The sequence below is a fragment of the Bubalus kerabau genome, chromosome 4 (genome assembly GCF_029407905.1).
Source record: "Bubalus kerabau isolate K-KA32 ecotype Philippines breed swamp buffalo chromosome 4, PCC_UOA_SB_1v2, whole genome shotgun sequence".
NCBI lineage: Eukaryota > Metazoa > Chordata > Mammalia > Artiodactyla > Bovidae > Bubalus > Bubalus kerabau.
Genome location: NC_073627.1, coordinates 137,277,470 through 137,409,394, shown reverse-complemented (window position 1 = coordinate 137,409,394; position 131,925 = coordinate 137,277,470). Strand labels below are relative to the sequence as shown.

The following is a 131,925-nucleotide window of genomic DNA, read 5'->3' as shown; positions in this document are numbered from 1 at the left end:
CTTTCATCTGTTATGCCTTATTGTCATTTATTTCTAAGGACTCTTGGACTTTTGACATTTTGCCTTTGACTGTAATTTTTGACTGAGATAAAATCTTAAATTTAGATACTAAGAATGTCAAGAAGCAGTCTTGTAAGTGTGAATCACTCAGTCATGTCCAGTTATTTGTGACCCATGGACTGTAGCCCACCAGGTCCTCTGTCCAGAGAATTTTCCAGGCAAGAATATTGGAGTGGGTAGCCATTCCTTTCTTGAGGGGATCTTCCTGGCCTAGGGGTCAAACCCAGGTCTCCTGGATTGCAGGCAGATTCTTTACTATATGAACCACCAGAGAACCCTGACCCTGGTGGACATGGATGTAAAAATCCTCACTAGAATATTAGCAAATCAAATTGATGAATACATTAAAAGAATCATACACTATGATCAAATGTAAGTCATTCCGTGCCTTCAAGCATGATTTATTATCTGTACATCAATCACTGTGATACACAATATGAGCAAAATTAAGAATAAAATCACATGATCTTCGCAATAATTGCAGAAAAAGCTTTCAACAAAGGGTAACATCAATTTTGATACAATCTCTCAATACAGTGGTTATACATGGAACATAGCATATTGAAAAGCAGAGACATTACTTAGCCAACAAAGTCCATCTAGTCAAGGCTATGGTTTTTCCAGTGGTCATGTATGGATGTGAGAGTTGGACTGTAAAGAAAGTTGAGTGCCGAAGAATTGATGCCCTTGAACTGTGGTGTTGGAGAAGACTCTTGAGAGTCCCTTGGACTGCAAGGAGATCCAACCAGTCCATTCTAAAGGAGATCAGCCCTGGGTGTTCTTTGGAAGGAATGATGCTAAAGCTGAAACTCCAGTACTTTGGCCACCTCATGCGAAGAGTTGACTCATTAGAAAAGACCCTGATGCTGGGAGGGATTGGGGGCAGGAGGAGAAGGGGACGACAGAGGATGAGATGGCTCGATGGCATCACGGACTCGATGGATGTGAGCTTGAGTGAACTCCAGGAGTTGGTGATGGACAGGGAGGCCTGGTGTGCTGTGTTTCATGGGGTCGCAAAGAGTCGGGCACGACTGGGTGACTGAACTGAACTGAAGAACCAACAATTTAAAGGAAAACTTTACAAGATTTCGAACAATTTTGATGAAGGAATATCTTTTAAGTTGAGGTATTGTTGATTTACAATAATTTGTTGTTTAACGTGTACAGCAAAGTGATTCACTGATTTAGCCTCTCAGGTGCTTCCTTGGACAAAATTCATTCCCTTTGGGAGGCCCGTGGGCCATGCCCTCGACTCAGAACAGCTAAGAATCCTGAATACGCAAAGCAGCATGTGGTGGTGCTTGTGGGGGTTTTTACACTGAATAAATTATTCTACCATGACAGAAGAAACAAGGCCAGAGGTTAAGAGAGGATCTCCAAACCTATCCTCCAACAGGAGGACCTGCTCCCTTGAATGTGGGTGCGTGAAACAGCACTTGGGAAGGGAAGAGGTGTGTCATGAGTATTGTGCCTGCAGAGGACAAAGTGGTGTGTAGAGAGGATGAGCAGGCACGTCCCAGGACACTGAGCACATGGACACAGTGACTGGACTCTCAGCTCTGCTCTGGGGGTATCACACTGTCTCCACCGCGGCCACAGGGGGAGCAGCTCACACGTGTCCTGGAGAGTATGGGCACATGACCTGGCCCTGGCCAATCGGTGTGTTCTCTCCCCCCTGGCAACCGTGATTGGCTCAGGACTGGTGCGATGACCAATCGGGGCCCAGAGCCTGGCCTCACGCTGGAATTAAGGGAAGAGGAGCTGGCCTTCTGCCAGAAGGGGTGGGGCTGGGTGAGGTCAGGCTACAGCAGTGAGAGGGGCGTGAGGTCAGCCTGGGGCGGTTGGTGGCCTGCCTGGGGCGGTTGGTGGCCTTCCTGAGCCCATCAGGGCAGAGCTGCTGGCCTGAGAATGAGGCTGCTGCCGAGCCCAGGAGTTGAGAGCGCCGGTTCCTGCTGTGGTCCCGGAGCTCCACCTGAAACCGGAGGGAAGCCGTCTGCCTGTGAGTCCTCTCCTGCTTGTCTGTCAGCTTGTTTGAACCACGCTGGGTTTTCTGTCCAGCTGGCTAAGTGGAGACCCTGGAAATGCAACTGTGTGGGTTTTGGCTGGCTTCAGGGAAGAAATGCCAGATGACACTTGGAGACTCCAGTTTAATCCGGATTCAGGTCCTATCTCTTGCAAGTGAAGTGAAAGTCCCTCATTCGGGTAAGAGTCTTGTGACCCCATAGGCTCTACAGTTCATGGAATTCTCCAGGCCAGAATACTGGCGTGGGTAGCCTTTCCCTTCTCCAGGGGATCTTCCCAGTCCAGGGATTGAACCCAGGTCTCCCACATTGCAGGCAGATTCTACCAGCTGAGCCACAAGAAAAGCCAGAATACGGGAGTGGGTAGCCTGTCCCTTCTGCAGTGGATCAGGATTCCCAACCCAGGAATCAGACCGGGGACTCCTGCATGGCAGGAGGAGTCTTTACCCGCTGAGCTATCAGGGAAGCCCAGTATCTCTTAAGGCCAGCTATTCACTGATATCTCTTAAGGCGAGCTATTAATTGTAGGATTACCCTAATTAGTCTTCACAGGATTAAGGTAGCAACCTGCTAAGGTAGCAATCGATGTCTTTTTTCTAGAGGACAAAACTGGGGCTCCAAGAAGGGGGTAACAGGTAACACAGCTACAGCAAGGAAGTGTGTACCTAGACAAAATCCCCAGATCCTGCTGCTAGAACTCAGGGAAGCCATATGGTGTGGCTTGACAGGGGCTAAGGCACCCAGCCCACACTGGATACTGTGGGGACCTGATTTGCTGACTGCCTTCTGGCAGCTCTGAGACTCACAAAAGCAATTTGCACTGAAGAGAGGAAGGACACCTCCCTTCATCCACCCCACCACACCCTCCAGGTACTCCCACACCCTGCCCCCTTTCTCTTGCTTTGTGAGGGAATAAGAGTCACACCCATGTGACCACATTGGCTGTCCACTGTGCACGAGCTACCAACTGGAGCTGCTACAGGAGAGGCCACGAGCCTTTGCCCCTGAGTACCTCTCTTTCCTTTGCAGTGTGGGGGCCCTCCTCCACACCTGCACACCAGAGGCCTCTTCTGAGACATGTAGGGACCCTCCCTCAGTTTGTAACAGGTTCCATCCATCGCTGTCCTTTCAATGCCTCCCTTGAAACTCAGCTCATGAGCTCCTTTGTTTATATCACGGCCCACCTGGCTGCCACGGGAGGGACAGAGCTGACAATGAATCCAAAGCTCAGATCTCACAGCCGGGAATCTGTGCATAAAGGACCTGATTATTCACACTGTAGAGGCTGTAGTAGGTTCCAGGGATCCGTAACCAGGGCTTGGGCCAAAGTGACTCCACAGCCGTTTTAATGCCTGGGGAGGGTTCTGGCTATACTTGGGGTGTGGTGAATCTCCTGAGGTTCTGAAGGCCCCCTGTGTGCAGGTTCATGGTGCAGAGAGAAGAGAAGGCAGAGTCCTTCCCTGGAGGTGGTCACAGCTCATGGACGAGCCAGACAGGCAGGCAGGGCACGATAGCGCCTGAGCTGCCTTCATGAGTGAGTGGTGTGGGAGCAGAGGAAGAGCATCAGGTCTGCTGTCTTATGTGGTGCCCAGGGCAGGTTGTCACCAGAGTAAACACTATGGTGATGACCATCACTCCTGTCTGCAAAGGGTTTACATTGGTGTGTGTCTACATCTGAGCAGTCAGGCCATCTCTAAAGTACACTGGCCATGGGCATTGCCTCTCCTTAGAACTTGATATGTTTCATCTCTTCCTTACTGAACATTCATTGCCAAGAGGGTTTTTGGGCCACAAGGATGTTGGGTTTTTCTCTAGCTTTGTCTCATGAGGAATGCTTTTCCAGTTGTTGGTGTGGTTTGTTTCTCCAGCTGTCTTTCCTGGCTTATTTTGTGAATTTGTTTCTGCCAGAGGAAGAGCTTAGGATCTGCCTTCTGGCTGAGATGTGACACAACAGCAACACGTACCTGGATATCATGAGCATATTTGCCAAAAGGGCTTTGTTTTGCAGAAGACATCTTGAAAGTACCTACACTGTCCTTTCAGATATCCAAAGGCTGTTTGAAATGAAATAAAAAACAAGAATTCTCAAGTTTAGTCTTACAATATGTGGTGAGTCGGAAAAATCCCCTGGAGAAGGGAAACACTACCCACTCCAGTATTCTGGCCTAGAGAATTCCCTGGAGTGTATAGTCCATGGGGTGGCAAAGAATCAGACAAAATCGGATGACTGAACACCAACAGCCATGAAGTTTCACCATTTGTGCAACAGAGATACCAACAGTATTTGCTCGACAGTGTGCATGTTCAGTTGCTCATTCGTGTCCAACTCTTTGCAGCCCTGTGGACTGTAGCACCAAGGTCCTCTATCCTCTATGGAATTTTTCAGGCAAGAATACTGAAATGGGTTGCCATTTCCTCCTCCAGGGGATCTTGCCCACCCAGGGATTGAACCCAGGTCTGCTGCACTTCCTACCTTGGCTAGTGGGTTCTTTTCTGCTGAACCACCTGGGAAACAAGTCAGTACATCACGGGGTATCCTAAAGGACTTAACTTAGAGTCTGGCACTCGGGAAATTCTCACTGGTGATGTGAGTATTCAGTCATATGTCATTATTGCTCATATGATAATGGAATGGCCATGCTCACAAAGGAGAAAGAATAGCCTTTCCAAGTCCAATTAAATCCTTCACCACACATATCTTCTTTAAAACTTCTGACTTTGAAATAAACATCAAGCTTAAAGACATTGGTTATGGCCACCAGGAAAGATCAAGTTGTACTAATCAGTGACGAGGCTTCTTCCAGTTCCAACATGCATGCGTTGTTTCCCCAGCACCACCCAGCACTTCTGTGACAGCAGCTGGGGGTCCTGCAACTTAACTCAGTGTGGACACGGCCTATCTGGGGGTAGTTCCAGACCCCACAGGTTAAAGGCCCAGCCCTACAAGACCCTCCCCCGACTCCAGCCATCATTTGCAAGCCCAGATTGTCACCTGCGCTCTGACCCAGTGGCTACCTGTTCAGAGATTCTAATGACTTTGGGTTCTATTAATTTGTCGAATGGTCATGGAACTCAGAGAAACATGTTGCCTGGAAGATCACAGCCTTATTGTAAAACGTAATAAACTCAGGAACAGCAGATGGAGGGGGATACACAGGACAAGGTGTGTGTGGGGGAGGCACGGAACTTCACGCTCTCTGAGCCTCACTTTCCCCAAATTTGCATGTGTTCATCAACCCAGAAGCTATCCAGACTCTGGGGGTTTTTATGGAGGAGTCATCACACAAGCACAATTGATTAAATCACTGGCTTTTGGTGATTGCTTCAAGCAGAAGCCCTTCTGGCTTTCCCAGACATAGTGGGCAGGGGCAGGGGAGGGACCGAAAGTTTCAGTCGTCTAACCATGTGCTTAGTTACCCTGGCAAGCAGCGCCCCTCTTTGGAAAGGAGGCACTCTTCGAAAAGTCACCTCATTCACCTAACAAGAGACACCTTGACTGTTCTCCCCACTTAGATAATTCCCAGAGTTTTAGGAGCCCCGTGCCAGGACCGGGGCACAAAGGCCAAAAATGGATTTCTTATTATTAATACAAATCACAAGCTCCCAGTGACCCCAAATTTCAGTGATGATTTGGTTCTGTAGCCTTAAAAGTTTTTCAGCGGTTGATTGGACCTTTTTTAAAAAAAAACTTTGGGGCCACATCTCAAGGCATGCGGTGATCTTAGTTCCCCAACCAGGGATTGTACCCACACTCCCTGCATTGGAAGGCAGAGTGTTAACCGCTGGACCACCAGGGAAGTCCCTGATTGGGCCCTTTTTAGGTGAAACTGTGATCGTGGCATAAACTAAATTGTTCAAGATTTTGAAAAGCTGGAGCTGAGCATGAGCCATCTTCTTGTGGTGTCTTCAGATCATTACCGATTTTTCCATGGCCCCTGCAACCCCGAGCTTTCCCCTGAGATGAGTCAGGCCCCAGGAAGCCTGTTGCCTGCCCCTGCTCGAGACCAGGGTCTATTCAGGGGCCGCTGGGCACAGGCAGCGTGCGGGGTGTGTGCGGGTCCACACCAGCCCGATTAGCGGAGAGATGTCCGGGATGACTCGTTCCCAGGTGTGCTCTGATTCCAAGAAGTGAGAGGGTTTGGGGAACAAGATAGCCTCGGAGAGAGCCCAGCCACACGACCTTGCCCACTGTGAAACAAACTTGGGGCTTATGCATGCTTCCCCAGGGAGAAAGAAATCCATGGGCTCCATTGGATCCTCAAACAATGACCCCCAAAAGATGAAGAGTCTTAAAGTGGGATTTCTCAGCCTTGGCGTTGTTGGCATTTAATATCTTACAGCATTCATAAATGCAACTGAAAATGTTCCCAGAGGTCACCAGTGTCCCCCGGACCCAAACATGAGGGCCAGCTCGACAGGCTGGACCAGGAGCAGGGATGAATGAAACAAAAGTTGCTCAGTCGTGTCTAACTCTTGGCGACCCAAAGGGCTACACAGTCAATGAAATTCTCCAGGCCAGAATACTGGAGTAGGTAGCCTTTCCCTTCACCAGGGGATCTTCGCAACGCAGGGATCGAACCCAGGTCTCCTGCATTGCAGGCAGATTCTTTACCCGCTGAGCCCCAAGGGAGGCCCAAGGGAAGCCCAGGAGCAGGGGTAGAGGGATGCAAAAGGACAGTGAAGCAAGAGGAATGGGGGCAGATAAGCAAGTCTGCCCTCCTGAAATGTCTGCTGGCCCGGTCGTCTGCAGTTATGACTGGGCAGGGTGTGGAGGTCACAGGGGCTCAGAGGTGTGTGACCCCCTTTGCTCCCCCTGGGCCAGCAGGTGTGTGAGGCTGAGCCGCTCCGAGGCAACATGGGCTTCGAGCCCCACACAGATGGGGCCCCTGTGTGCAGCGTGAGCCTTTCTCCCGAGTCAGGAGATTTATTGTTGAGAAGACACCCCACGATGACCGGGGGAAGACTGGCCTGGATGAGGTAGCGATCGATTGGTGGATCTTAGGGACACAGAACATTGAGTGTCCCAGGTGGGGCTTCTGATACCGACGACCACAAACTGGGGTGGCGGGAAGGCTTAAAACAATACTAATTGATTCTCTCCCAGTTCTGGGGGCCAGAAGTCTAAAGTCAAGGGTCAGCAGGACCGGGCCCCCCGACCTGGGCTCTGGAGGAGCATCACTCCCACCTCTTCCAGTTTCTGGGGCTCCAGGTGTTCCTGGGTTTGTGGCCACATCCCCCAACCTCTGCTTCCTCCTCACACGGCCTCCTTGTCTCTGTGTGCCTCTCCTCTTCTTATAAAGACACCCATCATCCTGCATAAGGCCCACCTAATCCACTGTAACCTTATCTAACTTGATTTCATCTGCAAAGACCCCATTTCCGAAAAAAGGCCCCCTGGCAAATATGGGGAGTTGGGATGTGGGTGTCTCTTTTGGAGGGCACCATTCACCCTGCCACAAAGCTGAGCCCTTACACACGAGCGGTTATCCCAGGAGTAGGAGGAGCTCACACGGGACCCCTCGAGTACAGCCATGGGTGGGGGAGACATGGTGCGTGGTTGGAGGGCTGAGCAGGGTAGGTGGTCTGTCGGGGACCAAGCCTTGGCCTGGCTGCCTCAGTGCAGGGTCCCCGGCTGTCCCAGGAGTAGGGGGAGCTCACACGGGACCCCTCAAGTACAGCCATGGGTGGGGGAGACATGGTGCGTGGTTGGAGGGCTGAGCAGGGTAGGTGGTCTGTCGGGGACCAAGCCTTGGCCTGGCTGCCTCAGTGCAGGGTCCCCGGCTATGCATGGAAGCCCCTGAGGTCATCAAGATGCAGGTTCTGACTTTTAGCAGGTCTAGGAGTGCCCCACAGTGCGCTTCTCTCCTGCTCCCAGGGTGTATAAACTGATGACCCTGGTCCATGCTTAGAGGTGCAAGGAGCATGCAGGCCTGTTTCCCAGGAGCTGTCAGAAACTTCCCCAAGGAAGCCCCCCCCCCCACTGTCCACGCAAGTCCCCAATCCCCTGTCCAGTGCCCCAGAGGTACCCCAGACAGAGACCTGTACACAACACTGGGTGCCCGGGCCAGGAACCCAGTGGAGGGGGAAGTGGTGGGTCTGGAAGAAATGTCCTCATAACTTTGCGTATAGGACAGATGGAGGCTGAGCCTGGCTGACTGGCTGTGACCACAGGTGATCCACTTGCCCCCCACCCTCTGCCAGGCACTGTGGGCCCAGAGGAACTCAGCTTAAAAATTGCTTCCCCACCCACCCACAAGGGGGGCCCTCATTGTCAAATTAGGATCTGACACCTTGATCCAGAAGATGGCCCCGAAGTCAGTTTCATGCATGAAGGTCCAGGAGGGGTGTCATGTCAGAGACCCCTGGGGGGCAGACAGGATGGAAATGGTGGGGAAAGGTCCTGGAGGCAGGCGGCCCAGGCCTGCCTTCTGCAGAAGCGCCTCTTCCGCCCATCCCCCACTGCTCTGTCCCTCCGATGGCAGTGGGGTTAGTGGCCAGGGTTCCCAGGAAACGGACAAGAGCAGCTTGTGGGGAATTCCTCTGGAGCCAGCGCCATTTCCTATGGATGAAGGGTAAAGTGCCACGGGGGTAGGAGGAGCATCCTGAAACGATCTGACCTTGACTCAGGGCCTGGGGTCTGGAGTCAGATTGAAGTCCAGGCACTCGCTGCAGCGGAGGGTTCGGCTTCAGGAGAAGGGGCACGCTGACTTGGGGGTGTAGTCGTGGGGTGGTCTCACCACTAGGACGAAGATTCGGGTCCTTGATATCAAAGAGAGGCGGGGCTTCCCGCCGACCCATTGAGAAGCAGGTGTCAGCTCATGGAGACCACGGCAGCTGCCGCCCCAACTTGGGGCTGCTTCTCCTCTTTCCTGCTCCTGGCCTTCGGGACGCTAGTGGCCGCCTTGCTGGGCGTCGCTCACCGCCTGGGGCTCTTCTATCAGTTGATGCACAAGGTGGACACGGCAAGCATCTGGCATGGTGGGGAGAATGTGGCAGCCGTGCTGAAGGCCCACGGTGTGTGCTTCCTTTTCACGCTGGTCGGCGGGCACATTTCGCCACTGCTGGTGGCCTGTGAGAAGTTGGGCATCCGCGTGGCGGACACCCGCCACGAAGTCACAGCTGTCTTTGCCGCTGATGCTGTAGCCCACCTGACCGGGACGGTGGGCGTGGCAGCAGTGACGGCCGGCCCCGGCCTCACCAACGCAGCGACTGCGGTGAAGAATGCTCAGGTAGCCCAGTCCCCAGTCCTGCTCCTGGGTGGTGGGGCCAGCACCCTGCTGCCGAATCAGGGTGCACTCCAGGCAGTTGATCAGATAGCCCTGTTCAGGCCGCTCTGCAAGTTTTGTGCTTCTGTGTGGAGAGTGCGGGATATCATCCCCACCCTGAGCACCGCGATGGCCGCTGCACAGTCGGGCACCGCCGACCCGGTGTTTGTGGAACTGTCTCTGGACGTGCTGTACCCCTACTTCCTCGTTCAGAAGGAGATGGTGCCAGGTAAGCCGCCCAAGGGCCTCATGAGTCGAGCGGTCCACTGGTACTTAGCGAATTCCCTGGCCAACCTCTTTGCAGGAGCTTGGGAGCCTCAGCCTGAGGGGCCTCTGCCCCTGGACATTCCCCAGGCCTCCCCCCAGCAGGTTCAGCAATATGTGGAGATCTTGAGTCGGGCCAAAAGGCCCTTCATGCTAATTGGAAGCCAGGCCCTGCTGCCTTCGACATCCTCAGACAAACTTCGGGTTGCCGTGGAGACCCTGGGCATCCCTTGCTTCCTGGCGGGGATGGCACAGGGACTGCTTGGCCGCAGCCACCCCCTCCACTTCCGGCAGAACCACAGGGCCGCCCTGAAGGCAGACGTGGTTGTCCTGGCAGGAGCAGTGTGTGACTTCCGCCTGTTGTGGGCGTGTCCTCAGCTGCAGCAGCAAACTCATTGTTGTCAACCGTGACCGGAAGGAGATGCTGATCAACTCAGACATTTTCTGGAAGCCCCAAGAGGCTGTGCAGGGAGATGTGGGCTCCTCGTGGTGAAGCTGGTGGAGGGCCTCCAGGGTCGGATGTGGGCCTCAGACTGGGCAGAGGAGCTTCGGCAAACTGACCAACAGAAGGAGCAGAACTTTCGGGAGAAGGCAGTGATGCCCGTAGCCCAGCATCTTAACCCGGTGCGGGTCCTGCAGCTGGTGGAGGACACTCTGCCTGACAACTCCATCCTGGTGGTCGATGGCGGGGACTTTGTGGGCACAGCTGCCTACCTGGTGCAGCCCCGTGGGCCCTTGTGTTGGCTTGATCCTGGGGCCTTCGGGACTCTGGGGGTTGGTGCCGGATTTGCGCTTGGGGCCAAACTGTGTCGGCCGGATGCTGAGGTCTGGTGCCTGTTTGGGGATGGAGCGTTTGGCTATAGCCTAATCGAATTTGACACCTTCGTTGGACACAAGATCCCAGTGATGGCCTTGATAGGAAATGATGCTGGCTGGACCCAGATTTCCAGGGAGCAGGTGCCCTCTCTGGGCAGCAATGTGGCCTGTAGCCTGGCTTACACTGATTATCACAAGGCAGCCCAGGGACTGGGGGCCCAGGGCTTGCTGCTCTCACGCAAGAGTGAGGATCAGGTGGTCAGGGTGCGTGACGCCCAGCAGCGGTGCCAAGAGAGCCCCCCGGCTGTGGTCAGCATCCTCGTCGGGAGCACGGACTCCAGGATGGCTCCATTGCCATGTAGGGCCTCGTGGGTCAGTGCTCTTGGCTCTCTTCCCACCCCTGGACTGTGCCTAGCTGGCTTGGAGTTTCATCCTTGCCTGCCCTGGGCCTAAGCCATGAGGCCCAGTGACCCTGCAGTCTTCCCTGAGGACAGGGAGGGGCTGGAAGGAGTCAGAGCTAAGAGAGGCTCTGACAGCCCTGGGGAGTCCTTGGGCCTATTTGTGAGCTCACCTGTGTCCTTTCTCCCCTCCTCACTTGTTCAGTCGCTACATCGTGTCCATCTCTTTGTGACTTCATGGACTGCAGCACGCCAGGCTCCTCCATCCCTCCACTAACTCCCATAGTTTGCTCAAATTCATGTCCATTAAGTCGGTGATGCTATCTAACCACCTCATCCTCTGCTGCCTTCTTCTCCTTTTGCCTTCCGTCTTTCCCAGCAACAGGGTCTTTTCCAATGAATTGGCTTTTTTGCATCAGGTGGCCAAAGTATTGCAGCTTCCTTTCTCACACACTGAATCAACCACGTCTGGTCCATGGGGGCCCAAGTACTCAAAAAAAAAAAAAAAAAAAAAGGAGCAGCTTGTGGGCCAACATGTTTCCTTGTAACTGAAACCCATCAGCATTTTTCAAGTGCAAACTCAAAGCCAGGGCATTTTTATGTCCACTGGTAATTGCCGAAAAGGCCACACAGGAAACTCCCAGCTGTGTACTGGGGCTGTGTACTGGGGGTGACCGAGGTCCACACCTCCCTGATGTTGAACTTGACTCCAGATTTGGCAGAATTGTTAAGGCCGCAGACACGTGAACCCTACACGGTCAGTTTACTTTCAAGCTGCAGTTCAGGGCTCGCCACGGCACCCCAGGGCTGGCACGCTGTAGTTTCTCCTCATTCCTCCCCGGAGCTGGTGTGGGCCATGGCGGTATCTGTTTCCCGTCTTCGTGGATATTGTTTTTTGAAAAGCAAGCGAGCAACTACCTGCTGGAGGATGGGAGCCGCCTCCACACCAGACTCCAGGATGGCTGGTCAGGCGGTGAGGGTACCTGAGCTCCCAGGGAGGCTCAGACCCCGCACAGCCCCTCTGAGGCCACGTGTGTGGGTCCAGACCCAGCCTGGCCACTTCCTGGGGGCTGAGCAGCCTCAGGCAAGTGGCTTCCCCACTTGGGACCTTGGTTTTTCCATCTTAGAATGGAGGGGCTTTCATCTGCTGGGGGTGGGAAGGGTTGCCATGGACATGGAACAGGGTAGAGGGGGATGTTTCTTGCAGTTTCCAGCTGAGGCCTAGTGGGCATGAGCTGGTGTCCGAGACAGTTCCCAGACTTGGCTAAGTGTGGTGATAAGCATGGAGTTGGGGGGCAGGGGTCCCTCCTCATAGCCTGGACATTGGGGTGGGGGTTCTCGACTTGGAGGCACCTCAAGTCTAATTTCAACAACTCCGTATGTAAGGATAATGCAGCAACAGATGTTCTCAGGGACTTGTCAGCCTGGATGCAAAGCCGCATCCCCACCCCACCTTCTGTGGGCATCCTGACCTGGCCTGTGGTACAGGGGTCAGATCCCTTTACCGAGGGAAGGCACTGAGGCTCTGAGAGGTGGGGCAAGGAGATCAAGGCCACTGGGCCCGACAGGGGCAGAGCCAGCACTTGAACCTGGGTGCTGGGTCCTCGTGTCAAGACTCTTTTCCCTGAACTGTGAGAACTGGACTACAGAGAGAGCTGAGCACCAAATAATTGATGCTTTTGAGCTCTGTTGTTGGAGAAGACTCTTGAGAGTCCCTTGGACTGCAAGGACATCAAACCAGTAAATCCTAAAGGAAATCAACCCTGAATATTCATTGGAAGGACTGATGCTGAACCTGAAGCTCCAATACTTTGGCCAACTGGTGTGAAGAGCTGACTCATTGGAAGACCCTGATGCTGGGAAAGATCGAGGGCAGGAGGAAAAGGGGGTGTCAGAGGATGAGGTGGTTGGATGGCATCACTGAGTCCATGGACATGAGTTTGAGTGAGCTCTGGGAGGTGGTGAAGGACAGGGAAGCCTGGTGTGTTGCAGTCCAGGGGGTCTCAAAAGTTGGATGTGACTTAGTGACTGAAAAACAACAAAATGTGGTCTTCAGCCCCCATCTCACTCCTACCCCCAGGCTTAGTGCCTATGCCATGAGCCTCTCCTACAGTGAGGTTTCAGGGGCCATTGTCTAGTCCCGAAGCTATTCATATCTGTATTCATAATTCCACCATTACACATTCATTTCTTTGGCCATAACGTTTTTATGTCTCTTGAGTCTTAAGTGCTGAGGCTTTTATACACCCCACCTGGCTTCCTTTGGGCCTCTCTTGGTTTTGTGGAAGCGTACTTGTTATAAACTGGAGAAGGAAATGGCAAAGTTATAAAGTGAATTCTGGACATGTTTTAAGAGTCTTGTCTTTAGAGTTCCTAAGGACGGCTCTTCCCAGTCCCAGGTAGTCGGGCTGAAATCTGTGCCCCTCTGGTTGCGGTTCTGACGTCCTCCCATGTCTCTAGGTCATTGTGTGCCAGAGTCAGCTCTTTCTGGCTCATGGGGAATTCTGCCAGCTGGGTGTTAACCCTTTGGTACATGAAACAGGCCACGGCAGGAGTATTTACACCATGGAAATTGGCAAATGATGTAGCTACAGATCAGAGTTGGTTTTCCTTCCTGGAGGGCAAGGGGTTGGGCAGGGGGCTGCATACGTTATCAGCATGCCCCTGCTGTGTGGCCACGTGTCTCCTTTTCCTGAAGAGGTCAAGTGTCTTCAAAGGTGTCTGTTGTATTTTCGCTTCTCGTTGTGACGCTTCTTTATTTCTGCGCGTTCTGTTTGGTTCTCTTCCAAGTTGGCTGTGTGATTTTCTTTAATGGTTTCCTGTCCTGTACAGGACCTTTCTATCTTGAGGTTTATTTCTCTAAATGAGGTGAGCTTAGCTGATTGATTAGATTTATTATCCATCAAATCCTCTCAGAATCCCGAAGCTGAGGGGTCACTTCTGCTGGTTCTCCTCCAGCTGTCTTTCATCCTGGTGTGCCTGATGCTCTTCCACAATGGCCACCACCCTTCCATAACCCGTGGGGCAGTTCCCAAGCCTGGGAAGAAGGTGTCTTTATCCAGAAAGACTTGGCACTTGCATTCTCCACTCATCTGAGGGTGTTATGGATAGGATCACCTTGAACCAAGGTGACATGCCTGGACCCCCTGGGGTCCTCACCCGCTCCTTCTCCTGCTCAGCACCAGAACCACCTTCCTTGTAATTCCCGCAGCTGGAGGAGGGAGGTGGTTTCTGGGTCACCTGAAAGTGTCGTCTCCTGGGAGTCCAGCTCCATGGGGAGGGAGGGGTCTTCTGTTAGACTCTTCCTCTTGGCAGTTGCCCCTCTGGGTCTTCTCAGGTCTTCAGCAACTTAAAGGCGTGACACTTTTTGTTGTTGTTGTTTTCCATGAGAGGGTGGATCTGAGTAACCTACCCACCAATCATCAAAGCAGAAGTGTGAATGAATACATGTCTTTTATTCCTTCAACAAGCCAGGCCTTGAGAGCCAGACCCTATGCCGAAGCTGAGGGGCAAGTCCGCCCTAGCCAGTCCTGCAGCCCCAGCTCCCCCAGAGACCGCGTTCTGGGTCCTGGTTTACTGGAGACAGTCGAGGGTACCATGTCCAGGATGTGTAGAAGGCATGCTTATGCCAGCACCCCATGTGACCGCTCCTCCCGGGGGGTGCAGACGTGGTCAGCAGGAACCACGGTGCAGAAATGCCTCCCTGCAGACCCTTGCCCAGGGACTGAGCACTTTGCTGTCGCCTTCGGGAGCTGTCAAGGTGGAGGGCAGGCGTGAGCAAGTCAGGGTCAGCCGCCAGTGGCAGTCCCAGCCTGCCCCCTCGTCCATGAGTATTAAAATGAACTCGAGGATGCTGCCAGAGGTTGGGGAAGGACCGCAGGAACATCCTTGGCCAGCACACAGTAGGAGCTCAGCAGGACTGTCCCCCCGGCCCCCTGGATCACTCAGCAAATATCAATCAAGGCTCCCGTGAGATGACACGTTCAGGTGACCCAGAAAGGGCCCCTGTCTTCCAACTCCAGGAACTGGAATGAGGGTGGTCCTGGCGCCGATCAGGAGAAGGAGGGGGTGAGGCCCACCCCGTGCCAGACACTCCCTCTTGGGGGGCCCGTCAGTCACCTAAGCAGACAGACCCAGCCTGGAACCAGCATTCCAGCTCACACCCATGTGGGACCCCAGTGCCAACAGGAAGAGCAGACAGGAACCCAGGGCTGCCAAGAATGCACCTGGTCATTAGGGACTGACCAGGCATCACGTGCCTTGAACACGTCTGGGGAGAACAGAGGAACCCTGGCATCAGAGGCCCTCCGAGTGGTGGTATTATCGTTGGAGCTGAGGAAGCCGAGGGCACAGGGGGGAAGTTGACCAGGCCCCTGTGGTGGTCAGAAGTCCGGCCCAGGCCTCCCACTGGGGCTCCGTGGCTTCCTGGCCCGGCGGTGCTCGGGAGCCGTCCTGTGTGTACCTGCTGTGCACACACGCTCCCCGCAGCTCCTGCTGGACCATGAGCCGGGGACGGGTGTACACACAGGATGCCATGGAGGCTCCCACACCACCCTCGGGCCTGAGACTTGGCACCCATAGTTCCCTGATGGCAGTGACAGGGCCCTCTGTGGTGGGCGGCAGCTGTGGGGTCAGGGTGGGCTGGAGAGGTGTGCTGCCCAGGAGCCCTCTGGGGGCAGCTAGGGACCCCAGGCTCGGCCTCACTGAGGCCAACCTTCCAACAACCTAGGTGGCTGCCCTTCAGCAGAGACGGGTGACCGTGACACACAACACGCCGGCTCAGGCAGCCGTGGGGACGAAGAGGGAGCCTTGGCATCCTCGACCACCAGGAATCCCCCTCGGGCAAGTTTTTGCTTGTCCTGTGATTCCCTTCTTCCTTCTAAAAGGAAAGTGCTGGGAATGACTGTGGTGAGGTCGCTGTTCCGGTGAGTTGAGCTGGGAGCAGAGGTTGAACCCCATCCAGTCTGCCATGGGCAAGCCTTCCCCCTCCCCTCCCCCACCTCGGACGGCACAGTCCTGGTCACTCTTCTGGGCCTTCTTGGCTCTTTAGGAACTTTAAGGTGTGGGGTTTGTTATTTCTTGTCTTTGTCCAGCATTTGGTGGCGGTCCATTGCAAGGGCCCTGACCCTGTCCCCTCCCCGAGCCTCTTGGCCCTCCCCATGCCCACGCCAAGGCTCAAGGCCCCTGCGGTTCTGTGGCCTCCAGACTCCCCACCCAGACTCCCCACCAGGAGTGTGCATCTCAGTAGGGGCGAGGCTGGCACTGAGTGAATCTTCAGTGAGGTTTTTTCCTTAAAAACCATCCTAAGTGACTGGCTCCATTGCTTTTTGCCAGAAACCTACAATGATCCCAAGAACTTTATACACTCCAAGGGTGGTGGTGACTGGATGTGGAGCCCAGCACAGACCCAAGTCAGTCCTGCCCTGAGTGCCACGGCCCGGCCACACCATCCCCCTTCCATGGCCTGGCTTTCTTCTGCCAGGACCTTCAGAATGGTGGAAAGGCAAGTGTGGCCTCAAGCTGGGGGGCCCAGCGTGGTCTCCTAGCCCCTGGGGGTCCCCTTGGGACATCTGGTGGACCATAGTCCCCACTGCCGTTGGGCAGCTCTGTTTCAGGGAATGTTCTGTTTCTTTGCTTTTTTGTGTGTGATGCAGCACCCCAGTTACTCTCGGGGTGATTGGGAAGTCTGCTGGTGTTACAGGCTCCTGCCTTAGATGGGGAACATTATTGCTGCATTGACGCTGCTCACTCCATACTGGAATCTGTTAAACACAAATGGCAAGGGGAACAAAGAAAAACAGAAAAAGAAAAATGGAGAGTGGCTTGGTTGCTTCAGGTCTCACCTGTGATTAAGAGTGTGTACAGCCTGCACATGAACCCGAGTTCCCACACCTGCCAGCTATAAGGTGCCAGGCCCTGATTTTAGAACCCTAGCTTCACTAAGGAGTCACTGACAGATACAGTTTTTGTGTATTTCAGGTCTACATTGTGATGACTTGATGCCCATAGACATCATGGAATGATTGCCCAACATATGCATCGCCTCACACAGTTAACTCTGTGTGTTTGTGTATGTTTAAAGTTCTTATAATCCATGGAGAAGGCAATGGCACCCCACTCCAGTACTCTTGCCTGGAAAATCTCATGGACGGAGGAGCCTGGTAGGCTGCAGTCCATGGGATCGCTAAGAGTCCGACAGGACTGATCGACTTCACTTTCACTTTTCACTTTCCTGCATTGGAGATGGAAATGGCAACCCACTCCAGTGTTCTTGCCTGGAGAATCCCAGGGACGGGGGAGCCTGGTGGGCTGCCGTCTATGTGGTCACACAGAGTCGGACACGACTGAAGTGACTTAGCAGCAGTAGCAGTATGCTAGTCTTATAAGACAAGGTGGAGAGTGTTCCTTGTTTACCCTGAGAGTTCCTGTGAGCTTGCTGTTTTTGTGCCTAGATTTTTGGAAGAATTGATTGGCAAAACCAGTTGGTTTCATTGTGGGGAGGCTTTTAATTTCAGATTTATTTTTTTTCATGCAAATAAAATGTTCTGATTTTGTATGTCTTCTTGGGTATATTTAGGTAAAGCATTTCCCCTTTGCTAGGCAGCAGACTCTCCTATTAGTAAGTGAACTGTGGTTCATGATATCTTTCTTATCTGCAAGATGTGTTGTCTCCCCTTTTAAAAATCCTTGGTACTGGTGATTTGTGCTTTGTCGCTTTTTCTTAATCAGTCTGTCTAGGGGTTTATCAGTTTTATCAGTCCTTTCAAAGAGCCAACTTTTGGCTTTGTTTTAAAAAAATTTCATATTTGCTTTATGTTTCCTTATTTTCTACTCCTTTTTCTTCCATCTGCCTTGTGTTTCGTTGGCTATGCTTTTTTTTCTGGTTTCTTGAGGGAGAGGCTCAATTGATTTTAGCCTTCCTTCTTTTCCAGTATATGTGTTTAAGGCTTTAAGTTACCATCTAAACACAGTTCACTGGGTCCCACAAGCTTGAATAAGCCAAATTTTCATTACCTTTTATGTAAAAGTATTTTCTAATTTACATTGTGTTTTTAAAGATTATTCATGAAATTCTACAAGAAGTATGTCATTTATGTTCCCGATGTTTGGGGAGGTTTTTCTAGTGACCCTTTTTTGATCTCTATGAATTCCATGAAGAGCCCCATCTTAGTCTTTTGGGGCTATGGTTATAAATACCATAGACTAGCTGATAAACAGAAAGTTGTTTCTTATAGTCCTGGAGGCTGCAGAGTCCCAAGATCACCAGCAGGTGCCACGTCTGGTGAGGCCTGTTTCCTGGTTCCTAGACTGCCTGCTGCTTCTCCCTGTCCTCGCAGCACGGGAGCCCATTCCCTCCTGACCTGACCCCTCCCAGAGTCCCTGCCTCCTAGGATCATCACCACGTGCAGGGTGAAATTTGAGGGCACATAAACCATCAGCCCATTGCAATCCGTAAGTATACCCTGCATTAGTTCAGTGCTTTGAAATAATTCGAGCTTTCCTAAGGACCCAATACATATTCATTTTGTTATATGTCCTTGGGCTCTTGAAAATAATATGTATCAGTAGGAATGCAGTGTTACGTGCCTATCAGTTAGATCAGGTTTCTCAATCGTAATTCAGATTTCAGTAGCCATGTTGAATAAAGCAGAAGTAGGCGAAATTACCTGTAATATATTTTATTTTTACACTCTCAACATATGATTATTTCACTGTGTAATCAACATAATGAAACCTAATGAAATATTTTACATTCATTTTTTCATGCTAAGCCTTTCAAATCCAGTGTGTGTTTCATGCTTGCAGCACATCTCACTGTCGAGCCAGTCGCATTTCAGGTACTTCGTGGCTGCAGGTGACTACGTACCGGGGAGCCCAGCTGCATGGGATATGTGCCTTTAATGTCTCCCACTGCAATTATGAACTTGGCTGTCACTCCTTTTCTATTTCTGTCAGTTTTTATGTATTGATATTTTGAGGTTATGTTATTAGGTACATTCAAATTTAGAATCCTCATCTTCTTGGTAGACTGAACTTGTATTAGTATGAGATGCTCCTCTCTATCACTAGTAATGCCTCTTACTTTAGACACTACTTGACGGTGATATTGCCACGTCAGTTTTCTGTCCTTGTTGGCCTGGGTATCTTTTACTTTCACCTGTCTGTGGTCTTCCATCTTAACATGTACCTCTGTGAATAGTGTATAGTTTTCATTTTACTCAGTTTGACACTTTTTATCCTTTAATGAGAATATTTGCTCTATTTATAGTGTTGATATTTCAGTCTGTAGATGCCATGTGACTGTGTGTCTTCTGTTCGCCCCACCTAGTCTGTGCTCCTTTCTCTTGCCGTCCTTTAGAAGTGTGAGGTGTGTCTCTGGTTCTGTGCTCCTCTGTCAGGTTGTTGGGGGCACATTCGCACACACAGCGCGTGTTTTACATTTAAGTCTAACTTAGCACTTTTACTGCCTCCCTGACACGACTGTTTCCTCCTTGTCACTGTTATCCTTTAAAATTTTAGATATATTTTTGGCGTTATCATCATTGTAGAGTTAATATTTACCCTCACAGTTACCTCATTGTTGGTCTTTCCTTGTTTTTTATATTTCAGTCAGAGACTACTTTTCTTTCTCCCAAAGCACTGCCTTGATATTTTTTTAGTTCATGCCTGTGGGTGATGAGTTGTCTCATTTCCATTTGCCCTAAAAGTCTTCATTTTGCTTTCACTTTCGAAGAGTGTTTTTGTTGAGTATAGAATTCCAGGTTGGTGGTTATTTCTTATTCAGCATTTTACAGATGCCAGTCCATTATCTTCTGACTTCCTTTGACTTGAAAAGTCAGCTTTCAGTGTTGCTGTGCCATTAAAAGCCACTCCTTTTTTCCTCTGAGCGCTTGAACATTTTCTTCTTCCCTTAGACACCCACAGAGCTGCTGAAACCAATGTGTAGTTTTCATTTTTGAGTCAATGCTCTGATTCTTGAACCAACTCTTGCCACTGTCCCTGTCAGTCAGTTCAGTCGCTCGGTGTCTGACCCACTGCAACCCCCCAGACTGCAGCACACCAGGCTTCTCTGTCCATCACCAATACCTGGAGCTTGCTCAAACTCATATCCATCGAGTTGGTGATGCCATCCAACCATCTCATCCTCTGTCGTCCCCTTCTCCTCCTGCCTTCAGTCTTCCCCAACATCAGGATCTTTTCCAATGAGTCGGTTCTTCGCGTCAGGTGGCCAAAGTATTGGAGCTTCATCATCAGTCTTTCCAATGAATATTCAGGACTGATTTGTTTTAGAATTGGCTGGTTGGATCTCCCTGCAGTCCACGGGGCTCTCAAGAGTTTTCTCCAGCACCACAGTTCAGAAGCATCGATTCTTTGGCCTTCAGCCTTCTTCATGGGCCAACTCTCACATCCATACATGACTACTGGAAAAACCATAGGTTTGACTAAATGAACCTTTGTCAGCAAAGTAATGTCTCTGCTTTCTAATATGCTGTCTAGGTTTGTGATAGCTTTCCTTCCAAGGAGCGAGTGTCTTTTAATTTCACCATCTGCAGTAATTTTGGAGCCCAAGAAAATAAAGACTGTCACTGTTTCCATTGTTTCCCCATTTATTTGCCATGAAGTGATGGATCTAGGAGAAAACAATGGCACCCCACTCCAGTACTCTTGCCTGGAAAATCCCATGGATGGAGGAGCCTGGTGGGCTACAGTCCATGGGGTCGCTAAGAGTCGGACACGACTGAACGACTTCACTTTCACTTTTCACTTTCATGCACTGGAGAAGTAAATGGCAACCCACTCCAGTGTTCTTGCCTGGAGAATCCCAGAGATGGGGGAGCCTGGTGGACTGCCATCTATGGGTCGCACAGAGTAGGACACGACTGAAGCGACTTGCAGCAGCAGCAGCAGATGGGGCTGGATGCCTGATCTTCATTTTTTGAGTGTTGAGTTTTATGCCAGCCTTTTCACTCTCCTCTTTCACTTTCATTAAGAGGCTCTTTAGTTTCAGCCCCTGGAGGCATTTCTTATTCCCCTTTCTGTCTTTTCTCTACCATGAGGGGCCACATTTTAACAATGTGGTTTAACAACAGGCTCCTTCGCTATATTCTATACCTTTTTCCCTCTTATATATATATATATATTTTTAACCTATCTGTTCTTCAGTTCACTGATCCTCTCTTCAGCTATGTCCAATTTGATGTTAAGCCCAGAGACTGGGTTCTTAAATTCAGTCACTGTTATTTGAAAGTTCTAGAATCGGGTTTGATTCTCAGAAATTTTTCCTTTTGTCAAGTATATTTTTGAACTGGTGAAGTTTGCATCTGATACCTCTAGCATACCTCTGATATGCTGATACACATCTGATACCTCTGGATCGGTTTCAGTTCTTTTTCTCTTGGTCCTGTTTGTTGTTACACCCTTTTTGCTTGTTTTGGTTGCATGTTGGACATTATCTATGGAAAACCCTAGAGTTTCTGGTGATGCTGTCTTCTCCAGAGGTTCCTCTGAGGCAGACCTCTAGTGGGGACAGAGATGTCTGTTCACTCAGGGCCTGAGTGACTTGAGGCTGGGGTGTCCTTGTAAGCTGAGTCTCAGCAGCCTTCACCCACCTTCCCCCCGACCGCAGGGAGGAGCCCTCCAGCGTGTCCATCTGGAAGCCTGGGGTGCCTCCCATGGCCTCCCCCCCACCTTCTCGGCCAGTCCTGAAGCCCACCATCTGTCTCCCGAGCACCACGAGGTGATTGATACTCAGCGCTCAGCCGGTTTGGGCAGAGTGTTGGGTACGTTTTCTGTGCCTCCCTTTTCTTGGGGAGCTTAGCCTCTAACATCCGGACTGACTTGTCAGGCCTGAGCTCGAATTTTTGTCTTCCCAGCCCAAGGAACCATCCAGAGCTGTGTTAGCCAGTACCCTCTGCTTGACTTTTCCCCTGCCTTTTCTTCCAAGAGTCAGCTTTGTTCAGATGCCGCGAGGGAAGGAGTGGCCCTCTCAGTGTCCAGCTCCCTCACTGGGCTTTTGTTTGAAATCTTGGATTGTGGCTGCCTAAGGACCTCTTTTTAAAGTGTATTTAGCTTCTCTAGCTCTTGGTAGGCTGACCCACAAGCTGCCTGTGTCTGTAACTGGAAGTGGGGAAGCCCTGGGTGTCTTCTCTCATCTGAAGCCACATGTAGAATTCACAGTAATTATATTGATCATCTTTGATACCGGGGAAAACAAGAACCAGAGGTCCATGCTTAGTACCCACGGTTGTGTTTTTGATCAGAATCCCCAGCTTCCCTGGGCTGTGTCAGTGCCACTTCAACTTGGGAAGAAGGTGGAGCAAGCGGCCCATGCGGCCTGGGGACAGAGGAGCCGGTCTGCCCTCTTCCCCTGCCCCTGACGGCCCAGGGCAGGCCTTGTGATGACGGGCTGCTGGTGGTCCAGGAGAAGGCTGAGGAGGCAGGGGTTGCGTGAACTGTATTCTGTGACGTGGTCACATGCGTGTTTTCTTTTTCAGTTTGAAAAAATGACTGCTTTTAGTCTTCCCTCCAGTTTGACTTTAAGGTTGAAAATGAAGATTTTATTCTTAAAGTTGAGCACAGTGATTTTACAGTCTTTTTGAAAGCAACAGTTGAGGTTTTAAAAAGACATCTCCGAGAACTCCAGCAGATAAAGCGAAAAAAAAGAGAATGTGTTCAGGGTGAACTGCGGGTGGGACCCCAAACTGTACTCTGTCCCTCCCAGAGTCTGTAATTGCTGAGATGGGTGGATAGAGGGTCCCAAGCACCCTGGGGACCGAGGTCCTCAACTGAGAGCTGAGGTCCCGGCTGAGCCAGGAGCAGTGTGGCCTGTGCCCTGGTGAGTGGAGAGCCGCGAGGCTGGGAGTGGGGCCAGGAGAGGGGGTGGGAGACTCGGGCGCGGAGGTAGGGGCAGCACCTGGTGGGGTCTGGGAGGCGCTGGCAGTCACGGCTAGAGGCAGGGACACCCCTGAACCTCCACCGTGCAGCCGCCACGGGGCAGAGTTGTCTGGCATCCCAGGGTCGAAGTTAAGAGGGCGAGTTCACAGCAGATTGACGGAACTCCTGTATCCACTGTGGGTTCATTTTAAGTGCCTGGAGCGAGGTTGGTCAAGCCCTTGCTGAGCTCGAGTGAGGGAGTCAGTCAGGGAGGACCGAGCTCAGGGTGAGAGTGAGGGGCAGCTAGCACGGTGAGTCCTCCTCACCTGAGTGGGTTCTGGGGGCACCCTTGAGTTCAGGGGTGCCCTTTCAGTAGCCTCACTGGAGACTTGTTTGGGGGGTGAAGGAGGCAGAAGCCCACTTAGAAGACATGCTCATTCCTAGTGCTGGTGGTTTCTGAAGCAGTTTATACTATTTGGTTCGACTGTGAACCAGTATCCTTGCAGGGTTATGTTTGGCGGTGGGCCTGAGCTGTGGGCATGGCTTTCCTTCTCCCACACACCACACTGCCCTGACGTCTTTTTGGCAGCCCCTCCCCCCTCTGTGCACCCCTGATGATGGGCCTGAGCCCAGCCCCCCTGTTACCATGGAGCCCCTTGTGACTGAGTGGGTTTCAGGCTCTGGCCCCTGGCAGACATGCTGGAGGCAGAGCCTTTGTGCCATTTCTTCTAGAGACAGCAGTGCTGATGGTCATAGTGTGAGAGCGGTGTGTGTGAGAGTGGTGTGTGAGAGCGGTGTGTGAGAGTGGTGTGTGAGAGCGGTGTGTGAGAGTGGTGTGTGAGAGTGGTGTGTGAGAGCGGTGTGTGAGAGTGGTGAGTGTGAGAGCAGTGGTTGTAGTGTGAATAGCGGTGGCCGTAGTGTGAGATCGGTGGTGATAGCTCCGGTGCTGAGCTATCTAACCGTGAAACAGCAGTTGCCCCCGAGTGGGGGACTGCCCCCATCTGCGAGGATGGGTCGCAGAAGGGCCCGCCTATGGGCACTTTTCCAGCGCTGCAACCCCAAGGCAAAAGCCAAGACAAGGAAGACCTCGGCCTCGGCCCAAGTTCTGGAAGCGGAGTGGACTGACGTGAGAACAGCTGGGGGCTGGGCCCGTGGGATTGTCCCTTACCCAGTGAAGCACTGGGGCTGTGTTTCATTTTGTTAGCATGGTTGTGGGCCCTGCCGGGGGTCCCTGCCAGCCAGGGCGTTTTGGTCTTCTGGGCAAGATCGACCCCAGCAGGTTGACCTTGTAAGTGGTTGTGCAGGGGCTGCGTGGAGGATGGCCGGGGGCCCCACCAGAAGGGAAACGCTGGCTGGAGAAGTCACTGGGGCACGTGGATTGAGCTATAGAGTCAGTCCTTGAAGCAGAAATGCTAAGCCCCTTATCGTCTCCCATCTTACAAAGCACAGAACAGTGTGTCCAGTATTTTAATGATGGCTACCTACTGCTTACATGTATAACATACACCCTCACAGTTCACATGTCTACTACATGCCTCTTACAAGTGTTGGGCAGTGTTCTAGGTGCTGAATGCTCAGTGTGTAGTAGGGGATATGCAGCCCAGGATTTTTTTATGTGTGTGAAGAAAAATAGAAGAATGAAAGATGCCGTGTGGTTCAGTTTGAGCAAGTTCACCACGTAGATGGCACCGTGTGCACGAAAATTGTGATAAAATACATAAAACATGAATTTAACCCTTTAACCAGTTTATTGAATGACTGTGTGACTTCAGTGGGATCAGGCTAACAGATGGCTGTGGGGTGCCATCAGCCTTTTTCCCAGAGGAACACTCCAAAGCCTGGTGGCCTTGTAGATCTTCCCTTTCTTCTGCCCTGTCCCCAGTGGTTCTAGGTCACTGGTCTGTGTGTCGCTTAAGAACCTCTTTGCCCAGTTTGTTGTTAGGTTTATGTTTAGGAAAGTTTCTCAGGCTTCCCTGGGTCTTGAGAAGGCAGGCTTGGATTCCGGGTTCTCCCCTGCCGCGTGCCTGCCAGGTCGAGGTGGAGGCTAAAGGCTGGTCTGAGTTGTGGTGGTCTGTGTGGTCTTGGGGTCAGCGGACCCCTCTTCTCTGGAGGGGCAGGGAGACCCTCTGTGTGGAGGCTGGAGAGACTTGACAGGGTCAGTCCTCAGTCTCGCTCTCTTTTTAATTTGTGTTTGCATTTAGTTACTTACTCATTTAACTGTTTTCTAGGAGTTGGCATCACCTACCGAAGAAGTCAGTGCATACCGAGAGCAGCTTCTAGCAAGAGGAAAAGAGATTGCCAAGATGAGAGCTGAAAGGAACAACACCAGGGTCAGTAGGGGGATTCTCACGTGTGGACAGTTGCCCCACGGGGGTCACCACTGGGTTCCGTGTTGCTGTCTTTAAACTCTGTCTGGTTTTCAAGTCATTTTTCACATCTTCCCACTGAGCAGACCGGGGTGGATCAGATCGGGGTTCTCATACTTTGCTTCAAATTGATGATGAGAGCTAATATAATTTTAGTACATTTGAGGGGGGAGTTCTCTTAACTTACATTTTTGTCCATGCTACAGTGTGTGTGAGGTCTTAGTTCCCCGACCAGGGATTAAAACTCAGGACCCCTGCAGAAGTGTGGAGTCTTAACTACTAGGCCACTGGGGAAGTCCACTCTAACTTGCGACTGAACTGGCGGGATTGCGACTTGCCTTAGCATGGTTTCGGTGTTAGCATGAGGCTGAGAGGAGTTATCGGCCCTGAATTCAAGTATGAGGTTGAAGGTGCTCCTTTGGCCCCGCCCTGCAGCTGCTGCTGGAGCACCTGGAACGCCTGGTTTCACGCTATGTGCCGTCCCTCCGGATGACGATGGGAAAGCAGCAGGCGCAGTCCCCGGCCGGCATGAGAAGCAAGGTGGAGGTGCTCACGGCCCTGAAATCACTCTTTGAGTACCACAAGGCCCTGGACGAGAAGGTACCCGCCACCCGGCCGTCCTGGATTTGGACACTTGCTGCCTTGTTAGGTGGATGATGCATGTATTTATGTAACTGGTTGACTTTTGAGCTTCTTGAATTCTTGTAAATACATTTTTTCTGTAAGAAGTCAGAATGTTATATGGTTAAAAAGTGTTGCCTGTGTACATGCTCAGTCATGTCCAAATCTTTGCGACCCTGTGGACTGTAGCCCACCAGGCTCCTCTCTCCCTGGGACTTCCCAGGCAAGAATACTGGAGCGGGTGGCCATCTTCTACTCCAGGGGATCTTTCCGACCCAAGGATAGAACCTGCCCTCTTGCATTGGCAGGCGGATTCTTTACCACTGATCCACCTGGGAAGCCCCAGGTAAAAAGTATTAGTTGGCATAAATGTCTCAAGATTTATTATATTCTGTATATCAATTTGCAATTAAAAACTAGGTAATAGGATTATTTTAGGAACTTTTTTTTTCCTCTCTAACTTAGAATTTAAAGCTGTTAATAAGCAGATTTTCTTGACGTTAAGATCAATGAGATGTATTAAATGTCTTCTGTTACAGTAGCCGTGTTAAATTAGGGTGAGTGTACACTAAGACGTGCACTAACATATATACACACTTCAACACACAGTGACTCGGCCCCTTTTATTTCAGTTGAGAGCGATTACGAGGAGCACTTGAAAGGTGTAGTTTGTTAGAAGAAGAATTAGGTGCCACACATAAAGAGATAAGTTTGATCAGTCATCGTGTAGTTTCCGTGAAGGGTTTGTCATTTGTATCCTTTCATTTAAAAGAAGTATGAAGGCTGTAGTGGACATCAGATGTTATTTATCTTTCTGATTGAGGACCCTCCCACTTGGGTTATTTTAATGACTAGTAACCTAGACTTGTGGCTCAGAGCTGCAGGATCTCTTAAGTACCCCTTTGTCCAGTAGAAGACAAATTCTGACTCTAGTCACCTGGTTCTCTTTGGGATGGATAGCATCACCATGTATTTTCTTTTTATGCTGTATTTCAGTTTTGAGTTGAGTTTTTCCAAATGGAGTTTTGCTGTCTTGACTTATTTCTTTATTGTGATTCAAACTTTTGGTTTTAGCTGATGATTCTTAAAGAGAAGAAAAACCCGGAAAAGATACTGATGGACGGGGTGCTTGATGTAAATCCCAAGCAAGAAAACATGCCAAGTGCCGATGGAAAGGCAAGTCCCCGGTCCCACTCGATCTGGTTCTCGTCTTACCATCCAGTCTGTGCAGGGCTGTTGGGACCTCTCACCAAAGCACCATGTAGTTCTGTGAGACTGTGACAGTCGTGTGAGCTCCAGAGCACAGAAGGCAGTTTTGACCTCACCGGTTGCCCGGAAGTGCTGTGTTCCCTCCCTCCCAAAACAAGGCTGTCTAAGGCTTCCTTTCCCCCTTAGAGAACCCGCGACGGCTCTCTGGCTCGGGTGATCCAGCTCCAGGAAATCATAAACAACCAATTGCGGGAGAGCCAGATGAAGGAGCTCCTGAGCCAGATGGAGGAGCTTCTGGCAGCCCTCTCTGACCAGGTGACAGAGATGGAGGAGGACCTGGACACGGCCAGGAAGGACCTCCTCAAGTCCGAGGAAGTAAACGTGAAACTAGAGCGGGACCTGCGCGAAGTGAGTGACGGTGGACGTGTCTGTTGTCCTGAGGTGGAATGTGGGTCCCTTGTTCTCCCGGTGGTCTCAGCCTGGGGATGGCTGCGTGAGCAAGAGCAGAGCTCTGGCGAGACCGCAACTGGCTGCCTCCCCGCCTCTGCGTCGAGGTCTCGGGGTAGAAGAGGCCTGGTCCAGGCGGTCTGTTGGCAGTGGACCAACATAAGGGCAGCCCTAGCGCTGTGCTGCACCCCGGGTGTGGGCTGCTCATTTCTACAAGTTCTAGGGGGCCTAGTGTGTTCCTTTTTAAAAAGTTCATTCATCCATTCATTCATTGATGTGAGTATAGTTGCTTTACACTGCTGTGTCAATTTCTGCTGTACAGCAAAGTGAATCAATCATATATATATATATATATACACACATATATATACACACACACACACATCTCCTTTTTTAGATTTCCTACCCATTAACTTCACCACAGAGCACTGAGTAGAGTTCCCTGTGCTGTACAGTAGGTCCTTACTCATTGTTGACTTTATGCATAATATCAGTAGTGTATATGTGCCAACCCCAGTCTCCCAGTTCATCCCCCTATCTGCCTGTTGAATGTATTCCCGATGATGCTGAAATTCCCTTCTGATTCACTCAGGCGAGTCTGGTGACGTCTGTGGAGCCCGTTCTCTCGGAGAGATGGGAGCATGCTGTGTGGGCTCTGCTGAGGCAGCTTGCCTGGCCATCTTCTCTAGTTTCTGAGGTTCCGCTCCTTGAAGGGATGTGTGACAGTGACATGGCGGTCAGACAAGACGAGTGGCATTTGCTCACCCTCAGATCCTCAGGCCCGTGCTGTGTAACCATGTAGAATCATGATGCTTCTTGTGGTCATGTCTGCGGGTATCATGATTTATGAGAAACTACCTAACAGTCATTGTGAAAACAGAAGAGTGCTGGGGGCTCAGGCCTCCTCCTCAGCTTTCCTTTGTACACAGGCAGACAGCCCACCCTGCCCCACCCCTCCACCATGAGACCGTCTCAGAGAGAACCCCTCCAACATGTCTTCCAGCAGGTGTTTAGTAGCTTGGTGTGAGTAATTCTGTGTGAGAACTCAAAACAGAAATATTTGCACATCTTTGTATAACCTGTTCACATTACTCTTTGGCAATAGGAGGAGATTAGGTGGCAGAGTTTAATATGTAGAGAATTCTGGAAAAAGCGTTTTTAGAACCTTTCACTTTTAATGTCAGGACAACATTGGTTACTTAGTGACTACGGAGGGACCTGAAATGGAGTTTGAGCTGGTGGACAGGAGCTGCACCGGCAGCAAGTTCTGGTCCTGGTGTGAGCGTTTCACACATGTGGTGTAACTCTGCTTTAGAAGAACTAGGCTTGGGAAGGCTGCTTCCAGTTGTGTTACACTTTGACTTCTGTTTCCACTCATTGATATTCTTACTTTAATTTTGAGGAAATTGCATGAGATTTTTCCAACTTTACCTGAGGGAATGAACCTCAGAGCTCCCTGTTGGATCTGTTGAAGGTCCCTCCCTGTTCTGGGTCAAGCACGCCTGTATGGTGTAGGAGACAGAGGTCCTCGTTTCATGCCAGATCCCTTCCCTCCTGGAATTCTTGCAATGACAGGGTAGTTAGTGTACTTTTTGTTTGCTGTTTGGGTTTATTATGTAGAAAAGAAGCTTGGTAAATCGAGTGGCCAGACAGACATTAAGACAGATGGGTGCCATCGTGGCAAATGTGACATTTGAGGTACGCGCGATTTTGCTCACGTCTAAGAAAACTGCCATGTCTAGGAGTTTACTTTTGAGGATGCTAATTTTGTGTTTGATTTGAAACTTAGGATTTAGTCCAGCTTTTTTACTCTTAAGTGTGCTGGAGTATTCCATGATAATGACTTACTTTTCTCCTCTGTAATGCCCGGTGTAGGCCATGGCCCAGAAGGAGGACATGGAGAAGAGAATCACTACACTTGAGAAACGCTACCTCGCCACACAGCGCAAAGCCTCCTCTGTGCATGACCTTGATGATAAACCTGAAAATGAAATCGCAAATAAGGATTCTCTGCATCGACAGGTAATGGCCTTTACTGACCTGTGTCTGACTTTTATAGTAGTGAATACTGAGGAAGGAAGGTAAAGACCTTTTCATGTGACTCCCATGTTGGAAATCAAGTCCCAGTGTAAAGTTCTTATGACCCGAAAATACTGTGCTCGAAAGTGTGGATGTACATCATGATAAATCAACTGTACTGAAAAGAAATACAATGTTTAAAAACTGAGGGTGACTGCAACTTACAGGTTTGAATGGTTTGGGATTTGGTTTAACCATTTTGTGGAATTCCACTCCTGACTCTTTTGTTTTACTTGACTTGAATCTGTTGGCTTGTTAGCATTTTTCCTGAAAGAGCAGAGAGCAGCAGGGAACTTCAGGGCAGCTGGCTGCCTGTTGGGAACTGGGGTCTCTGTGACAAAAGGCAGGGTTAGAGCTCCAGTCTGATTAGGGTGTGTACTTCCTATGGTTTGGTGAGCTTTACTCGCTCCTGTTCCCGTGTGGTCTCAGATAATCAGGACTTACCCAGGAAAACCAAATCTGGCTTCTCCAAAACAAAGTGAGTCAGTCTGGTGTGTGACAAAGTGTATCATTGGCCCCACCACAAAAATAAAATCCTAGAAAGCCATTGAAATTTATGATGTGGAATGCTAATTAAGAGCATTATGATATACAAAATAATGGCTGTAAAAGGCAGATCAGGAAATACTACGTACCATATGCTGTTGTTTTCTGAGGGTTTTAAAGCATATCATATTGTTTATGTATGTACATAGAGGAATACGCACACAGAAAACATAAGAAAGCTGCTTAGAAACAAATGCTAACCTCTCAGGAACCCGAGTGTATAGATAACTTAATTTTTTTTCTTTTTCAAACAAGAATCTAAATGTTCTACATTGAAAGTTTTTCAGAGTAAGAAGATCTGTTAAAAGAATAATCGTGTATTTACAAATATTAGTTGACTGGCATTTCACCAGGCACACTCTGATCAGGTCTGTTTCAGAGGAGATGAAAGACATGTTTTGGCTTACAAGCCTGTGGCAATCTGTAGTCGGTAGGGTTCCCTTCAAATGATGATTCTGGTGATGTTTTAAGAAGGGTCAGTACTGAACCCTTATTCCCTTGTCAAGAAGAATGAATACACTTCTACAGAAAACTGATCTTCTTTAATATATAAGAACTTTTTTTTTTAAAGACTTCTTTGGGGACGTTTAGGAAAAGCAAATACTCTTGCACGAGGTGTTCTGCCCACTGAGACCAAGCCCAGGAACAGAGAGAAAAATTACCGTGACGCTGCTTCCGAAACAGAACTAATCCAGTAGACACGTGCATTTAGGTTTTGTCTCAGCTTACTAAAAACGGCAGCGGCTACACCACTTGGCCTGTTTGGATGCTCTGCTCTCCCTTTGTAGGAGGAGGATAAAAAGCGACCGTTGCAGGAGCACCTGGAGCTGGAGGAGCAAAAGCTGCAGCAGACGCTGCCCAGGGCGGAGACGCTGCCAGAAGGGGAGGCTGAGCTGGCTCAGCGGGTGGCCGCGCTCTCCAAGGTGCTGCTCTGGCTCCCTGGGGGGCGGGCGGGGAAGGGCCTGTTCCATGCTGTCCCACCGTGCCCCTCCCCGTGCTGCTCAGTCCACAAAGGAGCGCAGACGCGGGGAGCGTGCTGCCCGGCTGAGATAGGAGCACGCCCTGAGTGTCAGACAGTCCCTGCTCCCTTGTCATCCCTCCGTTAATTTCCCTCCAGCTTTGTCCTGTGTTCTGAGTGTCCCCAGGACGCTTCAGCTCCAAGTCACTGCTGCTCAGAGTTCAGTCAGCACCTCAAAGCCTAGCAGGATAGAGAGCTAGAAAAATCCCATTCTCGTTTAAGAGATGGCCAAAATAGCTCTGTAATGAACACAGTTTTAAGTCTTGATTCATACATTGTTGAGTAAGTCACAGCGGGGCACGGTGCAGACCCGGGGCCCCACTCCCAGCTTGCAGTCCCCGGGAGCCCGCGGGTGAGAGGCCGCGTCCCGGAGACGTGGCGCTGCTGGGGGCATGGTCCCCACAGCCCGCCAGCCACCCCGTCCTTCTGGTGGGCAAGGTGTGGCCCCGCACTGCTGGTGGGTACTGGCTGGGCATGGAGAGGTGGGCCTGTGCTGGTGCGGCTGTCCGGAGCGTTGCCCGGAGCTCAGTGAGTGGCTGAGGGGCCTGCCATTCGCGGGAGGCCGGTGGTGCCGGGTGCTCGCAAACCCTCCCAGAGCAGGGTCACTAATAGCCGCCAGGGGGCACCCTTCTGCCTGTGATCTTCCTCTCAAGGGGTGGTTTCTTCTCTCCCCTGACATCTCTGCTGTCTGTCCCTGGTCGGCCTTGTAGTCTGAACTTTGGTCTTCCGGAAGCTCTGTCACTAAGGAGGCTAAACTGTTGGAACTGACCTCCCAGCTTAGGAAGGTAGAACGTGTGCTCTTGTGCGTCCCGTGCTTGCCACTGCCCTGCCCGCGCTGGCTCGCCACAGGCAGTCTGAGGAGGCTGTGCAGTGGCCGCGGGTGCGGGGCCCGGGGCGGGGGCGAGCCCGTCTCCTCTCACGAGCCGGTCAGCAGCACCCTCCGTCAGCCACGTGTCACACGCGAAGCCGCGCTGGCTGCGTGAGCAGGCGAGCGGGCGTGCCCCCCACCCCCCCACCCCCCCCCCGCGAACCCAGGGCCAGTGGTCTGCACAGAGCATAGCCCGCTTGCCACCCCTGCGGTCACAGCCCGCGTGTCGTCAGGACAGGGTCGTTGCGAGCGGAGCTGACGCTTTTCTTGGCCGACAGGTGGAAGAGAGACACCGTAACATCAAGGAGAGGCTGCGCCAGATGGAGGCCCAACTGGAGGAGAACAGGAAGGAGCTGCTGGGGGTGCGTGTGCTAATGGGGAGGCCGCGTCCGGGCCAGAGACGCGGCTTGGGCGGGGCCAGTGCTGCTTTCTCCGCTGCTCCCGTCTCTGCCATCGAGTGTGTGTGTGTAGCCCTGTCTGCTGATCCAGGCACCCAACCTCGGGAGCAGGGCCAGATGTGGTCACCCGTAGGTGGTGGGCAGGGGCCAGGGGGTCCCCACGTTCAAAGAGGCTGCTTGTTGCTCGGACCAGCCAGGCCGGGGAGCTGCTCGGGATACAGTTGGACCTTATGAATGCCCCTCAGACAGACCTGAGGGTGCCAGCCCGAGGCCCATGGTGCCCAGGTGTGGAGGTGCTTGCCTCGGACGTGGCGCTAGAGTCCCACATGCCCAACTACTGGTCCAGACATGGTGTGTGTGTATAGGATGGCTGCTCCTAGGCAGGAGGAGAACCGTAGTTCCGCTGGAACAGAAGGCCCGTCAGGAAGGGTGATGGTGGGGGCTCGCATCAGAGAGTCCTGAGAAAGGTTTCCCAGAAGGGTTGGCCACACAGTGATGCAGACCATTCAGGAAATGGAGTGGGGATCCCAGGTCCAGCCTCAAGTGTCAGTACTGTCCCCACCATACCTGTGTTCTTGGGCCTGACTGCAGAGCCTCACACGCGGGCTCCCGGGGGGCTGTGGTTCTGACTCCCATCATGAGACCTGCAGTGAGGCTCCCTCCCTGCTTAGGCAGAGAGGACAAGGTCTCCTGATCGGGGGTGCACTTCCTTACTTTCAGAACTGCTATTCAGAGGCTGTTGCGATTGGGATGCTGTTTATGACTAAGCCAATTCAAAGTCAATTTTTGTTTTGCTTTAAAAATATTTGAATGCCAATGCCTTATTGGGGAAGCTGTGACAGGTTTTATTTCCGTGGGCTCAAAAAGGGGTGGCCCAGCCCTGGGGAGGGGTCGTGACACAGACAGAGGGCGAGGGTACTGCCCATGGGGGACAGGGAGCCGGCAAGCCAGCACCTCGAGGCTGCCCCTTGGTTGCTTTGAGGTCATATCTGGGAAATCAAGGCAGGACCTGGGAGAGAGTGGGGCAGGGGGGAGAGACTTGTGGAGAGAAGGGTGTGAGGTGTGAGAGCGGGAGGGTGGCATGGGGCCCAGCAGGCACTCTCCCGTGCGTCTCAGATGACAGAGCCGACCTCGCGGTGTGAGGGGCCATCCCCAGAACAGCCCGAGGGCCTGTGCCCCGAGAGGAGAGCCACGGGGGTGCTGGCCCTCCCGTCCCCTGGCTGCCCCTGCTCGCTCCTGTCTGTGTGTGTTCAGACCAGCGTGGGAAACGGAGGGCTGGGAACCCGCGAGGACGGCACTCCCCGGTGAACTAGTACCAGTGATAACCTCTGAGGGGGGACCCAGCGGCTGCGGAGCTGAAGGATTTTTTTCTAATTTTCCTTCAGCGTGGCTGATGGAAGCATGGATGTATTTTTTTACTTTTCGGTTTTTGTCTCTGACTCCATCAGCCCACCCTTGTGAATAACCTCATAGGATTGCCTTCCGTCCACACTAAGACCTGAGTGTCACCAGGCCATCTAGGAACTGGAGTCTCCTCCTGCCCGTTTCTTCAGTACTGCTCGCTTAAGAGATGGCAGTGTCTCATAAGCATGGCCCATGTGTCCAAAGTCAGGGCTTCCATGTAAAATTGTGTTCAGTTCCTGATAGACTTGAGCTGCCCAGAATGTCGCTGACGAGACGTGGTCCTGTCGTGCCCAGGTGCAGCCCCTGAAGGATCAGGACCGGGAGCACGGGCAGCAAGCCAGCGTGCTAGCCAACGTGGCCCAGGCGTTCGAGAGTGACGAGGGCGCGTCTGACGGCGAGGGCGACGGGGTCACCCTCTTCAGCTCGGCCTCTCTGCTGTCGCCCAGCGGGCAGGCCGATGCTGAGACTCTGGCCATGATGATTCAGGAGCAGCTGGCCAAGATCAACGAAGAGATCCGGTGGGTGCGCCTGAGCCCAACTCCCCGGAAACTCGGTTCCTGTGAGGAGCTGTCTTCTGCTTAGAGAAGTCTGAGTGTTCCTTAGTAAGAAAACGGACTTCAGGTCTGCTTCAAGAAGTTTCAGTTCTGAGCTTGCCCTTGATTATAGAGCTCAGTCAGCCAGGGCATTCTGTCCACAGTGTGGTGTCGGCACTCTGCGGGGGCGGGTGTTGTGGGGTGTCCCCCTCTCAGCTCTGGGCCCCAAGGTGGGTGAGGTGCCGAGGAGGTGTCTCCTGCGGCCCGTGCATCCTCCGGCACTGAGGGTTCGCCCTCGTGTGTCCCTCGGAGCCTCCCACGTTCTGGTGAAAAGCCACCTGGAACAGAAAAGCTGGGGTTCTGGGATTGGCAAATTCCCACTCAGATCTGCATTTCCTTTTTAACTTAATCTTTAACTTTAACTTAAAAAGTGTGAAGATTGGCTTGTTGTAAGATAGTGATATGTTACTGTATGTTACTCTCAGGACATGTGTTTGAGTTTTTCTCATCTCATCAATATATTTAAAATGTTTTCTTTAGACACAGTCTTGGCAGTTCTAACAGTTTACAAAACAGGATAGAACCCAAAGGCCCGCCTTGTGGTGAGCAGGGGGCCTTGGGTCTGGGTGCAGCCGTGTGGCTGGGGGCCCCGAGGCCTGCCTGGTGCCACACCCGCGCACCTGTGCCTCCCGTCCCGAGTCCACGTTCAGAGTGGCCACAGGCCGGTGACCCTGCACAGGACCTGGCAGAGCTGCTGCTCAGATTGTTCTTGTCCCGTCAGCCCTGGCTGAGGTGCCCGTTCCTGCCGGTCGAGTGCGGGGGCTCGGGCAAAAGGCAGGGGTGAACGGCACAGCCAGCAAACGCAGATGGTGCCGCCTGCACTTTTGATGCCGAGACAGACTGCCTTATGGGCCGTGTTTGAGCCACAGACAAGCTCAGAAAGACTGTCTTTCCCCATCCCCGTAGGAAATTTGGAACGGTTATATATTAATATTTTTGTTTTTACAGCAAGTGGTCAGGTAAAAGTGATTTTTTCCTTATGCAACAAGTTGACATGATGTAAATGGTAAACTCTGTCCATCAACTTGTCAACAGTGAAAAACGTTCAAGATGTATAAGTAGAAGTGAAACTTGAGAGTTTACTACCTGTAAGGATCTTGTATTTTAATTTGGAAACCATTTGCATAATCATGCATTTAACCTGTATATAAAATCATCCACGACACATTAGGGGAGAAGAGCAGTAACTGAATTCTAGGTTAATACAGCACATTGACATGAATCCAGAAACTCACGCAAAGCTGGTGGAGAACTTCAAGTGATGCGTTTGTACATATACAACCTTTAAAAAAAAATTAAAAGAGCAACTCAGCACTTCATCTGGTCTGGAGACTCGTGTTTAGAAACTCCAGCTTGCTCATGAATAGCTGTTTTGGTTATACAGAGTTCTGGATTCCCAATGGAAAAGACTTGAGGCACTGACGTGCATCTCTGCCCTGAGGGCAGGGAAGGTAAAGGTTGTCAACTTCAGGTATCTCCTCACATGGAGAGAGTCGCCACCCAGACCCCATCAGAATGGTAGAGTAAATAAGTCAAATCAAACGTGAATGATCAGGGACCACTTTGTAAGACTCAATGATAAGTTATTTTAAGTTTGAGAATATTCCAAAGAGGGAAAGTTGAACCTTTTTGCTGAGATGTTAATTGAGCAACTGTTGGTGGAATTTGCTAATCGTGACACAGAATGCAAGCCCAAATTTGTTGTCCAGACACATGCCTCTGGTGACAAATGCAGGTGGTGATTTTATTCTATTTTAGGTTGATCCAAGAAAAGGCCGAGGGGATTGAGAGCAGGGTGGGCAAGAGGAGCCCAAGTAACCTTCGTCGTTTTAAAACCTTGAATTCCCTCAACCTGAATCCCGCCTCCTCGCATGCCAGCTCCTTCCCGCCCAGCAGAGGGCGCTCCAAGCCCCTAAGGAGGCGGCACAGCCCGGCGCGGAAAGTAGACAAGCTGGACATCATGACTCTGGTATGTGTCTGTGCTCCTCTCCGAGCACACTGTTTTTCTTTTGTTTGTTTGTTTTTTCTCTTTTCACCCAGAAGAAAATCAGGTACATTTGCTACACTCAGAGGTCTAAGATTTTTAAAACTGCCTAGTCTTTCATCGGGCTTCCCTAGTGGCTCAGACGGTAAAGCATCTGTCTGCAATGCAGGAGACCCGGGTATGATCCCTGGGTTGGGAAGATCCCCTGGAGAAGGAAATGGCAGCCCACTCCAGTATCCTTGCCTGGAAAATCCCATGGACCGCGGAGCCTGGTAGGCCACTGTCCATGGGGTCGCCAAGAGTCGGACACAACTGAGCGAGATCATTCCATAATCGCACAGTGACAAATTAGTCTTGATATTTGGACCACCGGCTTAGCACGTCATCATGAACTCAGCCAGAGCCTGCCTCTGTAACGTTGGGCCTGGCCTGTGCTGGGACAACAGCAGCTGCAGGGAAGTTGCTGTTCTCAGGGAGCAGACCGCTTCGTGAGAGTAACCGTAGGCAGCTCTCACGGCGTGTGGAAACCGGGCAGCACATTTCCCACTGGGGATGCCCGGCTGCAGGGTGCAGGGCGTGCGGCGGGAACCAAACCAGGAATCTAAACTGGTCTGCTTGCTGATGGGCCTGGCTGTGCGCTCAGGCCAGCTCTGCGTGTGAAACCAGGTTAAAAGCCCGGTGCCCCAGGGCCCCAGGGAAGAGGTCGGGCTTCTTCACTCTTCCGAGTCTGAAAACGGGATGACGACCTAGGGCTTTCGGTGACAGAGTGTGTGGCTCTGAAGCACGTGTCCCAGCTTTCTTCCCTGCTTGCTTAGGTTTTGTGAGTGCATCGCTGTTCACCCATGAAATCAGGTTCACAACACTCTGCTTTGTCACTGCACTTGTATTGTCCCTTTTTTGGTGTTCCACCCACTTCATGTTAGCTGCATTGTTAGTCAGCATATCATTAAATTAGTGTGAATCATTGTAGCGGCATGTGAAGTGGTAACTAGTCCATTGTGTGGTCTTTGGAGACACTGTTTTTCTAATTTGCATCACTGGCTAATTAGTTGATATTTAAAATTCTTTGACGATTTCTCTGTGGTTTCATGCTTGATTTCCTTCCGAGTATTTGTAAAAGAACAGTTGTGTATATTTTGTCCTGTTGTCGGATTTCTCTGACGGTGCGTCTGCTTTCATCATTGGTTTTGATTTCCTGGCTCATCCTGTTGTCTGCTTAGTGGTTGTCAATTCAGAGCCCAGCTTCCCACCACTGCCCCCCCTCGCCCCCGAGGCTGTAGTTCACCCATCCATCTCCCCTTCCCCGTCCTCCCACCTGCTCAGGTCATAGCAGTGCTGTGGGTGCACTTAGTCGGGTTTGTGCTTTGTCTTCATGTCTCATTAAATGGTGTTTTTCCCCCAGAGCAGTAAGTTTGAATTAGCCTATCACTATGCAGTTACAAGCATCATGTAGATGGATCCTCAACTACATATCATGTGTAATTCATAAATGAGATTATCCTTACCTATAGAAATGATCTTCTTAAGTGTAGAATTAATGGACTTTTGACACAATATCCTTTCTATGTTGGTGCTTGTATTTAAGACTATAAATCTCATCAGCTTTTGCACAGTTAATGTCTCTACTAGACTCTCTAAAAAACTATCTTCTCTGGTGAATAAAATGTAAAGACTGCACCTGCTATTATGCTAGCTTCCATTCTTACATATTTTCACAGGGAACCTGCTTTAATACATTTATTTTGAGAAATTTTAAATCAAATTCTAGGTAAGCATTTTCCATTAATATCCAATAGGTGGTTAGATTTGTTCAGTGTTAAAATAGGTATTATGGTAACTTCCTCATCAGTTAAATCACTATTTTAAAGTATAACATCTTTTTTATTAAGAGAAACTAACGTATAGAGAAGTTTGGCTGAGAAGAGACAACTGTTAAGGCCCTTTATTGTAGAGAATGCTGTGCTTTAATAAATCATGATGTTGTAATAGAATTGTATCTTCCTGAGTAATAATTTATAGTGTTTAGTAAATCTTGAATAGCTTATTTAATTTCTGTGGTAAAAAAAAAGGTTCTGTTTCCAGTTACACGTTCTCTAAATCGTCATCTCACTTCTATGTTTGCCACCATTTTTGCTATACTGTGTTTGTCTATGCTGATTCTTGAAGTTTTAGCTTCAAAGTCACAATAAATCTGGTTTCTCTTCCTTTCTTTGCATGCATCTATCAGCCTAGTGATTTAAGGAAGCATTGTTGAAAGGTAAACTATTTAGCATGCCTTTGTTTCTCTGTGAAGTATTAGAGAGTCCTTATCATTTTATGTGAATGAACACTGTGTGGTTATGTACTGGTGAAAAATTGACATTTTAATGGAAGTAATGAAACCCACCCACCACTTAAAATATGTTGATGGTTCTGTTGGAAATAGGTCATTCGTTGGGACGATTGTAACAGTTTGCCTATATCCCACTTGTTTGCCTTCTAATCATCTCATGCTTATTTATAGTAGACATAGTATTATTTATTATTTTTAAATTTTTCTTTACTTATTTTTTTGACTATGCTGCACAGCTTATGGGATCTTAGTTCCCCAACCAGGGATCAGACCGGTGTCCCGACAGTGAAAATGCCAAGTCCTAATGTCTGGACTACCATGGAATCTCCGCTTAGAGTTTTTTTTAAAACAAATGACTGACTCAGAGCCATAGATGTTAGATTTGGAGGAAGCCAATTTAATGATGGTGGGTAGCAGTGTGCAGGAGACTCTGTGCGCCAGGCACCGTGTCAAATGCTTTCCGAGTCTGTCATGTAATCCCGCAGACACCCAGGTGAGGTCCAGGCTGCTGTTATCCCCATTCAGCAGACATGGACACTGAGGCTTAGAGAGGCCGGGCACCGTGCCCAGGCTCGCACACCCAGTAGCAACTGTATAAGTGAGACCTGTCTGGACCCCGAAGGGGTTAATCTGTTCCCCACACTGTTGCCACCACTGTCTTTCCTGTCTTCAGACCCAGGACCAGCGGAAAAGCTGGGAGTCCAGGCGAGATCATTTTTTTTAATTAGTTTATTTTTTAATTGAAGGGTAATTGCTTTACAGAACTTTGTTCTTTTCTGTCAAACCTCAACATGAACCATCCATAGGTACAGATACATCCCTTCCCTTTTGAACCTCCCTCCCATCTCCCTCCCCATCCCACCCCTCTAGGTTGAAACAATCAGTTCTTAGTGAAGACCTAGGACGGAGGAGCCTGGTAGGCTGCAGTCCATGGGGTCGCTACGAGCCGGACACGACTGAGCGATTTTACTTTCACTTTTCACTTTCATGCATTGCAGAAGGAAATGGCAACCCACTCCAGTGTTCTTGCCTGGAGAATCCCAGGGACGGGGGAGCCTGGTGGGCTGCCGTCTGTGGGGTCACACAGAGTCGGACACGACTGAAGTGACTTAGCAGCTGCAGTTTACTTTATGTAAACCACAGTGAACAAATTACACTCAAACTGCAAGCACTTCAGTGTGTAGCCCCCAGTCTGTATGTTACTGAGAAATACAAGCCAGACACATGGTGTTCGCATGGAGGGGTTAGGTACCTTTTCTGTACTTCACTTGCTGTCATGGGTTCAGTAACCTGCATCATCACTAAACATGATCTTGGGTGGTGGTACAAGCTGTTTCCTTTTCTCCTTCAAACAGAAAGGTCTGGACGGCTTTGCTGAGAGGTTTCTTACTCTTGCTAGTAGTGCTCCTGAGCAGCATCTGGCGATGAACACAGTCCTTTCATCAGGGCAGTTCATGCCATGCAGGGTTCACAGTGCTGGCGTGGCTCCGCTGTCCTGCCTGTCGGGGCCATCTGGTCGCTGGATGCAAAGGAGGGCGGAGCCTGGCTGCAGGGAGGCTCCTGGCCAGGATCTCTGCACTCAGTAGGGTGCTCTCGCTGCCTCATGGCCCTGCTTCTCTTGAACAAGACAGTCCTTTAAGATGGCATTAAGCTAGAGCAACACATTTTTTTGTACTTGGCGGATAGCATCGCTAATATGTTTTCAAATAAGTTTCTGGTTATAATGTAAAGCCTGTGTGATTGCCTTTTTTGACACAGTCTATCGTTAGCCAGTTTTACACTTACCTCACTCCCTCAGCTGCCACCTATACCAGAAGAGGTACAAGATGACAAGACCGCCATCAAATGTGAAGCCTCGACCCCCGCCTTGCTGCGGTTCCTTCGGCTAGACCGGCTGGACAGGGGGTCACCGCACAGAGCCAGCTACGAGGACATCAGGGACGCCCGCAAGTAAGGGGCCTGTGCGCCTCGTCGTTAGTCTCAGGAGCCCTGCGCCTCTTGTCTTCAAAGAGTTGCAAGGATGATTATAAAGGAATCCCACTGGATTCGGTGCCTGTGTTTAGTGGTGAACTTCAGGTGCCGGGGTAGAAGAGTTCAGTGACCTCAGTGATTTTAAAAAACATCCGTCTCTATGTGTTGACTCCTGTGGGAGATTTCTTCCTGCTCTTGCTAGAGGTCTGCCCAGCCTGGGACGCATTCCTGATGGTTATGGCTCCGTGCCTCTCGGATTTGTTCTTGAGGGTCCCTCCCTTTTTCTCAGGGGTCTCCTCTCAGGAGACTGTCTGTCACCTCCTGTGACTGACCCTGTCCTCATTCAGACCCCCACCTGCTGAGCTCCCGTCGTGAGCCAGGCAGCACTCGATGGAGGGCACATGTGGTCACCTGACCTGCAGCCCTGCACACGGTGACCGTCACTCTCCTGCCACGGCCGGGGATGGTCACCCTGTGAGAGGCGGGGGGAACTGCCCAGAGCAGGGGAGCTCGCCTTCTCTGGGAGGGTCGTCACCTGCCAAGCAGCGACCCTGAGGGAGGGTTGGAGGGCCCTCTGCACCAGCTCATCTGGAGTGAAGCCCTCCTCAGGGGAGAGCTCCAGGCAGAGAATCTCAGCTTCCCAGGGCCGTTGTTTGTGGCCGGAAGCCTGCATTGCTCGTGTGGAGTGTGGTTGGTGAAGCAGACTCCACTGTCGGCTGTGAGGTTGAGGCACGGGTGTTGCTGGGTGGCCAGTTCTATCAGTAGGTCTTGTGGAGGGGTGTGTGTTTGCACAAGGGCACCGGTTAAAGGTTGTTTTCTCTCCCCAAAGCTCGACAGGCTCTCAAGACAGCCCCGGGGGCAACCCCAGCAGCAGCCAGGACTCGCTGCAGAAAGCCCCAAAGAAGAAGGGCATCAAGTCCTCCATCGGTCGTTTGTTTGGCAAGAAGGAGAAGGGCCGGCCTGGACACCCCGGCAAGGAGGCGCTAGGACCAGGTGGGTGCCTCACCATTCAGAGGGAGGAGGGTCTGCATGCATGTCTCTTCTGTGTCTCTCCCACTGTCCCCATGAGGCTCCTGTCACTCACGCTGGGTGTCCTCCTGGGAGGAGCAGAGGAGGCGTCTGTCTTCTTTAGGGTCCGAGATGATCAGATCAGTTGATGAATGGATGTGTGGATGGATGGATGGATTAGTGAGTGGATGGATGGATGAACAGATGGCTAGCCAGATGGGTGGATGAACAGAGCACGGAATGAATATTGCAGATGTTTATACTGCAGTGCTAGAAACATACTCTACGAAATGGATTGAGTAGGAGCTGGGCAATGAGTGTTTCCTGCAGAACAGTGACAAGTGTTTGGAAACGGCCTAAGGGCTCATCAGTGAGGGGTGAGGTAAAATCTGTGGACACCCCACAAGGAACAGCACCCTCTTCTTCCTGCCACTTTCCCCATCCCCAGGAGCTCATCATGGGTTCTGCCCATGCCCCCTACTCCATCCCAGAGCCACACAGGTCCTCCTGGCGTCTCCTCATCACACAGTGTTATCAGGCCCCCATCTCACTCGGCTTCATCTCCTGAAGGACAGGGTATGTTCCTGCCTCTTCAGCCAGAGATTTGTTGAGTGTCTTGTTTGTGCTGGGTGTGGGATGTATAGGGGTAAGTAAAACAGATATGGTCTGGAGCACAGTCAAGTGAGAAGAGAGAAAAAGCAGATTATTAAATGCTCTCCTTATTATTAATAAATATGACGCTGAGATGGATGGTGCATTGATTATATACCAGATGCTGTGTGTGCCCCTTACCAAACAGGTGCTGCCACCTCCCTATTTACAGAGGAGGAGACAGTGATGGTCATGCGGTTAGGGAGTGGTGAGGGCAGGTTCACACCCATGCAGTGTGACCATGCACTTTGCCGAGCCCCAGCCACCTCTCTGGTGGATGCAACAGGAATGAGATGGTTCTATGGCATCACTGATTCGATGGACATGAGTTTGAGCAAACTCCAGGAGATAGTGAATTACAGGAAAGCCTGGAGTGCTGCAGTCCGCGGAGTGGCAAAGAGTCGGACACAACTGAGCGACTGAACTAAAACCTGAGTGTGTGCTGAACTGCTTCAGTCGTGTCTGACTCTCTGTGAGCCCAGGGACTGTAGCCCACTAGCTCCTCTGTCCATGGGATTCTCCAGGCAAGAAGACGAGTGGGTTGCCATGCCCTCCTCCAGGGGAATCAAACCCCATCTCTTGTTACCTCTTGCAGTGGCAGGCAGGATCTTTACCGCTAGAACCACCTGGAAAGCCCCAGCGAACGCTGACAACTAGGAAATGCAGAAAATAAGGGCTGCTCCTAAGTTAAACTGGAAGAGCAGCAAGCACAGATCGTAAAGAGGAAAACACACGATGACCGACAACAGTGCTGACAGAAACAAGCAGGGATGCGTTCACCCACATCAAGAAAATGTGCCCTTCAGAAGAGGAGCCCTTGGAGGGACAGTTGGAACCGGAATGAAAACCGAGGCCATGGTCAGCAGTGCCCACTCACACGGCCCGAGTGAGCTTTCTGCGTCCCCAGAGCTGCTGGTGGTACCATCTGGGCGCTGAGGCCGGGCAACGTCCCCGAGTGAGCTAAGGCATCCCTGCTCTCCTTCCAGTGCTGCTGCGGGGCCCTCTGTGGGCGGCCACCCTCATCCCCTGCTCTGCCACCCGCTGGGGCCCGACTGTTCCCCTGGGATCCTTTCAGCCCTTGAGCTTGTGTGTTCCCAGCCCTCTGCCACACCAGACCGGGACTCAACTCAGGACTTGGGCTTGAGATATCGAGGAGACCGTGAATCTGGAAGGACACAGCCCTGGGGCTCTCGAGTGACCACGTGAGAGAGCTGGAGCGCAAAGCCCCCTCGGGGAGGAAGCAGAGCTTTGAAATGTGCCCACACCCACTGCTGCTTCCGGCACAAGTGCCTCTTCTTTGCCTCTCCTTGGCCTGAAACAGACCCCAGCTGCTACTGTTGTTCCGCAGGTGATTCCTAAAGATGCACCTCCTGCAAGAGCTATCGTCCTGCTGCTCTGGGGCTGCCTAAGTGTGCTCAGGAGTGTCAGACAAGTGGGGCTGCCACGCCTGATGCTGGGGAAGGGCCTGATGCTGGGGGAGGACCTGATGCTGGAGGAGGGCCCTGATGCTGGGGCAGGAACGTCTGATGCTGGAGGAGGGCCTGATGCTGGACTATGGGCCTGGTCCTGGGGGAGGACCTGATGCTGTAGGAGGGCCCTGATGCTGGGGCAGGAACATCTGATGCTGGACTAGGGTCTGATTCTGGGGGAGGCCCTGATGCTGGACTAAGGCCTGATGCTGGGGGAGGTCCTGATCCTGGACTAGGGCCTGATGCTGGGGGCAAACGTCTAATGCTGGTGGGAGGTGTGATGATGGTGGGCAGCCTGCTCCCAGATGTACTCAGAGTTGATTATAAATATGAGAAATCTTTTTTTCATACTTTCCTGACCACCTTGCTATGTTCTTTTTTTCTGAAGCATAATTGCTGTGCAATATCGATTTGATTTCTGCCATACATCAACATGAATTAGCCATAGGTGTACATATATCCCCTCCCTCTTGAATCTCCCTCCCACCTCCCTTTGCTACATTCTTGTTTCTATGGATATATGAATAATAAAGACTGTTGACTAAAATAACATAAACAGCTCCCACACACAAGCATGCACACGCACACTCCCTAGTGCATCATTCGGGTCCGCGTCAGGGTTGCCCTCGGCCACCCCGCCCTGGGATCCACGGTGAGCCTTGACACCTGCACTTTGTTCCCACCCTCGGCCCGCTGGCCACGCCTCAGCAGCAGAGGGGCCCTGTCCCCACAGATGCTGAAGTGATGAAGCCTCTTGTCTCCGGAGCCAAGGGTACGAACACCTAGTCGGTCGTCCTTTGGGGACACCTATACTTCCGCCTTCTAGCCTTTCCATTGTATCCATCCGTTTCTCTTAACAGAATGTCCGTGTGATGACACGGGCTCCCATTACCAGCTCTGGTCTGTTCTCATTGAGAGTACAGCTTACCCTCGGCACTCTCTATTGGCAGCGGGAAATTTTGCTCCAGTACTTTATTGAAGCAGTGAGTGCAGTGAAGTCGCTCAGTCGTGTCCGACTCTTTGCCACCCCGTGGACTGTAGCCCGCCAGGCTCCTCTGTCCATGGGATTCTCCAGACAAGAATGCTGGAGTGGGTTGCCATTTCCTTCTTTAGGGGATCTTCCCAACCCAGGGATCGAACACGGGTCTCCGGCATTGCAGGCAGACGCTTCATCCTCTGAGCCACCAGGGAAGCTCTGACTTTATTGAAAGAAAGCAATAAATAATACTGTGATAAAAATAGTTCAAAAGTAGACTGGACATACTTTGTCACATATTCAGGAAGATCACAAAAGATTAATAGAAAAACAGAATGGTAACAATGAATTGTACAAGGAAATTAAAGGTAGAACCCACATGTAGAGAGACATGCTGTCTCTGTCTACCGAGATAGCAGCTGCATAAGGCAGCATCATCTGAACGCATCTCTTACTAGCTTTTTTAATGTGCTGCCGAAAAAGTAAAAGTTACCTTTGCTACTTAAACTATCCAAAATGGCTATGTCATCAAAATCTAAAAATGTACCCCTAGGTCCATTCTTTAAACATGTTTACAAACAGATGTAAAGAGATGATTTACATAAGAAAAATAAGGCCTTTGTCAGAGCTGCACTCTGCTGTCTGTCTGTCTGGGATGTGGCGCCCTCAGTGTTCAGCTCGATGGCTCCGCAGCGGGTGCAGGGCACCGCGGTTGGTCCTCGAAGAGTCTCACTGGAGGCGAGGGATCCAGGTCCACAGAGACGAGGTTACAGGAGAGATTTTCATAGTCGTCTTCTAGTCATCCTTTCAGCCCAAATTTCATTAGAAGCTCACATTTAACACCCAGTACTTTTAAATCGCTTCACACTGCAGACAAAAAGCATGTCTTCCTAGAAAAAAAAGTACAGTTTAAGTCAGTCGTTAAAATACAATTGGTTGAAATTAAGTTCACTCATTTCAGAGTGATTGTTGGACAGCTTGGTTACATTCTGGAAGGATAATGCACACCGTGTCATGATGATTTTACAATCGCAGTAAAACCCCTTCTCTCATGGTTTAACATTTAAAAATTAAACAAGAATAATTACAAGAAATGCATCATTTACAAAAGCCCTATATTTGTTCATAGGATTTATACAGACAAGCATTACAGTACATTCATTTGAAAGACAAAAATCAGGTATCAGAACATGAACTGATCTGAAAGGAGATTCATAGCCCGGATATACAAGAAAAAGTAAGTATATAAATGAAGTCATAAGTTTACATAAATATAAGAAACATTAAATTTTAAAATATTTTCTCTGTGGTATTCATGAATTTTTCACTAATTAAAAACTCTGTAATAAAATATCTTAGGGTCCATATAACAAGTATTAACAGATTAAAGATTGCATTGAGTTCAAAATGTAGTCTTTGTCGTATTCTGGACGCTGTATAATCGCCTGCAGAATTAGTGCAGGTAAACTGGAAACAAACAGACGAGTCAGTCCAGGGACGGCGGCTGGTGCCGGAGCCCCTGCCCCTTCAGACACCCCACCCCCACCCCATTCTGGGCTTCAGCTGCTTTGAGAATCCAGAGAAACACGAAGGACCAAGCAGATCAAGGAGAGAACTCTGTGGCTGACTTTATTCTGACATATAGCTAAAAGCTGCTGGTAAAAAAACTTACAACTCAATCCAGCTTTCCAGCTGAGCCGTGAACAGGACAGAGCAGACAGCCTCGTGCTCTCAGAGCGGCTGGAGCAGGGCTGGGCTCCCGGGCTGGACCCACCAGAGGACCACCCAGAGCAGAACCTGCAAGGGACGGTGGCCCCTCAGCAGCGGCCGACCCCCAAATGCTGGTGCACTTCAGTGTTAAACACTGGCCTCCGAACGGAGAGGCCCAGGGCAGGGCAGCCTCGTGAACCCTGATGCTCTGGGCCCTGTGCCCTCTGAGAACGTGCACGCAGGGCGTGGCCAGCAGCACTGCTGCTGTGGGAGGGACACCCGTGTGCATGGACGCGAGGGAGACTCGGGCCCTGCTCTGACTACTCCGGCGGCAGCCAGGTGCCAAGGTCATGTTCTCTGCTGCTGAGGGCTCTCCCGGGCTGACCTCCGGAGACCCGCTGACCCTCCAGTCCTAGGGTGTCACCTCCATGCCCTTGCGGGACCAGGCCAGCCTGTACTCACCCCGAAACTCAGCAGGAGTAAGTCCTGACTGTAGCAGAATCCAGCCTCTGCGTTCCCGCCATGCTTCCTGGTCCCAAGAGTGCGGGAGGAAGCGTGCAAACACAGACTGCGGGTAGTCGTGGAACGTCACATGGGGCACAAGGACACTCACACTCACACCCGCAGCAGCGCCCACTCCTACTGAGGGTCTGGGGAAACTTTTAGAGGGTGGATGAGGCGGAGAGAGCGAGCCTGGGGGCTGTCACGTGGGGGTCCCTGCCACCTGGGGGGGCGGGGTGGTCACACTAGAGCAGCACCGGCACATTCGATGACAGAAACGCCGTCATGGGGACAGCTACTCCACGTGACCAGCTAGCTGCCAGTCTCTCCTGAGACCTCCAGATTCACAGAGCTCCAGATTCACATATTCGACACAGTCTATTGTTACCCAGTTTTACACTTACCTCATTCCCTCAGCTGCCAGCTTTACGGGAAGAGGTACGAGATGACAAGACCACCATCAAATGTGAAACCTCGACCCCCACCTCTCTGCGGTCCCTTCGGCTGGACCGGCTGCAGACGGGGTGCTGTGCACGGCCAGCCACGGGGACCTGAGGGACGTCTGCAAGTAAGGAGCCTGTGCGCCTCGTCGTCAGTTTCAGGAGCCCTGTGCCTCTTGAAAGTGATGGTAGGATAATTTTAAAGGAATCCCAGTGGATTTGGTGCCTGTGTCTAGGGGTGTGTGTGTGCGTGTGTGTGTTTTCTGGTAGGCAGGTTTCTCTGGATCTGGTGTTAAGGTGGATGTCTAACTCTGTGTGTGTGTGCGCACATGCACAAGTGGGTTGTTCTTTGCTCTGTTGCTACACGTGGCAAACTCTAGGAGGTTCTGGTGGCTTCATAGGGAACAATTCAAAGTACGAAGATTTTCTGACCACAGAGGATAATCTTAGTTCTGTCAGTCAACCAGAGACAACATTGACTCAGGGAAAATGCCTTGTCTATAAAACGTGAAAAAATGTTTTAGTATTCCAGAAAAAAAATCACTTGAATATAGTTTAACATTTTTGGCATTATAGATGTGAGAATCAGTTTGTTTCTCAAAACTATTTTCTTTCTATTAAGCCCAATTTGTCTCAAAGTTATTCTTTTAATTGCTAAATGTACACAGCCAACACATCCACTTTCAGAGCATTTTTGAGGGTTGGTGAATCTCAGATTTTCACGTTGTGTGGAAACTCGCAGGGAGAGCACTGCGGGCTCACCAGGCGCTGGACACGCTCCGTGAGGAAGGGAGGCCGAGGCCGCGGGACCGTCCGCATCCCTGTTGGTCATCGCAGTGTCCCGGGCGTGCGGGGACTCCCCTCAGGCATCACGTACCTCCTGCTCTACATGCTGTCTTTCCTCTTCCCCTTGGTGGACACTGTCACGCGCCAGCTCCAGGGGAAGCCGAGTCAGCAGGTGTGCTGAGCTGTGTGTGTCCTGAAGCCTCCCCGTGGGGCTCGTCCCCAGCTCCAGGCTCTGAGCTGAGCAGCGCTGCAGGAGTGGGGCATGGTGTTGGTGAAGGGGAGCCCAGCGAGCCCTCGTAGGAGGTGCTGGGCTGTGTGGACGGTCAGTCTCTGAAAACAAGGCCACACCTGTTGTCTGGGTGGTGCCACGTGTGTAGCATTTGATGGGAAGAAGCTCACACAGCCATCTTGTTAGGAAAGACAGCTTGACCGTGGTGCTCATGTCCTGCTTTAAAGTGCCCGTTGTCATCCACAGATGGTGTGGCTTTCTCTCGGGCGTGTCTGTTCCCCATAGAATTCACGGTATTTCCGAATGTCTTTCTCCTGTGACTCTAACTTTAAGGCAAGGAAGCATGCCACGTCAGTTGACTGCTAAGCAAGTGTTTTAACGAATTGCACTTGGGGTCTCAAATTTGACCCTCGAGGGGGCAGAGGAGGTCTGAGCTAAGTAGCCCCGCAGGGTGGCCCGAGCAGGGTCATCACAGCGTTCCACAGAGCAGGTAGCCCCCCAGGCTCATCTCTGAAGCTGTCTCTGTAAAGCTAGGTTTCAGCTGAGAGTGAGCCAGTGACAGCAGAGTGATGCAATATCCTATAGCCGAGGAAGGAAATAAACCCCAGCAGAAGCCAAGCGAGTCTTCCATTTGCTTCTGGATGGTGGTTGTGGTTGGGACGCAAACTCCAGGCACGTGATACATGCCTTGTTCCCCTGGGATATGGGAATTTAAAAAGTTTGCCTTTTTTAAAAACTCTCCCTGAGCTATTAAGGGGCTTCCCTGGTAGCTCAGACGGTAAAGCATCTGCCTTCACCGATGTGGCAAACCTGGGTTTGATCCCTGGGAGATCCAAGATCCCCTGGAGAAGGAAATGGTAACTAACCCACTCTAGTACTCTTGCCTGGAAAATTCCATGGGTGGAGGAGCCTGCTAGGCTACAGTCCATGGGGTTGCAAAAAGTTGGGCAGGACTGAGTGAATTCACTTTCACTTTCACTTCTTGAGCTATTAAGATACCTGTTGTGTTTTCTGGTATAATTATTCCTAGAAAACAGAATATTTACTATTCTAGGAAACTTAAGGTTGACTTAAAGGAACAGTTACTTGAAATTTGATGTGAACCATTTCGAGCTTTAACCACACATAGACTTCACAATCTTAAGTAAAGTCTAATGCCATTTGAGTGTATTGAAAAGCCACTGTGTATCTTTAGGGAATTCCCTAGCAGTCCAATAGCTAGGACTCTGCACTTCCACTGCATGGGGCCTGGGGTTTGATCCCTGGTTGGAGAACTAGGGTCCCACAAGCCACACAGGGGCCTAGTCAAAAAAGAATGACCAGTATCTTAATTTAGCACATAGCTAATTAGCTGAACAGCAGTGTAGGATAGAAACAGCCCCCATCCACCCCTCTCCTTGCTTGCTGTGTTAGAGTGCTCTGTGTTGAAAGTCTGCGCTGCTCTTTGTGTGTCTGGTGTGAAATGCTGTGCATCCCTGAAGCTCTCTCAGGGACAGGTTCCTCTGCTCAGACCCCGGTGTGGTTTCTTCTTCTATGTATCTGTCCTAACTGTTTAGAAAGGGAAGAGTGGATGTTTTTCTTGACTACCCTCCTCCCTTGGATGTGCAGACTTCTAAATCCTTTAAGGTTGGCAATAGCTCTTTCATCGGGAAGGATGTGATTCTATAAGGAATTGCGGGGACTCATTCAGCATTTCATGACTCAGGGTTCTTTGTAATATGTCTGAACTCTCATTAAGTAGATGGCTTAGAAGATTAAAGGAAAATGATGAGATGCATACTATTTCACTTTTGCAAATTTATAAAGAGAATAAATACTTAGGTTAACTTGTTTTATACCCGTGTGTAGTAGTGATTCTTGAATTTTGAATGTTTCGTTACTTGTAGGCATGAGTTGCTGGAGGAAGCCTGGAGACAAGGCGTGCCTTCGCACAGTGGGACGGGCCAACTGTTGTGGTCCGGCTGGAGGTGTGTATGCGCCCCCCCACCCCCACCGCACCCGCACCCCCGTCCTGGGCCCCGTGTGTCAGTCCCTCCACAGCCACGCATAACCTCTTGCCTCCTGTCTCCCGTCCCAGTTCTGAGTCGGGATGCCAGCCTGGTACGTGGCTGCTTGCGAGCCAACGTGAAGAGCGGCGTCATCATGCCTGCCCTGTTGGACACGGAGATCCAGCGTGAGATCGGCATCAGCACCCCGCTGCACCTGCTGAAGCTGCGCTGGCGATCCAGGAGATCATGTCCCTGACCGGCCCCTCCGCCCCTCCCACGTCCAGAACGGTGCACCTCCCTCCTTCCGTAGGGAGAGTTCGCGCCCCGTTTGTGTCGCTTCCGGGGTTCTCTATACAGATGTCCACTGTTCCAGCTTAAATAAGGTTCTAGCATTCAAAACCATGACAGCTTTTCATTTGCGGCATTTGTGTTGTTAAAAGATAGATGATTGAATACTTCAGACAGATCATCTTTGTAGCAGCTGGGCTGCAGTGGCAGTGTAATAGAGAGGCGGGAGCTTTTGAAAACATGAAAAAGGGACTTCTGCAAACGTGAAAATTGTAAAAAAAAAAAAAAAAAAAGGAAGTTTTTGAAAATGTATTAAAAGAAATGTAAATATAAATGTCAAGAAAGTGAAAGAGAAAAGGCTTAGCCCCCAGGCTGCATTGTTTTTCCCTCATTTGACTTGTCAGGCCTGTCCTCTTCAGCAGATTCCTTTTCAGGAGCTGTAGACCCTGGGCTCTCAGGGTTTAAGAGTCCATACATCCGCCAGGTCGCACCAAGTCGTGTCATGCTCATCCAAGTTTCCTCCACGTGGGAAGACCTTGAAAGTCCTGTAAGAGGGTCCTCCTAGTTAGAAAAATTAAAACGAATCTGGTGGAAACGTGGATTGTTGCCAGGAGATCAGGGCCGGCCAGCTCCTCATTTCTCGAGTGCAGACTCAGGACACAGCTCAGTCCCCACGCTTGGTGTGTCCACTCTGGAGAGGAACCCTGGTGAGGAGACGTGACCTCCCAGAGGTACCTGCCCTGAGGAGCAGGTGGAGCCTGACTCAGGCTCACGGTTATTTTACACAAAAAGCGTGAAGGCTTTCTCGTCCGTTTGTCTTCCTTGTTTCTAAGTGTGAGCGTGAGGGTGGTCAATCACCCTTGTTCCAAGCGTGTCTGCTCTGCTCTCTGTGCCCGAGGGTTCACCAGAGCCACCTTTTTAGAAATGAAGGTGCTGAGGGTTCCCTGGAGGTTTTATTAAAGTATCTCAGTAAAGGGAGCTTCTTATGAGTTGAGTTTAACAGGTGGTGAACTCAAGCAGCACCCCCGTGAGGATGGGGTTGGGGGTGGGGCATGCGAAGAATCCTGATGAGCTCCTGGGGATGGGGAAGGTGGCAGGAAGGAGGGGGAGGGCTGTTCCTTGTGGGGTATCCACAGATTGTACCTCCCCGCTCACTGATGAGCACTTAGGCCGTTTCCAAACACTTGTCACTGTTCTGGGGAAAACAATTATTGCCCAGCTCCTACTCAATTTTGTAGAATATGTTTCTAGAATTGGAGTGTAAACATCTGCTTTATTCATTCCATCCTCCATTCATCCACCCTTCCAGCCAGCCAGCCATCTGTTCATCTATCCATCCACTCACTAATCCATCCATCCATCCACTCAGTAATTCATCCATCCATCCATCCACCCATCCATGCATCCACCTGTCCATCCAGTCAGCCAGTCATCTGTCCAGCCATCTATCTACTCACTAATCCATTCATCCACTCATCCATCCATCTTCCATCTGTCTATCAATCCATCCATCTATCCAACCACCCATCCATCCATCCACCCATCAACTCATTAATCCATCCAATCATCTGTTCATTTATCCATTTATCTGTTCGTTTATCCATCCATCCATCTATACAAACTTCCTCCCTCCCTCCCCCAATCCTTTCCTTCCATCCTTCGTTCCTCAGTAGAACTTTACGTTTTTGTGCATATTGGTATTTTATTCCTCTTAAGTTTAATCATAGGGTATTTCTATTTCTCCCAGCACCTTGCTTTTTTGGATTGCATCCTTTCTCCGCTGCAGTTTCCAGCAGGTACACTGATTCTTTTGCCAACAATAACTCTGGAGAGTTGTTAGCATCTGACTCCCTGACAGAGCTGTTCTATTATCACCATGTTTCAGCTGATACTTTCGGGTTTTTCAGGTAGGCCATCATATCATCTTCAATCAGTGGCTATTTTATTTCCCTCTTTCAGCAACTACAATTATTATTGACTTTTCTTCTCTGATAGCACATTCTAGAACTTTCAGAGCATTGATAATTTGCAGAGGTGATCACAACATTCTTGACTTGCCCCTGACTTTAATGAGACCACTAGTAACACATCACTATTCAGTGCGATTTTGGCCCTTGGCTTGAAATAGATGTTTCTAACTCTGTTTCAAAGCTGTCTTTTTTGCTTTTAAAGAGTTTTTAGCAGGAAGATGTTCAGTTCTATCCAGTGAAGTGGGAGACAGAGGATGAGATGGTCAGGTTGCATCACAGACTCAATGGACATGAGTTTGAGCAAACTCCAGGAGATAGTGAAGGACAGGGAAGCCTGGGGTGCTGCAGTTCATGGGGTTGCAAAGAGTAAGACACGCCTTAGCAACAGAACAACAATAACAACAGCGGGAAGATGTTGCGTTCTATCCAATCTCTTCTTCAGCTTCAAGTCAAGAAGACCACACATGGAGTGGATTGTAGGAGGCCATGATTCTCCTGCCCTGGCCTGTAACTGCCCCCTTTGCCACATTACTTTGCAACATTTCCTGTAAAGAGGCATGGCATATTTCTACAGCTTCTGGGCTGGCCTTGTGACTTGGCTTGGCCAACAGAAAGAGGCAAAGTGACAAGCTTCCAGGGCCTTGAGAGCATTGCTCTCTGGCCACTTCCCTGTGAACTAGCCCAGGCCAGCCTGCTGGAGGACAAGACTCCCATCATTATCCCTGCAAACAGCCAGCTTGTCCATCATGAACCATGGCTACCCTGGAGCAGCCAACCTCACCTAACCCACCAGCCGACTGTGGATGCAGGAGTGTCCCCACTGGAGATCCACCACACATCAGGCCCCCATCAGCCCCCCGACCCACAGCCTGATGAGAGAGAATGTGTGGCTGTTTGCAGCCACTAAGTTCTGGGTGGTTCACTGTGCAACAGTAGATAACCCACAATGGCTGTTCTCTTTGGGCCTGTTGAACATGAACTGTTATTTACGGTTGTGTCCTGGAAATCATAGAATGAGCCTGTACGTGTGATTGGGCCCAATTTTTTGACATCCTGCCGAGTTGCCCAAAACTCAGAAATGTGACCAGGCACTCTTTATCAGAATTGGCTGAGACTTTATCAAATCGAAGGCTCCATTTGTCTTATTGCTTCAAAAAATGATGCTACTGGGATTTCCCTGATGCTCCAGTGGCTAAGACCCCATGCTCCCAATGCAAAGGGCCTGGGTTGATCCCTGCTCAGGAAATTAGATCCCACGTGCCACGACTAAAGATCCCACGTGCTGCAACTAAAAGATCCAGCGCGATGCAGCTAAGACCCAGCGTGGCCAAATTAGTAAATATTTAAAAACTGGTGCTGGAGCCAACTTGTGGGAGAGGATATGGTATGCTCCCTGGGTTGCCCAGGATGCTGGGTTCCAGGTGTGCGATGCTTAGAGGAGAATGAGTGTGATCTCCAGAGTGAGGACACGGTGGCCGACACCCAGAGGTCTTAGGCCCTGTAGACACAGCCAGCTGAGGCCACTTTCTGACTGGGGAGGAGGGAGGGGGGCTAGCGACAGTTGGTACCGTCCCGTAGTCCGTCACAAAGTCTAAGCCGAAAGAAGCTCCCAGAATACTGCTGTCCCTGGGGTTTTGCTGAGGTGGTTTTAAATTATGTCCTCAAGTTTTGGGGTGTTCCTCTGCTCAGAAGGGAACCCAATCTCCCTCCCCTTAAGTATGGACTGAGCTTAGTGACTCGCTTCTAATGAATAGAATAAAGTAGAAATGACAGCATGTAACTACTGAAAAGAGGGCCGTCAGAGGCATTTCAGACTCTTCCTCACTCTCTCTCGGACTTCCTGCCTTGGGCGAAGCCAGCGGCCATGTTGTGAGGACGCTCAAGCAGCCTGAGGAGAGGTCCGTGTGGGGAGGAGCTGAGGCTCGGCCAACAGCCCTGTGAGTGTGCCATCTTGCAGGCTGATCTTCCAGCCCCAGAACGACCTTCAGAAACCTGCAGCCCTCCATGACATCTTGACGATAACCTCATGAGGGACTCCCAAGCCAGAATCGCACAGCTAAGCCATTTCTGAATTTCTGACCCCACCGAAAGAACCTGAGATAATCAATACACGTTATTTTAAGCCACTAGGATCTGAGGTTGTTTGTTACACAGTGCAAGCTAACTAATATACTTCTTATGGTGGCTCTGGGTGGTCAGTTCATCCATGTCAACTTGTTCTCTTTCATGGACTCAAGGTTCTGGCACAGTTTTCTCTGCTCTAAGATCCCACTAGCATAGACCTCTTAGTTTACTGGATACCCTACTTAAAACATATGCCAACTCTTTGCTTGATAAAGAGTGAGTTTTGGTGTCTGAGACTGGTGTTGTACCTGAGAAGCAGGTCTCTGACCAAGGCTCTTTTACGACCTCTGCAAGAGAAGACCCCGGAAGCTGCCTGACATCTGTCCTAACCGCCCTGCCGTTGGTCTCTCACCCTTGTGTAGGGTTTGGCAGCAAGCTCAACACAGGATACCCCGTGTAGACAGAAGTCATGTTATGGATAATTCCATGGTGGGATTACATGGTTGGTGAGAATGCGGAGGTAGATTGAAGCAGGGGTGGGTACCAGCACTGCCCTCTCCTGATGTCTTCAAACCATCTTGTGGGAGCTTCACACATGTGCCAGAGACAGGCACACACGATACCTTTTTGGTAATGAAGCACTTGCACACGGCCAGCACCCAGGAGCCCCCTTCCTGATCCCCAAGGGTAAGCCACTACCCCGATTCTTGTCTGCTCAAAACGCTTCACTCACCTATTTCACTCACCTGTCCATCTGGACACCAAAGTTGCCTCCAAACCCCCAGACGGAGTCAACCTGAAAGCAGTGCTTGGAGAGCTTTGACTGGTATTCATGGCCGACAGCTGACTGGAACAGGGGCAAAAGTGAAGCATCAGACGCCACCAGCATTGCCACACTGGACCCGCCCCCCAACCCTGAGGCAGCCTGCACTTCTGCTCAGTGTGGGTGGTGCAAACAAAATCACTCAACGTGGAAGCCGGCCCAGAGGGAGGTAACTCCAGGAGGCATCGCAACACCAGGGCCCCCTAGTCAGGTCTTCCTGAACCCTCTCCACACCAGGCTCCCCAGAAGTCTCCCAAGAACCCCAGCCATAGAGAGCCTTCTGAGGTGCCTGAGCATGAAGAAACAGGAGGCCAGCCCCCAACCAGAACCACAGAGCCAGCAGCCTGCCAACGACTCCTAAGCCCACTTCCAGGAAGACTGCTGGCAGTGATCACCCTCTTCAGGTGGGACACTGTCAAAGCATGTGACCCAGGAATCAGGGCACAAACTGGAACATGGATGACATGCTTCAGGCACACCCCACGTTCAGGGTCAACACCTGCCACACATCCAGCCCGCCCAGGTGTGCAGTGGGGCCTGCCACCGCCTCATCAGACCCCAGTCAGGGAAGTGGGTCTGGTGACTTCCCAAGCCCACATGCTGACTGAGCAGTCCACCCCGAGCTTTGCGCTGTGTGGTCAGCAAGCCATGGCCCATGCCCACCTCCAGCACCGAGATTCTTTGTAAATAAAGATTCTGGAACATACATATGTTTCTGAACAGTTGTTCATTTACAGAAAATCGATGCCTAACTTTGTGTCAAGACACTACAGCTAGTTCAGGAGCCACCCGAGACCCTGTGGTGGCCAGGAAGCTAAAAATATTTACACCCCGAACCCTGAGTGGCCCCGTGCTGCTCTAGTTGCCCAGGCCCGACCCTTAGAGGAAGGCACCAGGCTCCCTCGGCAGAATGGAGAGTGGTCATGGACCTCTCTGTGCACACTGAGGACACAGGACAGATGACTGACGCATGACCAATGCCAGGCGAGGAGGCGGCTCGTCCAAAGCCTAGTTCCTACTTAGGGGGTCACCCCCACCTTGGCTCCCTCCTACAATAAAGCAAGGGGCCTGCCGGCCCACTACCAACTCCTCTCCCACTTGTTTATCTGGAACTTCAGCGGCAGCTTAGGGTCCAACCCCCACAGGGTCATCACCACTTCTGACAACTCTGCAGGCAGCTCAGGGAGCGCGTTCTTCCACAGCCGGGGAGCAAAGCAGGTTTTACTTTCCAGTCTGGAGCTGTTACTTTCTCTCCCTCCCAGGCTGCATCCAATGCCCACAGTTAACAGCCAATCCAGAGCACCGCGACCTCCAAAAACCTGTGGCAGAGACCACCCATCTGCAGCTTCAGGGGTCTCACCCGGAAAACATCAACAAGGGAACATGGAGGCAGCAGCACCCAAAGGATCCCCCAGCATGACTCTTCATCACTAAGAAGTCAGAGCAAACTCTTCCAAAAATGTGGCCAGAGTGAAAGCTTAGCGATTCTCCCAACTTTCTGATCAAAACAGCTTTCTCCCCCAGATTGGCCTTGGTCTTACACTGACGAGACTCTATTTCTTATTAGACAGTCAGCACCAGGCAGAGCACTGCAGGAAGCAGGGATGACACTCTGGTCGTGGGGGGCGCCCCTCTCTCAAGCAGGTGCTGGGCTACGAGTGAAAAGCCCTGTCATTCTGGGCTGAGTCTGATCTGGGCACAAGGGGGACGGAGTGGAATTACAGAGGAACCCGACCCCAGCTGATACCTCAGCACAGAGTAAAGGCAGACATCTCAAGTTACCCAGCCTGGGAAACTCGCACCCACTTCACTGCAGACGCAGCACACCTGCTCCAGTCTACTGTCCTCTCTGCACGGCAGACACAGCCCCCAGCTGACTCAGCCTGGGAGGCCTAATAATAGCCATATGGGAAGCTTAAATAGACCCAGGAAATGAAAAATGTCTCCATAAAATCAAGATCGATGGCCACTGAACAAACTCTGTGTTAGACAACATATGTAAGACACAGTATGGAAAAGAAAAAGACTTCGGAAGTAAAAAATGGGAAGGGAGAATGAGAAAGCTATTATATTGACAGAATTGTCTGGTCAGAATACAAGCAGTCTACAAAACGAAAATAAAATAGAAGGTAATGCACAGTTGGATGACATCATCGACTCAATGGGCATGAGTCTGAGGAAACTCCAGGAGATACTGAAGGACAGACAAGCCTGGTGTGCTGCAGTACACGGGGTCACAAAGAGTTGCCCACGGCTGAGCGACTGAACAACAGCAACAATACATGCTGTGTCAAGTGAGTAGGAGAGATAATAGCTGTTGTCTGTGTGTGTGTGTGTGTGTGTGTTAGTCGCTCAGTCCTGTCCAACTCTTTGTGACTCCATGGACTGTAGCCCACCAGGCTCCTCTGTCCATGAGATTTCCTAGGCAAGAGTACTGGAGTGGGTAGCATATACTTGTATGAGTCATACATGTATGTGTATTGTCTACTGGGTAAATGCTTCGAAGTGAAATTGTTGTGTCAGTGGGTTAGAGAATTTTATACTTTTGCTCAGATAATGATAAAGCCCTCAAAAAAAAGAAAAAAAGGCTGGACCATTTTAACTCACGCTAAGAGTAAACATTCAGAAAACTAAGATCATGGCATCTGGTCCCATCACTTCATGGCAAATAGATGGGGAAACAGTGGAAACAGTGAAAGACTTTATTTTTTTTTACTCCAAAATCACTGCAGATGGTGACTGCAGCCATGAAAATTAAAAGACGCTTACTTCTTGGAAGGAAAGTTATGACCAAACTAGACAGCATATTAAAAAGCAGAGACGTTACTTTGTCAACAAAGGTCCATCTAGTTAAGGCTATTGTATTTCCAGTAGTCATGTACGGATGTGAGAGTTGGACTATAAAGAAAGCTGAGCACTGAAGAATTGATGCTTTTAAACTGTGGAGTTGGAGAAGACTCTTGAGAGTCCCTTGGACTGCAAGGAGATCCAACCACTCCATCCTAAAGGAGATCAGTCCTGAGTGTTCATTGGAAGGACTGATGCTGAAGCTGAAACTCCAATACTTCGGCCACCTGATGTGAAGAGCTGACTCATTTGCAAAGACCCTGATGCTGGGAAAGACTGAGGGCAGGAGGAGAAGGGGATGACAGAGAATGAGATGGTTGGATGGCATCACTGACTCAGTGGACATGAGTTTGAGTAAACTCTGGGAGTTGGTGATGGACAGAGAAGCCTGGCATGCTGTGGTTCATGGGGTCGCAAAGAGTTGGACACGAGTGAGCAAGTGAACTGAACTGAAGAGTAAACAAGTTTCCCTGTCTCCCTACACCCTCGCCACATTGAACTTAAATCCTTTGCTAGTCTAAGAAGTAAAAATGGGGCACCACAGTATTGTGGTTTAATTTCCATTCACATCACAGGAAAGGTTCTTGTGCCTTTCCTTTTCATGTACAATGTGGGCTCGTCAAGGTGTCAGGATAGGAAAAGGGAAGAGCTTGTTGTTTTAGTCGCTAATTCATGTCCAACTCTTTGTGACCCCATGGACTGTAGCCCACCAGGCTCCTCTGTCCATGGGATTTCCCAGTCATGAATACTGGAATGGGTTGCCATTTCCTCCTCCAGGGGATCTTCCCGACCCAGGAATCAAACCCGGGTCCCCTGCCCTGCAGGCAGATTCTTTACCGTCTGAGCCACCAGGGAAGCTCAATTCCATCCAGAACTCCCCCTTAGTTTGCCTTCAGTGGTGTTGTCCAAACCAAGGAAGACATTTGATAGCTTCCACATCTCTCATTCCTTCCTTTTTCACCACAGTCCGTATGGGACTCATAGCATGCTTAAGAAGAAATATAAATATCGCACATACAGGGGCAAAAAGTCAGAGGCTGTATCTATAAATCTGTCAAATTAAAGGATAGATCTTGGGTCTAAAAAAAATTAAGTGCTATTGTGTCCACATAACTGCAGGGAGAAGATTAGACTTTCACATAACCTGTCAGAAGCCTGTGGGTCTCCAGTGGAAAACCCCAGGTATTATAAAAAGATTATTTTTTCTATGCTTCTACCACTTCTAAGTTGATCCAAAAAAGCAGGTATGATGGGTATTGTAATTTTTTCCCACTGATCTATATCCTTGCACAAACAATTATTTTCAATTCGTCCCTTGAACCAAAGCAAAAGTTCTTGGGCTTTTCCCTCCTTTTGTGCATCTCCACTCTGCCACAAGGAATTCATATCAGCTGTCTTTTTAAATGGCACCCCACTCCAGTACTCTTGCCTGGAAAATCCCGTGGACGGAGGAGCCTGGTAGGCTGCAGTCCATGAGGTCACTAAGAGTCAGACACGACTGAGCAACTTCACTTTGACTTTTCACTTTCATGCATTGGAGAAGGAAATGGCAACCCACTCCAGTATTCTTGCCTAGAGAATCCCATGGACGGAGGAGCCTGGTGGGCTGCCATCTATGGGGTTGCACAGAGTCGGACACTACTGAAGCGACTTAGCAGCAGCAGTCTTTTTAAAACGTTGATCGATTTTTCCTTTGTGAACAAGTCTGTTCATATTATTACCTTTCCCAAGAAAGAAATAGATAATTGGTTGCTTTGTATGATATATATGCTTATATTGTCCCTGAAAGAATTTTCCAGTGACTAAACATACTTTTCCATTACTTTAGACTCTTGACCTGGCTATTGGTTTTCAAACCAGAATCAAAGGGAAGCTAGGAAATAAGTTTTGTAATATTGACAAGTCATTCCTACTTATTGTAAGACTTCTCGAAGCTGATCTTGAAGTTTTGGTAAGAGATTCCAAGAGTCCAGAAAACTTATCTGCTTTTAAAACTTCTGGGATTCTCCAATACAGCTCTGCTTGAAGTGGCAAACTAAGCTGTGGTCAAACTCCCTTGTTCTGTAAGTCCTCTGAGGGACCAACTATATATTCATACTTCTTAAAATACCGAGCCACGTTTCTCTGAGGCTTGGCCTCTTCATTTTGCTTAATATTGTTCCTGGGTTTTAGAAGGAAAAAGTAATCATCAAAAAAAAAAAAAAATCAAAGGGCTTTTTCAAAGAGTTTATCCAGTAGTGAGACAAAAAGCTTTTCCTGTAAGATCGAGAATAAGACCAGGATGCGCTGTTTTACTACTTCTCTTCAATATCTTATTGGCAATTCTATGCACTTTATTTTGGCTATTATGACATCAGCTCCACCTCAGATCATCAGGCATTCGATCCTGGAGGTTGGGGACCCCTGCTCTAGGGGTGTTCCCTCTGTTGTTGGGGGTGGGCTCTGTAGGCGGTGTCACAGGCCTGGTTGCTGGGGCCTACCCTGTGTGGAGGCTGCCAGCGGTTCATTAGTGGTGCCTGGTCCCAAGGAAGCTGGCTGCAGAGCCCCATGGGACCTGGAGCTAGTGCTGGCTCACTGGTGGGCATGGCCAGGGTCCAGAGAACGCCAGGGCTGTTGCCCACCCACTGGTGGGTGAAGCCAGGTTCTGGGGTTAGTGCCAGATGACTGGCAGGCAGAGCCATGCCCTGGAGTCTGGCTACAGGGCCCAGGTATCCCGAGTTGGGGTCAGATCACTGGGGCAGGGTGGGGGTAGGGGGTAGTTCCTGACACAGTTGGGGATCGAATCTGGCATGTCCTGAAGCTTGTATTGGCCTGCTAACAGGCAGGGTTGGGGCCCAGTTGGTCCTAGGACAGGGTGTCACCTGCTGTGTACAGGTTGCATCCACAATCTGCAGGACTGTGGTTTTCTTGCATTCTGCCCCTTGGTGGCTGAGGCTGTCCGGAGGCTAGTGAAGGTTTCCTGGAGGGCAGGGCCCTTACCTGCCCACTGGCGGGGGAAGCTGGGTCTTGGCCCACTGGTGGGCAGTGCCATGTCTAGAGGCATGCCTAGAGGTGGCGGTGGGCTCAGGACTGTCTTTACTCAGCTGTCTGATGATGGGTGGGACTGTTAGTTGTTTGGCCTGAAGCATCCCAGCACTGTGGACAGTGACTGCAATCATGAAATTAAAAGACACTTGCAGTTTGGAAGAAAAGCTGTGACAAACCTAGACAGTGTGTTAAAAAGCAGAGTCATTACTTTCCGACAAAGGTCTGTATCGTCAAAGCTATAATTTTTCCAGTAGTCATGAATAGATGTGAGTTCAACCAAAAAGAAGGCTGAGAATTGAGGCTTTTGAACTGTGGTGCTGGAGAAGACTCTTGAGAGTCTCTTGGGCAGGAAGGAGATCAAACCAGTCAATCCTAAAGTAAATCAACCCTGAATATTCATTGGAAGGACTGATGCTGAAGCTGAAGCTCCAATGCTTTGGCCACCCGATGCAAGAGCTGACTTATTGGAAAAGACCGTAATGCTAGGAAAGATTGAGTGCAGGAGGAGAAGGGGGCAACAGAGAGTGAAATGGTTGGATGGCATCATTGACTCAGTGGACATGAATTTGAACAAATTCTGGGAGATAGTGAAGGACACAGAAGCCTGGCATGCTACAGTCCATTCGCATGCTGCAAAGTGTTAGACATGGCACCCCACTCCAGTACTCTTGCCTGGAAAATCCCATGGATGGAGGAGTCTTGTGCGCTGAAGTCCATGGGGTCGCGAAAAGTCAGACACGACTGAGCGACTTCACTTTCACTTTTCACTTTCATGCATTGGAGAAAGAAATGGCAACCCACTCCAGTGTTCTTGCCTGGAGAATCCCAAGGACGGGGGAGCCTGGTGGGCTGCAGTCTATGAGGTCGCACATAGTCGGACACTACTGAAGCGACTTAGCAGTAGCAGCAAGCGTTAAACATGACTTAGCAACTAAACAACAATAACCACATCCCAGCAGTGGTGCCTACAGGCTGTTGGGTGGGGCTGATCAACCCCACCCAACTCATTAGCTACTGGGGCTAATGAGCTAGGGGGAAGATCCCACAATAGTGCCTATAAGCACCCGTGTCCACCAACAGAAGAAGTTTCCAAGTATGGCTGTTACTGTTCAGTCGCTAAGTTGTGTCCAACTCTTTGTGACCCCATAGACTAGCCTGCCAGGCTCCTCTGTCAATCCCCTTTATGGATCACAGTCTTGTCATGGCAAAGGGGCTTGCGTAATTCAATGAAGCTATGAGCTATGCTATGCAGTGCCACCCAAGATGGGTGGGTCACGGTGAAGAGTTCTGATAAAACATGGGTCACTGGAAAAGGAAATGGCAACCCACTCCAGTATTCTTGCCACGAGAATCCCATGGACAGTGTGAAAAGTACAGCTGTTACCAGTGTCTATACCCACAGCCCGAGCCACACCCACCCACTGCCCCTCTGGGACACTCTTTAAGACCAGCAGGCAGCTCTAACCCAGCTTTCCATCAAGTGACCACTTTTGCCCTAGGTCCCAGTGCATGTGTGTGCTCTTGAAGACTGAAGTGTCTGTTTCCTCCAGTCCTGTGGGACACGCAAAATTAGGACCCTGCTTGCCTTCAAAGCCAAAGGCTCTGGGGGTTCATCTTGCTGATGCAGGATCCCTGGGCTGGAGAGCCCACCTGGGGCTCAGAACTCTCCGGTGGAAAAACCCTGCAATATAATTCCCTACTTTGTGGGTTGTCCACCCAGGAGTATGGTACTTGATGATAGTGTGAGTCTGCCCACTCCAACCATCTCAGTGTGGTTCCTGCTTTATGTCTTTAGTTGTAGAAGATCTATGCTGGTGGGTTCCTGTCTTTTTTATCAGTGCTTGCTCTGCAAATAGTTGTAATTTGGGCTGCCCGTGAGAGGACCCAAGCTCAGGGTCTTTCTGCTCTGCCATCTTGCCCTGTCTGTATTGTGATCTGGTTTTCAGAATAAACACATGCAAGCGGGCCTCTCCTGGTGTCTCCTCCCCTTCTCTGGCTCCTCCTCCATTTGCCCTCCCAGTTCTTGGTGGGAGGTCTCCTTGCTTGAGTACTCTTAGTGTGGAAGATGCACTGCAGCACCCTCAGCTCAGGGAGGGCAGATCACTTCCTCTTACTGTAAAAAATACTTTGTAAGCACTTCAGCCCTCCTTCCAGCACACCTATCTCTATAGTATTCCAGTCATGGCAGGATGATGTTATGAAAGTAGTACTCCTCAGTTTATCTTTTCCATCTCAAAACTTTGTGTGCCCAAGACTGGCATGGCTGGACCCAAACTAGAATTGGCTGAGTATTTAGGGACATTCAGGGTATGGTGCTCCAGTGGAGTTTGGTAGGGGTCCTACCTCAGTGGCCTTGGTGCAATAGCCCTTTCCTCTTCCCTTTCAGAGGTCCTGCCCTACTGCCCCTCTGTTCCCCGGAAGTCACGTGTTTCTTGCTTTTGTTGTTCCTTTTGTGGAGGACACTCTGCCTTCATCTTCAGAGGGAGATAGAAATGAATTCTTCTCAATCAAGTGTCAGGTCACTTATCCCTTTCTCAGAGGACTTCCTTAGTGCCCACCTAAAGTATTAGCCTTGTCAGTGTTCATCATGTTTATTTAAGGTAAGCTTGGTGAGAGCATGAAGTTGCCTTGTTTTATATCCAATCCAAAGAGCACCTGACCCAAGATAGGCACTTAATTTTTTCACTAGTGGTGGTTTATCTTTTTACTCTTCTCTCCGTTGGAAGTTCTTATTTTAGAAGAGTTTGTTGGAAATATCAAACAGTACAAGAAAGGCCATTAGGTACAAAATACTCATGTGTTTATGAATTCATGACCAAATTAAATATGCAATTTTATATAAAAAGAGGCATGTGTGTGTTTTTCTCCCGCATCCTCCCATTCTCCTCTAGAGTTCTGAGTGATACGGGTGCAGGTGCGTGTGTTCTTGCTGTGTGACCCACTCCTTCCTTCTTGCTTTTATGCCTCAGGCTCAAGCTTGCCCTGTATGAATGTGTCTCCCGCTCTGACTCAAGATTTCTGGGCACCAGGTTCCTGGGGGACTGGAATTCAGCCCCTCCTCCATCCCTCTCCTCCCTGCCCTTCCCCTGACTGGGCTGGCCCAGGTCCCTCACAGCCTCCCCAGGTGGTATCTCTGAGTCCCACCTGGGCTTGCTGGGCTCCTGGAGATATGGACTGGCTCTGACGGAGCTATTGGGAAGGGGTGCCGAGACCCTGCCTGCTGGGATCCTGCTGTGGCCTCTCACTTGTGAGCCTCCTGCCACTCCTGAGCCGCCTTTCCTTTCTGTCCCTGCTGGCCTTTCTGCATCCTCATCTTTGGGCCAGACGACTCAGGCCTGCAAGCTCATGGAGACCTAATTCCCCTGCCGTTGGATTTCAGGTCCTGGCTCTCCCATCCCCCTAGAGTTCTTGAGAGGCCCCCAAGGCCCCTTCTACACCCTTTCCAGAGTGAAGGGGCTGGTGCAGAGCAGCACACCCCACCTCGGAGGCTCCCCTTCTGTCCCTTTCACCTCAGCTTCAGCCTGAGCTCAGCAGAAGTGAGCTGACCAGCCAGTAGAGGGCAGCACATGTCTGGTTTCCAAGCCTGCCACCTGGAGAACTTGGAGGGGAGGCAGCCATGGCCTTGAGGTCTAGGGCTCGGACACCAAGGGTCACAGTCATTCAAGACCCACTTGACCTGCCACCTCCTGCTCCTTCTCTTGACAAGGCCTTGACCTCAAATCTCTAGGTCTTGGCACCACAAAATTGATGCAGAGGTTCCATTTTGGGGGGGTTTGCTCTATGCCAGATTATTGGAGGTGGAGCCCCCCACACCGCGCCCTGGGACCAAAACCCAGTTCCTCTCCCTAAAGCATCTTTCTTAGATGAGATGAGTCCTGAGTGCTGAGGACAGGAGCTCAGTCTCTCTGGCTCCACCTTCATCAGAGGGACCCTGTGTTCTGAATCTAACAAGGGTGTGTGGAGTGAGATACAAATCAGAATCAGAAAAGGGGGAGAGGGTCAGTTGTGGCCCAGCTTTCCCCCATGGGGCTGCAACATACTGTCTTAATCCTCCACCATCCTCCAGTCTCCTCCCTCCTCTTCTCTGGACTGACCTTGGTTTTGCTCCTGTTCAATTCCCCCATTCTTCCCTGTTATCACCAACCAGCAATGGGTAAGGTCACGTACTTCATTATGATCCTTCTTTACAAAGACTCCTATTCTCCATGTCAGTGCCCTTTGCCCTGACCTTTGACCCCTACTGCATCCCACCCCTTCAACATGGTCATATCCTATGGAGTTACCTGCTGAAGTTGACAACAGACTGATTCTCACGATGGGTCCAGCACCATGGTGATTCCCGAGCCCACCCTCCCCGCCCCTGCAACCTCATCCCCAGCATGCTGAAGGCCTGCACCGTGCCCTCCAGAGTCAGTCAGTGGGGCCAGGACGTCCTCGGTCACAGCCGGTGACACTGCTTTCCTGAAAAGCATCGGAGTCAATTCTCCCACCTCGACCATTGCCTCATCCACATGGGGTCCCCTGCTTGGCTTTATAAGAATGAGAGCCATCCAGGGTCTTTTTCTGCTTTTCTTCTTTTGAGGGGACAGAGGCCACAATGTTTTTGTCGGTAGTGATTTTGTTCATTGTCTGCGTATTTTTGCAAAATTTACCCTCTCCCCATTAGAAGCTGTGCTGGCCAGCAGCGGGGGGGAGGAGCCCAAAGGAGCATGGGATTGCTGTACTCAGGTCCCATCACCCTCTACTTTCTCTCCCCCTGTTCCAGTGTTTCCTTTTGTTTCCATCTCCAAACCTGAGCGGTAAAGGATGGGGGAAAGAGAAGTTTCTCATTGCACCAAGAAGCACTGCTTCCAGGGCTGAAGCTCTGAAAAACCTCTGCCACCTTCTCAGGCCTGGTTGCCCACAGCCCCGGAAGCAATGCTGGCAGAGGGCAAGCCTTCTGCTTGCGGCTTCTGGCAGCTGCACCACAGAGGTGGAAGCCTGGAGTTGGGCTCTGAAGGCTTAATTTCTACCCTGACTTTTCCAGTGAGGGTTTGAGTAGGCTCCACGTGGAAAGGCCCACAAGTCCATAAATGGAGACGTGGGGCCAACAGAGGTAGGACCCTGCCTGCCCACTGCTGCTCCCTGGGAGGGGGCCGCCTGCGCAGACCAGGACACACAGCTTCCCAGCAGGAGAGTTTCCCCTTTGATGCTAGGGTTCTGCGACCCACAGACAAGATGCCACAGTCCTCAGCTCTCTCCCCGATGCCCGCCTCCAAGAGTTGTCTCCCGGCCAGCCATGGAATCAGGACCTCTGCACAGGGCCACTGCTCTGGTCCACGAGGCCAGGCTCCCTCCTCTCTGTGCTGAGCTATGTTGGCTGGTGAGGGCAGCTCCACGCAAAGGGTCCTGGTTATGCGAGTCCTCTGTCCCTGGGAGGTGTAAGGGGCGATGCGGAGGAGCAGAGGGGCAAAGACAAGTGGGGACAACAGCAGCAGGGTCAGAAGAGGGTGGCAGCATCTCAGACCACAGCCGAGGAGGAGGATGGGGACGCTGAGGAGGCGGCCGAAGAGGACGCAGAGGACAGACTATTCCAGAACAGCCAGTGCCACTTGGGCTGCCGCTTCAGGTGCAGATAGTCCTCCTTCTCACGCTCCTTCCAGGCCCGCTGGTAGTGGTCTTCCTCCTTCAGGTACCAGACGGGTGGCCACCGGTGTTTCTCGAAATACTGCTGGTTTTCTGGGGCAGAACGGCAGTAGAGCTGGGTGAGGAAGACACAGGAGGAGGGGCAGAGGGACTCCCAACCCTGCCCCGCTGCCATGGAACATGCCTCTGGTCCTCCTAGGCCCACATGCCAACCCCTGGGGACCAGAAGCGGAAGCACTGCCTTCACTGAGCCCCCAAAGAGAGTCAGTTGCCCAAGGAGTGGAGCCAACAGTCCACACTGGGGAAAGGCATTTCCACTTGCGTTTTTCTTCAAAGGCAGAGGGAAGATCCTATCAAGGCTTGGAGAATAAAGCAGGCTGCAACAACGGATGAGGGAGAAACGGTGAGAAGAGCTGTGGGCAAGAAGATGCTCAGCCTGGCTGGGCCGACAGCAGGTGCAGCTGGCAGAGATGAGGTTCTGAGAGGGGAGGTGTGGGGGGTGGGGGTATGCAGGAGGTCAGATGGGAGGGAAGGCTAGGCTGAGGGGTTTGGACTTCTTCTAGAAGGTGTGGGGGCTCCACGAAAGTTTGGGGCCAGGGAAGTGAGGCAGTTGGAGCTGTGCTTTAGAAAGAAAATGCTAGAAGGGTGACGAGGAGAGAGCAGGAGTGGGAGACCTGGTAGAGCACTAGTGGGGAGGAGGGTCACAGCAGAGCAGACGGTGCCCAGTGAAGAAACTGGGGGAGGCCAGCCACACCTCTCCCTGGATCCCATGAATCCTGGACCCCTGGCTTCCTGTCAGGCCCCAGGACCTGAGACATCAATTAAGCAGAGACCAAGCTGCAGGGACCCCAGAGGATGCCCAGATCTGTGTTGTCCAAGCTGTGACTTGTGCCCATTCCTAGGTTATGAAATTAATGTCATGAGTCGTGAACAGTGTTAAAAACAACTGATAAATTTTTCAATACGTGTACTAGGTCACAAGATACAATGTAATTCTTGATAACCTAGAGGGGTGGGATGTGGGGATGGGAGGGAGGCTCAAGAGGCAGGGGATATATGTATAATTATGGCTGATTTGCAGTGTTGTTTGGCAGAAACCAACCAACATTGTAAAAATTAACAAACAAACAAAAATGTTTTTCTTAATGTGGAGTTTGGTCCACAAACATCTAAAAAATACCACCTCTAGTCTGACTGTACCTGTGAAAAGCAGGAGCTCAGAGGGGCAGAGTGAATTGCCCAAGGTCTCTGGTGGGCCGGGGCGGGGGGGCCGCCCTCCCCACCAGTGCTTTTTCCAGGACCCCCTCCGCTGGGCTGGCTGCATGTTTGCAGGCTACTCCCCACCCACAGGGGTCTTTGGCAGCCTCTGGGCGCCCTGGGTCAGAGGCTTGGACCCAAGGACAGGGAGGCGACAAATGCCGCTGGGGATGCTCACCTGGGGACATGGCCTTCATGTCTCGGGGGAACTTGCGACACACATTGTTGTAGTTGGTGCAGATGTGGTGAAGACACCAGTCAGCCAACTGGTACGCACAGTGGAACTGGGAACAGACAGGAGCATGTCTGTGCTGGGACCTCTGGGCCAAGGTCTGCACACAGATGTCTACTTTTGCCTTCAGAGCCAGAGCTTTGGCGCAGGTGGGCAAAGGCCCTGAGTCACAAAGAACCCACCTCGAGAGGCAAGGCCACACAAAACCATGACGGAATGACATGGATTTGCTCCTTGGCCCCACCACCACCACCACCTCACCCGTGACCTGCCCCCAGCAGCCCCAGAAACCCACAGTCCTATGAGGTAGCCTCTTACTGGGTCTGCCCTCCTCAGATCTGACCCCTCATCCTCCATGCTGGACCAGAGCAGCCTACATTAAGGTGCTGACAACCGGCTTAGAGAGCTGGCCTCCCAGGCATATCTGCCATATTTTAACTTCATAAACTAATCTTTAGAATGTTTGGCACCCTGAGGATTCATAGGGGAGATTTTGCTTGCCTGTTTTGGGTGGCTCAGACAGTAAAGAATCTGCCCACAATGCAGGACACCTGGGTTCAATCCCTGGGTCAGCAGGATCCCCTTGAGGAGGAAGTGGCAAACCACTTCAGTATTCTTGCCTGGAGAATCCCATAGACAGAGGAGCCTGGCAGGCTAAAGTGCACGGGGTTGCAGAGAGCCAGACATGACTGAGCAACTGACACTATCACTTGGGAAATTGGAGGAAGGAAGTCCATCTTAGATGGAGAGTCCCCAGTGTGCCTTAAATGACCCCAGCAGGCAGCAACCACGTCTATACAGGGCTCTGGTTTCCCTCCCAGGCCCAATGGTTGCCTGAAGTCTCCGTCCCTTCCTGCCACAGCCAGCCTCTTCTCTTGGCATGTTGGGGTGAATCCTCTGGCCTGCAGGATAAGATGGGTCTGCCCCCTGGGGGAACCAAGTCTGTCAATGGGTTCCCTTCCTACCCACCACCTCCCGAACCCTCCCCATTTGCTGCCAACAGGCAGAGCCCAGAGCTGACAATGTTGGAGAGATTCCTTCCCTGCCATCCTACCTGAGCCAGTTCCAGGAACACAAGGACGTCCCCGTCGATATCCACCATCATCTGAGTTGCTTCCATGAGCCCAGTCACTGTGTACTGCTCTGTGACACACACACAGCCAGGAATGGGCTGAAGAACCACAGGAGTGGACAGGCACTTGTTTATCCCCGCCCCGACCCCAGCAGGGGCCCACAGCAGGGCAAAGAGAGGTCCAGGGCAAGTCTCAACAGGCCAGGAAAGGCCACAGGAGATTTAAGTCCGCTCTTACCAGTGAGAAAACCAGGATTGGAGCAAGACTTTCCCACTGGAGAGGAGGTGGGAAGTGAAGGCAGAGACTAGAATAACCTATGAAGTTTTTTAAGCTACATATGTTGCAGCAAGGAGTTATACAGGTGGGGTGAAAGCCCCCACCCCTGAGAATCAGCCACTGATACTGATGGGAGAGGGTATTAAATCTCAAATTTGCTGAGAACTATCGATTAGAACTAAGGATTAAATCAAGTTGTTCATTTTAATTTAAATTTTGTAACAAATTGTGTACTAACCTTGCATTTTATGTTAAGACCTTTCTAGGGAAGAAGTAAACACTTTGAGTTCTGAATTTTAACTGTAGCAGTATAAACTGATAAAGTATTTTATCTTTAAAAGTAATATGTCTCAGCTGAGTCCATGGAAAAAGACCTAGAAAGAACAGCCATCCCAATAGCAAAAGCATTGCTAATGCAAATACTGTAGCCTTGAAATCCCATTTCCAACTACAGGAAGCCAAGACTTCCTAGAGAAATGGCTGATACCGGGTATGGGGCAGGAAATGTACACAATGAACCTGGCACATCTTGTCATTCCAGAGCACCGAAAGCTCCTCTAGAGACTCTGCAGCCAACTCGAGAAGACTTCTACAGGTTAAAGGAACAGCAGAGTATCTGAGTTTCCATAAAGCTAATTGCGATGATTTAAAACCGATAGCTGGAATCAAGATTGCCGGGAGAAACATCAGTAACCTCAGATATGCAGAGGACACCATCTTTATGGCAGAAAGCAAAGAACTAAAGAACCTCTTGATGAAAGTGAAAGAGGAGAGTGAAAAAGTTGGCTTAAAACTCAACATTCAGAAAACTAAGATCATGGCATCCGGTCCCATGACTTCATGGCAAATAGATGGGGAAACAATGGAAATACTGAGAGACTTTATTTTGGGGGGCTCCAAAATCACTGCAGATGGTGACTGATGCCGTGAAATTAAAAGATGCTTGCTCCTTGAAAGAAAAGCTATGACCAACCTAGACAGCATATTAAAAAGCAGAGACATTACTCTACCAACAAAAGTCCATCTAGTCAAAGCTATGGTTTTTCCAGTAGTCATGTATGGATGTGAGAGTTGGACTATAAAGAAGGCTGAGTGCTAAAGAATTGATGCTTTTGAATTGTGGTGTTAGAGAAGACTCTTGAGAGTCCCCTGGACTGCAAGGAGATCCAACCAGTCAATCTTAAAGGAAATCAGTCCTGAATATTCATTGGAAGGACGGATGCTGAACCTGAGACTCCAATACTTTGGCCACTTGATGTGAAGAACCCACTCATTTGAAAAGATCCTGATGCTGGGAAAGATTGAAGGCAGGAGAAGGGGACGACAGAGGACGAGATGGGTGGATGGCATCACTGACGTGATGGACATGAGTTTGAGTAGGCTTCAGGAGTTGGTGATGGACAGGGATGCCTGGCATTGTGCAGTCCATGGGGTCACAAAGAGTCGAACACGACTGAGCAAGTGACCTGAACTAAAAGCCAATAGAGTATGTTCAAGTCCAAAAATTCATAATCACATGTAATATTAATAACAAATAATGGTTACTCTCAAAGGATGATAGGAAACAAATGTGTGTCTTGAAAACTGGTAAACAGGGACTTCCCTGATGGTCCAGTGGCTAAAACTCTACACTTCCAATGCAGGGGACCCAGGTTCAACCCCTGGTAAGGGAGCTAGATCCCACATGCCGCAACTGAAGATCCTTCATGCCACCACTAAGACTCCACTGCAGCCAAATAAGTACATGAATATGAGAGAAAAGAAAAACAACTGGTAAATTAAAATACCACATATTCACCTGCCTTTCCTACATGAACTATTCTACTGGGAAATCAAACTATAGGTGAGGGAAAGTTTCCCTCCTTTGGAAAGTATTCTAACAGATTAAAAAAGAAAAAAAAAGACCTGGAATATTACCATTTCACAACAGTTAATAAATAAATGGATCCAGGCAATAAAACTCAAAGGCTGCTAACACCACAAAAAGAGAGAAAAGCAGATGATCTATGTTTCTTGATGAAAAGCAGAAACAGCCTACAAAATGTAGTCTCGCCAAAAGAAGACTGGATCTAATCTAGCCTCTAGACCTGAAGGCCAGTTGATAGGAAGGAAACATGGTGGATACAGAAAGGCGATCAGTAAAAAACTCTAGGTTCCCTGGATCAGAGGGTTTTTCCAACATATCGCAAGGGCAAGTTCTGTTTTTGTTTTTAACAGACAAGGTACTTACAGATTAAAAAAACCTTAAAAGATATATAAAAAATAAAATCATGCTACAGTGTTTCAGGATGTACACTTGGATGATATAACTATGAAGAAGAGTAAGGAAGAGCAGTTATAAAATCTTAGCGCAATAGGCAGAACGGTTACTTTGGGGTGGGGAGGGCCTATGGTTGAGAGGGACAGACTGGGGGCTCTGGTGTGGCGAGCAAGGGCCACTTCGGTTTGTAATAGTTTATTAAGATAAACACATATTACATGTTTTCGTGCAATATTTAACATTTTAAAAATTAAGCTTAAATTAATAACTTCATAGTAAGCTTATATCACAAAACATGTCACTTATTATACAACACTTGGCATTTTCCACTGTTCCTTTACAAGGTACATAGAAACATATTTTTTAAATATGTTTTTTAGCAATTATGAAGCATTTCCCAGGAAAGGTCATTCAATGTTATTTTCTATAAGCCTTTCCATGCAGCAGTGAGAGGTAACATTTTTAATGGCTACCTTGCAAAATCCATCCACATGTGCTTAACCAGTGTGCCTGTTTGACTTGTTTCTGATTGCTTGCTATGATGAAACAAACTTAAAGAAACACCTGAATACATTTTTTTTTCATTTGGGCCATTTCTTTGTAGCAAGTCTTTCAAAAGTTATTTAGTCTAAGAGTTTGGACTGTTTTCTATGTTCTGGGAATGTTGCACCACTTTTTCAAATTGTTGCAGCTGTGATCTTATTTATTTTTTATTTATTTATTGGTCGCACCACTCAGCATGCAGGATCTTAGTTCCCTAACCAGGGATTGAACCCATGCCCCCTGCAGTGGAAGTGCAGCCTTAACCACCAGACCACCAGGGAATTCTGCAGCTGAAATCTCTAGAAGCCTCTTACTCCCTGCCCTAAAGCCCTCAGTGTCCCCTGACCTGCCTCTGCAGGCTCAGCTCTTAACATTTGATTCTGGTCAATCATTTCCACCTCTTCCAGGGACCAAGCGCCACCTTTCAATTCATTTCTCGTCATAGGATCGCTGCTTCCCTCATAGCCAAGTCCCAGTCTTGATCATCGGCCGAGGGCCACAGCAGCTCTGACACCAGGTCCTTCCCTGAACCTCAACTCAGTGTCTGAGGCCTTGCTATCTGCCGCCGACCCACCCAAGGACATTAACCTGGACATCAATGCCAGTACAGGTACCAACACCAACATCAAAGGAACGCACATGCTGACTCCAGCTCAGGAGCACCACCTGTCGGCGGGCACCACAGGCTCCAGACGGCTTCTCATCTGCACTGCACCATCTCTCCTCCTGCCCTGGCACCCCAAGCGCTGCTCCTTGTCTCCCTCCTGCCCCAGTCCCTGCTCCACCCAAGCCTCTGGGGTTGGTCCATCCTGAAACCTGAGCTCTAGCTCACAGGATCTTCCAGGAATCAAAGAATTAGGAGTGACCAACAATTAGGTCAATGTTTACTGTGTTTCTAGAAGAAGAAAGAGAAAGGGAAGGTAGAAGAGAAGAAGCAAATGAGAAAGGGGAAGAAAAACGAAAGGCAGAAAGAGGAGATGCAAGGGTAGGAATGAGGAATGGTGTTCTGTTCTTTTTGGCTTCTTAAGCTTGCCTGAGTGTGGCCAAGCTGAGAACCTCGAGCCCTGGCATCTACTGGTGCCCACGTGCTGCACCGCAATAACCTCTAGAGAGACCTATAAGGTGACACCACCAAGCATCCCTCTCACACATCTCTTTACATCCACGTCCTCACCGCAACCCCAATACGCACCGATGTATCTCACGCTATGTTAACATATCCCCTTGGTGCTGGTGGCCTGTCCCCTAGGAGGAGACAGGTGAGAGGAGAAATCCTGACTCCCAGGGGATCCCCTGACTCCTCCTCCTCCTCCCTGGAGGCTCCTCCCCTGGGCTTAGCTACCTGTGAGGGTGACCAAGTGCGGCAGGCAGAGGCGGTTGGCCAGGATGATGAGTTTCATGTCGTCCAGGTCGGGGCTGGAGGTGAACATGCCAGTGTACAGGTACTCCAGCATGGCCCACATGCAGCTTTTGCTTGTTTAAGGAAATACCACCTGTGAATGGGAAGGAATGGAGCAGGCTGGAGCAAGGTCCAGCTTTAGGGAAAGAGCAGCAGTTCCGAAGAACTCAGAAGGCTCTGGCCTGGACAGTTGGTCTCCCATAGACAGGCTGCCACCCCTCTGTGGTCCCTTGACCTGCTCAGAACCCCTCCTTCCCCAAAGGCTAATCTCCCATACCAACAGCCTTCAATGAACCCATCTGCTGAGCACCTGTGAGCAGGGCTCCAACAGCTTTTAAAAGGACCTGGACTCGCGTTAGCATCTTTCTGGTGTGGAGGAAGCATAAAGGAGTCCTGCCGGCCAACTGCACCTGGCCCCACTCTATCCTTCGGGGAGCAGTGCAAGTGGGATGTGGATGAACAAAGCGAACACCAGCTGATCTCTCTGGGCTGCTCAAAGCTACAGCTCTGGGCCTCTGGGATCTCTCCAGAGCAGGACCAACACAAAAACTGCTTTCTCATCAGCCGCCAGCCTCTCCAGGCTGCACTGGGAATTGGCTGGAACTTTACAGCTGCTTCTGTGACTCTGGAGAGTTCCCATCTCACACTTTGCACATCTCAACCCACTCATGCTTCAGGGAGCAGAGACCACTCAAATCTCGAACTCTCCTCTTCACCTCCCAGAAGGACTCCCTTTCCAGTGTGTGCTAAGTCGCTTAAGTCATGTCCGACTCTGTGCGACCCTATGGACTGTAGCCCACCAGGCTCCTCGGTCCATGGGATTCTCCAGGTAAGAATACTGAAAAGGGGTGCCCTTCCCTCCTCCAAAGGATCTTCCTGACCCAGAAATCGTAGGAAATCCCTTCTCTGGGTTATAGGATGCTATGCTCTAACATTCTTTGTTCAGCTTTTCATTCAAGTGCTTGCTGAGCACTGGCTAAGGGACCAGAGCTGAGAAGGGTACTCAGCAGAAATAAAAGACCTCATCCCCATACTCAAGGGAAACCTCAGATCAGCTGGAGAAACTTGCTGTGGACCCTTGGAACTTTAAGTAGATTCACAAAGGAGGACACTGTTAACTACAAGGCTGAGGGATGGACAGTCAGTGTCAGAGTTCAGAGAAGGGTAGAAAGGAGGTCAGACTTGAACCCCAGTCTTGATTTGGCTAGAACTCCCACTGACTCCTGATGTTTCCTCTTAGTAATTTTCTACCCTCTGACTCCCACCCTACACCTTGACTATAAACCCCACTTGATCATGCTCAATTAAGAATTAAAACCAGTTCTATACTGAGGTCTCTTTTCCCCTATTGCAATAGTTTCTGAATAAAAATCTGTTCTTACTGCTTTAAGAAAAAAGTTTTTTCTCAACTATAGAGCTAGGATGTGACCATAATTGCCCATCTTGGTATACTGCAAAGTCCTTGGCTATAGGAGCCATCTCATAAACTTCTCTTGGGCCCATCACTTGGTGGTTTGTACAGAGTCAGGGCTGAAGGAAGTACCATGAAGTGACAGATGCCTCAGATGGAAAGGGAGTAAGCCTCTCTCCCTCCCAGCCATTTCCATCCTAGCCTTACCTCCCTGGTGGAACTCTCCACAAATGGCCCCCCAAACATGGCAGCCATCCAGTCACAGCTAGAAATCAACAGGGGCTTGTGGGCGCTGATGGTGCCATCATCCAGGATGAAGGTCACATCTGTTGGGTGAGAGAAGATGCATCACGTGAGGATGGGGTGAAAGAATAGGGGACAACCAACCCCACGGGTAGACACTGCTCCCAGGTGACTGCTTTCTCCTGAAGCCACACTCTGTGAGCACCACATGACCACAATCTCAAGCTGGGGGCTCTAGGTTTCAGGAGCAGAGCCGCAGTATCTCCAGGACATCAGTGGCTGAGATGACTCAGAATGCTACTCGGACCAACCCAGATTCTGCCGAAGGCTCCTGGAGGGAAGTCCCCTGCCTTTGGGACAGCAGCTCCTAAGCCTGTTTCATACCTGAGAAGGTGCCTTTGGCCAAGCACTCCTTAGCCCGGTTGGTCTGGCGGACATGGAAGGCCTTGGTGATCTCCTGGTTCATGAAGGCCTCGTTGTTGAGGATGTTGGCCACCATCATGCGCAGCTCAAAGACCTCAAGCAGCTCAGCGATGTGGGCGATGTGCATGAGGTCTCGCTCATTCTCGTCCAGCTCCCCTGTGTACAAGTACTTGAGAACAGTCCGGAACGGCCCTGGCTGGATGGAGTTGTCCATTTTCACCACCACCATCAGCCAGGATTTATAAGTCAGTGGCTCTTCTGTCATCTCTCCCTGGATGCTCACAAAAGCTTGGCTCCAGGAAGACAGCACTCGACCTCGCCCAGGCAGGTACCCTGTCCCATTGCCCCGTAAGATCCCGTCGCTGGTGGATGCCCGGAGCCCAATAGGCCCAGAGCCCCCGCCCTCCTCCACGTTCTCACACACGTCAAAGCTCGCTGCCCGGAGCAGGAAGTCCCGGCCATGGTGGTGGTGGAGGTGGTGGTGATGGTGGTGGTGTTGATCAGGGTGACCTCGGTGGTCCTCTGAGCGGGGACCCCCTGACTCCGAGGGTCCCCCCAGCTCCCCCTCACTCAGGTCCATGAGGAACAGGTCGTAGAACTTGGAAGAGGATGTGGAGAGGTAGATCTTGTGGGCGAAGATGCGCACCCGCTCCTGAAGCACAAGGATGACGTCTGCACACAGCGGGTCCTCCAGAAGGTGGGCAGCGCACTCCTCGCTGCTGGAGGGGGGGTCGGGCACCACAATGAGCGGGGGCGGCGGCTTGGGGGGGGCGGGTCAGGAAAGGCGCCTGCAGCAGGGGCCGCTGCACATGGCGGAGATAGGACTTCCAGAACTGCTGGTGCCGGCGGGAGATAAGCGCTGCCTGGATGGCGTTGTCGATGACATCCTTGATACCGAACTGCTCCATCACTCTCGTCTCGTAGCAGGGGAGACCCAGCTCCTTGGCCACCTCTCGGCCCTTCTCCAGGGGAAGGATCTCATTGGGCTTGATGGGCTTGGCACGGTCAAGAAGGGAAGCCAAGTTCATGTCGGTGGTGGAGGGCTGGGGGGCAGGGAGATGCATTCCCCCGATCCTGTGTGTTTTTCAGCTGACTTGGGGAGTCCCTGCTGAGGATATGAGTCTAAGCCCCGGTCCTGCCCTGCTCATTTCCACTCCCTTTCTCCTCTATTTGGCCAGATCCTACCATTCTTTCAAGGCTCACTTCTAAGCCCTTCTTCTTCCAGGAAGCCCTCCATTATCTATGGTAGGCCTGGGTGATCTCTCCGGCTCAAAGTAGTGGGAGGGCTGACTGCCTCTCTGGCAATTAGCATGCTGGTTTTTAATATATTCACCTATCCAGTTCGTCTCCCAGCAAGATTATAAGCTCCTTTCATACAAAGATTGCCTCTCCTTCGCCTTCTCTCCTCATGATGCTTAGCCCAGTATTGCCCACTCAGTGTGTAATGGATGGATGGGTGGATGGATGAAAGAATGACCATTCTTACTGGCCCCCTATGTGAGTCTGCTTCAAATGGAGGGAGAGAAGTGAGGCTCTGTGCATTCTCTCAGGGCTGAGCAGGGAGTTGGGGGACACACAACTTCCCCCCACCCCCTCTTCCCCTTCCCCATCTGCCAGCTTTCCCTCCCTAGGCACCAGGACTCCCTCCCTACCTAGCCAGGGTATCCTGGCCCTATTGACAGCGTCCAGGTCAGCGTAACGCTGGTCCACCTGGCAGCCCACCAAGATGACAGGTGCTCGGGGGCAGAAGTGCTTGATTTCTGGGTACCACGTGGTCTTGGCATGGTGGAGGGAGTTGGGGTTGGCAATGGAGAAGCACAGAACCACCACATCAGATCTGGGGGTGGGAGAGAGTGAGGTTATAGGCAGAAAAAGCTAGTGATGGGTTCCCTGCTGCTGGAACAAGGGAGAGCACATACCCAATGGCATCCCTACACTGCAATCCCACAAATGTCATACGGATCGGCTCACGTGATCTTCCCCAAAACATGTAATCATAGCACCTCCTATTTCTGTACCCCCAAGTTAGCACTTGAGAGCTTTCAAAGACTCTTGGGCTGACCTTACAGCTCTCTTGAGATTTAGACATGACCGCTTTTACCATCTCATCTGAGAAAACTCATCTCAGAACAGCCTTCCTAACTGCTCAGAGTCCCAGCGTTACTGAACTGAAACCCGGCCTCCCGACTGCAAAGCCGGCTCCCTGCCCAGCCCGGGCTGCCTTCCCATCAAGGGTCTCCTAGGGCTGATTTCTCCACTCCTTCCTCCCAGTTTCAGAGTGAAACTCCTTTAACTCAGTTTTACAGAGTGTCCTCATACCTCGGGGAAAAACCCCATCCACTTGGCTCCCTGCAGGCAGCGGGGGCCTTCCCTACCTCCCATAAGTAAAGCGCCGGTCTTTGTGGTGGTCTCCGAAGGTTTCCCAGAGGCGGAGAGACATGCTCACATCTTCTACCACGTCTTGGGGAATGTTCCAGCACCTGGCAGGGGGTGGAGAGGGGGTGGGGTGGGACAGGGAGAGGGGAGAGAAGCGAAGGCAATGGTTCCTGGGGGCCCTGCATGCCGACTCAGGGTGGGGTCAGCTCACTCCTGGGTCCCACAGCATGGGGGCTGGAGGGACAACTAGTGTCTCCCTCTGTGTGTCCTAGAACACCTGAGTCCCCTAACAAGAGCTGGCCAGGACAGAAGAGACTCCAGAGGGCAGACAGTCACGGGAGTGATGCGATCTCCCAAGGAGCCCATCCTTGTTCCCAGCTGTACCTGCCATCAGATGTTTCCCAGCCTTGGGTCTTTGGGTATCATTAGCCAGCAGTTTCTTTTCTCCTGGCAGCTCTCATCTCTCCAAAGCACCACCCCTTTCCCAGCTCCAGGGCTTCCCATTACTGGGGGCTATGTTACACAAGATGCCCCAGGCTTCTGCTCAGACAAACACAAAGGGCTGGGGACCCCTCCCCTGGGGTGGGCTCCCCTCAGGCCTCTCCCAGGAATCTGTGCTCTTCAGCTGCCTCTACTCAACCTTTAAAGGGCTTCCGTGAGCTCAGCACAGGGCCCTTCTGGAGAGATCCCTGGGGAAGAAGCCCAGATGAATGAGGCCATAGACTTGCAAACTTACCTCTTGCCATACCCGATACTGGTCAATGGCCCAAACCGTGGGCACGTGGGTGGCAAGCAACTGGTACTGGGTGAGGGTGGCATTGCAGGCCCGGGCACAGATAAGCCTGGTCTTGCCCACAGCGTTGTCCCCCACCACCACGCACTTGATGATCTCTACGTTTGGCCTTTCATAATCCATGTCAGAATCCATTAATTGGGACCTGAGGGAGAGAAGAGAAGCAGTCAAGACAACTTTGCACACCAGCCCCTGAGGGCCAGGGCCAGCAGCTCTTCTCTGCCGGGGCTGCCCCCTCTCTGAGCATTTGAGCAGAGAGGAGGACAAGGGAGTGGGTAGCTTTCCAGGCCCAGGCTCCACAGGGGCCCGAGGAGACAGGAGTCCCTTCAGGCTGAGAGGCACAGCTCCACTGGGTGAATCTCTGGTCTTCCTCCTGGTGTCTCCATGCTCCAGCAGCAGGGCTTCTGGTTGGGGAATGCCAGAGAGAGATCCCAAGGCGGAGTCTGCTTGGGGGTGGTCCCCACTCTCTTGGGAAGAGAGGTGTCTGCCTAGGAAGCTCATTTATCATCTGCTCTCCTCCTCCAGCTTTGTCTTAATTTTATTTCCTCTTCAGGTCCCATTCCAGCTCATATCTACACCCCTTCTCCACAGTATATGGTGATGTATTTTACAACTTAGAAAAATTCTGTATCCCTAAAACACGTAGTGTTTCTTTTGTGGAAAAAATATTTATGAGTGAGATTGTATGCTATTGTGGCAGGAGGTTGGGTGGAGGACAGTAGAGAAGTATCAGTGAGTATAAATTTTATATTTTGTACCCAGCACATAGCTCAACACTTAGATATTATTCCATTAAAAAAGAAAGAAAGAAATCACCTAGACCTGCATTCTGGTTTCATCTCTATTAGTAAAGAGCTGCATGCACTCAGAGCGGCAGGTTTCCTCTCAGATTCCTCCTCTGTGAAGTAAAGGTTTCTACATTATGATCTTGAGTTTTTTTTCCTAGCTCCTGCTTTCTGATTTTAAATGTAGTATCTCCTGTAAATGTGTGATTGCAGAGATCCTTTGGTTCTGGGGAGTCTGAAGAACAGAGTATCACCTAAACATCAGTGTGTCATGGCTGTGCTATTTCTATACTGATGCCCCAATATGTTTTTGGCCAGATACTGAAGCAGCCTAACTTCAGCCATAAAGTACAAACATTGCAGATATTTCAAACACTGCAATGCCTCTATGATGCACAATGCCCCATGTCATTTCTCCTGCTTATTGGCAATGCCTCATCATTGTTGTATAAATATGCATACCCTGTTGCATTCCCCATTTATTTCTAGTTCTCATCCCTATGATTTATAGCCATTAGGACTTGGCAAAAGAGGAATGAGAAGGAAAATACAGTATTCTTAGCTTGTGAGGTTTACTAAAAGATGCTTACTCCTTGGAAGGAAAGTTATGACCAACCTAGACAGCGTATTACAAAGCAGAGACATTACTTTGCCAACAAAGGTCCGTCTAGTCAAGGCTATGGTTATACCAGTGGTCATGTATGGATGTGAGAGTTGGACTGTGAAGAAGGCTGAGCGCCAAAGAATTGATGCTTTTGAACTGTGTTGTTGGAGAAGACTCTTGAGAGTCCCATGGACTGCAAGGGGATCCAACCAGTCCACCCTAAAGGAGATCAATCCTGGGTGTTCATTGGAAGGACTGATGTTGAAGCTGACACTCCAATACTTTGGCCACCTGATGCGAAGAACTGACTCATTTGAAAAGACCCCGATGCTTAGAAAGATTGAGGGCAGGGGGAGAAGGGGACAACAGAGGATGAGATGGTTGGATGGCATCACCGACTCAACGGACATGGGTTTGGGTGGACTCCGGCAGTTGGTAATGGACAGGGAGGCCTGGCATGCTGAAGTTCATGGGGTCACAAAGAGTCAGACTCAACTGAGCGACTAAACCGAACTGAACTGAACTGTTATGTTTACAGAGGGAGAAGGCAGGCTTGTTAATATTCTGTTCAGGCACTGCTGTGTTATGGGAGACTTTCCCAATCTCTTTCTTTCCTCTTCCTTCCTGCTCTAGACTGGATTAGGTGTCGCTCCTTATCCTTCTGTAACCTTGTATTCCTATCATTTAATGTGCCAGATTGTTTCCTTTTATTTATTTTATTATTATTGGCTGCACTAGATCTTTGTTGCTGGGCGGGTGGGGGGTTTGCTGTCGTTATGGCCAGTGGGGGCTACTCTGCGTTGCAGTGCATGAGCGTCTCACTGCGGTTAGGTGGCTTCTCTGTTGCAGGGCACAGGCTCTAGGGGCATGGGCTTCAGTAGTTGTGGCTCCTGGGCTCTAGAGTGTAGGCTAAGCAGTTGTGGCACACGGGTTTAGTTGCTTAGAGGCACTTAGGATCTTCCCAGACCAGGGATCAAACTCATGTCCCCTGCATTGGCAGGCGGATTCTTATCCACTGTACCACCAGCAAAGTCCCCCATGTTGTTTTCTAAGTTTCTGTTTTTGTGCCTGTATCTCTGACTAGCTGAAGTGCCCTCCTGTTAGGGACTGTGTTGTTAATTATGTTTGTTTCTAGCACAGTGCCTGGCATATCCGGAGGACTTTGTTGAATGAATAAGTGAATGAATTTAGTTGACCAAACTCTGAATAAAGAAACAATTTAATCAAAGCCTATCCTTTATTGCATAGCAATATTTACCTGAATACAATGTATTAATAAAATAGTTGAATCTTTGATCTATTTGAATGACTGTTTCTTAGCTGTTTGGGGCTGAAATACCTCTACATTTAATTGCCTCCATGTTCAGACTGAGGAGCTTGAGCAAAGAACAGGTGTGGGAAATCCCTTTTCTTTCTTCAAAGCACCCACACCACAGAGGCTGTTGCTATCTACCTATTAACAGCCATGACTCTTTAGAATAACTCAGTGACTTTTGTGATTCTGTTCAATTTCACTCCAAAGAATTGATCCCTGTTTATTTTTTTAATATTTATTTATTTGGCAGTGTTGGGTCTGAGCTGTGGCATGCAGGATCTTTTGTTGTGGCACCTGGGCTCAGTAGTTGAGGCTTAGTCACATGTGGGATCTTAGTTCTTTGATCAGGGATGAAACCCATATCCCCTGCATTGGAAGGCAGATTCTTAACCACTGGATCACCAGGCAAGTCCAAATGTATCACTTTGTCATCTCACTGTCCGCTTCCACTCTTTCCGTCCAAATTGTTCTATATTTTCAGTCCAGCATAAAAGTAACTTGGAAGCCATCATTGTGTCCTAACAAAGGTCTGAAAAAGCAATAAATGAACAACTCTTAGACCCATCAGAGAACTGAGGTCAAAGGGCAAACTTCTATCACCAAAACTGGGGAAACAGATAAGCTACAGAGAATCACACTTGCTAGAGCAGACACCTGCAAGAGAAATCCTCCTTTGAAACCAGCATCAAGGTATCAAAAAACTACATGTGTGGATAAGTCTGAAAATTAAAAACACCAAGAAGGCCAGTCTTAGAAGGAATCCCTTGAAGTGAGGAGTTTTACTTCCAGGAGCTCTGCCAGGTTCTCACAGTGAAGATTAAAAAAAATCCTGTTGCTTCCCACAGGGAGGAGGGGGACACTAGCAATTTGAAACAGGGTTTAGGAGAAACTTTTTTTTGGTGTTCTTTGGAAGGAATGATGCTAAAGCTGAAACTCCAGTACTTTGGCCACCTCATGTGAAGAGTTGACTCATTGGAAAAGACTCTGATGCTGGGAGGGATTGGGGGCAGGAGGAGAAGGGGACAACAGAGGATGAGATGGCTGGATGGCATCACCGACTCGATGGACGTGAGTTTGGGTGAACTCCGGGAGTTGGTGATGGACAGGGAGGCCTGGCGTGCTGTGATTCATGGGGTCTCAGAGAGTTGGACACGACTGAGCAACTGAACTGAACTGAAGTGTGGTTTTATTAACCATTCAAGTACAGTAGGATCTGGGAGTGTTAGTCTCAGTTGTATCCGACACTTTGTGACCCCCATGGTCTGTAGCCCACCAGGCTCCTCTGTCCGTGGCATTTCCCAGCAAGAATACTGGATTCGTTTGCCATGCCCTCCTCCAGGGGTTCTTCCCGACCTGGGGATCAAAACTGTGTTTCCTTCGTTGCTGGCAGATATTTTACTGTCAAAGCCACAGGGAAGTAGCATCCAGGAAGATGTGGGCAAAATCAGGATTTCAAAGTTTCAGCATCTTAACAGTATGAAGGAAGTCCCTACATACTCTCCTCAAAAATGCTTTTCTGCATCTTTTGATATGAGCAAACCATTTTCTTCTTTTGCTTGTTGATGTGGTGGATTACGCTGAATGATTTTCCTATATTAAACCAGTCTTGCATACCTGGGATAAATCCCACTTGGTCATGGTATATAATTCTTATGCTTGATTAGATGTGCTAATGTTTTGTTGAGGATTTTTGCATGGACATTTGAAAGATGTTAGTCTGTAGTTGTCTTTTCTTGTCATGTCTTTCGTTTTGATATTAGGGTAATGCAGGCCTCATAGAATGAGTCAGGAAGTATTCCCTCTGCTTCTATTTTCTGGAAGAGACTGTGGAAAATTGGTAAAATTTCTTCTTTAAATGTTTGGTAGAACTCACCAGTGAACCCATCTGGGCCTGGTACTTTCTGTTTGGGTATTTTATTCATTACTGATTTGATTTCTTTAACAGATATAGGCCTATTCAGATGGTCTATTTTTCTTAAGTTCTACCAAACGGATTTGGCCCATTTTATCAGGGTTATCAAATTCATAGACATAGTAGTAGCTCATAATATTACTTGATTATTCTGTCAACATCCCTGGGATTAGTTGTTATGGTCTCTGCTTCTTCCTTGAAATTTGTCATTTCTCTCTCTCTCTCCACCACCTCCCCCCACTTCTCTCTATCCCATGAACCTCATGGGAGATTTCTCAATTTTACTGATCTTTTCAAACATCCAGCTTTGGTCTGGTTGATATTCTTTATTGATTTCCTGTTTTCAGTTGTGTTGATTTTTATTCTGGTTTTTATTTGTTCTTTTCTTTCTCTTACTTTGAATTTAACTTGCTCTTCTTTTTGCTAGTTTTCTAAGATGAAATCTTAGACTATTGATTTTAGATCTTCCTTCCTTTCTCACATGTGCATTCATTGCTACAAAGTTGCCTCCATGCACTGCTTGTGCTGCAGCCCACAAAGTTTAATACATTTTATTTTTACTTCCATTTAGTTCAAAATATTCCATTTCTCTAAATCCTTTTTCATGTGACCATGTGTGATTGAGAAATTATTATTTAATTTCCAATATTTTAGGATTTTCCAGTTGTTTCTGTTATCGATTTCTATAGTTTTATTCCATTGTGGTTTGAGAGCAGACATTGTAAGATTTTTATTCTTTAAAACTTGGTAAGGAGTGTTTTATGGCCCAGATGTGATCTATCTTGGTGAATATTCCATGTCAGCTTGAAAAGAACATGTATTCTGTTGGTTTTGGATGAAGTAGACTATAGATGTCACAGATGCAGTTGACTGATGGTGCTGTTGAGCTCAACTAGGATCTTACAGATTTTCTGCTTGATGGATCTATCTGTTACTGATGAATGCTATCGAAGTCTTTAGCTATAATAGAGGATTCTTTTATTTCTCCTTGCCTTTCTATCAATTTTTGCTTCATGTATATTTCGACACTCTGTTGTTAGGTGCATTCACATTAAAGATTGTTATGTCTTTGGAAAAATTATGCAGAATTGACTTTTTTTTTTTTCATTGCATGTTGCCCCTCTGTAATCCTGATAATTTTCCTTACTCTGAAGTCTGCTTTGTCTGAAATTAATATAAGCATCCCACCTTTCTAGTTTTAGTGTTAGCATATTTTTCTCTACACTTTTACTGCTTGTCTGTATCTCCATTGCCTTTTTTTCCCCCAAACATCATGCAGTTGAGTGTTGTTTGTTTTTATCCGCTTTGACAGTCCCTGCCTTTCAGTTGGGGTATTTCGACCACTGATGTTTTAATTATTATGTATATAGTTGAGTTATAAATCTAAAATATTTGTTACTGTTCTGTATTCATTGCCTTGTTGTTTGTTTCTTGTATTGACTTCCACTTTTTCTGGCTTCTGTGGGTTTAATTGAACACTTTATATGATTTCATTTTTAACCTCTGTTGGCATATAAGTTTTACTTCTTCTTTTTCTTTTTGTACTTTCTAAGTAGCTGTCCTTTGGTTTACAAAGGGCAACCAAGCCTGTGCACCAAAACTACTGAGCCCACCTGCTGCAACTAAGACAGTGCAGCCACATAAACAAATAACAAGAACTTAAAAATAAACTAATCCAAGTCCTTTTTCTAATAACACTATCACTTCACAGGCAGTACAGGTACTCAACAGCAATGCCATCCCAATCCCTCCCTCCCACCCTTCATAATACTGCTTTCGTTCATTTCACTTATCAAGAAGTTATCATCACTACATACATTTTGGCTAGTATCATTTGGAACAAATTATTATCTGTGGCATCAAATGGGCTTCTCTGTGGCTCAGACGGTAAAGACACCTGCAATGTAGGAGACCCGGGTTTGATTCCTGGGTTGGGAAGATTCCCTGGATACAGGAACGGCTACCCACTCCAGTATTCTTGCCTGGAGAATTCCATGGACAGAGGAGCCTGGTGGGCTACAGTCCATGGGGTCACAGAGAGTCATACACAACTGAGTGACTTCACTCCAGAGGTTTTGTTGGACCAAACGAGAATAAGTAATCTTAGAATGTCATTTGTCTGTAATCTGGATTAAATAGTCAAACTTCATAGCAATATAATTAATATAGTTTTCACTGAAGAATCAGAAAGTGGTTTGTGGATATATTTACTAGTGGATAAGCTCCAGGATGACATTCTGGCTGTCCAGAGTCTAAAGAGTTACTGGTCCATAGTCGGTGTTCAATAAAGAACTGTTGAATATATAGACCTTCTTTCAAAAAACTAAGTACAAGATTTTAATTTGCCTTTTTAAAAAATTTGTCTTATTTTATTCCTTCTCTAAAGCTATTTTCTTTATGCAAATCTTAGTGTTTGACCTCTATCATTTCCTTTCTTTCTGGAAAAAAAAAAACAAAACACCTTCCTAAAAGCATATCTTGCAAGGCCCAAGTTTCCTCAATTTTTGTTTGTCTGAGAAAGTTGTTACTTCTCTTTTACTTCTGAAGAACAATTTTCTTCCACAAAGAACCCTGGGTTGGTGGGATTTTCTTTCCTTTCACACTTTAAGTATTTTACCTCACTTTCTTCTTGGTTTTTTTTTTTTTACAATTCTTATTCTTCATCCTCTGCAGGAAAAATGCTTTTTCCTTCAGGATTTTTCTTTTTTAGAATTGAAATTCAGTTTATTCACAATCACTCATGAAACCATATAATTAAAAAAATATTTTAATTGGAGTATAATTGCTTTACGATGTTGTTAGTTTCTGCTGTACAACATCTTGAATCAGCTATCTATATATATGCATATATCCCCTCCCTCTTCAGCCTCAGGCCTCTTTTAAGAGTCTCTTTTTTTTCTTTGGTATTTTGTAGCTTGGGTATGAGATGCCTATGCATAAATTTTTTTTTAACATTTTTCCTGCTTGGTGTTCTGCTTGTTTCCTACATATGTGGTTTGATGTCTATCATTTATTTTTGAAAATGTGAAGTCATTATTTCCTCGAATACTTCTTTTTCTTCTCTTTTCCTTTTCTTTCTGGTATTCCCCTTATGTTTATGTTACTTCCTTTTTAAATTGTCCCACAGTTCTTGAATATTCTGTTCTGCTCTTTTAATTCTTTTGTTTTCCCCTTTGTACTTAGGTTTCTAAGTTTCTGTTGACATTGATTCAAGCTCACTGATGCTTCCCCTTCCGCTGATTCTATTCATGAGCGCATGAAAAGCATCCTTTTTTTCTGTTACATTGTGGGGGTTTTTGTTACTAGAATTTCTTTTTAATTTTTTTCCTGAAGTGTCCATCTCCCTGCTTACATTTCCTATCTGTTCTTGCATGTTGCCCACTTTTCTATTAGAATCATTAGCATATTATGCCTAGTTGTTTTAAATTCCCGATGTGATAATTCCAACATCTCCACCATATCTGTGTCTCATTCTGGTGCTGGCTCTATCTCTTAAACCTCAATGAGTGTTTTTGGCTTTGGTCTTTTAGGATGCCATATAATTTTCTGCTTAAAGTTAGACATAATGTAACTGGTAAGGGAACTGAGCTAAGTAGGTGTTGAGGGTGAGGTTTTATTTATTTTTGTGATAGCGGTTGCTGTCAGAGACTAAAATTCCCTTGTTGTGCTTGTTTATCTATTCTCTGTTGTCTTTGGGTTTCCCTTTAGACTTCTTTGTCAATCAAGTATAATACCTTCTCTGTCGACTTTCCTGGTGGTTCAGACAGTAAAGAATCTGCCTGCAATGCAGGAGACCCAGGTTCAGTCCCTGGGTTGGGAAGATCCCCTACAGAAGGAAATGGCAACCCACTCCAGTATGTTTGTTCGGAGAATCCCATGGACAGAGGGATTTTAACATTTTCTGCTACCGATACTTCCCATTACATATCTCTTCCTTCCGGGTAAAGTTTATATCTTTTTACTGGTTCTCACCTCTAATTCATAATAGAATCTCTTTTGGGGAGCTTTAAAATATATGTTTGGCCTGTAGAAAAGTATTAAAATGAACAAAGTTAGGACATCTCAGCACAGAAGTGATAACTATAAAACAAGAACCAAAAGGAAATTTTAGAACTGAAAATCCCATTATCTGAAATTAAAAATTCACTTGAATGTTATTAACAGAGTTTGAACACTGCAGAAGACATAATGAGTGAACTTGAAGAGAGATTTGATAGATCTAAAGAGCATTCAATCTGAAGAGCAGAGGTTAAAAAAAAACTGAAAGAAAACAAGGAACAGAGTCTTGGTGACCTTCGGGACAACACCATGGAATATGTTTGGGATCGAAGACTGAAAAGAAATAACTGAACAAATGAGAAAAAAAATGGCCGTAATTTTCTCAACTGTAGTACAAAACACCAATTTACAAATTCAAAAAGCTTAGAAAGCCCCAAAGAAAGATAAATATAAAGAAAACACCACCTGGGCACATCATAGTAACAAAGAGAAAATTTTGTGCATAAAAAAAATTTTTTTTGCATTCAAAAGACCAATGAATGACCTGACGTAAACAATGGAGCTAAGAATTAAAGTGGTGAAAGAAACCTGTTGACTCATTACTCATTTATACCCAGTGAAAATATTGTTAAAAAAACAAAGGCAAAATGAAAAAATTGTGGCAAATCATATATTCTGAATAAAGCTACAACAATGAATGTAACTAGAATAAACATGTCATTTATAAGGCTAAGATTCTCCAACTGGAAAAAAGCAAGCTGAAATTATAAGCTGTCTAAGACATGCTCAGTCGGTCACGTCCCACTCTTTGGGACCCATGGACTGAAAAGAAAAACCAATAATCTCAACCACTGCACTGAAAGTAACATCAAAAACATTTGGGAATGCATTTACAAAAGATGTATACAATCTGTACACAGAAAGCTTACCAAATGTTGTCAAGATTAAGTAAGAAAGGTCTAATATAAAACCATCTCATTGATTGCAAGACTCAATATTGTTAAAATGTTAATTCTTGTCAATCATCACTTTCAATGCAATATGGATTAAAATCCCAGCAGGACTTTTTAAATTATTTTATATAAAACATATCGAAACGCAAACAATTTCAGAGGAAAAAGAGAACAATTGGAGGACTTAAACTACCTGATTTCAACACTCACTATAAAGCTATGGCAATCAAGGCAACAGGCTTCCCAGGAGGCTTACTGGTGAAGAATCCGCCTGCCAGTGCAGGAGCAGCAGGAGACGCGGTTCCATCCCTGTGTCAGAAAATCTTTTAGAGAAGCAAATGGCAACCCACTCCCGTATTCTTGCCTGGGAAATTCCACAGCCAGAGGAGTCTGGCGGACTCCAGTCCATGGGGTCGCTAAGAGTGGACCACGACTGAACACACACACACACAATCAAGTAACGTGGTATTGGCACAGGACAGAAAATGAATAGACCCATGGAACACAATATAGAGTCCAGAAATGGAACATACAGATGGTCAATTGAATTTCAACAAAGGCAGAAATATTATTCAATGGGAAAAGAAAGTGTTTTCAATAAATGGTATTGGAACCGCTGGATAAACATATGGAGGAAAAAGGAATTTTAATTCCTACCACACCGGCCTCACAAAACGGATACAAAAGGGTGGAGCTGGAGGCTCCCGGTTGGTGTCTCCCCTGCCCAGTCCCCAGCCCACAGTCGCCCTAGCCTTGTAGGACCTAGGCTTGAGCCGCTTACCCAATACTGGACTCCCCACAATCTAAGTCCAGCAGAGCGCGGATGTTTCGGGACAGCTGGACGCGCCTGACCCACGTGGGGACCTCCTCCTCCTGGCCCGTTTGGTTTCATATGCCAATTAGCGTCCAGCAGTTCTGTTTCCCAAAGGCTTTAAAGAATCTACGGGGAAGAAAAATTTCCAAGAAAGGCTGAATGGAGTGGATTCCTCTAGCTTGCCTGACTGCAAGAGCAGTAGGGTCGAGAGGAGATGGTATGAAGTCCTGCGTGTGAAAGGCAGACGTTGACCCTGGCATTACTGCAACGCACAGGTAGTGATGGAGGAGATCCGAAGCCTATTTGTGACCTGAATTCAGACCCACCGATGGCCTTCTCTGTGACCTTCATTCTGTCCACCCACCTGTTCATTGAGTATCTACTCCAGTCAGGCACCTGGCTACTAAGATGCTAAGAGCAAACCTCTGATTCAACAACTTTCCCCTGGGACAGAGCTGCCATGTGACTCTGGAGACAGTGATACCCCTCCCTTGCACCCACACTGTCAATGAGCCTGGGAGGAGCAGAAGCTGAGAGCGGTAGTCAGAGGACCAGAGGTAGCTCAGGAGGGTCGTTGCTCCTGAGAAGGGATCCGGTTCAAGAAGAACCTTTAATGCCAACTCTGCGTGCTTCGGCCTTCCCAGGTGGCTCCCTGGTAAAGAATCCGTCTGCCAATGCAAGAGATGCAGGAGAGGAGAGTTCCATCCCTGGATCGGGAAGATCCCTGGAGGAGGAAATGGCAACCTACTCCAGTAGTCTTGTCTAGGAAAGCCCATGGACAGAGAAGGCTGGTGGGCCGCAGTCCATGGGGTCAGCAAAGAGTGGAACACGACTGAGCGACTGAGCACGCACAGGCTGCGTTCAACTGGCCGTCTAGAGAGAGAGACGGAGATTCTTATTTTTCCGGCACTGATTGAGCAATATCCTGAGTAAGACAAGGCGGGGCCACCTCCGCCTGCTTTCTCTGAAAGCGTGAGTACAGTGCGCGGGAGCGGAGGTATACAGAGGAGCCCCGCGGAGGAATACAGAGGAGCCCCGCGGCGGTATACAGAGGAGCCCCGCGGCGGTATACAGAGGAGCCCCGCGGCGGTATACAGAGGAGCCCCGCGGCGGTATACAGAGGAGCCCCGCGGCGGTATACAGAGGAGCCCCGCGGCGGTATACAGAGGAGCCCCGACGTCTGGCCATCAGAGGCGGGTTTCCAAGTTCCACGGACGACCGTGAAGATTCCTCATGACTGTGCCTGCCATCAACCTGCGGGGACCTCGACAGCGAACGCTGCCCGACCACAAGCGGCAGCGGGGACGGAAGGCACCGGCCTCCTCGAGCGCCGGTGCAGGGCGCTCCGGTGGCCCCAAACTTCGGTTCGGGTACCTCGTCTTCGTCATGGGTGTCGTGTTGTGGGTGAGTACCACCGCGGGTACCACTCCGGAACGCGCGCCGGGTGGCCGGTAAATGGCGGCGGGAAAAGACCCGGCGGTGTGCATGCCCGGGTCAGCTGCGGCCGGGGCATGTCCGAGCGAGATCTACCGTGGGCTGAATGCGGGGAAGGAGCAGGTTCAGGGCCTGGCGGGACCGACCCGGGCCCAGAGGGAGAAGAGCCTGTGTTCTCTGTCCCGGTCCTAGGCTTGTCTGGCTGTCCCAGAAGTAAATTCCAAAGGAAAAAGAATGGAAAACTCTTTTGCAAGCTTCTCCGCTCCCCTTCCTTCCCCTCTCCTCCCTCCCGTGTCCCTTCTTCTTTTTCCTCTCCCCTCCCCTTTTTTGTTGAGATTCTAGAATATGCTCATCGCATCTATTCTTCCCCTCGATTTGTACAGAAAAGTAGCTTTCCCACCCTCCCTTGCATTCAGCACCCCTTCTGGGCTGAAGTCAGTCATTTTGCAAATTCCTTCCACTTTCTTCCGCAGCAACCCACAGGGCTTACAGGGTAAATCCCCAGTAATCAGGCGGCTAGCCTCAGGGGCTCTGCCTAGTTTAGGAGGAAAGGGTCTGAAGATGTTCTTTTGATTTCTGTTTTGAGTCTGAAACAGGTGTGGCATGCATCCTGAAAAAACTATTTAATGGCTGCCCTGAACTCCAGGCGGAAGGGTCTACTGTTAACCTAGCTGTCTTTTTACTTGTAAAAACAACCCCACAGTCACACAAATCTTAGAAGAAACAGGTCTCAGAGCACAGGAAGACCTTGAGAACAAGTCTGACACTATGGCTTTGTCACAGCTGATGAGGTTTAGAGTAAAAGAGAAACCCTGTATGATGTTACTTACACGTTACTTACACTTGCACGCGCAATAGAAAAATTACAACAAACTAGTGAGTAACACACAAAAAAGAAGCAGACTCAGGGATACAGAGAAAACCTGGTGGTTACCAGTGAGGAGAGAGAAGCAGGGAGAGTCAAGATAGGGATGAGGGGAAAAGAAGAGTTATTGTGAGATTATATGAAATCCTGTGTGTGAATCGCTTGAAAATTGTAAAGCACTATAGAATTTAAAGAATCTTTTGTTCAAAAAAAACCAAACCAAAACAAACAAAAAAACGAAACGGTGCAGCTTTTAGGGCCCATTTGTCCCCAGGGAGGAAAGAGTAGTGTTGTTTTGGGTAACCTATCAAGGGATAGTGAAAATCAAGCTAGACCCTAAAACAGTTACATCAGCTCCGGGAAGTCACATGGGAACACAGCAAGGTCCAACTAGACTCTGCAAACCCAGTTAACAGTATTGCATCACTTGCAGGAAGTAAGTGGTAAGAAGCAGGAAAGGAAATCCCTACTCGGGACTCAGCTCTAACTTCACCAGCTTGGTAGCGGTGGACAAATTGCTGAGCCGAACTGAAGACACTTCCACGACCCATCCTCCGTTCTCAGTTCCTTTCTTTCTTTTAATTGGCCAAGGCTCAAAGGCTGCAGGAATCTTAGTTCCCAACCTAGGATCCAGCCTTGACCCCCACAGTGAAAGTGCGGCACCCTAACCACTGGACCACCAGGGAAGTTCCCTCGTTTCCCTCTCTCTTTTGTCCCACGCTGCTGCTCCACCGCAGCCCTCCTGTCTCCCTCCTCTCTCTCTCTCACACCCCCAACCCACTCTCCACACACACACACACACCACAAGTCTGTGAGTGGCAAAGTCTCACATCTCCACCGCACCCGGTGCACCCCAGTGTTTGTCTCTCCAACAGCCCGAAATGGAGATTACACACCAGGAAGCCTCCTCCTCGTCCATCCCAGCCCCCCCCCCCCCCAACTCCCGTTACTTTGACTTCGTTCTTGTCTGTGATCCTGGCACTGTGGGACTTTTCCCTCCATGTCCACACCTGTTCTCTGCCACTGGGAGTCTTGTCCCATCTGCCTTGCAGCCCTTCCAGGCTCTTTTCACCTTGGTGACTTTACGGGAATCGCTGTCTCTGCCTCAGGTTCCTGTGGCCAGAACTGCCCTGAGGAAAGCAAGGACCTCGCCTTGTCCCCGGTGCCCCACAGCCCCTGCACAGGGCTACTCAGCAGGCTGCAGACAGGACTCCCCCTGAATGCGTGGGTGGTGTGGGTTCTAAGATGCCTGCACTAATGTTAGTGTTGTGTCCTGCTCTGAGGGGCATGGAGGGTATTGATCTGGGTGGTGGGAAATGTGACCGGCAAGCTGGGGACAGAATAGAGATAACTGAATGTCAATGCTGAAGGATTGCCCAGGTCCATAGAAGACTATTTCAAGTTTTCATCTGATGTTACCAAAGATTTTTTAAACGTATATTTGTAGTGTTACAAGTGTCAATTCATCAGGAAGACATCTTAACCATAAATATATTGTGCCTAATAAAAGAGCTTTAAAAATACATAAAGCAAAAATGGATGAAATCAAAGGACTATCATATCACCCTTTAATGAAAATGAAAAAGGGTAGTAACATTATCGGGCTTCCCCAGTGGTTCAGCGGTAAAGAATCTGTCTGCCAATGCAGGAGACACAGGTTAGATCCCTAGGCTGGGGAAGATCCTCTGGAGGAGGAAATGACAACCCACTCCAGCATGCTTGCTGGAATATCCCATAGAGGAGCCTGGCAGGCTACAGTCCAGGGGGTCTCAGAGTCTCTCACAACTTAGCCACTAAACAACAGCAAAAGTAATGCTGTTAACCATAACGGGAATTCCCCTGACCGTTCAGTTGTTAGGACTCTGCTGTCTTATGGAGGGCACAACAGGTTCATTGGTTGAGGAACTAACATCCTCGAAGCTGCACAGAGAGACCAAATTAATAAAAAAAGAAAAAGAAAAATCAACCATCTTGATTTAATTGACATTCAGAGAGCACGCTTGCAACATCTAATGAAGACTCATTCTTTTTTGATGAATGTGGTACTTCCACTAAGATAGACCACATTCTAGACAATTTAAAAAGTCTAAATAAGTTTAAAAGCAATGAAATCATATAAACTCTATTCTCTGACTTTAATGAAATTACATTGCTAGTCAAGAATGATCTCTAGAAAAGGACTCCAAAATTTGACTATTAAGCAACATCCTTCAAATCATTATGGTTCTTACATGAAATCAAAAGAATATTTTTTTTGAATTTAAAAACAAATAGTAATGAATACATACTAAGTGGAAACTTGTGAAAAGCTGCTAACACAGTGCTTAAACTGCAGTTTTCAATTAAAGTGCACTGCTGCTGCTGCTGCTAAGTTACTTCAGTCGTGTCCGACTCTGTGCGACTCCATAGACGGCAGCCCACCAGGCTCCCCCGTCCCTGGGATTCTCCAGGCAAGAACCCTGGAGTGGGTTGCCATTTCCTTCTCCAATGCATGAAAGTGAAAAGTGAAAGTGAAGTCACTCAGTCGTGTCTGACTCTTTAGTGACCCCATGGACTGCAGCCTACCAGGCTCCTCCGTCCATGGGATTTTCCAGGCAAGAGTACTGGAGTGGGGTGCCATCACCTTCTCCGAATTAAAGTGTGAGTGCATGCTAAGTCACTTCAGTTGTGTCCTAGCCTTTGTAACCCTATGGACTGTAGCTCGCCATGCTCCTCTGTCCAAGGGATTCTCCAGGCAAGAATGGAGTGGGTTGTTGTGTCCTCCCCCAGGGAATCTTCCCGACCCAGGGACTGAACCCACATCTCTTTAAGTCTTTAAGTCTCTTGCATTGGCAGGTGGGTTCTTTACCACTGGTGCCACCTGGGAAGCTCTTCCAATTAAAGATGTTCTATTAAAAAGAATAGGGGGTTGGGAGAAGTGGGGAGTAAAATTTTTTTAAAGTAAAGAAAAAAAAGCGACCTGAAGGTTCACATTTTTAAATCACCATAAAACAAGTGTAAATTAAACTCAGAAGAATAGGGAAAAAATAATACTATGAGTAGAAATCAATGAAATAGAATACAAATAATGAAAGGAATTGACAAACCAAGTGTTGATTCTCTGAAATGATGAACAAAATTAACAAACCAAATTTTAAAAGAAAAAAGGCCAAAAAAACAAAAAATACCAGTATCAACAATTAATGATAAGATATTATAACAAACTCTGCAGCCATAGAAAGGACAATAAGGGGAACTTAGGAATAATTTAATGTCAAATAAATTTGAACTTGAATAAAATGGACAAATTCCTTGAGAATATTACTTAGCAAAACAAATACAAGATGAAAAGAAAATCTGATTAATCCTTTATCTTTTTATGAATTAGAATTCATCACTTAAAATCTTACAGCAATGAAAACTGCAGGCCCATGTAGTTTCATTGAGGAATTCTATAAATATTCATAGAAAAAATAATATCAGTCTTATACCAATTCTTTCAGAAAATATGAACAGGCAACAGTTCTTCACTGTTTTATAAAGCCAGCACAACCCTGGTATCAAAAACTTACAATGACATTACCAAAAAAAAAAAAAAATACTGACCAACATCTATTATACACGCAAAAATCCTTCATTAAGGAACTTCCCTGGTGGTCCAGTGGTTAAGACTCTCCCTTTCCAATACAGGGCTTCCCTGGTGACTCAGATGGTAAAGAATCTGCCTGCAGTGGGGGAGACCCAGAGTTGATCCCTGGGTTGGGAAGATCCCTTGGAGAAGGGAATGGGTACCCACTCCATTATTCTTGCCTGGAAAATTCCATGGACAGAGGAGCCTGGCTGGCTACAGTCCATGGGATCGCAAAGCTGGACACAACTGAGCGACTAACACTTTCACTTGCATAGTTTGAAATCAAGAAGCAAGATGCCACCAGCCTTCCTCATCTTTTCTAAAAAATTACTTTGGCTCTTCAGAGTCTTTTGTGGTTCTGTAAAAAGTTTAATTCTTTGTCCTATTTCTGTGAAAAGTGCCATTGAAATTTTGATAAAAATTGCATCGAATCTATAGATTTCTATGGGTATATGGACATTTACAAATATTGATTATTCAAATCCATAAGCATGGACTATTTTTCCATTTATTTGTGCAGTTTTCAATGTACAGGTCTTTGACCTCCTTGGCTAAATTTATTCAACTTATTCATAGGAATTTTATTTTTTTGATGCCACTGTAAATTAGATTGTTTTCTTATTTCTCTTTCTGCTGGTTTGTTATTCATGTAAAGAAATGCACCATATGTTTTCATATGGATGTTTATATCCTGTAACTATACTGGCTTCATTTATTAGTCTTAAGAGGTTTTTTTTCAATGGAGTGTTTAGCATTTTCTATACATAATATCATGTCACCTGCAAAATGTGACACTTTTAGTTCCTCCTTTCCAAGTTGGATGCTTTTTATTTCTTTTTCTTACCTAATCGCTCTGGCTGGGACTTCTAATACTATGTTAAATAAAGATGACACAAGTGAGTGTCTTTATCTTGTTCCTGATCTTAGAGGAGATAATTTCAGCTTTTCACTATGGAATGTGGTGTTTGCTGTGGCCTTGTCACATAGGGTTTTATTTGTTGAGGTGTATTTCCTCTATGTCTGCTTTGTTGAGAGTTTTATCATAAATCAATATTGAATTTGTCAAATGCTTTTTTTGTACCCATTGAGATGATCATATGACTTTTGTTCTTCATTTTACTAATGTGGTATATCACATTGACTGTGATTTTTTTTTTTATTTGTAAAATTTGAACCATAGTTTGCATCCTTAGAATAAATCCCACTGATTATGTTGTATGGTCCTTTTAATGTATTGTTGAATTCAGCTTTCTAAAATTTTGTTGATGACTTTTGCATTTGTGTTCATCAAGAATATTGGCCTGTAAATTTCTTTGTGTGTGTATGTGGCTGACTTCCAGTCAACCTGAATCTAGGCACTGAGATCTTCCCCTTTGGGATAGTGGTACTGCAAGTGTGTGTGTGGGTCTGGCTGCTCTCTGCCCAAAAGCCAATAAACAGTCCAGGTTGGTGGTAAGGAAAGTTTGCTTTATTTCAGATGCTTACAAGTTGGGGGCGAGAGTGGTGAACATCTCTCCGAAGGCCGACTCCCCGCCCCCACCGGCAGCCTGTGGGCAAGAGCTTTTATAGACAGAAGTGAGGAGGGAGCCACATACAGAAACAGCAGAGTCAGCTCTGATAGTCATCTTCAAATTGATCATCGGTGGTCTGACCAGCATCATCTTGATTGTTTTAGGTCCAGTTCCAGGGTCCATTTGTTTCCATTTCTCTGAGGCCAGTTCTTGGAATTGTGGCAGCTCATATCCTGGGTACAGTCTGGTCATCATGTAGTTAACTTCCCCACTTGGGGTTTCAGTATCTGTAAGACAGCTCACCATGAAGATGCTCAACATCACTCATTCAGAGAAATGCAAATCAAAACCACAGTGAGATACCATCTCACACGGATCACAATGGCTGCTATCAAAACGTCCACAAACAATAAATGCTGGAGAGGGTGTGGAGAAAAGGGAACCCTCTTACACTGTTGGTGGGAATGCAAACTAGTACAGCCACTATGGAGAACAGGGTGGAGATTCCTTTAAAAACTGGAAATCGAACTGCCATATGACCCAGCAATCCCACTGCTGGGCATACACACCAAGGAAACCAGAATTGAAATAAACATGTGTACTCGAATGTTCATCGCAGCACGGTTTACAATAGCTAGGTCATGGAAGCAACCTAGATGTCCATCAGCAGATGAATGGATAAGAAAGCTGTGGTACACAATGGAATCTTACTCAGCTATTAAAAAGAGTGCATTTGAATCAGTTCTAATGAGGTGGATGAAACTGGAGCCTATTATACAGAGTGAAGTAAGTCAGAAAGAAAAAAACCAGTAGAGTATACTAATACATGTATATGGAATTTAGAAAGATGGTAACGATAACCTGTATGGGAGACAGCAAAAGAGACACAGATATAAAGAACAGACTTTTGGACTCTGTGGGAGAAGATGAGGGTGGGATGATTTGAGAGAATAGCATTGAAACATGAATATTATCATAGTTAACTAGATCTCCAGTCTCGGTTCGATGCATGAGACAGGGTGCTCAGGGCCGGTGCACTGGGATGACCCTGAGAGATGGGATGGGGAAGGAGGTGAGAGGGGGTTCAGGATGAGGAACACATGTTCACCCACGGCTGATTCATGTCAATGTATGGCAAAAACCACTACAATATTGTAATTAGCCTCCAATTAAATTAATTAAAAAAAAAAAAGACAGCTCACAGGTTATGGCTCAGAATATTATCTATAGCCCTTGAGAAAGAAAGAAAGATCCTTGACTAAGCTTAATGACTACATTATTATTATTTGGTCTCCTTTGACTATTTTCTTTAGTTTCTGCATTTCTCACTTCTTTGATGAAACTTATTCTTGGACTGAAGTTTTCCATAGACATGAGGCAGGCAAAGGACGTAGTCGGGGGAGGGGCAAGGACCATAGTGTCCTGCTCCGTTGCAATAGGACAGGTCTTGGCACATGCTCAACTACTGGGAACTCTTAAAAAATATAGTAGGCTGCTTCAACAATCCCAAGAGTTTGAGAGATGACTAAGAGCAGGCTGAATGAAAAATTCATTTCTTACACAAGGCAACTCCTTCAAGACTGGGAGAGAGGGGGTTTCATCTACTGTATAGAAAGAAACACAGAGAGTCAAGCAAAATGAAGAAACAGAGAAACCTGTTCCAAGTCACTAAATGAGATAAAGCCTTAGGAAGAAGCCTTAGTGAAATGGAGATAAATAATTTAGTTGATAAAGAGTTCAAAGTAATGGTCATAAAGAAGCTTGCTGAACTGGGGAGAAGAATGGATGAACACAGTGAGAACTTCAAGAAAGAGATGGGAAATATAAGAAACTGTCAAATAGAAGCCACAGAGCTGAAACATACAATAACTGAACTGAAAAACAATAGAAGGGTTCAGCAGCAGACTAGGTAAAGTAAAGAAAGGATCAGTCATCTCAAAGACAAAGCAGTGGAAACTTCCCTGGTGGTCCAGTGGTTAAGACTCCAGCTTACAGTGCAGGGGAAAGTGAAAGTGAAATTCACTCAGTCCTGTCTGACTATTTGCGACCCCATAGACTGTGTGGATCATGATAAACTGTGGAAAATTCTGAAAGAGATGGGACTACCAGACCACCTGACCTGCCTCTTGAGAAACTGTATGCAGGTCAGGAAGCAACAGTTAGAACTGGACATGGAACAACAGACTGGTTCCAAATAGGAAAAGGAGTACGTCAAGGCTGTATATTGTCACCCTGCTTATTTAACTTCTTTGCAGAGTACATCATGAGAAACGCTGGACTGGAAGAAGCACAATCTGGAATCAAGATTGCCTGGAGAAATATCAATAACCTCAGATATGCAGATGACACCACCCTTATGGCAGAAAGTGAAGAGGAACTAAGAAGCCTCTTGATGAAAGTGAAAGAGGAGAGTGAAAAAGTTGGCCTAAAGCTCAACATTCAGAAAGCGAAGATCATGGCATCTGGTCCCATCACTTCATGGGAAATAGATGGGGAAACAGTGTCAGACTTTATTTTTCTGGGCTCCAGAATCACTGCAGATGGTGATTGCAGCCATGAAATTAAAAGACACTCCTTGGAAGGAAAGTTATGACCAACCTAGATAGCATATTGAAATGCGGAGACATTACTTAGCCAACAAAGTCCGTCTAGTCAAGGCTATGGTTTTTCCAGTGGTCATGTATGGATGTGAGAGTTGGACTGTGAAGAAAGCTGAGCACCGAAGAATTGATGCTTTTGAACTGTGATGTTAGAGAAGACTCTTGAGATTCCCTTGGACTGCAAGGAGATCCAACCAGTCCATTCTGAAGGAGATCAGTCCTGGGTGTTCTTTGGAAGGACTGATGCTAAAGCTGAATCTCCAGTACTTTGGCCACCTCATGCGAAGATTTGACTCATTGGAAAAGACTCTGATGCTGGGAGGTATTGGAGGCAGGAGGAGAAGGGGATGAGATGGCTGGATGGCATCACTGACTCCATGGACATGAGCTTGAGTGAACTCCGGGAGTTGGTGATGGACAGGGAGGCCTGGCGTGTTGCAATACATGGGATCGCAAAGAGTTGGACACGACTGAGCGACTGAACTGAACTGGACTATACAGTCCATGAAATTCTCCAGGCCAGAATGCTGGAATGGGTAGCCGTTCCCTTCTCCAGGGGCTTCTCTCAACCCAAGGATCAAACCCAGGTCTCCCGCATTGCAGGCGGATCCTTTACCAGATGAGCCGTCAGGAAAGCCCAAGATTACTGGAGTGGGTAGCCTATCCCTTCTCTAGCAGATCTTCCCGACCCAGGAATTGAACTGAGGTCCCCTGCACTGCAAATGGATTCTTTACCAGCTGAGCTACCAGAAAGCAATGCAGAAGATGTAGGTTCAATCCCTGGTCAGGGAACTGAGGTCCCATATGCCACGGTGCAACTAAGCACACGCTGCGACTGCTGAGCTCACACACCACAACCTGAGAGTCCATGCACTGCAACAAAAGAGCCACGTGACAAAACTAAGACCTGATGCAACCAAATAGACAAATATATATTTTTCAAAATGTTTTAAAAAAGGACAAAGCAGTGGAACTTGCCCAATCAGAATATCAGAGAAGAAAAAGAATGAAATAAAGTGAAGATAGCTTCAGGAACTTATGGGACAACATTAAAGGACATTATAGGGCAATACTGCATTATAGGGCTCCAAAGGAGAACTAGAAAGGGGCAGAAAACTTATTTGATTAAATAATGGCTGAAAACTTACCTAATGTGGGGAAGGAATCAGACATCTAGATACAGGAAGCTCAGAAAGTTCAAAATAAAGACCTTAAAGAGATCCTTGCTGCTACTGCTGCTGCTGCCTTAAAGAGATCCTTACTAAGACACATTATAATTAAAATGTCAAAAGTTAAAGATAATGGAGAGAATACTAAAAACAGCAAGAGAAAAACAACTTGTTACATACAAGGGAACCCCCATAAGGCTATCAACAGACTTTTCAGCACAAAAATTGCAAGTCAGAAGGGAGTGGCACAATATATTCAAAATGCTAAAAGGAAAAAAACCTCTAACCAGTAATACTCTACATGGCAAAGTGATTATTCATTAATCGAAGAGAGAGAAACAGTTTTCCAGACAGCTGGCCCTAAAGAATGGTCAAGAGTGGTAAAGAACTCGCCTGCCAATTCAGGAGACTCGGGAGATGCAGGTTCCATCCCTGGGTGGGGAAGATCCTCTGGAGGAGGACATGGCAACTCACTCCAGTGTTCTCTCCTGGAAAATTCCATGGGCAGAGGAGCCTGGTGGGCTCCAAAAAGTCGGACATGACTGAGGACATTATGGTTATGGTTACCAAACAAAAGCTAAAGGAGTTAATCACTAAACTGGCCTTAAAACAGATGTTAAAAAAAATTTTTTTAAGCTGAAAATAAAAGCCATTAAATAATAACAAGAACAGATAAGAAAGAATAAATTTCACTGGAAGGTAAGTATTTAGTAACAGTACTGGTTTGATTACTTATAAAGCTAATATGAAGCTTAAAGACAAAAGCAGTAAAAATAACTAGGATTACAGTAATTAACAAAGGAATATTCAAGATGAAAAGATGTGAAAAGTGACATCAAAAATGTACAATGTTGGGCGTAGGAGACTAAAAATGATGAGCTTTAGAATGGGGTCGCACTTGTTATCAACTTAAAATAGACTGTTATAGATATAAGTTGTCATATGTGGGGCTTCCTGGGTAGCTCAGCTGGTAAAGACTCCCCTGCAATGCAGGAGACTCCGATTCAATTCCTGGGTTGGGAGGTTCCCCTGGAGAAGGGACAGGCTACCCACTTCAGTATTCTTGGGCTTCACAAAACAAAACCTATAGTTAATACACAAAAGATCAATGTCTTTTAAAAACCTGAGGATAGTTCCTTAACATTTGATCCTGTAATCTGATTTTTTGTTTGTTTGCACTATGTATAATGCTTATTTGTAAAAGTGTGTGTGTGAGTGTGTGTATGTGTGTGTGAACTGCTTGAGGAGGGAGAGGGAGTCTCCTCATGGGCCAGGGTACCTGATTCTTGGTCCACACACTTGACATTGCTCCAGGGGGTATAGGCCATGGCCACGAGCTTCCTCAGGGCACCTGGGTACAGACACAGGGATGACGTAGAGGACCCATCAGGGACAGCTGGCTGGATGAGGAGAAGGAAGGGGCAACCTCCTGTCCCAGGTCTTCTGACAAGACAGTGGAGAGGGGACAGGCTCCTGCTGTCTGCAGGTCAGGATCCCTTCACTCCCCCTCATTGGGCGGGAAGAGGATCCAGGCTTGTGCCCTGCAGCCCCCGGGCTCCTGCTGAGTGTTCAGAGCTGTCCTTGCAGGGCCTCTGCAAGGCCCACCCTGGCCTCCCTGGGCTGCAGGAGGAGTCCTGTGAGGGGAGGCCTCATCTAGGTCAAGGGTCACAAGGGTGTGGGCACAAGCTGAGCTTCATGCTTCAGTCAAGCTTTAAGTACGAGGCCCTCGCGTCCTCCACCTGTTGACTCTTCCTGCCAACCTCAGCCAACACTGGAGTGTCAGAGGACTGCGAATTACTATTGACCTTCAAGTCCCTAAATAGGAAAGATTCAGGTGCTACTGGAGAACAGGGCTGGGTGTGAGGCCAGTCAAGTTGGCTCAGGGTTTTATAGGAACCTTGAAGGAGCACACTCGTGGCCTCATTATGACTTCTGTCTGCTGTCAGCACCTTTGGTCTTTCTAGGCCCCTTCTTGCTTACAAAAATAATTAAAGATTATATTTAGGACTCAATAGGTATAAAGATGAATATAACTGAGACTGAACTCTATGCAAATAGTTTTGTATGATTTCAAGATTTTTTTAAAAAATTGGAGTATAATTGCTTTACAATATTGTATTATTTTCTGCTGTACAATGAAATGAACCAGCTATATGTATACACATAGCCCTCCCTCTTGGACCTCCCCAATCCTCTAGGTCATCACAGAGAATGAAGCTGAATTCCCTGTGCTATGCAGCAGGTTCCCACTAGTTATTTATTTTACACGTGGCGGTGTATATATGTCAATCCCAATCTCCCAGTTCATCCCATCCCTCCCTCCCCCACCTCCACCCCCATCCCATGTCCAGATGTGTGTCCTATACATTTGTGTCTCTCCTCCTGCCCTGCAATAGGTTCATCTGTACCATTTCTCTAGATTGTACATATATACTGAAAAATTTTTCATGGGCCACTGATGGGATCATGGGCTCTAACCTGCAGCCTGCTGTGCCCAGTGGAGAAGCTAGCTTGGCCTAAGGGGAAATGTGTTGAAGAGGTGTGGGGATGGACACTGCAAGGGGCAGTGTGGGGCCACACAGTCGGATGAGGAGGGGCCTCTGCAGCCTCAGAAGAGCCCACCAGCATGGGAAAGCCTGGGGGCGGTTGGGGCTCTATAGGAAGAGGGGAGAAAATGGGGTACAGGGAAGCTCAGGAGTTTCCCTGGTGGCTCAGATGATAAAGAATCTGTCTGCCACCCGGGAGACCCAGGTTTCACCCCTGGGTCGGGAAAATCCCCTGAGAAGGGAATGATCCCCTGATCCCCTGGAGAAGGCAGTGGCTACCCACTCCAGTATTCTTGCCCGGAGAATCCCATGGATAGAGGATCCTGGCAGGCTACAGTCCATGGGGTCGCAAACAGTTGGACATGACTTAGTGACTAAACAACAACAATCAATATAAAACATTGCTGGACTTTTTTTCTTAAATACTGTCTTTGAAATTCAGAATGTATTTTTCACTTGCAACACATCCTGATTCAGAGAAGCTGTTTGAAGTGCTCCATTCCCGTAAGGACCTGGTGATTACTCTATTGAACAGCACCACCTGGGCCTCTAGAACTTAGAGAAGGAAGTCCTAATTCTGGTTCTCAAGGAGCTCCTAGTCATTAAGAGACACAAAGAGGCACAGAAAAAATACAGTGATGAGGGAAGAGCCTTCAAACAAAGCTCATGCCATTGGGCCCTGGCGGGAAGACAAGAGGAAAAATGGGTCCGACCTGTAGCGAGTCAAACAGCGACCCACAGGAAGGGGCTCTGTGATCTGGAACGGAGCTGAAGACGTGGAAGAGCTGTCGCAACCCGGGACCCCATGTCCCTAGGCTTGACCTTCACCTCCTGGGCTCGCCTCCTTCAGATGACCTCAGTCTTCCTTGCAGGATCTGTCTCTCTCATCTAACTCATATTTATTAATAATGAAAGATGCTCTTTAAAACACCCAACCTTTAAAACCTTTCCTTAATAATGGGTTATGGTGATGACACTTCCTATTAATGATAAAAAATTCACTCTTCAATAAGGATGATACAGCAACTAGGATGCCTTCTGAAAAAGAATGTTTCTTCCTTATGCTCTTCTTATTGGATAATTAAAAGTAGGTGGATCAATGAATGAATTGTAATATATGAAACCAGAAGAGTACTGCAAAAATATGAGAAAAAATGTCTTACCACTTTGGAGAGGGGAAGAACTTCTTCAGTATGAAAACAAATGATAAAACTTGCCCAAAGCTATATAAAAATTAAGAAGAAAGCCAAAGGGAAGAAATCATGACAAAGATAAAAACAAACTAGAAAAAAAGTACTCAGAACACAAATCACACTTAGAAATGTAATTTCCTTAATCTGTAAGGATTCATAATAAACCGAAAGAAGATCAACGGGAAAATAGTAGACTTGAACAACATTATAAAACAATTAGACCAACGGACATCTATTGAATACTCCAGTCAATAACAAAATACATTCTTCTCAAGTGTGCATGGAACATTCTCCAGAATAAACCATATACTAGCTCATAAAACAAATATCAATATATTTAAAAGGAGAGCCATAATAGAACACATACCCTCCCACCACAATGGAATGAAATTAGAAATCACGAACAGGAAGGAATTGGGGAACTTCACAGCTATGATCAAATTTAAACAACACACTTTCAAATAACCAATTAGTCAAAGAAGATATCAAAAAAGAAATTGTAAAATCTTTTAAGATGAATGAAACTGAAGATACCGTATACCAACACTTATGGGATATAGCTAAAGCAGCTGAAAACTTAGAAAGAAATTTATGCCTATAAATGACTGCATTCAGGAAGAAGAAAAATCTCAAATCAATAACCTAATACTATACAGTGAGACACTAGAAAATGAAGAACATACTAAAGGTAAACAGAGGAAGGAAGTAGTACAGATTAGAACAGAAAGTAATGAAACTAAAGCTAGAAAAACAACAGAGTCCATGCTGATGAGCGTGTGATGGACCTCGTGGGGCCCTGGCCCTTCTGCTTGCCCAGGACTGCAGTAGAAACAGGAAAAGGCCGTTCTGGTCCCATCTTGTGCCCCAAGAGGAAGTGGTAAAGGAGGGAGATCAGGTTCGTGGAGGGGAAGGGAGCCAGCTGTGGTAGACTGGTTGCTCTAAGAGATGTTGTGTTACTTATTACCTGTCTTGTTTTCACTAGCTGTCAATATATTCCTGAAACCTCAAGCAGGCAGCACAGAGCGGGTGCTCCTATGGTTGTTGTATGATTGAATAAAGGCTGCATGTATTCCACTGTATGGTGGTTATAATATTTAGTAATAATCCTCCTAAAACTAAACATTTCTGATTTTTTTCAAAATTATTACATTGAATATATTTGAAAATAAAACCATATATGTTTTCTGATGACGTTAGTAGGTGACTTTCTAGAAGAGTAGAATCTGGGTCAACCCACCAAGCATATTTTGTACTTGTAAATATACAAGTGTATTTTTACTGTAACCCAGCTACACACACACACTTGGGCACAGGTGCATCCAGCTTTGGTTCCTGGAATTCAGTAGTTTTGATCTGATGTTGTGGGTCGGTCTTTGTTTTATTTTTCCTAACTGAAAAAATATTTCATATGATCCATTTATTTATTTACATTTTTGGCTGCAGTAGGTCTTCATTGCTGCACGCGGGCTTGTTCTAGTTGCAGTGAGCAGGGGCTGCTCTTCAGTGCAGTGCCCAGGTTTCTCATTGCAGTGGCTTCATAAATAAATAGATCTTTAAAAACTATGCCAGAAACGTCACATAAAGTAACTCTCCTCTAATTAAAAATTTAACACACACACACACACACACACACGCACACACACACACATCCCCCGGTGTACAGGAGAAAAACTATACGAACAGCTTAACAGATGCAGAAAAAGAATTTGAACTGACACTTAACCCCCTGTAATGAAAAGGGGAAAGTGTTAGTTGCTCAATCGTGTCCCAACAATTTGCAACCCCATGGACTGTAGCCTGCCAGGCTCCTCTGTCCATGGAATTCTCTAGGCAAGAATACTGGAGTGGATTGCCATTCCCTTCTCCAGGGCATCTTTCTGACACAGGGATTGAACCTGGGTCTCCTGCGTTGCAGGCAGATTCTTTACTGTCAGCAAAGGGACCTTCCTCCATATGATGAAGGCCACTCCCTCTTGGGGTCACATTAGAGATTAGGATAACTGAGGAAGGGGCATGAGAGAATGTTTTGAAGCAAGCTAATTTCCATGATCTAGATAGAGGGTTTGGATTTCCCAACTGTATGCATTGAAAAAAAAACAAAAAACACTTTGAATGGTTCCCGTAAGACTGTGCACGTCTTTCTTTGGAAATCTTAACATTGACGTAAACTGTAAAGAAATATTGAGCTTGAGTTACTGACATAATGTCGATGTATTAAGAGTTGCAGATATGAATTTCATCATAAAAATAAGACAGGAGAATGGACAGAGGGGGATGGATAGAGAAAGAAATATGTGATACACCTAAGTTACAGAACTTAGGTGGTGAGCATGTAAGAGTTTAATGAATGAATCTTAGAACTTTGTTGGATGTTTGAAACTGTTCGTAACAAAACATTGAGGGAGAGAGTCTGTGAGAGGAGAACCAGGGAAGAAAGGAAGGCATAGGATTGTGAGGGCAGGGAAGGGAGAGTCCACCAATTTGGGGTGACTCGGAGGAGGCCCAGACTGGGGAAAGGATGATTAGGGGACACATATGAGCTTAGCTGTCCCCAAATATTTAACTGGTGGCATTTTATCTTGTTTAGATGCAGGCAGTTGAACTGGGCTCAACATAAGCTGTTTCCATTTTCACTTTGTTTTTCTTTCTTTTTTTTCCTCTTCATGTCATTTTCTACTTTAAATCACTCCCAGATTAAAGTTACAAAACTATACAAAACCCTTTGTTTCCTGTATCATCTGAAACATAGCTGCTGACATGACAGATCCCATGACTGGACAGTTGAATGTGTATTTCCCACAAATGAGGGCAGTCTCCCCACAAATGACAAGACAATCCTGAACGTCAGAACACTATAATCAACACATTAATCCTGGTGGAATCCTCAGACTCCAGTGATTTCAGACTGGCCCCATTCTGTCATCTTTAGCACAGAGACTTGGCTAAAAACCCTATATTGCAATTTTTTCTTTCTCCATGTGATTCTGGTATTTTGTGGAACACTGACAGCTGCCTTTTGGGGACCGCTTGTTGGATTAAAGCCATAAGTCCATTACTCAATATGTGATTCTATATCCTGATTATGAAAAATTGTATTCATGGCAGAACCCTCATTTGTGAAAATGTGTGTGTGTGTGTGTGTGTGTGTGCACGCACTGTGAGAAAGAAAGAGAGAGCCTGAGAGTATTCACACGTGGTCAAATAGAAGAAGTCAAGACACAAAGTAATGGATGTTTTCTCTAATCAAGGGGATCTCTATGGTTTCTGTATCCTTATAAAAAAAATTTTCCTTGCCCATACTTTCTGGGCTTCCCAGGTGGTGCTAGTGGTAAAGAACCAGCCTGCCAACACAGGAGATGCAAGAGACTGAAGTTTGATCCCTGGGTCGGGAAGATCCCTGGAGGAGGAAATGGCAACTCACTCCAAAATTCCTGCTGGGAGAATCCCATGGACAGAGGACCCTGATGGGCTACAGTCCATGGGGTTGCAAAGAGTTGGACGTATCTGAGCACATACTTTCTGGAATAAACACTTTAAGAGGAAAAAATACAGGGGAAAAAACTTAAGTGTAAGTTACTTGCTAGCACAAAAGGCCAAAGAACAAACATGAATGAGAGTTGAGAGCTGGGAAGAAAGGTCCCAGTTCTGTTTCATTTTGCAGGTAGTGGTCAAGGAAATGTGGGGTGGATCCTAGAAGGGGTGAGAGTGTGGAAGCCACTCATGCCTGTCCCTTCTTTGTCCCTATAGGTCAAAGCTGCTTCAGCCATATCTGTAAGGAAGGATGAAATTCACCAGCAGTCATCAACCCCACTGGAACGGAGCCCCCAGCAGAAGTTATGTCCACCAGGTAGATTATAAGACTGGTCTCCAACCCTTGTCTTCATGTCTGTGTATTTATTTTTGGCTGTGCTGAGGCTGTGTTGCTGCATGGGCTCTCTCTAGTTGTGGAGAGCGGGGCCTGCTCTCCAGTTGCGGTACTTGAGCTTCTCCCTGGGGGGCTTCTCCTGTTGCAGAGCACAGGCTCTCGGGTGCACGGGCTGCAGTAGTTTCAGCCTGTGTGCTCAGTGGTGGTGGCTCCCGAGCTGTAGAGTGCAGGCTCGGTGTTTGTGACAGGTGGGCTTAGCTGCTCTGCAGCATGTGCGATCTTCTCAGACCAGGGATCGAACCCATGTATTCTGCATAGGCAGGGAGATTCTTTACCACTGAGCCACCAGGGAAGCTCCTGACCTTTCTTTTTACTGTTTAATGTGCCAGCTATGAGTGTGACTTGGATGTGTGGCTTGTAATATATTTCTGTTGGCAGTACTGGTCTAGGGTATGTGTTAGATGAAGAATCAAAAGATGAAAGCCCAGTTGAGGAGAGTTCCCCTTGTGGATTCCACAGATGGCCAAAAGAGGCCTCCGCAGCCACACGGCCAGCCTCAGGGAATCCTGCGGGGATTTTCTCACCAGCTTTTCCCTTCCTTCCCAGGATTCTATATGGAAGAAGCCATTGGAGGTTGTGCCCCATGCACCAATGGGATAGACTACACCAGTCATTCAAACACCCTCCCTTCTTGCTTACCTTGCACGACTTGCAAATCAGGTACAGAGCCTGTGGTCCCGCATGCCTGCAGTTAGGGTGCTGGGTGATGAGATGGGATTTAAATGGGACGAGGAGTCAGAGACCTGATTTCCAGCCCAGCTAGGTCTTCATCCTGTCTTAGGTCAGTAAAATAATGAAAACAGAAGTTACTTGCATAACGCGTTTCAACTGGTAGGGAAGTCTTTCAGAACATCAGCTGGAAAGAGGAGAATAACGTGTCCCTTGATGGAGGGGGCTGGATGGTAAGAGTGCAGAAGGCCTGGGGGAGTGGGGCAGGGCTGGGTTTGAGCTGTGTGATGTGTCTGATCCTGGGCCAGGCTCCTGCGGGCGCCATGCCCTCTACTCTGGGGTCTCAGCCTCTTTCAGCCTTCATGACCTGAGGTCCCTCTGCCTCTCCAGCAGGCATCACCCGTTGGGACATCACCCAAGGGTTCCTCTCCATCCACAGCATCTCAGATTCCACCTCACCCCAGCCCACTTCTTGCTCCTTATTTGTGATCTAAAACATTTTTCTTCCCAACCCTGATGCAATCTGTAATGATGCACAGTGCCTTTTGTATGCCTCGGTTGGTGACATGTGAAGAGTGGCTGTTCTATGGATGGTGTATGTGTGTTGCCACAGAAAATGCCCCCAAAATTACTTTAAAAAAAAGAGTAACTCATTTGTTTTTGGCTGCTCTGGTCTTTGCTGCGGAACTGGGGCTCTCTCTGGCTGTGGTGAGGGCGCTCCCTGTTGCTTCTCACCGTGGTGCACAGGCCCTAGGGCACAGGCTCAGTAGTTGTGGCACACGGGCGTAGCTGCCCCGCAACATGAGGGCTCTTCCCAGACCAGGCGTGGAACCTGTGTCCCCTGCTTTAATTTAACAGGCGGATTCCTAGCCACTGGACCACCCAGCAAGCCCTCCGAATTACTTCTTGAACTGAGTGGATGGAGATCTGGGTGGTGAAGAAGGGTTGAGAGACATACGAGGGAAACACACCCTCAAAACCTTATCTTTGGTCCCTAGGAGAAGAAGAAAAAAATGGCTGCACCCCGACCAAGGACACTGAGTGTCAGTGCAAACCTGGCACTTTCCGTGGAGAAGATGCCCCTGAATTCTGTCAAAAATGCAGCACCGGGTGAGACCCAGGAGCCTAGGGGGGCTTCCAACCCACAGGAGACCCCAGTTTCCTTGTACCCATTTCTCTCTCCGGCTTCCGTGAAGCCCCTCCCACCTCCCAGAGCTCCCTTGTGCCTGTGGGGTCTCCTGAGCCTGCAGCAGTGCTCCCTACCACCACTGTTTGTCCTGCACGGCTTTCCCAGTGCCCCTTCCCACGTCTCCTCGGGAGGCGCCTAGAAAGACCGAAGTGCTGACAGCAGACAGAAGTCATGAGGAGACCACGAGTGCGCTCCTTCAAGGTTCCTATAAAACCGGAGCCAACTCGACAGGCCTCACACCCAGCCCCTTGTTCCCCAGTAGCACCTGAATCTTTCCTATTCGGGGACTCGGTGGCCAATAGTAATTCACTATCCTCTGATGCTCCAGTGTTGGCTGAGATTGGTAGGAAGAGTCAACAGGTGGATGAGAGGACCTCGTGTTCAACTTTGACTGGAGAATGAGTCAAACTTGTGCCCACACCCTTCTGACCCTTGAGCTGGACGAGGCACCCCCCCCCCTCACAGAGCTCCCCATACAGCCCAGGGAGGCCAGGCAGGCCTTGAAGAGGAAGCCCAGCTCCTGAAGGACAGCTCTGAACACTCAGTAGGAGCCTGGGGGCCACAGTACACAATCTTGGATCCTTCTCCCACCCAGGGAGGGGGAGTGAGGGGACCCTCCCCTGCAGACAGCAAGAGCCTGTCTCCCCTCTACTGTCTTGTTAGGGGACCCAGGACAGGAAGCTTCCCCCTCTTTCTCCTCATCCAGCCAGCTGTCCCTGATGGGTCCCCCTGTGTCTGTACCCAGGTGCCCTGATGGGAAGGTCATGGTCATGGACTGTACCCCCTGGAGCAACATCAAGTGTGTGGACCAAGAATCAGGTACCCTGCCCCATGGGGAGGCCCCAGTTCCTAGAGAGCTAGCAACCATGAGCCAGAGACTACCCATGACTCCCTCTCCCTCCTCAGGCCCTTCAAGGCTGATGATTGGAATAATTGTAACTGGAATCATTTTCCTAATCGGATGTGTGGTATGGTGCCTCTTTAAAAGTAAGGTTCTAGAAGGGAAGGAGGAGGTGCTGGCTCCCTCCTCCATCTCCCCAATCCTCCTGTTCTTCCTGGCTTGTCTCTGATCTTGTTCCCCAGGAAACCCCTCCTCCTCCCACCTCACCTGGTCCTACAAAACTGATCACATCGGGCCCCCAACTCAGCTGACGGTCCCCTCTTCCCCTGGCCGAGTCTGGTGGGAGGAGGCAGGAGAAGAGGGTGGTTCAGGAGCACTGCACAGAGATTTTACATGGGTTTCATTTTACTTCATTTTCTCCCCTCTCTTCTCGTCCCTGAGGGTTCTCCAGATTCAGAATGTCCCGCTTGCAGTCACAGGCCCGGGGCTTTTTGTTCAGTGTCTGAGCCCCCACCCTGCACCCTGTCCCTAGGAAGGGAGGTGCGGCAAGAGCGCCCTCCCCACCACTCAGTGGATGTCTCTTCTCTTCTAGGTCCCTTTAATGAGTGCTGGCACAAGGTGATCGGTTTCTCCAGCATCTGGCGGCCTCAGACCCTCAGTAACTGCATCACAACACAGCCCAGGGTGGACACAGTCCCCGGTGTGTCCTATGCTGTTGTCCCTGAGTCTCTCAACTGGCCTGGGGGCTCTAGGCTGAATGTAGGAGGGAGACTGGCCTGCTGAGAGCTGTCCTAAGGCTGGTTGGCAGCGCTGGCCCTGTCCTTACTGTTTGAGACACCCTCACTCTGTAGCCCTGGGGCGTGGGAGGTGTCAGCAGGGGTGCTCTGTTCCCCTTAGCATCACACCAGAGTCTGGGTGCCATCAGCAGAGCCCAGATGTGCTGAGTCTATGCCCACTTGGGGGGCACAGCACAGGTGTAGGTGGGAAGGCAGAACCTACTGTGTCCCCTCAGAAGCTGTAGGGGTTTGTGGATTTGTGACTCGTGGATCGGTGCCTTGCTTTTTCGAGGCCCTTTTCTGGCGCTTATGTCCCCCAGGAAGGTCTGGGGCTCTGGACCATGCACACAACAACAGGCTGACCAATGGAGATTGACTTTCCATTCTGGTCCCTTGGCAGAAAAAGAAGCTGCAGAAAACAACGCCCAGTCCCGAGATGCAGCAAGCAGACTGCCTGTTGGTGCGTGTGGGGCTCTGGCCCTTCTGCTTGCTTGGGTCTGTGGTAGAGACAGGGAGAGGCAGTGGGTCAGGTCTCCTCTTCTCTGGGGAGGTGGTGATGGAGGGAGACCGGGGCATGGAGGGAAGGGAGCCCACCCCCTGCTCTGGAGAGAGACCAGGGCATGGAGGGGAAGGGAGCCCCAACCCGTGTTCTGGTCCACTGGCAGCTCTGATGCTACTTCTCATCTGTCTTGTCACCACATCCCTCGTCTAGAACAGGGCAGGCGAAGGGTAATCACTCCTCCCATGACTGACCCAGTGATGGAGTCAGAGCTACATAATAATTTTCTGTGTGACTGTTACATACTTTTAAGCCATTCCTCATCATAGTGGGAATTTCACATTTATTTCAAAAGTATTGTTAAGTTGAATCTACTTGAAGTAAAATTTCTTTGTCAACATATAGAAGTATTTTCACTATGTATATGTGTGTGTGTGTGTGTATATATATATGAGGAGGGCATGGCAACCCACTCCAGTATTCTTGCCTGGAGAATCCCCATGGACAGAGGAGCCCAGCAGGCTACAGTCCATGGGGTCGCAAAGAGTCAGACATGACTGAGTGACTAAACATATGTATATTATTTATGTATACACACACACACATACAGAGACGTTTACAGTTTGGGGTCATATCATTTCAATAGTTTTAAGGTTTTTGAGTATTACCTTAATTTATAAATTAGTCTAGGAGGAAGAGATCTTTTAGCTATTCTATATCTTTCTTATGAAAAGAGTTAGCATTTTAAGAGTTTTATAATACCTCAACTCCATGTGTGTTTTTCTTCAGTAAATTGCTCATTTCTTGTTGAGGCTGTACCTTTGTATTACAATGTTCTATAACCTTATGAGTGTATCCAACTCATAATTCATTATAGAATTTATTGTCATAATTTTTAACAGTCATCCATCCACACATTCACATTTAAGTACTATTGTTGAACCATTAGAGTTTTATAAGAATACAATCGTATATAAAATAACGACTCTTTTGTCCGCTCCCTTCAGAGATCCTGCATTGGTTTTGATTTGCTTACGGCTGCATCTGCCAGAATTTCAGAACAAGGTTTACTAGGCTCAGTTCTGTAACCTAGGATCCCCGGTTAAGACCAAGGCTGCTCTCTCCATTGTGTTTTACAGAAACCAGCAGCACCTGAAGGATCTCAGAGGAGAAGATGGCTGCTGGTTCCAACAGACACCACTGAAAGTGAGTGTTTTTTTCCTGGGCAGGGGATCAGGAGTGGAGGGAGGAGGGACAGTGTCCTAATTTCTGTCTCCATAGCGGTTAGGGCAACTCAGAAAGGGGATGGCTTGTCCCTGAACCATCAGGACTCTAATTCCCTCCCTGCCCCCTCCTCTTTTTCCGACCCTGAACCCCTCTGTCCTCTAACAGTGGCCCCTAACACCTCCCTGTCCTTCCCTCCTCTACCATCCTCTCTCCTCCCTGGTTGCTCAGGGCCAGGTTGACCCACTCTGAGACATCCGAGAGGTTGTGCTGTCCAGCAGGGCACCCCCTGGCCCAGGGAGGCTGTGGAGCGCCTATCCATGCATGCTAAGTCTCTTTAATCATGTCCAACTCTTTGCAACCCCATGGACTGTAGCCTGCCAGGCTCCTTAGTCCATGGGATTCTCCAGGCAAGAATACTGGAGTGGGTTACCATGCCCTCCTCCAGGGATCATTCCAACCCAGGGATCGAACCCACCTCTTACATCTCCTGCATTAGCAAGCAGGTTCTTTACCACTGGTGCCACCTGGGAAGCCCTGTGGAGCACCTGAACTGTGGCTAAATCTGATGAGCTGTAGTATATAACTCGATACTGTAGTTCAAGGAGTTGGTAGAAAAAAGGACTGTAATTTGTCTTGTTAACAGTTTTTTTTTTTTTGGTATATTCATTACATGTTGAGGGGCTTCCCTGGTGGCTCAGATGGTAAAGAGTTGGCCTGTAATGCAAGAGAACAGGGTTCAGTCCCTGGGTCAGGAAGATCCCCTGGAGAAGGGAATGGCAACCCACTCCAGTATTCTTGCCTGGAGGATCTCATGGACAGAGGAGCCTGACAGGCTACAGTCCATGAAGTCACAAAGAGTCAGGCACACAACTGAGCAGCTAACACTACATATTGCAGTGAAAAAAATTCTTAACTTACTTTTAATTGGAGGATAATTGCTTCACAATGTTGTGCTTCTTTCTGCTGTACAGCAACACGAACCAGCCATAGGTACACATATATCCCCTCCCTCTTGAGCCTCCTTCCAACACCCCCATCCCACCTCCCTTAGAGCACCGGATTGAGCTCTCTGTGTTATAAAGCCACGTCCCATTAGCTATCTATATTACATATTGAAATGAACTTTTTTAGAATACTTTGAGTTAGTACCATATTTTATGAAAACTAGTATTGTTATTTTTCATGTTTTCAGTGTAACTGTTAGAGAATATAAACTTGTGTTGGGTGCCCTCCTTATGTACTGTGGATGGTGGTGTGCACAGCATTTCACACACACAGCGTTGAATCTGCAGCACAGTCCATGAGGCGGGTGGTGTTTGCTCCATTTTAAGGTTAAATTCTTGCTCAGAGTCTGTCCCCATCCAGCTCCACCGCAGTGTCAGGCAGTGAGGCCGAGCGGGGTGTGAGGCCGGAGACCTTCCTCCCTCCAGGCCTTTGCTTTGTCCCCAGTGCAGAGGTGGCAGCCAGGGGGCCTCACCCTCCTGAGAAAGGCAGGTGCCCTCCTCTGAGGTCTGTTGCCCCTCGCTGTCCCACCCTCTGTCTCCTATCACAGATGCCTTTTCCCTCTGTGACAGCAGTCTCCTCTTCCAGATGGGCCCTCATCCCCTGCTTGGGGCAGGACTCACTGCTGACCTGGACTGCCCCCAACTGCGCTGGGTGCTGGTGAAGTCCAAGCCCAGTGCCTGTGTGGCTTGTTTGCTGCTGGGAAGCAGGTCGGGGCGCAGAGCAGCAGGCTTACCAGCAGGGGGAGCTCCTCAGGTTCCCATCCTGAAGTCTAGGCCTGAATTGAGGGTCCTTGGCCTTTGTGAAAGCCTGTTCCAACTCTGTCTCTGTGACTTTCCCCCAACCTAGGCCTGAAGCTATGCTTTGCAGCTATCTTTTCCTTCTGTGATTCGCTCCTGAGGCAGTTGGGCCTCACATGAAATGAGATCCTTGTGACCAGAGAATAGGCCTGGGTCTCTCCGGATGCCTTGTGTGAAATGCTGCCAGTCACCAAGAAGGGACAGGGGACCTCAGTCAACACCCTGATGGATGCCTTGGAAATGCTGGGGCAAAGGTTGACAAAAGAGACAATTCAAGAGCGCCTGCTGAACTCAGGAAAGTATTAACATGTTTATGAAGAAATGGAGACAGGCTCTGCTGTGCCCTTACCGTTTGAGGGCTTCAATCTTTCATTTCAGGACACACTCCTAATAGACTTCTAGTTTTTATTTGTATTTGTTTGAAACTTGTCATTCATGTTAGTATGTATGCATTTAATGATGTAACTTATAATGAAGGTGTTAGTCACTGAGTCATGTCCAACTCTTTGCGACCCTATGGACTGTCGCCCACCAGGCTCTTCTGTCCATGGGGTTTCTCCAGGCAAGAGTACTGCAGTGGGTTGCCATTTCCTTCTCCAGGGGATCTTCCCTACCCAGGGATGGAACCTAGGTCTCCTGCACTGCAGGCAGACTCCTTACCGACTGAGCCACCAGGGAGGCCCCGTAACTTGTAATATACATGATTAAAGTGCAAACATCTTGTATGTCTTGGTACTTTTATGTTTGTGCATATATTTATATGTGTAGAAAAACATTTTGCAAATATAATTTCTAGGTTTATGTGGGCTACCTGGTTGAGTACTGGCAATCCAAAGCAATTAGAAATACAAAAGGAGGGCATTCCCTGGCTGTTCAGTGGTTAGGACTCTGCGCTGAGAGCCCTGAGTTGAATCCCTGGTGAGAAAGTAAGATCCCACAAGCCATGAGGCAAAAAAAAAGTAAGATCCCACGAGCCATGAGGCAAAAACAAACAAACAAAAACCTACAAAACAACAACAACAATAAAGGAGAGCAAGCCCACTGCTGGGGGAATTTGACCACTTTGGGATTGCCTGGCGACTTCTTTAGGGTCCAGGCTTTAAACATGTCAACTTTATAGTTGGGTGAATATTTGTATTTTTCCTAGGGAGATGTTAACAAGTGAGCAGAGAGGGAGGGGAAGTGGCACCCCCGTGCTGTGTCTGGTGACCGTGAACTGGGCTGTCATTCCCCGGGCTTCCTCCTGCTCATCTGGGAGGTTAGGGTGGGACGTGGGTTAGATATGAGTGTCAGATAGTTTCTGTGTCACATCTGCTCTTATCAGTGACCTTCATTGCATCTGGGCTCAAGGAACAGAGGACAAGGATCTGCCATAGTTTTGGGGAGGAAGAATGGACGGGCTCCTAGGTTATGTTCAGTGTTGGCTTGCTCCGCACTAGATGGGCCCCCCTTGATACTGGTGCTCTGAGCCCAGAATTGCCTTTTTGTGTGTGAATTGGCTGATTAAGAATCTCACCCCTCTGTAAGCTTTGACCTTCTGCAGAAAAGACACAGAAATGCTGATTCTTAAATACTGTGAGAACTGACCTAAAATTCCTGCTATATTAGGGTGGTTTTTTTTTTTAATTAAAAAAAATTTTTTTTTACCTTCTCCTAAACCCTTCTCCGTAGTATTCCAATCACTGCAGGATAATTTAATGGCAGAAGCAATTCTCAGGGAGGTTTTTGGTCTAGTCCATCTCAAGGTTTGTATGTTGTCTTCCCTAAGGTTGATGTGACTGGTGTGGTCAAAACTGGAATTGCCTAAAATTTAGGTACAAATGGATACAGTGTGTGGAGTTCACTTGTGTTTTGAGAAGGGCCGACCCCTGTGGTCTTGGTGCTACATCCCTCTGGCCCTGATGTCCCTCCCTCTCCTGGAAGTCAGGTATTTCCTGTCTTTGCTGTTCCTTCTGTGCAGGACACTCTGCCTTCATCCCCAGAAGGAGATAGAAATGAATTCTTGGGACTTCTCTGGTGGTTCAGTGGTTAAGACTCTGCACTCCCAATGCAAGGAGCCCGAGTTCAGTCTCTGGTTGGGGAACTGAGATCCCACATACCACAACTAAGCATGTGCTCCGCAACTGAGCCCATGTGCTGTAGAGCCTGCACATCACAGCTAGAGGAGCCTGTGTGCTGCAGTGAAGAGTCTGCACAGCTAAAATAAATAAGATACAATAAAATTTGAAACTGTCACCTATATGTTACAAAAAGCATGTGCATTTGTAAAACAGTTTAAAAAAATACATAGTCAAGTGTCAGGTCACTTGTCCCTTTCTCAGAAGACTTCCTTGAGTGCCCATCTAGAGTATCAGTCTTGTCAGTATTTGTCATGTGTATTCATTTGTACCCGTTTCTTGTGTGTTTTACTAATGAGAACCTTCAAGAAACGTGAAACTTGACTCCTTTGTTGCTTCCCGGTGGGTGCTTAGTCGCTCAGTCGTGTCTGACTCTTTGCGACCCTGTGAACTAAGCCTGCCAGACTCCTCTGTCCATGGGATTCTCCAGGCAAGAATACTGGAGTGAGTTGCCATTTCCTACTCCAGGGGGATCTTCCCGATCCAGGGATCGAACCTGCGTGTCCTGTGTCTCCGGCACTGCAGGGGAGTTCTTTGCCTGCTGAGCCATCCGGGAAGCATTACTGCTTTATGCCAGTGCGAATGTGACAATTTAAAGTTTTACTTGAAGACTGGATGCCTGTTCAGGTTTCTCCTCAGTAATGAATTTGTGACCAATTTTAATGTGCAATGTCCACGTGTACATGGTGGATTCATGTTGATGTATGGCAAAACCAATACAATATTGTAAAGTAATTAGCCTCTAATTAAAATAAATAAATTTAAATTAAAAAATAAAAAAACAACCATAATACTATATCTCATCTAAAAATTGGATAATTAAAATTCATTAAATATACAAAAGAAATAAATATGCAATGTCATATACAAATTTTATAATTTTATGTAAATGTGCAATTTTATGATTTTGAACCAAATTGAATATTCAGTGTTATATACAAATTTTGCAATTTTCTATAAACATGCAATTTAAAGAATTTGTGGCCAAATTAAATATGCAATGTTATATACAAATTTTATAATTTTATATAAATAAGCATTTGGATGAATTTGTGACCAAATTACATGGCAGTAACATAAACATTTTGCAATTTTATATAAATATGCAATTTTATGACTGTGACTAAATTAAATATGTGATGTTATATACAAATATTATAATTTTATAGTTTTATACATTTTGACAAATGTGGAATGTTATAAAAAGTATAAAAACTATCAAACTGTTATGAAATATACAATTTTATGAATTTGTGACCAAATTAAATATGTAATTTTATATAAAAAGAGGCATGTGTGTGTTTTTTCCCCATCCTCTGGTTCTCTGGAGCAGTTCTGAGTGAAGGGTACAGGGGTGTGTTCTTGCTGTGTGACCCACTCCTTCCTTCACCCTTTATGCCTCAGGCTCATCTTGCATGGGTGTGTCTCCTGCTCTGACTCAAGATTTCCAGATGCCAGATTCCTGGGGGACCTGAATACAGCCCCTCATCTGTCACCTCCTCCCCGTTCTTGCCCTGGGAGAGAGGCCCCAGCCTGGCCAGGCTCCTGCACAGCCTCCCCGCTGTGGTGTCTCTGAGTCCTGTCTGGGCCTGCTGGGCTCCCTGAAGGTGCAGACTGGCTCTGACAGAGCTGTTGGGAAGGGCTGGTGGGGCCCTGCTTGCTGGGGTTCTTCTGTGGCCCCTCACTTGTGAGCCTCCTGCCACTCTGGGACCACCTTCCCCTTCTGTCCCTGCTGTCCTTTGTGCATCCTCGTCACAGTAGGTCTGGTGGCTCAGCCCTGCAACCTCATGGAGACACAGCTCCCTTCTCCTGGACCTTAGGGTAGGATCCCCCACCCACCTAGATTTCCTGGGGGAGCCCCATGGTCCCAGCCCTGTCCCCTTTCCCAGAGCAAAGGTGCTCGTGCAGAGCTGCACACCCCCTGACTGCCCCCATTCCTGCCTGTGAACATACTACATCAGGAGTGGGAAGAAAAATATTTTAGATCACAAATCAGGAGGAAGAGGTGAATTTATAATTACTTGAAAATAAATTCTTGAGAAGCAGTGTTGCCTGTGTGAGACCCCTATATCAGATCACCTATGTTGTCCTTGAATGGAGAAGAGTGACTGGGCCTCCATTTTTTTGTGTGTCTGTTAACACTTTATGAGAAGCTGAGGGGTGGGGGGCTGAGGGTGTTAGGGGCAATATTATATAATCAACAGGCTTGAGCTTCCCTGGTGGCTTACATGATAAAGAGTCTGCCTGCAATGCAGGAGCGACGGGTCCAATTCCAGGGTCTGGAAGATCTCCTGGAGAAGGAAATGGCAACCCACTCCAGTATTCTTGGCTGGAGAATCCCATGGACAGAAGAGCCTGGCAAGTCCCAGTCCATGGGGTCACAAGGAGTCGGACATGACTGAGCGACTAACATTTCACATATGGGATGCATCTGAGCAGTTTTACAGGATAGGTAAGAGCACGTATTAGTGGACATTAACCTAAAACATAGAGTTTTAACACTACAGCCTTATTCTTGTTGTTCAGTCTCTCAGTCATGTCCGACTCTGTGACCCCATGGACTGCAGCATGCCAGACTTCCCTGTCCTTCACCATCTCGCAGAGTTTGCTCTAACTCATGTCCACTGAGTCGGTGATGCCATCCAACCATCTCATCCTGTCGACCACTTCTTTTCATGCCTTCAGTCTTTCCCAGAATCAGAGTCTTTTCAAGTGAGTCAGCTTTTCCCATCAGGTGGCCAAGTATTGGAGCTTTAGCTTCAGCATCAGTCCTTCCAATGAATATTCAGGGTTGATTTCCTTCAAGATTGACTGGTTTGATCTCCTTGCTGTTCAAGGGACTCTCCTGAGTCTTCTCCAACACCACGGTTAAACAAGCATCAGTTCTTCGGTGCTCAGCCTACTTTATGGTCCTGCTTTCACATCCGTACACGACTACTGGAAATACTATAGCGCTGACCAGACGGATCTTTGTCGGCAAAGTGATGTCTCTGTTTTCTAAAACGGCGTCTAGGTTTGTCACAGCCTTTATTACATCACCATTTCTAATGGTTCAGTGTAGGTTGGTTCTCTGATAGTGAGTCTCACCAGACTGGGGCTGTGGTCCCTTCAAGGCCTGAATGGAAAAGGACGTGCTTCCAAGCTTACACGTGAGGTGGGGGCTGGATTCAGTTCTTGGGGGCAGTTGGCAGGAGGCTGTCCTTTGTCCTTGTGATGTGGGCCTCTCCATTTATTGTTTAGTCGTTGCTCAGTCATGTCAGACTCTTTGAAACCCCATGGACTGTAGCCTACCAGGCTCTTATGTCCATGGAATTCTCCAGGCAAGAATACTGGAGTGGGTTGCTCTTTCCTTCTCAAGGAGATCTTCCCAACCCAGGGATCAAACCCAAGTCTCCTGCATTGGCAGGCGGATTCTTCACGGCTAAGCCACCAGGGAACCCAGTCCTCTCCATATGTGTGTGTGTACATGCTAAGTCGCTTCAGCTGTGTCAGACCCTTTGTGACCCTATACCAGGCTCCCTCTGTCCATGGGACTCTCCAGGCAAGAATACTGGAGTGGGTTGCCATGCCTTCCTCCAGGGGATCTTTCTGATTCAGGGATTGAACTGGCATCTCTTAGGTCTCTAGCAATTACAAGTGGGTTCGTTACCCCCAATGCCACCAGGGAAGCCCAGGCCTCTCCACAGGGCTAAACAAAACATGGGAGCTTGTTTCATCAGAGCAAGTGAGCAACTCGGCAAAGGAGGGTGGGGTGTGGGAGCTGGGGAGGAGTCACCATCCTTTTACCCTGATCTTGAGACATGCCACTGCTTCTGTTGATCCATTTCTCGGTATTTTGTCTGAAATTCTGACAGGTCTGAGATCCTACTTGTGAGTTATTGAGTTACCTTACCACATTATTTATGTGAGTCTTTATGAGTGTGCATGTACACCTGGGTAGCATGTATATACCAGTATACAAGTGCATATGGATGCATACAAACATACGTGCTAGCCAACTGTGCACACACCATCCCGTCGTGAGATCTCTGGATCAAGGATCAGACTGTTTCGTTGCCGAGTACACTTAGCCCTGGTTCCCCACAGCGGGAGAGGGTAGAGGCATGTGTACCTGTGTGTGCAGTGGGGTTTATGCATCAATTCCAGGTTATGAAACTCAGAGCTTAAATAGATGGCTGACACATCAACTCCTGCTCTTCTCCTCAGTAAGAAAGATCCTGTATTTTCTTCTGGAATAGAAACAAAGCCTCTTTTGGAGGAAAGGAGCCTAGAATGTGAGTACACGGCCCTGATCGGCAGGGGACAACCTCTAGTCCCTACAGGGCAGTAGCCAACCTCTCCCTTTAAGGTGTGTCAACCATTTGTGCTTGCTGCATGCTAAGTCGCTTCAGTCATGTGTAACTCTTTGCAACCTTATGGCCCTTAGCCCACCAGGCTTCTTTGTTCATGGGCTTCGCCAGGCAAGAATACTGGAGTGGGTTGCCATGCTCTCTTCCAGAGGATCTTCTTGGCCCAGAGATGGAACCAGCATCTCTTAGGTCTCCTGCATTGACAGGGAGGGTTCTTTACCACTAGCACCATCTGAAAAGTCCTGTTAACCATTCAAACAGCCTTTAAGCAAAGTTGCCCACAATCTTTGCTCAAAAAACTTAAACTTTAAGCAAATCTGAAAAATGTCATGTCCATTTTATAAATTGAAGATAATAGGATTAAAGGCCAGAAATTTGTCCCCAGTAGTAAAGATAAGCAGGGTGCACACAGTCTCTCTGCCTGGATGTTAAACATTCACTCTATGGAATTTCATTAAATACATATAAACTTTTAAAGATTTTTTGACATCCCCCAATAGTCTGAGTTGGACAAATAGAAAATACAAAACTCAGTTTTTGGAATAGATTTCCACAAGAACATGAAGTGACTTTTCACCCATCCCTTTCCTGGGTCCTGAGTCATCTTGGCCTGTTTTTTCTTGACTCCTCAGACTCAGGTTTTACCATGTCTCAGCACTTGACTGCTCTTCCTCTGGTTTCTTTTGTCTTTTCTGTCCCCTCGGGCACACCTCATGCTCTCCCTGCTGAATCACAGCAACAGGCCTCCGGCTTTGACAGCTGTCTCTGTCCTCCATTATGCTACGATCCCACAGGAGTCTGGAATCTTCCTGATGCAAACCACTTCCCAGGATTTCCACCCCTCCCTCCCTGGAGAGTGTCCAGACAATGTCTTATTAAGCACTTGGCTTTTGCTCCATTCTCTGAGTTGCTGAAACCATTTCCACACTAATGACCATTTGTCTACCTATTAGCCTTGTTAAATAATCATGGATTATAGAGACATTTGGGCTTCCCCGCTGGCTCAGATGGTGAGGAATCTGCCTGTAATGCAGGAGACCTGGGTTCAATCCCTGGGTTGGGAAAATCCCCTGGAGAAGGGAATGGCAACCCATTCCAATGTTCTTGTCTGGAGAATCCCCTGGACAGAGGAGCCTGGCAAGCTACAGTTGGTGGGTTGCAAAGAGTTGGACACAACTGAGTGACTAAGACACATATAGACATTTATGTGACAAAATGTTTTTGTAGTATTCTTCAAATGTCAAAAACTTCAAAATAATTAAAATGTTCCCAATGGGATTCTGGTTAAGTTACTGGTGTTAGACCCATACAGTATGTTAGGGAGTTATCAAAAGTAACGTAGCAAAATAATTAATGAAATGAAAAAACGTTTTTAAAAAAGTGTTTAAAAAGGTTAAGAAGGAAAAACAAGATTATTAATAGTATTTACCTGCGGTGGTTTTAAGGCAGGTGCACAAATTCTTTGATCTTTTTCTTTCAAGATATATAGCTGAACATGTGGTGCAATTAGTGACTCATCTGTAATCATCAGGACATGGCAGAGGTGGCTATACATGACCAGCTGCTAGAACTGGGCTCTCCCTTCCAGATCGAAGGGCCAGCAACAAGCCAGCACAGCAAACAGGTCCTCAGGACAGCGTGGTAACCGTCTTTTAGGGCCCGCTGCCATGTCAAAGGGGTCCATGTCCACGTAGGGCATTTGGCCCTGAGTCAAAAGCTAGCTCCCACAGCATCACTCTGAAGGCCCACAGGTCACTGGCACTGGAGAACTCATTATTAACCAGACTTTCAAGGGCCGTCCACCAAATCCGCCTGTTTTCATTGTCCCCCAGGCAATGACAGTCCACGGGAAACAAGTCTCTGCAGACGGCATTGTCTGCGATCTTAACTTGAAGTGTATCCTCAGCAATACAGGTCCTAACAGCCACATCTTGGTGGATGACTTCCCTGCTGGACAGACAGCTCATTCCTCAGGCAATCTGAACAGTCATGTGAACCAAGTCTTGTTAAGAAATCGCCTGTGGATTATGGGCCTCTACTAATTGGCACTGCCGTAAAAACAATCTAAGATTCCCCCAGTTCATGTAAGCCAATATCCCCATGGGCTTTTCTCCTTCTATACACACCCTGGTGATAGGAAGAAGATTTCTGTGATGAAGACCTCATAGCTTACAACTCTCAGTGAGCATCATTGTCACCTGAATTTCAGAAGCTTGATCTTTAACTGTTTTTACAAATACTTGCTTTTCTTTATTTGAATCTTTTTCTTTTTTTCCTTTAGCCACAGACTTTATTGTTTGAATATTTGCAACTATTATTCTGCTGCTAAGTGGCTTCAGTCGTGTCCGATTCTGTGCGACCCCATAGACAGTAGCCCACCAGGCTCCGCCGTCCCTGGGATTCTCCAGGCAAGAACACTGGAGTGGGTTGCCATTTCCTTCTCCAATGCATGAAAGTGAAAAGTCAAAGTGAATTCGCTCAGTCGTGTCCGACTCTTAGCGACCCCATGGACTGCAGCCTACCAGGCTCCTCCGTCCATGGGATTTTCCAGGCAAGAGTACTGGAGTGGGGTGCCATTGCCTTCTCCAACTATTATTCTATACACTTTTAATTTCTTCCAAAACTCTATGCTCCATATTGCTAGGTCACTTCGCTCTCCATTTTATTCTACATTTCCATCAAGCAGTGTTTCCCCAAATCACAATCTGCTGATTTTGTATTGTTGTTGTTCAGTTGCTAAGTTGTGTCTGTCCTTTTGTGATGCCATGGACTATAGGCCACCAGGCTCCTCTGTCCATGAGATTTCCCAGGCACGAACACTGGAGTGGGCTGCCATTCCTTCTCCATATTTGGATCTTTTTCATCTACTAAAACCCCATGGAAAATATGCTCAAAAGTACCTTATTGAAGTTCATCTTTTAGAATTTTCCTCTCCCTGGATATTGCAATACCCTTCACCTTAGCGTTGGCCTCCAAAAGAGTGACACTTCTCAGGTCATTCTTCTGTCTTTTGAAGACAGAACCCTGCTTGAGTGAAAATAAAAACAAAAAACCAAACTCTGTTGCTATGTCAGATAGGATATTATCAACATAGTTCAGAAGTGACAATGCAAAGCAATTTTTTCAACAAAAGCATGTTTATTATGCAATCTGAGACAAAGTGCAATCAGGAGGGAGCCTGATTATACTTTAAAAGAAAATGCACTCAGGAATGAGTCTGGAAACAGAAGCAGCTTTGGTATTTGTAGGACTGTGATCCTCAGCCACTTTTGCCAAAACACGCAGAATGAATGGGTCTGGTGCCCTGTGTGCTGGGCTGCAGGCCCAATTTCTTAACACAGGGCAGATTAACTGGGCCAACCACCCCTGTGCTCAGTGGGCAAAGCTGATCGCTCTCCTGTCCTCGTGGGGCCAGCGGGAGGGACTGACTGAAGACAAAGCGCCGTGGGTTACACTTCAGAGGGGTGTGCTGCAGGAGGAGGGTGCCGGTTTTACTGATTGCAGCCCCATCCACTTCTTCCATCTTCCTGGCTTCCTCCAGTTCTCCTGGATTTAACACCAATTAACCTCAACTTCGGCCCCTTACCTAGATTTCTCAAGAATTTGATCTAGCTATAAATAGGAGGAGGAAATAAATAAATAAATAAGAAAACCTTTTTGCTGTGCTCAAAGACTCTGCATAACCATCCTGCTTTTAAAAAACAGAGTATAGCACCAGAACACTACATCTTATTCCCTTTCATTTCCTTTTATAATAGTTGAAAATAACATGAGGTGCTTTGGCCAAAAGTCAAGCTTGTTCTAGACCCGTGACTACCCTATAAAGCCACAATTACACAAAGGCTCTGCAGAGCTCCACCTTCTCACCCCACAAAAGAAACCCCAGTTCCTAGCTAGAGCCCTAGGCCAGGATGCATTTCTTGGTCAGCCTGCTCTCCTACCTTCTTCTAAGCAAAAGCAGGAAATCTGGAAATGAGTTTTCTAAAATAAAGCAAGGCACGTTCAGGAGATGGTTAAAATGGCAATAATTTCATCCTAATTATTTTTCTAGATCATTTGAGGAGCTGGAGAAGACTCATGAGAGTCCTTTGGACAGCAAGCATTTTGGTCAACTGATGGGAAGAACTGACTCATTGGAAAAGACCCTGATACTGGGAAAGATTGAGGGCAGGAGGAGAAGGGAGTGACAGAGCATGAGATGCTTGGATGGCATCACTGACTCAGTGGACATGAGTTTGGGCAGACTCTGAGAGATAGTAAAGGACAGGGAAGCCTGGCATGCTGCGGTGCATGGGGTAACAGAGTCGGACACAACTGAGTGATGGAACAACAGCAACAAATGAGGATTAAGGTCATGGACATTGGATGCTCAGTGTATGGGACCATTGAATAAATTCACTCTGTTACTGTTGAATCACTGTGATTACTGCAAATGTAGAAACTGGCTGGAATTCCCCTTTCAAAAAAAATTTTTTTTTCTTTAGGACTTCCATGTTGGGCCTGTGGTTAAGCATCCACCTGCCAATGCAGGGGAGACAGGTTCCGTCCTTGGTCCAGGGATATCCCACATGCCATGGGGCAACTAAGCCGGTGTGCCATAACTACTGAAGCCCACACGCTCTGCAGCCCATGCTCCAAAACAAGAGAATCCACATCAATGAGAAGCCCATGCAGTATATCTAGAGAAAGCCTGAGCATAGCAATAAGATCCAGTGCAGCCAAAAATAAATCAATACGTGAAAAAATAAAAAAAGATTAGTTCATGTTTAAAAAAAAATTAGCATTGTTCAAGGAAATGCTTGCTTACAAGCATTTGGTTTGCTGGGAAAAATAATTACACTAAAGTAAATTTAATCATATTAAAAAGACCTCTCTTATAAACAGGGTCAAACATTGTATATTTTAAAATAATATTTATTATATGTTTTGTTAGACATATTTGCTGCAGAAGATTAAAATGATACATATATATAGAACCCTCACTGTTTTTCCATCATCTAGATATAGCACACTCAGCACATTCAGTTGAGTTCAGTTCAGTTCAGCCACTCAGTCATGTCCGACTCTTTGCGACCCCATGAATCGCAGCACGCCAGACGTCCCTGTCCATCACCAACTCCGCTAGTTCACCCAAACTCATGTCCATTGAGTCCGTGATGCCATCCAGCCATCTCATCCTCTGTCGTCCCCTTCTCCTCTTGCCCCAATCCCTCCCAGCCTCAGAGTCTTTTACAGTGGGTCAACTCTTCGCATGAGGTGGCCAAAATATTGGAGTTTCAGCTTCAGCATCAGTCCCTCCAATGAACACCCAGGACTGACCTCCTTTAGGATGGATCTCCTTGAAGCCCAAGGGACTCTGAAGAGTCTTCTCCAACACCACAGTTTAAAAGCATCAATTCTTCAGCGCTCAGCTTTCTTCACAGTCCAATTCTCACATCCATACATGACCACTAAAAAAACCATAGCCTTGACTAGATGGACCTTTGTTGGCAAAGTAATGTCTCTGCTTTTCAATATGCTATCTAGGTTGGTCATAACTTTCCTTCCAAGGAGTAAGCGTCTTTTAATTTCATGGCTTCAATCACCATCTGCAGTGATTTTGGAGCCCCCAAAAATAAAGTCTGACACCGTTTCCACTGTTTCCCCATCTATCTGCCATGAAGTGATGGGACCGGATGCCATGATCTTTGTTTTCTGAATGTTGAGCTTTAAGCCAACTTTTTCACTCTCCTCTTTCACTTTCATCAAGAGGCTTTTTAGTTCCTCTGCTCTTTCTGCCATAAGGGTGGTGTCATCTATATATCTGAGGTTATTCATATTTCTCGCGCCAATCTTGATTCCAGCTTGTGCTTCTTCCAGCCCAGCTTTTCTCATGATGTACTCTGCATAGAAGTTAAATAAGCAGGGTGACAATATACAGCCTTGACGTATTCCTTTTCCTATTTAGAACCAGTCTGTTGTTCCATGTCCAGCTGTAACTGTTGCTTCCTGACCTGCATATAGGTTTCTCAAGAGGCAGATCAGGTGGTTTGGTATTCCCATATCTTTCAGAATTTTCCACAGTTTATCATGGTCCACACAGCCAAAGGCTTTGGCATAGTCAATGAAGCAGAAATAGATGTTTTTCTGGAACTCTCTTGCTTTTTTGATGATCCAGCGGATGTTGACAATTTGATCTCTGGTTCCTCTGCTTTTTCAAAAACCAGCTTGAACATCTGGAAATTCACGGTTCATGTACTGCTGAAGCCTGGCTTGGAGAATTTTGAGCATTACTTTACTAGCATGTGAGATGAATGCAATTGTGCAGTAGTTTGAGCATTCTTTGGCATTGCCTTTCTTTGGGATTGAAATGAAAACTGACCTTTTCCAGTCCTGTGGGCACTGCTGAGTTTTCCAAATTTGCTGGCATATTGAGTGCAGCACTTTCACAGCATCATCTTTCAGGATTTGAAATAGCTCAACTGGAATTCCATCACCTCCACTAGCTTTGTTGGTAGTGATGCTTTCTAAGGCCCACTTGACTTCACATTCCAGGATGTCTGGCTCTAGTGAATGATCACACCATTGTGATTATCTGAGTCATGAAGCTCTTTTTTGTACAGTTCTTCTGTGTGTTCTTGCCACCTCTTCTTAATATCTTCTGCTTCTGTTAGGTCCATGCCATTTCTGTCCTTTATCGAGCCCATTTTGCATGAAATATTCCCTTGGGATCTCTAATTTTCTTGAAGAGACCTCTAGTCTTTCCCATTCTATTGTTTTCCTCTATTTCTTTGCATTGATCGCTGAGGAAGGCTTTTTTATCTCTCCTTGCTATTCTTTGGAACTCTGCATTCAGATGCTTATATCTTTCCTTGCAGATGATGATTGCAGGAATGAAAGTAAAATACGCTTACTCCTTGGAAGAAAATTTATGACCAACCTAGACAGCATATTAAAAAAGCAGAGACATTCCTTTGTCAACAAAGGTCTGTCTAGTCAAGGCTATGGTTTTTCTAGTAGTCATGTATGAATGTAAGAGTCAGACTATAAAAAGAAGCTGAGCACAGAATTGATGCTTTTGAACTGTGGTGTTGGAGAAGACTCTTGAGAGTCCCTTGAACTGCAAGAGATCCAACCAGTCCATCCTAAAGGAAATCAGTCCTGGGTGTGAAGGACTGATGTTGAAACTGAAACTCCAATATTTTGGCCATGTGATTCGAAGAGCTGACTCATTTGAAAAGACCCTGATGTTGGGAAAGATTAAAGGTAGGAGAAGGGGATGACAGAGGATGAGATGGTTAGATGGCATCACCAACTCAATGGACATGAGTTTGGGTAAACTCCCGGAGTTAGTGATGGACAGGGAGGTCTGGCGTGCTGTGGTTCATGGGGTTGCATAGAGTCAGACACCACTGAGCCAGTGAAATGAACTCAACTGAACTGAATAGATACACAGATGTAGAGGAAGGACTCGTGAACTCAGCTGGAGAAGGAGAGGGTGGGACGAATTGAGAGAGTAGCATTGAAACATAGGCACTACCATATGCAAAATAGCTAGCTAGTGGGAAGTTGCTATATAATACAGGGAGCCCAGCATGGAGCTCTGTGACGATCTAGGGGGTGGGATAGCGGGAAGTGGGAGGCAGGCTCACCAAAGAGTGGATAATATCCTTATGGCTTATTTGTGTTGTTGTATGAGGAAAACCAACCAAACATTGTAAAGTAGTTATTCTTTGATTAAAAATAAATACAATCTGAAAACTATCATTCAACACATCTGTACTGTCATCTAAAGCTATATGGGATCATTTTCTATTCCTAGTTATTTTTCCACTATAAGTGCTTAGAAATGTCATTAAAGGTATTTAAAATATGATTTTAATAGCCACAAAGTATTGTTTAAGATATCATACATAAATAATGAAATTTCAGTCTCCACATAGAAACGTAATACCAAAAAAGGTTTCCATTGTAAACTAAAGCTTGCATTTTAATTCAGCTTAACGAGAATTCCTCTGAAGATCTAAAATTCTTATGAAAAGTAAATTATGTGGAGTCCTTCTTGCTTTCATCTGTTATGCCTTATTGTCATTTATTTCTAAGGACTCTTGGCCTTTTGACATTTTGCCTTTGACTGTAATTTTTGACTGAGATAAAATCTTAAATTTAGATATTAAGAATGTCAAGAAGCAGTCTTGTAAGTGTGAATCACTCAGTCATGTCCAGTTATTTGTGACCCATGGACTGTAGCCCACCAGGTCCTCTGTCCAGAGAATTTTCCAGGCAAGAATATTGGAGTGGGTAGCCATTCCTTTCTTGAGGGGATCTTCCTGGCCTAGGGGTCAAATCCAGGTCTCCTGGATTGCAGGCAGATTCTTTACTATATGAACCACCAGAGAACCCTGACCCTGGTGGACATGGATGTAAAAATCCTCAAAAGAATATTAGCAAACCAAATTGATGAATACATTAAAAGAATCATACACTATGATCAAATGTAAGTCATTCCGTGCCTTCAAGCATGATTTATTATCTGTACATCAATCACTGTGATACACAATATGAGCAAAATTAAGAATAAAATCACATGATCTTCGCAATAATTGCAGAAAAAGCTTTCGACAAAGGGTAACATCAATTTTGATACAATCTCTCAATACAGTGGTTATACATAGAACATACTAAAGGGTATATAAGACAAGCCCACAGCTAACATCCAGCTCAGTGGCAAAGAGGTGAAAAGTGAAAGTGAAGTCCGTCGGTTGTGCCCGACTCTTGGCGACCCCCCTACCAGGGATTTTCCAGGCAAGAGTACTGGAGTGAGTTGCCACTTCCTTCTCCAGGGGATCTTCCCAACCCAGGGATCGAACCTGGGTCTCCCACATTGTAGGCAGACGCTTTACCATCTGAGCCAACAGGGATTTTCCTAAAAGATTAGGAAAGAACAAGCATGTCCACTCTCCCCAGTCTTGTTCAACATAGTAGTGGAAGTGTCCTACCCAGAGTAACTAGGCGAGAAAAGGAAATTAAAGGCATCCCCATTGGAGCAGATGAAGTTACACTGTCACTATTCGATTACGACAGGATTTATATGAAACCCTAAAAACTCCACCAGTAACAACTATTAAAACTAGTAAACTCAGCAATATAGCAAGATATGAACCATCAGAGAGAGAACAAAACAGTCCCATATACAAATGCATCCAAAAAAAAAAAATATCTGAAATAAATTTAACTGAGGGGCAGAAACACCTGTACAGTTATGGGCTCCAAGACATAGAGTCTGGGTTCAAATCCCAGCTCACCTACTGACCTGCAGAGTGACCCAGGGCAAACTGCACCATGATCTGAGGCTCAACATAGTCAACTGTAAAATGGACACAAACCCAGTATCTCCTTCCAGGGCTGTGAAACTCCAAGGAGATGCTTATTTAGGCCTGGGGGTTAGAGTGTCTCCAGGAGTCTCTCCTTGTATGAAACTCCTCTAGAACGGGGCTCTCCTGATCCGGTGGGTGAGGGTTAAGGGTAGAGCCTGGGAACCAAACAGGACTGGACAAGGACGAGTACAAAAAGTACTAGTTCTGTGTCAATGAGGGAAGCCACCTCCTTTCCAGATCTCAGAGTGGGGCCTGCACCGAGGGCCCGGTGGATGCACAATCAGAAGTGATAACTCCGAACCCCCCACAGCAGGGATGGAGCCTTCCTGGCAAGAACCTTCTCTCTGGTCCAGGCTCCAGTGTGATGTGGTGCTGCTCCCTGAGTTCTCCATGTCTCCACCAGGCAAAAAGCTCTCAGGAGCTGGAGGTCTATTAAACTACAGGTGCCTGAGTGTCAGAATGACACAAGGACTAACAACATTGAAAATTAGCTATATAAAAAAAAAATGACAGAAGTACAGATGAGGCAGGGGATGAGAAGCAGAAGGATTGACTACCTCTCAAGCCTTTAGCAGAAATATCTCCACACCATCTCAGCAGAGCCCACAGGAGGAAAATATAATGGAAAAGCAGGCTATGCGTA

At 48.1% G+C, this 131,925-nt stretch overlaps 2 protein-coding genes and 2 pseudogenes across 2 annotated transcripts; 3 read left to right on the top strand and 1 right to left on the bottom strand.

Annotated features, from left to right (window-relative positions):
- Positions 1-8,884: 8,884 nt before the first annotated feature.
- Positions 8,885-10,788, top strand: LOC129651650 (2-hydroxyacyl-CoA lyase 2-like; annotated as a pseudogene).
- Positions 10,789-23,707: 12,919 nt separating this feature from the next.
- LOC129650984 (liprin-alpha-1-like) lies at positions 23,708-50,670 on the top strand. Its single transcript, XM_055579733.1, is given in 23 exon segments — positions 23,708-23,824; positions 24,927-25,028; positions 25,500-25,668; positions 26,320-26,411; positions 26,760-26,861; positions 27,081-27,302; positions 29,217-29,363; positions 30,755-30,889; positions 31,695-31,769; positions 32,131-32,214; positions 33,949-34,172; positions 36,006-36,216; positions 38,459-38,488; positions 40,362-40,513; positions 41,364-41,527; positions 45,309-45,349; positions 48,032-48,247; positions 48,590-48,654; positions 50,191-50,228; positions 50,231-50,271; positions 50,382-50,418; positions 50,421-50,519; positions 50,522-50,670. Coding segments are annotated over 23 exon segments (2,712 nt in total).
- A 16,141-nt stretch (positions 50,671-66,811) lies between these two features.
- LOC129651649 (rho-related BTB domain-containing protein 2-like) lies at positions 66,812-79,372 on the bottom strand (annotated as a pseudogene).
- An 11,320-nt stretch (positions 79,373-90,692) lies between these two features.
- On the top strand, positions 90,693-118,311 carry LOC129650356 (tumor necrosis factor receptor superfamily member 10A-like). Its single transcript, XM_055578739.1, has 10 exons — positions 90,693-91,008; positions 108,280-108,379; positions 109,004-109,117; positions 110,125-110,236; positions 111,061-111,134; positions 111,222-111,302; positions 111,749-111,856; positions 112,333-112,392; positions 113,571-113,637; positions 115,510-118,311. The coding sequence occupies exons 1-9, from the start codon at positions 90,838-90,840 to the stop codon at positions 113,585-113,587; spliced, it is 837 nt and encodes a 278-aa protein (XP_055434714.1). The 5' UTR covers positions 90,693-90,837; the 3' UTR covers positions 113,588-113,637; positions 115,510-118,311.
- Positions 118,312-131,925: the final 13,614 nt, after the last annotated feature.

Bases quoted from the DNA above. Each gene is read 5' to 3' on its own strand.
- LOC129650356 (XM_055578739.1), top strand. From the start codon at position 90,838: ATGACTGTGCCTGCCATCAACCTGCGGGGACCTCGACAGCGAACGCTG. The intron at 91,009-108,279 runs GTGAGTACCACC...TTGTCCCTATAG, and splicing joins TCATGGGTGTCGTGTTGTGG to GTCAAAGCTGCTTCAGCCAT. The intron at 108,380-109,003 runs GTAGATTATAAG...CTTCCTTCCCAG, and splicing joins GCAGAAGTTATGTCCACCAG to GATTCTATATGGAAGAAGCC.